General features: G+C 44.6%; 1 protein-coding gene across 1 annotated transcript; it reads right to left on the reverse strand.

The window, feature by feature from the left end:
* Nucleotides 1-14454: 14454 nt before the first annotated feature.
* On the reverse strand, nucleotides 14455-89595 carry LOC138648857 (prostaglandin E2 receptor EP2 subtype-like). The gene is made up of 2 exons (XM_069738814.1): nucleotides 88270-89595; nucleotides 14455-16841 (listed from the first exon to the last, which is right to left on the reverse strand). Exons 1-2 carry the CDS (start codon nucleotides 89065-89067, stop codon nucleotides 16518-16520), a joined length of 1122 nt encoding a protein of 373 aa, XP_069594915.1. The 5' UTR covers nucleotides 89068-89595; the 3' UTR covers nucleotides 14455-16517.
* Nucleotides 89596-144179: the final 54584 nt, after the last annotated feature.

Here is a 144179-nt window from a genome sequence, read left to right on the forward strand (position 1 = left end):
GGTTAGGGCTAGGGTTAGGGCTAGGGTTAGGGCTACAGTTAGGGTTGGGGCTAAAGTTACAGTTAGGGTTTAGATTACATCTACAGTTGGGAATAGGGTTGGGATTAGGGTTAGGGGTGTGTCAGGGTTAGAGGTGTGGTTAGGGTTACCGTTGGAATTAGGGTTAGGGGAGTGTTTGGATTAGGGTTTCAGTTATAATTGGGGGGTTTCCACTGTTTAGGCACATCAGGGGCTCTCCAAAAGCGACATGGCGTCCGATCTCAATTCCAGCCAATTCTGCGTTGAAAAAGTAAAACAGTGCTTCTTTCCTTCCGAGCTCACCCGTGTGCCCAAACAGGGGTTTAACCCAACATATGGGGTATCAGCGTACTCAGGACAAATAGGACAACAACTGTTGGGGTCCAATTTCTCCTGTTACCCTTGGGAAAATACAAAACTGGGGGCTAAAAAATAATTTTTGTGGGAAAAAAAAGATTTTTTATTTTTACGGCTCTGCGTTATAAACTGTAGTGAAACACTTGGGGTTCAAAGTTCTCACAACACATCTAGATAAGTTCCCGGGGGGGTCTAGTTTCCAATATGGGGTCACTTGTGGGGGGTTTCTACTGTTTAGGTACATTAGGGGCTCTGCAAACGCAATGTGACGCCTGCAGACCATTCCATCTAAGTCTGCATTCAAATGGCACTCCTTCCCTTCCGAGCCCTCCCATGCGCCCAAACAGTGGTTTCCCCCCACATATGGGGTATCAGCGCACTCAGGACAAATTGGACAACACATTTTTGGGTCCAATTTCTCCTGTTACCCTCGGGAAAATACAAAACTGGGGGCTAAAAAATAATTTTTGTGGGAAAAAATTTTTGTTTTATTTTTACGGCTCTCCATTATAAACCTCTGTGAAGCCCTTGGTGGGTCAAAGCGCTCACCACACATCTAGATAAGTTCCTTAGGGGGTCTACTTTCCAAAATGGTGTCACTTGTGGGGGGTTTCTACTGTTTAGGTACATTAGGGGCTCTGCAAACGCAATGTGACGCCTGCAGACCATTCCATCTAAGTCTGCATTCAAATAGCACTCCTTCCCTTCCGAGCCCTCCAATGCGCCCAAACAGTGGTTTCCCCCCACATATGGGGTATCAGCGCACTCAGGACAAATTGGACAACACATTTTTGGGTCCAATTTCTCCTGTTACCCTCGGGAAAATACAAAACTGGGGGCTAAAAAATAATTTTTGTGGGAAAAAATTTTTGTTTTATTTTTACGGCTCTCCATTATAAACCTCTGTGAAGCCCTTGGTGGGTCAAAGCGCTCACCACACATCTAGATAAGTTCCTTAGGGGGTCTACTTTCCAAAATGGTGTCACTTGTGAGTGGTTTCTACTATTTAGGTACATTAGGGGCTCTGCAAACGCAACATGGCGTCTCATCTCAATTCCTGTCAATTTTGCATTGAAAAGTCAAACGGCGCTCCTTCCTTTCCGAGCTCTCCCATCCGCCCAAACAGTGGTTTACCCCCACATATGGGGTATCAGCGCACTCAGGACAAATTGTACAACAACTTTTGGGGTCCAATTTCTTCTCTTACCCTTGGAAAAATAAAAAATTGGGGGCGAAAAGATAATTTTTGTGAAAAAATATGATTTTTTTATTTTTACGGTTCTGCATTATAAACTTCTGTGAAGCACTGGGTGGGTCAAAGTGCTCACCACACCTCTAGATAAGTTCCTTTGGGGGGTCTACTTTCCAAAATGGTGTCACTTGTGGGGGGTTTCAATGTTTAGGCACATCAGTGGCTTTCCAAACGCAACATGGCATCCCATCTCAATTCCTGTCAATTTTGCATTGAAAAGTCAAACGGCGCTCCTTCCCTTCCGAGCTCTCCCATCCGCCCAAACAGTGGTTTACCCCCACATATGGGATATCAGCTTACTCAGGACAAATTGTACAACAACTATTGGGGTCCAATTTCTTCTCTTACCCTTGGAAAAATAAAAAATTGGGGGCGAAAAGATAATTTTTGTGAAAAAATATGATTTTTTATTTTTACGGTTCTACATTATAAACTTCTGTGAAGCACTTGGTGGGTGAAAGAGCTCACCACACCTCTAGATAAGTTCCTTAGGGGGTCTACTTTCCAAAATGGTGTCACTTGTGGGGGGTTTCAATGTTTAGGCACATCAGGGGCTCTCCAAACGAAACATGGCGTCCCATCTCAATTCCAGTCAATTTTGCATTGAAAAGTCAAATGGCGCTCCTTCGCTTCCGAGCTGTGCCATGCGCCCAAACAGTGGTTTACCCCCACATGTGGGGTATTGGCGTACTCAGGACAAATTGTACAACAATGATTGCGGTCCATTTTCTCCTGTTACCCTTGGTAAAATAAAACAAATTGGAGCTGAATTAAATTTTTTGTGAAAAAAAGTTAAATGTTCATTTTTATTTAAACATTCAAAAAATTCCTGTGAAGCACCAGAAGGGTTAATAAACTTCTTGAATGTGGTTTTAAGCACCTTGAGGGGTGTAGTTTTTAGAATGGTGTCACACTTGGGTATTTTCTATCATATAGACCCCTCAAAATGACTTCAAATGAGATGTGGTCCCTAAAAAAAAATGGTGTTGTAGAAATGAGAAATTGCTGGTCAACTTTTCACCCTTATAACTCCCTAACAAAAAAAAATTTTGGTTCCAAAATTGTGCTGATGTAAAGTAGACATGTGGGAAATGTTACTTATTAAGTATTTTGTGTGACATATCTCTGTGATTTAATTGCATAAAAATTCAAAGTTGGAAAATTGCGAAATTTTCATAATTTTCGCCAAATTTCCGTTTTTTTCACAAATAAACGCAGGTACTATCAAAGAATTTTTACCATTGTCATGAAGTACAATATGTCACGAGAAAACAATGTCAGATTCACTGGGATCCGTTGAAGCGTTCCAGAGTTATAACCTCATAAAGGGACAGTGGTCAGAATTGTAAAAATTGGCCCGGTCATTAACGTGCAAACCACCCTTGGGGGTAAAGGGGTTAAATAAAATGTTCATTTCTAGTACTTGGTTGAAAACCCTTTGTTGGCAATGACTGCCTGAAGTCTTGAACTCATGGACATCACCAGACGCCGTGTTTCCTCCTTTTTGATGCTCTGCCAGGCCTTCACTGCGGTGGTTTTCAGTTGCTGCTTGTTTGTGGGCCTTTCTGTCTGACGTTTAGTCTTTAACAAGTGAAATGCATGCTCAAATGGGTTGAGATCAGGTGACTGACTTGGCCATTGAAGAATATTCCACTTCTTTGCTTTAATAAACTCCTAGGTTGCTCTGGCTTTATGTTTTGGGTCATTGTCCATCTGTAGTATGAAACGATGACCGTTTGGCTGCATTTGGCTGGATCTGAGCACACAGGATGGCTCTGAATACCTCAGAATTCATTCGGCTGCTTCTGTCCTGTGTCAGATCATCAATAAACACTAGTGACCCAGTGCCACTGGCAGCCATGCATGCCCAAGCCATCACACTGCCTCCGCCGTGTTTTACAGATGATGTGGTATGCTTTGGATCATGAGCTGTACCACGCCTTCGCCATACTTTTCTCTTTCCATCATTCTGGTAGAGGTTGATCTTGGTTTCATCTGTCCAAAGAATGTTCTTCCAGAACTGTGTAGGCTTTTTTAGATTTTTTTTTAGTAAAGTCCAGTCTAGCCTTTTTATTCTTGATGCTTATGAGTGGCTTGCACCGTGCAGTGAACCCTCTGTATTTACTTTCATGCAGTCTTCTCTTTATGGTAGATTTGGTTATTCATACGCCTACCTCCTAGAGAGTGTTGTTCACTTGGTTGGCTGTTGTGAAGGGGTTTCTCTTCATCATGGAGATTATTCTGCTATCATCCACCACTGTTGTCTTCCGGGGGCGCCCAGGTCTTTTTGCATTGATGAGTTCACCAGTGCTTTCTTTCTTTCTTTCTCAGGATGCACCAAACTGTAGATTTTGCCACTCCTAATATTGTAGCAAACTTCTCAGATGGGTTTTTTCTGTTTTCGCAGCTGAAGGATGGCTTGTTTCACCTGCATGGAGAGCTCCTTTGACCGCATGTTTACTTCACAGCAAAACCTTCCAAATGCAAGCACCACACCTCAAATCAACTCCAGGCCTTTTATCTGCTTAATTGAGAATTACATAACGAAGGGATTGCCCACACCTGTCCATGAAATAGCCTTGGAGTCAATTGTCCAATTACTTTTGGTCCCTTTAAAAACAGGGTGGCACATGTTAAGGAGCTAAAACTTCTAAACCCTTCATCCAATTTTAATGTGGATACCCTCAAATGAAAGCTGAAAGTCTGAACTTCTACTGCATCTGAATTGTTTTGTTTAAAATTCATTGTGGTAATGTCTATAACCAAAATTAGAAAAATGTTGTCTCTGTCCAAATACACACATCCCATCATTGTCCTCTCTCCCACCTCCATAATTGCTTTCTCCGCCACTCCATCAATGCCCTCTCCACCAACCCCATCATTGCCCTCTTCACCACCACCTCAATTATTGCCCTCTTCACCACCCCAGTCATTGCCCTCCCCATCACCTTCATCATTGCCCTTTCCACCACCTCCATGATTTCCCTCTCCAGCACCATCATTGTCCTCTCCACCACCTCTCATCATTGCTTTCTCTCCCACCACCCCATCATTGCCCTCCCCATTACCTTCATTATTGCCCTCTCCACCACCTCCATTATTGCCCTCTCCAACACCTCCATCATTGCCCTCTCCACCACCCCATCATTGCCTTTTCCACCCACATCATTGCCCTCTCCACCACCCCTATCATTGCCCTCTCCACCACCTCCATGATTGCCCTCTCCACCACCACAATCATTGCCCTCTCCACCACCCCAATCATTGCCCTCCCCATCACCTTCATCACTGCCCTGTCCACCACTTTCATCATTACCCTCTACACCACCTCCATCATTGTTCTCCCCCCTCCAACCCCATCATTGCCCTTTCCACCACCTCCATCATTGCCTTCTCCCCATCACCCTCATAATTGCCCTCTCCACCACACACACACAAACACACACACAGCACCAGTCCCCTCTTCGCACGTTCACCGCAGCCGCAGCAAGTCCCTGCAGCATCTTCGTCGCCCACAGCTTTCCATCTGACACATAAGAATGCTGAATGATGATGTCATCCAATCGTGCTGCTGTGTGAGATAGGAAGCATGGGCAGGAAGCAGAATGGATCCCTGCAGCTCCACTCTACTGTAATTTTCTCCTGTAGGCAGCGGAGCTGCAGGGATCACTCCCTGCTTGCTGCACATATGGGCAATCTGGTCAGGGGCCTGCCAAAGCCTTGGAACGGGATAAACAGGCCAGATTGCCCTCATTATTAGCTGGCCTGCATGGGCCCCCCTCCAGCTCGGGGCCCCGATGGAGCCGCACCAGCTGCATATGCAGTATGTCTGCCCCTGGGTGCAGCGTCAAACTTGCAGTGTCCAGATGTTACAGCATAGTGGATGGGATTTCAAGAAATTCCATGCCCACTATGGTCCACAGATAACGGCAGAGATGGACATGTGGCACGTCTTTCCAAACCGCAACATATCTATTCATTTTGCTGAGATACAAGCCTCCGCAAGATAAATGTCACCCGTACAATGTATTGGGCACGGTGATTCAGCACAGTTCGGTGATCACAGAGGAGTCACCTGCGTTCAATAGCCAGCAGCGGACATGTGCTGCGTCGAACGCGATGCCAATTCCTGTATGTGCACATACTTTTTAAAGCATCCCAAAAGTCAACAATTACATTTTTTTTGTTTTTTATATATGAAAAAATTGAGGTAATTTTTCACATTCTCCATGCAAAAGGAGACACAATGATATCCCTTTAAGCCTTGTTTAGCTCATCCAGGATGATACTAATTGGTGCAAGATCCTTCTTGTCCATCTTATCTCCTCCACAGTTGTCTTCTTTACACATTGTAAAATGCACTTCTGTTTGCTGACTGATCCCCTGTAGGAGATTATACTTTATAACTGCAAATGTACTAGAAATTATTAATTAGTTTTATATATTTGTTTGTGACCTCACTGTCGTAAAGTTCATCAGCAATAAACCTCAACTGATTGTCAACCTGATCAGAAACTTCTTTTGTGCAGAAATAATTGAACTCCATTTTTTGATTGATTTCACATATTACAGTCACATGGATCTGACAAGACTCTGTGCCATGACTATAATATGGCCATAGAAAGGAACCAAAGCTGAGAAGTAAGACAAATTTACCCTCAAGAGGATCAGTAACCTCTGCTGTGTATTTTATAGGATTTGCTAACTCTCCTGATGTCTGTCGTAGTAAATACTTGTTATCCCATCAAATAACAATTCTGAGTGACATCCTGTATTCAGGGCTGGCGTTAGCGGCAGACAGACCAGGCAGCTGCCTAGGGCCCCCGCTCCCCCAGGGGTCCCCAGCCAGTAATGTGCCTCTATGGTGCCCGTGGGTCAGGGGGGCCCGCCTTCCGCCAGCGCCAACTACCCCACTGCTGCCAGCGCCGACTTGCCCCACTGCCGCATTGAACTATACTGCCATCTAGGACGCCAGTACAGTTCAAAGCAATGATGGAAAAGAGAATGTCATTCCCCTCAGCCTCTGACACAGCAGACAATGATGTCACTTCATCCTGCACCCGCTGTGTGCCGGGCCCGGGCAGTATATATATATCAGTGAGTACTGGACTGTGGGGCCATTCTCCGGGGGGTACATTATATGCTATGGCTGTATATATTCTATGGGCAGGTACATTATATTCTATGGGGAGGTGGGCTGTATTATATTCTATGAGGAGTACATTATATTCTATAGGGAGGTGGGCTGTATTATATTCTAGGGGGATACATTATATTCTATGGGGAAGTGGGCTGTATTATATTCTATGGGGAGTACATTATATTTTTTGGGGAGGTGGGCTGTATTATATTCTATGGAGGGCTACATTATATTCTATGGAGATGTGGGCTGTATAATATTCTATGGGTGGATACATTATATTTTATGGGGAGGTGGGCTGTATTATATTCTATGGGGGTACATTATATTCTATGAGGGGCGGGCTGTTTTATATTTTATGGGGGCTGCATTATATTCCATGGGGGCTAGATTATATTGTATGGGGGGGGGGCTTCAATATACTATATGAGGAGGGCTACATTGTATTCTATGGAGGGACTGCATTATACTATGAGGGGGCTGCATTATATTCTATGGAGGGGCTGCATTGTATTCTGTTGGGGGGTGCCATGTATTCTATGGAGGGGCTGCATTATACTATGAGGGGGCTGCATTATATTCTATGGGGTTACATTTTATTGCATGGTGAGGCTGCATTATTCTCTGAGGGGGCTACATTATATTCTGTGGAGTGGCTGCATTATACTCTGTGGGGGTGGCTGCATTATACTATTTGTGGGCTGCATTATACTGTATTGAAGACTATGGGGAATACATTATACTCTATGAAGAACTATGGGGTGCATTATACTATGGGAAGTGAATTGTACTACATGAATGACTATGGTGGTGCATTATACTATATGAAGCACTATGAGAGGTGTATAATACTATATGGAGGACTGAGGAGTGTTTTATACTATATGGAGAACTATGGGAAGTGTATAATACTATATGGAGGACTGAGGAGTGTATTATACTATATGGAGGACTATGGGGCACATTACAGGTCCTTCTCAAAAAATTAGCATATAGTGTTAAATTTCATTATTTACCATAATGTAATGATTACAATTAAACTTTCATATATTATAGATTCATTATCCACCAACTGAAATTTGTCAGGTCTTTTATTGTTTTAATACTGATGATTTTGGCATACAACTCCTGATAACCCAAAAAACCTGTCTCAATAGATTAGCATATTTCACCCATCCAATCAAATAAAAGTGTTTTTTAATAACAAACAAAAAAACCAACAAATAATAATGTTCAGTTATGCACTCAATACTTGGTCGGGAATCCTTTGGCAGAAATGACTGCTTCAATGCGGCGTGGCATGGAGGCAATCAGCCTGTGACACTGCTGAGATGTTATGGAGGCCCAGGATGCTTCAATAGCGGCCTTAAGCTCATCCAGAGTGTTGGGTCTTGCGTCTCTCAACTTTCTCTTCACAATATCCCACAGATTCTCTATGGGGTTCAGGTCAGGAGAGTTGGCAGGCCAATTGAGCACAGTAATACCATGGTCAGTAAACCATTTACCAGTGGTTTTGGCACTGTGAGCAGGTGCCAGGTCGTGCTGAAAAATGAAATCTTCATCTCCATAAAGCATTTCAGCCGATGGAAGCATGAAGTGCTCCAAAATCTCCTGATAGCTAGCTGCATTGACCCTGCCCTTGATGAAACACAGTGGACCAACACCAGCAGCTGACATGGCACCCCACACCATCACTGACTGTGGGTACTTGACACTGGACTTCAGGCATTTTGGCATTTCCTTCTCCCCAGTCTTCCTCCAGACTCTGGCACCTTGATTTCCGAATGACATGCAAAATTTGCTTTCATCAGAAAAAAGTACTTGGGACCACTTAGCAACAGTCCAGTGCTGCTTCTCTGTAGCCAAGGTCAGGCACCTCTGCCGCTGTTTATGGTTCAAAAGTGGCTTTACCTGGGGAATGCGGCACCTGTAGCCCATTTCCTGCACACGCCTGTGCACGGTGGCTCTGGATGTTTCCACACCAGACTCAATCCACTGCTTCCTCAGGTTCCCCAAGGTCTGGAATCGGTCCTTCTCCACAATCTTCCTCAGGGTCCGGTCTCCTCTTCTCGTTGTACAGCGTTTTCTGCCACATTGTTTCCTTCCAACAGACTTACCATTGAGGTGCCTTGATACAGCACTCTGGGAACAGCCTATTTGTTGAGAAATTTCTTTCTGGGTCTTACCCTCTTGCTTGAGGGTGTCAATGATGGCCTTCTTGACATCTGTCAGGTCGCTAGTCTTACCCATGATGGGGGTTTTGAGTAATGAACCAGGCAGGGAGTTTATAAAAGCCTCAGGTATCTTTTGCATGTGTTTAGAGTTAATTAGTTGATTCAGAAGATTAGGGTAATAGGTCGTTTAGAGAACCTTTTCTTGATATGCTAATTTATTGAGACAGGTTTTTTGGGTTATCAGGAGTTGTATGCCAAAATCATCAGTATTAAAACAATAAAAGACCTGACAAATTTCAGTTGGTGGATAATGAATCTATAATATATGAAAGTTTAATTGTAATCATTACATTATGGTAAATAATGAAATTTAACACTATATGCTAATTTTTTGAGAAGGACCTGTATATTATATGGAGGACTATAGGGAGTGTATTAAACTAAATGGAGGACTGTGGTGCACATTATAATATATGGAGGACTATAAATACGCAAAATGCTGCCTATTCATCCATTGATTGGATTGTTTATGCCGGAACAGAAATCATTGTTCTCAGCAGCACATCGCCAGTGTAAATTGTAGATGTGCTGCTGATAACATGATACTGTATGGGGACAGATTGATTTATTAGTGATTGTTCTGTTCCCATCATTCTTTCTCAGTTGGTGTAAAGAGGCCTGGAAACAAGCGTCAAACGACTTCAGTATTGTCTATCACACTTGTTTAGCAACCTGAACACAGCGCAAATAAATACAACAGAAATGCTTCTGTTTGATGTACAATATGTTAGCATTTGGGGCCCCATTTTAAACTTTTGCCTAGGGCCCCACTTTGCCTAAAATCGGCCCTGCCTGTATTATACTCCAGAGCTGCACTCACTATTCTGCTGGTGCAGTCATTAGTACATTACTAAGGCCGGGGTCACACACAGAGAGATACGGCCGAGTCTCGCAGGTTAAAACCAAGCTCTGGCATCGGCACTCCGGAGCGGAGCATGCAGCCGCATAGCAATACATGGAGCTGCACGCTCCGTTCCGGAGTGCCGGTGCCAGAGCTTGTTTTTAACCTGCGAGACTCGGACGAGTCTCGCTGCAGTGTAACTCCGGCCTAATCCTGAGCTACCTCCTGTATTATAACCCAGAGCTGCACTCACTATTCTGCTGGTGCAGTCACTGAGTACATACATTACATTACTGATCCTGAGTTACCACCTATATTATACTCCAGAGCTGCACTCACTATTCTGCTGGTGCAATCACTGTCTACATACATTACTGATCCTGAGTTACATCCTGTATTATACTCCAGAGCTGCACTCACTATTCTGCTGGTACAGTCACTGTGTACATACATTACATTACTGATCTATACTGATCCTGAGTTTCATCCTGTATTATACCCTGAGCTGTACTCACTATTCTGCTGGTGCAGTCACTGTGTACATACCTTACATTAGTGATCCTGCACTGATCCTGAGTTACACCCTGTATTATACTCCAGAGCTGCACTCACTATTCTGCTGGTGCAGTCACTGTGTACATACATTACATTAGTGATCCTGCAGTGATCCTGAGTTACACTCTGTATTATTCTCCAGAGCTGCACTCACTATTCTGCTAGTGCAGTCACTGTGCACATACATTACCTTACACATTCTGAGTTACCTCCTGTATTATACTCCAGAGCTGCACTCACTATTCTGATGGAGCTGCCACTGTGTACATACATTACATTGCTGATCCTGAGTTACATCCTGTATTATAACACAGAGCTGCATTCAATATTCTGCTGGTCCAGTCACTGTGTACATACATTACATTACTGACCCTGTACTGATCCTGAGTTACCTCCTGTATTATACTCCAGAGCGGCACCCACCAGGGCTGCCACTAGGAATTTCGAGGCCCCATGCTGGCAATATTTTCGGGCCCCCTTGAGACTCCGCCCATGCTCCACCCCAGCTCCGCCTCCACTGTCCCAACGCCTGCTCTTGGAAAAACTCAACTTCTCCACCATGTTCTCACCAATCAGATATTAACAGTTCCCATCAAATACCAGATCACACTCATAACCAGCAGCTTTTGTCGTGGCCAATAGAATTTTTAAGCTGCCACCGTGACATGGTAGACTCTTTTGGCTTGGCCCTACTCTACTCAAAACTATTAAAATTAAATATATTTTTATGTATTTTTCTTTAAGGGAATGAGTCACATAATTTTTTTAAAATGACCATTAATACCATATACAAGTGACAAATATCGTCACACCATGATCAGACCACATATTGCTACTACATAGTGACTGAATAATTCCACATAAAAGAAACAAATACCACCACACCATGGACAAACCACATATTACCACCACATAGTGACTGAATAATACCACATGCAAGGAACAAATACCGCCACACCATGGCCAGTCCAAATATTACCACCACATAGTGACCTATAATACCAAATACAAGGAACAAATACCGCCACACCATAGCCAGAAGAAATATTACCACCACATAGTGACCTATAATACCACATACAAGGAACAAACACCACCGCACCATGGCCAGACCACATATTGCCACCACATAGTGACTGAATAATACCACATACAGGGAACAAATACCGCCACACCATGACTAGATCACATATTACCACCACATAGTGACTGAATACTACAATACTGATCATTAATAAAACAAAAAAACAACACAATACTAAGTGCCTTTGTACACAGGAACTGTAGTGTACAGGTAAAACAGTGATCACTGGTGACATTATACACAGGAGCGCAGTATATACAGTAGCGTCAGTGTACAGGTAATACAGTGATCACTGATGATATTGTACGCAAGAGCTCTGTATATAGTATACAGATATCTAGAATATCGTGGATATCATAGGACTTCACGTTAGACTTCACCACTGGGATATAATATTATGTGGCACATTGCCGATAATTATGTATATATACCATAGTTATCTACTGTCTGGGGTGTATGGAAGAGTCTTTTGGGCCCCAGGTCAACTTTTGGACCTGTGTCCCCCCAAAACCAGCAGATTGTGGTTTGGAAATGTGGGCCCTTGTGGCTCTGCTAAGGTCTATAAAGATATATGTTCCCTCTCCATAAATATATATAACTATATATAAATATACATGACACTCAGATCTCCTGTAGACCATATATGTTTACTGCGTACAGATAAATCCAGTGACTCACCGGTGACGTTCTCTCTGATTTTAGTTCATTGCCCATATTCTACTCCATCCGGCCCAGACCATCATTACAACTTCGTCCATCAACATCTTGTTTCTGCAGAATGTAACCCACGGACATTCTTCACATGGAGGAAAAATAGTTGGTAAAAACTGCACTGCTGGTTCTGTATTCACAATAAAGATTCCATATGCTGCTGCTGATCATCCATGCGGTTTTAATCTCAGCGCGTTTCGAAGTTAACACTGTTCTTCATTAGAAGAACACAATAATGCGAACAATTGGAATTCTCCTGAGAAACCCGTTAACGTCAAAACGTGTTGTTCTTTATTGTGGATACAGAAACAGCAATGCAGTTTTGACAACTGTTTATCCTCCATTTGATCACTACATTGGATTCTTCAGCCTGTTGGTCTTACAGCAGCCGGCTCTACTAACTTCCAAAGTGCAAACCTTTGTTGTGATGTACAGAACCTCACCAAGTGGGCATCGCTGCGTACAGAACCTCACCAGGTGGGCATCGCTGCATCCCCCAATACCTCACTGCTTTATCCGCTAAGACCCTATTGCGCTTGTTTTGTCCCATTGTCTTGCTAACATGGAAATTCTTGGCTCATCACTTTTTCCAATAAACATCCCCCATACTGCACTGCACAGTAATAATTCCCCTCCGCCTAACCGCACACCCTTCTACCTTCACACGGTTATAGTGCCCCTTTCTGCTCCCATGTAGTAGTCATCCCTTTGCAATGTCCTTCTTTGCCTATACAATAATTATTTGCCATTTGTGCTCCCGAATAATAATAATGCCCCTTTGTGGCCCTCGCAAAGGCAATGTCTTCTTTCTGCCTCCATACATTAATGATGAATCCCATGCTCCAATCTTGGTGATTATGGTGGTCCTATAACGAGCGACCAGATTGCCCTCTTATTCCACTCATCATGTGATATTGTTGTGCCACCTGACATCACCCGTACATCACCAGCCTCTGTAGGGCACAGATCTTAAGCAACCTGTGATTACCAGAGTAAGTGGTGGAGCAGGGAGCCAAGGGATCTTTGTTCCACCACAGTTTTTTACATACAGAGTTAAAAGCAGTGACTGCTCGGGAATATGGGCTGAACTCCTTACCCTCCAGGTCCGGTAGAGATTACAGTAAATGGGTGTAATTATTAAAGTTGCCAAAGGTGTAGAGGTCAACAGTGATTAGGAATTCATATATCCTTGATCACTATAGCTCTACGGACTGCCTTGCTCACTTTGGCGGCTGCCTTGTTCGCTCTGTCGGCTGTGTTGCTCGCTCTTGCGGCTGCATTGCTTCGCTCTGGCGGCTGCATTGCTCGCTCTGGCGGCTGCGTTGCTCGCTCTGGCGGCTGCCTTGCTCGCTCTGGCGGCTGCCTTGCTTTCTCTGGCGACTGTCTTGCTCGCTCTGGCAGCTATCTTGCTCGCTCTGGTGGTTGCCTTGCGTGCTCTGATGGTTGCCTTGCTCGCACTGTTGGCTGTCTTGCTTGCTTTGTCGGCTGTCTTGCTTGCTCTGGCACATTCTACCTTTCTCTTAGTCAAGAAATGAAGTGCTCCTTGAAGACTACAGGGACATTCGAAAGACCTGTTTTTTTTGTAAATCTGACTTCAGCATTTAAAGGAGATCGTTCCTATCATTTATGCTGCTCGTATCACCGGAACCATGAATTAGAGACCGGCTCCTGCATTACTCTGCAGTGTTTTACTTTGAAACACTGCCGCATTCTAGAGAATAAATGTTGAAAGTACAGTTGGAGTTGAAGTGACTAGTCCAAGCAGTATGTCCCCGCTAGTTGCTCCTGGGTCGCTCTACACAATATGATAGACCTGTCAGTCTAGCTTAATAGTGTGGATTCAGTGGGAACAAACCCTTCCAAAGCTCGTTCAAAACTCCTCCAAAACTCCTCAAAAACCCTTCCAAACTCTTCCAAAACTCATCCAAACCTCGTTCTAAACTCCTCCTGAAACTCTTCATGAACCCCCCCAAAAAAACATTTCCTGGAGCGCTTTCCACTTAAAAAAATTCATCAATTTTGAACTCTTCAAAAAACATCTTGTATTCATACCATAAAAAGATGGATCTTAAGTCTAACTGTGTGATGAAACATAAAATGGATTTCAGACCACCGCAGACTCCATTGGACAATGCAGCTAAGCTGGAGTCTCCGACCATGTGTGTCCTGTTAGAACATGGCAAAACACAGCAGAAAAGCATCTTTCATAGTCTCAGGCCACAGCTGACATCTGCCTATGATGTCTGTAAGCAAACGTTCACATTGTTTTATTTGAATCAGTTTTATTATAAAAGGGACAATTGACACGTAGACGCATTAAATTAAATAACGGCTTTGTATACATATATAGTCACAAACAAAACATTTGCTGCCTGTGGAAAAATACAAAATAAGTGCTTTCTGAAAAGTGTCTTTCTAATATAAGTCCAATTGTTATTTCTTTTTCCTTATTTTTCATAAACTCACAAATTTTAATTCCTATTTTTTTTTCACAAAAGGGTCTTCACATATACCAAGCAAACTTCTTATCGCAGTGACTTTCCATTAGAAATTAGTTCCACATTGAGTCCGAGTTATTAACAATAAGGCCATTTGTAATTAATTTCTAATTTTAAAGTGGAAAGCTACCACGAAATAAATGTGCAAAAAAAAAAGAAAATTGCAGTGCTTTAAAAACAACCATAAATCTGGTATCGCCTTTTAAAGGGGATCAGTCGATGGTTTAAAAGTGGTAAGTTTTTACTCTTATTTTTATTCCCACTGATCCCTTTAGTATTCCGTTTTTTGTTTTTTTTTAAATCCACCAGACCGTATCAGAGATATGGGCTTTTATATTTCATGCTACATTTTATGTTTTTTATAAAGGGGGTGTGGCATACAGGATTCTTTGGGGGTGTGACTAGGCTGCACCGCATAATTACTCAGTAAGCCACACCCCCTTAGAGAGATCATAAAATAGTAGCACTAAATAAAAAGGCCCATTTCTCTGGAACCGTAAGGCGGATTTAAAAAAAAAAACAACAACTAAAAAACAAGATAGTGAGAGGAACAGCGGGAATAAAATGAGAGTAAAACTGGCCACTTTTAGACTAAAATTTAACATTTATTTTTCCACTTGAAAATCTGGAATTCTAGTAGAATCATTGGCACAATACTAGATCACGCTCTATAAATCTATAATATAAGTGCTTCCTGGACACCATAATCCGTCCTTAGCATTAGAAAGTGCAAAACATAAGGACATTATGGGAATATGGGATACTTTTTATAAGTGCTTAAGTTCTAAAAAAAAAAAAAAATGACATAAGGGAGGATCGTTTGGTAGAAGAATACATCATGGCGGTGGCACCACACCAAACCGAAATCTGATGACAATGCCCTGTGGTTCCTTAGGAGAGATAAGAGATTAAGAAGTTATTGTATGTACAGCAGATCTATCAAATGTCACAGTACAAGCTTAGACCAGATGGGACTGGTGTACTTACTCTTAAAAAGTACCATGCCAGGATGGCTGTCTATCTAGAACTGGGCTCATTAAAATGTCAGGTGTGAATGTTCCAGTAAGGATTATACAGTCATGGTCACATATTTTCAAAGTAAGTCCATCAGCCTCATCCGGTCTAAAAGCTTGATTTAAAGGGAACCTGTCACCCCCCCAGGCATTTGTAACTAAAAGAGCCACTTGGCAGAACTAATGCTGCCTTCTGTCAAGGTGGCTCTTTTATTTGGGGTCCCTTCCACCTCTGAAAGAATTGTTTTTATAATTTGCCCTCCATACCTGTAGTTTGTCAGGGGGGCATGTCTGACAGACCCAATTTTGTAAAGTGGTTGTCCCATCAAAACGACCTCATGTACCATTGGGACATGTGGACACTATAGGAGGGGACCCAGGATGGGCATATATGGGGCAGTCCGGAGTCCTGACTGTAGGGCTGTGTATTGTGATGCCAGCCTTGGCTAATAATGGGTCTTTTCTGCAAATTGGTAGAGTTGCCCGAGCACAAACGGTTTGCAGGTCCCAGGTCCAGCGGCCACAATGGTACTACACGCAGGACGATGAAGGCACTACGGTTCTCCTGTCTGACTACAATGAGGAGCACAGGTAGATTTTTACATGCGGACACTCCATATCTGTGGTCATATCAGTGACTCCTTCCTCAGAGCAGAAGTCCCTCCCCAATGTGTGCCTCCATGATGTGGTCGCTGACAGCGTGCACTGTTTTATTATATGATCTCAATCAGACGTTACTTGGCGCTCCTCCGACACTGCCCGTCATGTACGAAGCATTGAACAGCCAAGGCAGTTTATTACGCTGTCACAATCCCTAGGTGTCAGTTTTTTCTCCCCATGCAATTTTGTTACCATCAGATAAATTCTTCTTCTGGGAAATCCCATACGAGGTGTCGGCAAAGTTTAGCTTAGTGTTGATGGACAGCCGGGTGCTGAGGGACGGGGAGCCTCGGATGCTCCCTGTGCCAAAAGAGGTCCGACAACATAGCACCGAGCGCATCAGCCGGAGCACGGAGGGGCGCAGGATGGTAAAAATCCATTGGTCAATTATTGAATTCACCGACAAAAATCTCAAGGCCAAAAAGTCCATTTTGTCGTCTCCTTTATCACCGTCCACTCTGTTCATATAAGCTCGTACCTGAAAAACACAAAGTCAAAAGATGTGTGAAAGACGTCCGGGGGTGTTATTGTACCACGGAATGCGTCAATAATAATCTTTATACATTATCAGAAGCACTTTCCAATATGTAATAGTGACCTACTGTTCCTAAATATTACCGCTATATAGTGTCTAAATAATATGGCATGCAATGTCTACATAGTAGAGCCTTTATGTACACATAAAATGTGCACTATGATGCCCATATCATAGTACCTAAAAAGTGCATAATATACATTACCATACAGAAAAAGATGCGAGGGCGGAGGAGATCTTATCAATATATCTTATTATAATTTATCCCAAATTAATCATGACCTATTGTGCATAAATAATACCACCCTATAGAGTTCATAAGATATACTTTGTAGCGCCATACTGTGCATATAAAAAAAAGTGCTGTATGGTGCCCACATCATAGTACTGCCTGGCACCTAAGTAATTGTCTTATGCAACTCTTTATTATTAGCACCATACAAATTGCTACCTAATAGTGCCATGCAGTGCTTACACAATAGTGTCATATAGTGCCACACAGTGAATGGGGAGGAAGATAGTTTTTCAATACATAGTGCTATTTTTTAGTGACTGACCTGCTATACTGAAATAATACGACCACGTGCTCAATGGTGCCCATACCATAGTGTGGTAAAATACCTACATAATTTGCTTGTTTGATTCCACAGTACAGTATCAAACAGTGCCCAGGTAATAGTGTGCCAATCAGTGCCCAGGTAAGTGTGCCAAACAGTGCTCAGGTAATAGTGCCAAACAGTGCCCAGGTAAGTGTGCCAAACAGTGCTCAGGTAATAGTGCCAAACAGTGCCCAGGTAATAGTGTGGCAAAAAAGTGCCAAGGTAACAGTGTGGCAAATAGTGCCCACGTAATAGTGCCAAACAGTGTCGAGGTAACAGTGCGACATCAGTGCTGAGGTAACAGTGTGGCAAACAGTGCCCAGGTAACAGTGTGGTAAACAGGGCCCATGTAACAGTGTGGCAAACAGGGCCCAGGTAACAGTGTGGCAAACAGGGCCCAGGTAACAGTGTGGCAAATAGTCCCCAGGTAACAGTGTGGCAAATAGTCCCCAGGTAACAGTGTGGCAAACAGTGCCCATGTAATAGTGCCAAACAGTGCCTAGGTAACAGAGTGGCAATCAGTGCCCAGGTAATAGTGTGGCAAATAGTCCCCAGGTAACAGTGTGGCAAACAGTGCCCAGGTAATAGTGCCAAACAGTGCCTAGGTAACAGAGTGGCAATCAGTGCCCAGGTAATAGTGTGGCAAATAGTCCCCAGGTAACAGTGTGGCAAACATTGCCCAGGTAACAGTGTGGTAAACAGGGCCCATGTAACAGTGTGGCAAACAGGGCCCAGGTAACAGTGTGGCAAATAGTCCCCAGGTAACAGTGTGGCAAACAGTGCCCAGGTAATAGTGCCAAACAGTGCCTAGGTAACAGAGTGGCAAACAGTGCCCAGGTACCAGTGTGGCAAACAGGGCCCAGGTAACAGTGTGGCAATCAGTGCCCAGGTAATAGTGTGGCAAATAGTATCCACATAATAGTGCCAAACAGTGCCCAGGTAGCAGTGTGGCAAACAGTTCCCAGGTAATAGTGCCAAACAGGGCCCAGGTAATAGTGCCAAACAGTGCCTAGGAAATAGTGTCAAACAGTGCCCAGGTCAGTGCCCAGGTAACAGTGTGCCAAACAGTGCCCAGGTAACAGTGTGCCAAACAGTGCCTAGGTAACTGTGCCAAACAGGGCCCAGGTAATAGTGCCAAACAGTGCCTAGGAAATAGTGTCAAACAGTGCCCAGGTCAGTGCCCAGGTAACAGTGTGCCGAACAGTGCCCAGGTAACAGTGTGGCAAGCAGGGCCCAGGTAAGAGTGTGCCAAACAGGGCCAGGTATTAGTGTCAAAAAGTGCCTAGGTAATAGTGTGGCAAATAGTACCCAGGTAACAGTGCCAAACAGTGCCCAGGTAGTAGTGCCAAACAGTGCCCAGGTAACAGTGTGCCAAACAGTGCCAAGTTAACAGTGTGGCAAACAGTGCCCAGGTAACAGTGTGCCAAACAGGGCCGAGGTAACAGTGTGCCAAACAGGGCCCAGGTAACAGTGTGCCAAACAGTGCCCAAATAACAGTGTGCCAAACAGTGCCCAAATAACAGTGTGTCAAACAGTACCCAGGTAATAGTGCCAAACAGTGCCCAGGTAACAGTGTGGCAAACAGTGCCCAGGTAATAGTGTGCCGAACAGGGTCCAGGTAACAGTGTGCCAAACAGGGCCCAGGTAACAGTGTGGCAAACAGGGCCCAGGTAACAGTGTGACAAACAGTGCCTAGGTAACAGTGTGGCAAACAGTGCCCAGGTAACAGTGTGCCAAACAGGGTCCAGGTAACAGTGTGCCAAACAGTGCCCAGGTAACAAAAGGGCCAAGGTAACAGTGTAGCAAACAGTGCCCAGGTAATAGTGCCAAACAGTGCCCAGGTAACAGTTTGCCAAACGGGGCCCAGGTAAGTGTGGCAAACAGTGCCCAGGTAACTGTAAGGGATGTACTGGGACCGTGTAATACTCCACTCCCTTCTCTTGTGTTGATATGGTTGTAATTAATGTAAAGTATATGTATGTTTTTGCCTACTATGAACATTTAATAATGCTGCTAAATGTATAATGTAATGTATATATTTGCTATACAGTGTACTCACCAATAGGGAAAGTGTAGTAGTGGTTTCTGGCCACTAGATGGGGGCATTTTAGTAAAAGTAATAGAATACAATTAAACATAGGAGGGGTCAGCTGCAGCTAAGGCTATGTTCACATTTGCGTTGTGCGCCGCTGCGTCGGCGACGCAACTCACAACGCAAATAAAAACGCACCAAAACGCACGCAAAAACGCTGCGTTTTGCGACATGCGTCGTTTTTTGCCGAAATTTGTACGCAAGAAAAATGCAACTAGTTGCGTTTTCTTGGCCCGACGCTTGCGGCAAAAAAACCGCATGCGTCGCACAACGCAGCCCACAAAAACGCATGCGTCCCCCATGTTAAATATAGGGGCGCATGATGCATGCGTCGCCCGACGCAAACCCGACGCAAACACGCAAAACGCTAATGTGAACGTAGCCTAAGACAGGGAGGATTTCCTGATTTGAGTCAGAAGAGCCAGGGTGCCCAGACAGTCCACACAGGCTTAAGTGCCCAGGGCAATAGCAGCGACTGCACAACGTTCGCTAAGAGAGAAGCCCAGCCATCTGCAGCATCAGACCTGATCGGTAACAGGCCAGTAGAGCAGCAAGCAAGGAGACTAAAGACAGAAACAGTGACAGGACGAGGACACAGGTAGCTCCAGTATGTGGCAGCTTATAGCATGGGCAGATGCCCTCAGAACCGGGTCGAAACATCTGAGGGAATGCTCAGATGCAGTGAGCTTGGACCAGGAGTGCGCTATGTCGTCACAAAGTACAGGACAAATGGACAGATCGCTCGCCAAGTGGCCACTGACTTCGAAGGCTGATAGTCTCTTGTCTGGGGCGAAACAGACAAAGGTAGGTCTATCTGTACGTAACCCCTTTCTCATGTACAGCACCATGGAATTAATGGTGCTATATAAATAAATAATAATAATAAATAATCTGTAGCAGAGCCGAATTGGGAGAACCCTGAGGAACCATTCAGTACGGTTCGACCCGGGTATGTGCTGTGTGACAGAAAGGAAAGTGCAGGGAAAGAGGAAGAAATGTACAATGTGAAGCCTGTTGTAAATGCTGTGAAGAATATGGATGTGCTGTGTAAAGAAAATAGTAAAGTTGTTTATATGAAAGTTGAAAAGGACTGTGTATTAATCTGTGCAACTTTGTCTAAAGGGAGCCTACAGCAGAGCAAAGGAGACCCTGACGGGGCAGAAAGTGGAGCCACAGGTATGCAAAGTAATGGACATTATTTTCATGTTGTTAAGTCCTTCTCAGTCCCTGGCTTACTAGAGGTAGGGATCCTGAGTAAATGACACGCAAACAAGGTATTGTGTGATCATATACAAGGGAAGCCCAGGAGCACATCTCTCTCTCTGGGCTTTGCCCTCCCTTTATATAGAAAAGAATTATTCTTTTACAGACATGCGCACAAGCGCTCATATTTCACTATCTCTTACATAAACAATCTATACCAGTCTTTATCAGTAGAAAGTTACATCATCTGGAAGGTGAATGAAAGGCTGCTATTGAAAGAAGGAATGCACACATGATTACTTCCATAAAAGGAAATGTCAAGTCAGCAGAAATGTATCTTGTTGTAAGCGAGATTTCTCAGGAAGAAGACAAGACGAATTCCTTTAGTTCAGTCTGATCTCCACAATTCCCCCCTTTGACATTTTCTTTTATTTATTTTATTACCACAGGGCCAAAGACAAAGCCTTTATTTGGTATTACACATGTACATGCTTGTATTCAATAAGAGAATCAAATCTAGTATTAATTCTTCCGTTTAACTCTCGCAACCTTTTCTTTGTTTTGCAATAAGTACAGATATTACAAAGGGATAGCAAAATAAGCGCAATAATCAGTATTAGCAAAGGATAACATAAGAGAAGAAGGAAAAAAAACTTTATACTCTTGCATCTATTACACAAAGTTTATCTGTGCATACTGAGATACTCTTGAGCACAATCTGGAATAGTACGTATATGACTTCAATAATCATAACTATATGTATTATGCTCTGCATAATCCCAGCAACCCACCCACCGATTCCTCTGAACCAGTTGGCTGGGTTAAGAAAAGAAAAGGTATCTGACCACCAGCTATCCTTATTCTGGTCATTGTCTTTGTCATACTGATCTCTGAGTCGTTGTACGTCCTTTAATTTAAATGTCATACTCATAGTACTATTCGGGTCTATATAATGACAGCAGGTGGGTCCGATGATTTGACACATACCCCCTTGTGAGGCAGTTAGGTAATCCAATACCAGGGTATGTTGGTTAGTGACTATTATAAGCTGATTCTGTACAGCTATACTAGTGTTTAGTATATCCAATATATCCCAGATCTGATCATCTAGATAATCCGTGGCTCTAACTAATTTATCCCACATCTGTGTTAACATAGGATAAATAAAAATGGTACTAGCAATTTTGTTAGGAATTCCCATTTGTACTATATGTGGCCTCCCCGAGGGACGTGGTGAGTTATCTGCAGCTCTTTTATACAGTGTGTGCTTGAGCACGGCTTGCATATTCACTTGTTTATTTGAAATTATGAATGTAGCCAGGGTTAGGCGTCCTAATGTACAAGTACCCTTTATACCTACGGGAAGCCATTTATATGCTCCTTCTCCGCATATCCAAAATGTACCTTCAGGCAGATCCCATAGAGCTGAGTGCTGCAATACCAATCTGTGAGCCAAGTCCACAAATCTAGATACATTCTGAAGCATACACCAAGAGGGTTTTTGTCCCAAGGGGCTACAGTACCCGGCTGCGGGATTCCCACATACAGGCATTCCTTTGATATACTCATCGGATTTATTACAAACCAGGTTCCCCAGCTTACTTGTACAACTGTTTGCATCACCTTGGGGGAACAATTTAGAATGTTTCCATTTTCTATTATGTATGTATCTTTCCAATACTACAGGTTTGAAAGCATCAGAGGGGGGGACGGTTGTACTGAAACTAAGCTGTAGATTTTCTGTGGGGACCTGTCCTAAATTAGTTAATCCAGTCTTATTTCTAGGTACCCATTTTCCTCCCCTAAATGCTAAATATTGTAGATGTGTGTTACTCCCTGAGAGATTACCCTGCCACCAAGGAAATTCTACCCATCCCACAATTGGTATGGCGATTGTAGTATTCCACAGCCTAGCATTACCAATTTGGTTGTTGGCCAGGTTGTCTGAACAATTAGGCCAAGCGAATATTTCTTCTGCTAATACGGGAACTGCTAGAAAAGGTATACTTGTGGCTGATACCGTCGAATGGGTACAGATCCAACAATCTGTCAGGGTTTGTGTATTGTTTAACAAGTCATGCACTAATTTTCTATGATGTTGTACGAATCTATTGTTCAAAGGGGCTAGAGAATTCAGTCTATCCCACGCCTCCGTTGAGGTTATCATTATTAACATCAATATCATGAGTTTATACTGCTTTTCTTGCAATGGCTTGCATGTATCCATGATGCCTTTCCTTCAAGCTTGACTGATGTAGGTGTTGTCAACAGGACTTGGAAGGGTCCGTCAAACCTTGGTTCTAGAGCCTTTCTGGTGTGTCTTTTTACATAGACTTGATCACCTGGTTCCAACTTGTGACTTCCTTCTGTGTTGTCAGGATCTGGAAGGGAAGCAAAAACTTGTGCATGCACCTTAGTTAATTGTTTCTGAAGATTTTGCACATAAGAAGTCAATGACTCAATATTTAACACAAGTTGCTGTGGAAAATAACATCCTAAATTGGCAGTCCTGCCAAACAAAATTTCATATGGAGACAGTTTAGTCTTACCCCTTGGGGTATTGCGTATTGAGTAAAGGGCCAGTGGAAGGCATTCTGTCCAAGGCTTTCCTGTTTCAGCCATGGCTTTCTGTATTTTTAATTTTAAAGTTCCATTCATGCGTTCCACCTTACCAGAACTTTGAGGATGGTACGGAGTGTGTAACTGACTTTCAACACCCAACATTTTCAGTACATTTTGAAATATTTCTCCAGTGAAATGAGTACCCCTATCTGACTCGATCACTTCAGGGAGACCGTAACGGGGTATCAGTTCGGCAACTAGCTTTACAGCAGTGTTTTTAGCTGAAGCCTTCCGAACTGGATAGGCCTCTGGCCACCCCGAGAACATGTCCACACATACCAACACATACTCATACCCATTACTTTTTGGCAGCTGGATAAAGTCTATTTGTAATCGCTGAAACGGGTAGAGAGGTCGGACGTGGTGCTTCATAGGGGTCTTTGTTGTCTGTCCGGGATTATGTGCCAGGCATATAACGCATGCAGCACAATAGTCTCTTGCATAGTTGCCAAAACCTGGAGCCAACCAGACTTGCTTTGCCAGTAGTGTCATTGCATTTGCAGACACATGAGTAGGGTGGTGCAGTCCACCAACTACAATCGGATACCAGGCTCTAGGTAGACATATTAGTCCATCTTTCTTCCAAATTCCCGCTTGTTCTTCTGCCCCTTCCTTTTTCCACCTGTCCCTCTCCTCTTCTCCTGCATCTTCCTGTGCTTGTCTCAGTCTATCTTCAGTATTTTCTGTGGGGTTTACAGTATGAACCTGTTGTAAGGGTTTGACAGCTGCTGCTTTGGCTGCTTTATCAGCCCTATCATTTCCCCTAGATTCCCTAGTGTCGAGTCTCACATGTGCAGCTACCTTGATTACTGCTACTTCTTTTGTTTCTTGTGCAGCCTCTAAGATCTGTTTGATCAGAGAAGCATGTTTTACAGGTTGTCCTGACGCTGTCATGTAACCTCTAGCTCTCCAGATTACTCCAAAATCAAACACAATACCATGTGCATACCTAGAATCAGTGTATATATTAGCTGTCTGGTTCTCAGCTATTTTAAGAGCTTCAATCAATGCTGTTAGTTCTGCTTCTTGTGCAGACTGTTTCGGTGGAAGTGGTTCTGCTTTGAGAGTTTCAGATTCTGACACAACTGCATACCCTGTATGGAAGTTACCTGTGTCATCTGCAAACCTACTACCATCTATAAACAGCTCTAAATCTGGATTTTGAAGTGGTGTTTCGGATACATTGGGTAAGCCTACCGTTTCTTGTAAAATGAGCTCTGTACAATCATGTGTGTCTGTAGGGAAAAAATTTGCGTGTGGATCAGTGTCCTTATTCCCCCCTTCAGACTCGAGAGGTAGCAGTGTAGCTATATTGAGAGTCTGAAGCCTAGCAAATGTGATAGTAGAGGGGAGCAACAAAGAACACTGTAGCCGCAAATGTCTGGCCATGGAAATGTGTTTTGGTTGGACCTGGTTTAATATCCCATAAACATCATGTGTAGTTTGAACTGTGAGTGGATACTCTAGAACAATTTCTGATGCTTTGTCCAACAATAGTGAGACAGCAACAACTACACGTACACAGGTTGGCGCTGCTCTAGCTACGGGATCTAACCTTGCTGAAAGATATGCAATTGGTCTTTGTTTCCCTGCATGCTTCTGGGTAAGAACTCCTGTAGCATGGGAATCAACTTCTGCAGCCATAAGCTGAAACGGTTTGGTGTAGTCTGGTAGCCCTAACGCTGGAGCTGAAACAAGGGCATCTTTTAATTGTTGGAACGAAATCTGACCTTCTTTTGTCAACAAATAAGGTTCACTTTTTACACAGTCATACAGTGGTTGCATTAGTTGACTGGCATGTATAATCCATTGTCTACAATGAGACACTATTCCTAAAAATGCTCGTAGCTGTTTATGATTTCTAGGCTCATTCATCTGTCTTATTGCTTCAGTTCTTTGTGGTGTAAGATGCTTTTTACCTTGAGAAATGCAATGACCTAGAAAGACCACTTTGGTCTGACAAACTTGTAGCTTTTGTCTATTCACTTTACACCCTTCTTTTTCTAAAAAACATAGTAAACTCACAGTGGACCTTTCTGCAGTTTCTAGATCTGGGCAGCAAAGTAGTAGGTCATCCACATACTGCAAAATTACTACCTGTGGTTCGGGTTCAAACCTCTGAAGGACTGTTTGTAGGGCATTTGAATAAAGAGTAGGGGAGTGTATCATTCCCTGTGGAAGGCGTGTCCACGCCAACTGTTTGCCCTTAAATGTAAATGCAAACAAATGCCAACTATCTTGGTGTAAAGGAACCGAGAAAAATGCATTTGAAAGATCTATTACAGTAAATACTTGAGAACTGGCTGGTATCTGTGATAGTAACGTATGAGGATTGGGTACAACTGGGGTGATTGGATCTAGAACTTTGTTTATTTCTCTTAAATCATGTACCATACGATATTTGGGCATAGAACTCTTATCAAGAGTTCTCTTTTTGACTGGATACAGAGGAGTGTTAGCAGGTGATTGTATCTCTACCAAAACTCCTTTCTCTTTATATCCCTCTATCTGTTTTGTAATCGCTAGTTCCTGCTGGGCACTCACAGGGTATTGTCTGAGCTGTGGGAGAACAGTTCCTGGTTGCACAGATAGTTTTACAGGAGAGATATGCAATAATCCCACATCAGTGTCACCCTGTGCCCACAGTGTTTCTGGGACCGTTGAGAGATCTAGATCTGTGGTGTACTCTTTTTCTTCAGCATAATCCTCAAAAGCCTGAATTCTAACATATTGTTCTAATGTTTCTGCATCATCAGGGATAGTCAGTATAACTGTGCCATCTTCCCTAAAATTGATGTTAGCTTCTAATTTCTTTAGGACATCAGTTCCTAACAAACATGTTGGGGCACCTCTGGCATACAAAAATCTGGATGCAAAACATTTAGGTCCTAATGAGACCTCTAGGGGCACAGTATATGGCAGTGTTCGAATTACCCCATCATAACCCTCAGCAAAAGTTGTTTGTTCTGAAATATCTTCCGGATTCGGAAGAAAATCTTGATTCAAAATTGAGGAAGTTGCACCTGTATCTATCAAAAATGGAATCTCTCTCCCCCCCACATTCACCTGTATCATAGGTCTTCTAGCTGGTTGTCCGTTTGGGGAGGGTTATTTCTGGGAACAAATTTGCCTGACTTTATATCTGCCAACTTCTTCCTGCACTCTCTTTGGAAATGACCTGGCTTTTTACAGTAGTGGCAAGGAAAGTTGTGTCTCACTCTTCCTCCTGTATTAGCTTGTGCTATTCTAACAGGCTTACGATTCTCTCTCATATCCATGACTATTCCTAAACATCGTTGTTTCACAATATTTGGTTGTTCAATTGTTCTCCAATCTGGAGTAGAGGATTTAAATTTTTCTCTGATTTTCGGATCTAGCCCCTCTATTAATTGTTTTGTAAAAAGTCTCCTTACTGAAGCATCAGTCAAATCCAATCCTTCATCCCTAAAGCTATTTTCTAATTCTTGACTATATTCTTCAATACTTTGCCCAAATTTCTGCATAATCACACCCGTAGATCCCCTTTCCCTCTGTTTTTCTCTCATGAAAATTATTAATGCCTCTGTGAACTGGGTACCTGATGCTTCTGTCTGTAAGGCACCCCCTTCTGCCACTGGTCTATTGGGCTGTAGGTGTGTCAATAATTCCTGAAAAAGTCCGGGGGACATTTTCATTCTACATAATTCTTCCCCGTCCGCCCAGACCCCAGCATGAGTCTGCATGATTTGTTGTATGTATTGTGCAAATCGGATGGGATATTGAGTGGGATCAGGCGCATTATGCAAGAGGGACATACCTTCAGCAGGGGACCAAGGAAAATACTGTCGGGTCTGGTGATATCTAGTTCCCATTACCCCGTCAGCACCAGGTTCCCTAAAGGGTCTTGGTACTACCCTAACAGGGGCAAGTACAGCGCCATGTCTAGGTGTACCACAGACTAGGCAATCATTTCTCCAATCTGGATTTTGTTGTCCACAGTGTGAACATACCCATCCTCCTACCCCACCAAGATTGGGATACAAGGCTGGAAATTGTTTTCCTCCTTCTGCTCCTCCAGATGGTACAAATGATTGGGCTTTTGGATCTAGGTAAGGTGGTGGGATTATGTCACAACTTTTTCCCTTCCCCATAATCCATTTGGAAGTGTCTGGATCATACTTCCAATTCTCCTCTTTAGCTGTTTTTGAGACCTCTATCATACAGTGTATGATTTCTTCCCACCCATTGTCTTTGATAATTCCACCTCGTTCTTTACTCAGTTTTTCCCATTCTGTACTGAACATAAGTGCTTCTGAAATTCCCAATTTTTCTCTTACCCTTCTAATCTGACTTCTGACTGTCTTCCCACATCTTTCCTGTATGATATCTGCTGCTTCCACTTGTCCTAAGACGGTTTTTGTCTGTTTATTTCCCATTTTTCTTTTTTTTTTTTTTTTTCAATATTAGCTATTTCTACCCCAGGTGACGTTTGGACAATCACTTATCCTAGGTGATGTCTCGTTGCCTTCTCTCCTAGGGAGCTAAAATATTGAAGGGCTGATCTGCTCCATTCTTTCTAATGTGCAGAATGTACTTAAGTGCTATTATGCACGCAAACAGACCCAGCAACACCATACAGATCACAAAACTTTCTGTGTCAGTTAGCATACTTGTCCCAGGCTCATGGACCCGCGTCCTGGGCTCATTCTATCAAACCTTATCCAGAAATGAAGGAGGTTAAGCACTTAAATGAGAGTCAAGCATGGGCGGAGGTCTCCCCGAAAGGACGCAACCACATGACCCAGTTAGGCTGACTTCCGTGTATAAGGCTTATACCCCAACTATTTCGGCTTATTTTTCTACGCACTTTTGCTCTTCTTTCACAACATACCACAACCTTCAAACTGTTCACACACTGCCAGGGACAGGACTCATAAATCTATACAATATAGTAACCCGAGTTTTATAGGTATCTACTCACTACTAGACTAACCCAGCGTGACACGGCTCATAGAGATCTTTCGGATAATACAAGGCAGATAAAAGAGAACTAATAATGTCTCTTACCTGGCCAGGTTTTTCAGTTCATTTGCCGTCCATTATCCCAGATCTCCATTGTCCGTATCCGCAGGTGAATCTCGAGCAAATACTCTCGTCTCGGGTCCCTGTTCGGTGCGCCAAAGAAATGTTAAGTCCTTCTCAGTCCCTGGCTTACTAGAGGTAGGGATCCTGAGTAAATGACACGCAAACAAGGTATTGTGTGATCATATACAAGGGAAGCCCAGGAGCACATCTCTCTCTCTGGGCTTTGCCCTCCCTTTATATAGAAAAGAATTATTCTTTTACAGACATGCGCACAAGCGCTCATATTTCACTATCTCTTACATAAACAATCTATACCAGTCTTTATCAGTAGAAAGTTACATCATCTGGAAGGTGAATGAAAGGCTGCTATTGAAAGAAGGAATGCACACATGATTACTTCCATAAAAGGAAATGTCAAGTCAGCAGAAATGTATCTTGTTGTAAGCGAGATTTCTCAGGAAGAAGACAAGATGGATTCCTTTAGTTCAGTCTGATCTCCACAATGTGAAGGGAGGCCAGAGCACAGACGCCCCAGTATCCTCGGCCATGACTACGGCTCTGGCCCCCTCTCACATAACAGTGTGGCAAACAGTGCCTATGTAATAGTGTGCCAAACGGGGCCCAGGTAACAGTGTGCCAAACAGGGCCCAGGTAACAGTGTGCCAAACAGGGTCCAGGTAACAGTGTGCCAAACAGGGTCCAGGTAACAGTGTGCCAAACAGGGCCCAGGTAACAGTGTGCCAACAGGGCCCAGGTAACAGTGCGCCAAACAGGGCCCAGGTAACAGTGCGCCAAACAGGGGCCAGGTAACAGTGCGCCAAACAGGGTCCAGGTAACTTTGTGCCAAACAGGGCCCAGGTAACAGTGCGCCAAACTGGGCCCAGGTAACGGTGTTCCAAACAGGGCCCAGGTAACGGTGTGCCAAACAGGGCCCAGGAAACAGTGTGCCACACAGGAGGGAGACAATATATTGCCATAATTAAGCCAAAATAATAGTGACCTGTTATATCTAAATAATAGCACCACGTAGTGTTCACATAATATTATATTCACTGCCTGCATTATAACGCCATACTGTGCCAACAAAAAAAGTCCTCACACCACAGTGCTGCATAGTGCCGAAATAATAATGTAATGATGGCGCCAGTTGATGCAAAGGTAATTGTGTCCTATACCGATGCCTCCTATATACGCCCTCACAATGCCACACTATGGCGTATTTTCCAGTAACACTGATATATTGGGAGGATCGCGTCAGGTTTCATGAATAAATAATGGAGAGAAATCATTTTTGTCGCGTATTGATTCGTAGATGGCGCTGAGACTCATTAACAGGCAGGAAAGTGACCACAAAACTCCTCCAGCCCCGGCACGTCTGTCCACAGGATGGAGTTATTTCTCCCCATTACACCATGTAACGCTCAGGTGACGCATTAATGACTGACAAATACAGGAGCAATGTTTCTGTCCCAGAAATGTCACAAAGTCAGTTACAAGAAGGGCGAAAAATGAATTTTTGTAGAAGTTGTACCATATCTCGCCAGAAAGTTGGGGCTACACGGTGACATTGGTCGTGAAAAGTGAAGGTCAACATAATGGCTGGTTGTGTCGCCGCTTGCAATGTGACCAACGCATCGGTCACTAGTTGCAAAAGTTTTGCTCTTATAGACTTCAATGCAAGTCTGTGATTTTCATAAAATGCTAAAATTGTAGAGTAACGGGGTCTACCAAGCTGGGGTACCTCTTTCAGTACCACCCCGTGTTTCAGAAGGTTCACTCTGCTTTGGCTGGAGTCTGACTGAAGGACGCTGGCTGGAATTGCTTGGTTACATGGGCGCATATGAAAGATCACTGCTTCTCCACGTATTTCCAGTCTGACAACACTTTACTCACAGGACACAGAATATATCACACAGATACAGAGGGCAGGCCAATAGAAAAGCGGCAGGCCAGACATACATTACAATAGCCGCAGGTGGCCGGAGCCTGCCGATATTTACTGTGGGAATTAAAAAGGTGGGGGGCGGACAAAAAGGGAATATCATGTCCCCTCTGCCCAGGGGCGCAGCCTGTGGGCTGATGCATTAGGGACATGCATCTCACATGGAACCTATTATACATACATATAATTGCACAACATATTCTGGGTGCTGAGTGGTTCCATAACACGTGACACGGCTCCCCTTTTCAGTGACGCGATCGGCATATACAGTCTGATCCTTAACGGATCGGTTTGGGGATGACCGAAGTTTATGGAGTTGGTACAAGTTCCGTTTGTCAACTTAGTCCATCGGCGTTACCGTTTTGTTTGCCGGGTCTGTAGTGGATGGTGAAGTCCAGAGGTTGTAGGGCTAAACTCCACCACAGCAATCTGGCGTTGTCTCCGGAGACCCGATTAAGCCAGACTAGGGGATTATGGTCCGTTAGGAGGGAAATGTTGTGAATTCCGTTCTTGGGCTCCCTCCGGTGGTTGTAAGTGGCACTTTTGTGAGTTCTGCTCTTGGGCTCCCTCTTGTGGTTTCTAGTGGTATGGCTGCTCCTTGGATTTAGCTTTCTGCAGCTGCTTCCACTGATTGTCTTTTCTGCTCAGCTATTTATGCCTGGCTCTTTCCTTCAGCCAGTGCCACTTGTCAATGGTTCCTGGTTGGATTCACATCTCTTTGGATTTCCCTGTTATCCTGACCAGTTCAGCAAAGCTAAGTTCTTGCTTGCTCTTTTCTGTCCACAGATTGTGGACTTATCCGTTCTGTGCTTACTATGTTTGTCCAGCTTATCAGTATGAATTAATTCTGTGTTGCTGGAAACTCTGGGAAGCAGATTTACCCTCCACACCTTTAGTCAGGTGTGGAGATTTTTTGTAAACTCTGTGTGGACCTTTTGTAGTGTTTTATACTGACCGCACAGTATTCCATCCTGTCCTTTCTATCTAGCTAGACTGGCCTCCTGTGCTCATCCTGGTTTCATTCTGTGTATGTTTTTTCCCTCTCCACTCACAGTCATTACATGTGGGGGGCTAATCTATCCTTTGGGGATTTTCTCTGAGGCAAGATAGCTTTCCTGTTTCTTTAGGGGTAGTTAGTTCTTAGGCTGTGACGAGGTGCCTAGGGAGAGTTAGGAGCATCCCACGGCTACTTCTAGTGTTGTGTTGAGCTTAGGGACTGCGGTCAGTACAGATACCACTTCCTTCTGAGCTCGTTCCATGTTGCTCCTAAACCACCAGATCATAACAGGGAAAACTGTCGTCCATACAAATATGGTTGCAACTTTTTGAGTGCCCATACTACCGCCAGGCACTCCTTCTCGATGGCTGCATAGCTTACTTCACGGGGCAGTAGTTTCCGACTCAGGTAAGCTACCGGGTGTTCTTGGCCGTCCGGCCCGACTTGGCTCAGTACTGCCCCCAATCCAAACATAGAAGCGTATGTGTGAACAAGGAAACGTTTAGTTGGATCGGGTGCGGCCAATACAGGGGTATTGGTGAGGGCGTCCTTCAGTTGGCGGAAGGCTTCCTCACACTCTGGGGTCCAGGTTACCTGGCGGGGTTGGTTCTTACGGATCAGATCAGTGAGGGGCTTGGCCACGCTGCTGTAATTGGGAACGAATTTCCTGTAATACCCCGCTGTCCCTAGAAACGCCATGACCTGGGTTTTAGTGCGTGGGGTGGGCCATTTGGCTATGGCCTCAATCTTGGCTGGTTCTGGTCTCTGTTTCCCACTTCCCACCCAATGCCCTAAATACTGAACCTCTGCTTTGCCCACGTGACACTTGTTTGGGTTCAGGGTGATTCTGGCCTTGTGGATCCTGTCCAATACTGTCTCTAGGTGATTTAGATGCTCTTCCCATGTCGCACTGTAGATGGCGATTGTCGTCCAGGTAGGCACAAGAATAGTCCTGGAGACCATCCAGAAGCCGGTCAGCCAGCCTCTGGAAGGTCGCCGGGGCATTCTTCATCCCGAATGGCATAACTCGAAACTGAAATAAGCCGAACGGGGTGACAAATGCAAACTTGGGAATAGTGTCAGGACTAAGGGGAATCTGCCAGTAGCCTTTGCATAGATCGATGGTGGTCAAATACTTTGCCCCCGCCAGCCGGTCTAACAACTCATCCACATGCGGCATGGGATATGCACCGTCACTGTTTTCTCATTGAGCTTACGATAGTCTAGACAAAACCATGTAGTCCCATCCTTCTTGGGCACTAACACTACGAGAGATGCCCAGGGACTGACTCTTCAATGACCCCTAAACACAACATCTCTTGTATCTCTTGTCACATCCCCTCTCGTACAGACTCAGGGACGCGGAAGGGGTTTTGTCGCAGGGGGGTCTGATCCTGGGTCTCAACATTGTGTTGTGCCAGGCGAGTGTACCCTGGTCTCCCCGAAAACATCCTCTGTCGCTGCCTCAACAACTCCTCCGCCTGCTGTCTCTCCCGGGGGCCTAGGTCTTCACCCAAGTGTACCTGGTCCCATGTTTTAGACTGAGTCCTTTCCCATAAGATATACGGCAAGGGAAGTCCGGCTAAATCCTCTGCTTCGGGTGCACAGATGGCCACTACCTCTTCAGGGCGCTCCCGGTAGGGCTTCAGCATATTCAGGTGGAACATGCGGATAACCCTGGGGTCGTCACAATCGGCGACATTATAGGTTGTGTCGGCTATTTTCCCCATTGCCTGGTAGGGCCCCTGCCATGCAGCTTGGAACTTGTTCAGCCTAGTGGGCTCTAACACCAGGACCTTCTGTCCTATTTCCAAGGTGCGTTCTCTGTTCTCTGGCCCTCCGATCATACCATACGCACTGGCGCCGCTGGGTCACCTGCATGTTCTCACGTACAGCCTGTGTCAGCTCTTGTAGGCGGTCCCAGAATTCCAGCACATAGGGTACAATAGGTACCCCTTCTATGAGGCCCTCCCCTTCCCAGTGTTCTAGCACTAAGGGGTCCCTTTACCCGTCTCCCGTATACCAGCTCGAACGGGGAGAGCCCTGTGGATTCTTGGGGCACCTCCCGATAGGCAAACAGGAGGTGCTGCAAGAATTTCTCCCAGTCCCTGTAGGTCCCGGGAAAAGTCCCAATGAGTTGTTTTAACGTCCCGTTGAAGCGTTCACACAACACATTGTTTTGCGGGTGGTACGGGGCGCTTCTAATGGACTTTACACAGCACAGCTTCCACAGTTGGTTGGTCACCTCTGCTGTAAACTGGGTACCCTGGTCCGAGATAATCTCCTGGAGAAATCCAACACGTGAGAAAACCTGGAGCAGGGTGGCCGCCACCATCTCTGCCAGTATGTTAGGTAACGCAACCGCCTCTGGATACCGTGTGGCATAATCTACCACTGTCAATATATACCTTTTCCCTGACGGACTGGGTTTGGCTAACGGCCCTATCAGATCGACCGCTACTCGGCTAAATGGTTCCTCCACAATGGGGAGGGGACGTAATTTGGCCTTGAATCGATTTCCCCTCTTGCCAATGCGCTGGCAACTGTCACAGGCATATAAAAGATCACTGCTTCTCCACGTATTTCCAGTCTGACAACACTTTACTCACAGGACACAGAATATATCACACAGATACAGAGGGCAGGCCAATAGAAAAGCGGCAGGCCAGACATACATTACAATAGCCGCAGGTGGCCGGAGCCTGCCGATATTTACTGTGGGAATTACAAAGGTGGGGGGTGGACAAAAGTGTGGGAACGTTGCCTAAGAGGAAGAAATCCCCAAGGGTCAGACGGATCTCCTAACTGTTTCTCTGCTCAGTCTCAGACATTTTGGAATATTGAGACTTGATTATCGGATGCTGGATTAGAGAAATGTTACTATATGGGAAAGCGATTCCCCTCCTCCAGTGCTGTTCCTCTGCTCTGACTTGTAGAAGAATGCTGCGTCTTACTCAGACTTGTACTTTGTCCATTGTAAATATTGTCTTTCAGGGCAAGAAAAAAAACAAAACAGTTTTAAGAAGTCTTAGGCTTCTTTCACACTTCTGTCGTTTAGGGGCCGTTGCAATGCGTCGTTCTGTGGAAAAAACGCATCCTGCAAAGTTGCCCGCATGATGCGTTTTTTGCACATAGACTTGTATTACCGACGCATCGCGACGTATGGACTCACGTTCCATACGTCGTGCACTGGATGCGTTGGTATTTGGTGGGCCGTCGTATCGAAAAAATGTTCAAGGGAACGTTTTTTCATACGTTGTGTCCTGCATTTCCTACCGCGCATGCGTGGCTGGAACTCCGCCTCCTCCTCCCTGGGACTTTACAGTGGACAGCGGACACGTTGAAACACTGCGCCCGCTGCCCACGTTGTGCAGAATTTGCACAACGTCCATCGGTACGTTGCGCCGACGGTTAGCGACGGCCCCGTACCAACGGAAGTGTGAAAGAGTACTTATCCGGCATTTATTACCTTTATATCCAGTGCGTTTTCACGGAAAGCTTCAATCTGTGACAGAAGCGCAGGACTGATATCACTTCACCTATCCTATACTGTAGATGGCGGCCGGAGAGTCAGTACAGGCAACCGACGTAACAAAACATGGCTGCACTATTACTCCTCATCTATTACTGTGTGTGATGTCATGTGTGCATTATCCCAGTATTGTGACATCACTGTGTGCATTATCCCTGTACTGTGACATCACTGTGTGCATTATCCCTGTAATGTGACATCACTGTGTGTATTATCCCTGTACTGTGACATCACTGTGCACATTATCCCTGTACCGTGACATCACTGTGTGCATTATCCCTGTACTGTGACATCACTGTGTGCATTATCCCTGTACTGTGACATCACTGTGCGCATTATCTCTGTACTGTGACATCACTGTGTGCATTATCCCTGTACTGTGACATCACTGTGCGCATTATCCCTGTACTGTGACATCACTGTGCACATTATCCCTGTACCGTGACATCACTGTGCGCATTATCTCTGTACTGTGACATCACTGTGTGCATTATCCCTTTACTGTGACATCACTGTGTGCATTATCCCTGTACTGTGACATCACTGTGCACATTATCCCTGTACCGTGACATCACTGTGCGCATTTTCTCTGTACTGTGACATCACTGTGTGCATTATCCCTGTATTGTGATATCACTGTGTGCATTATCCTTGTACTGTGACATCACTGTGTGCATAATCCCTGTATTGTGACATCACTGTGTATTATCCCTGTACTGTGACATCACTGTGTGCATTATCCCTGTACTGTGACATCACTGTATTATCCCTGTATTGTGACATCAGTGTGTGTATTATCCCTGTACTGTGACATCACTTTGTGCATTATTCCTGTGTTGTCACATCACTGTGTATTATCCCTGTACTGTGACATCACTGTGTGTATTATCCCCATACTGTGACATCACTGTGTGCATTATCCCTATACTGTGTGCACTATCCCTGTACTGTGAGATCACTGTGTGCATTATCCCTGTACTGTGACATCACTGTGTATTATCCCTGTACTGTGACATCACTGTGTGCATTATCCCTATACTGTGTGCACTATCCCTGTACTGTGACATCACTGTGTGCATTATCCCTGTACTGTGTGCATTATCCCTGTACTGTGACATCACGGTGTTCATTATCCCTGTACTGTGACATCACTGTGTGCATTATTCCTGTGCTGTGACATCACTGTGTGTATTATCCCTGTACTGTGACATCACTGTGTGCATTATTCCTGTGCTGTGACATCACTGTGTGTATTATTCCTGTACTGTGACATCACTGTGTGTATTATCCCTGTACTGTTACATCAGTGTGTGCACTATCCCTGTACTGTGACTTCACTGTGTGCATTATCCCTGTACTGTGTGCATTATCCCTGTACTGTGTGCATTATCCCTGTACTGTGACATCATGGTGTTCATTATCCCTGTACTGTGACATCACTGTGTGCATTATCCCTGTACTGTGACATCACTGTGTGTATTATCCCCATACTGTGACATCACTGTGTGCATTATCCCTGTACTGTGTGCACTATCCCTGTACTGTGACATCACTGTGTGTATTATCCCTGTACTGTGACATCACTGTGTGTATTATTCCTGTACTGTGACATCAGTCTGTGCACTATCCCTGTACTGTGACATCACTGTGTGCATTATCCCTGTACTGTGTGCACTATCCCTGTACTGTGACATCACTGTGTGTATTATTCCTGTACTGTGACATCACTGTGTGTATTATTCCTGTACTGTGACATCACTGTGCACTATCCCTGTACTGTGACATCACTGTGCATTATCCCTGTACTGTGGCTTGATGTGCTGTGAGAGCTATCTGTATCAGGATCACTGTCAGTCACTTGCACTGTATTTGTGACTGCTGCCGTCTGTAAGTAATTGCTCGGAGAAGGGGACAATAACTACGGCTGATTATTTTTACTTTGGAAAACAATAGGACTGAAAAACAAATGTATCGGTAATATTGAAAGCCCCTTAAATGTGAAACCCCCAGTCTGTGCGCAGCTCCGAGTGATCGGGGAAATATGTTTGTTCTATGTGTCACATTTCCATCTTTCCAAGCTCTGGAATCATTCACTGAAATATCAGCTTTTCTCAGACAGAACTAGCGACTCTTGTGAATCACCGATGACAAAGCACTGACCTTCCTTGTAGCAATATGTTATATGTTCATGTGGCCTCTAATTTCATTTGATCTGCTAAACAAACAGGTTTCTATTGAGCCAACTGACAAGGTACTGGTGATGTACAACAAAAGTGTTCTGAAACCAATAGGGACATGTAAGCTAAAAATACGAAACCCATGTAACAGAAAGAGTTATAGAGTTGAATTTACCGTGTTACGGGGTGGTAACCATGTACCATTACTGGGAGTAAAAACAGTTCAGGCAATGGACTTAATAAAAGTACAGTCTCAGAACATTATGTCTGTTGAAGTTGCCCAGGATATACAAAATCCAAAACTAAATGCAGAGCACAACTTGGACATGCAGAAAATAAAAGCAGAGTATGCTGATGTATTTGAAGGTGATGGATGCTTTGAAGGTAAATATAGGCTAGAAATTGACAACACAGTGCAGCCCACCAGATTACCTACAAGAAGAGTGCCTGTAGCTTTAATGCAACCGCTGAAAGTAGAACTGCAAGATCTACAGAGAAGAGGCATGATAGCACCAGTCCATAAGAGCACAGATTGGATCAGCAGTTTGGTCATAGTGCAGAAACCATCGGGCAAGTTAAGAATATGTATTGATCCTAAGCCACTCAACAAGGCGCTAAAACAAAATCATTACCCAATGCCAACATTAGATGATGTTCTACCAGATTTATCAAAGGCTAAAATATTTTCTGTATGTGATGTAAAAAATGGATTCTGGCATGTGGCCCTGACTGAAGATTCAAGTTGATTGACAACATTTTCTTCACCATTTGGACGCTTTAAATGGCTGAAAATGGCCATGGGACTAAAACCTGCTCCAGAGATATTCCAGCAGAAATTGATGCAGGCTTTGGAAGGACTTACTGGAGTGAAGACAATAGCAGATGATATCCTAGTAGTGGGAGAAGGTGAAAATATGGAATCTGCAATCAAGGATCACGATCAGAAGATGATACAATTTTTGGACAGATGCAGAGAAAAAAACATAAAGCTGAATTTGGACAAATTCAAATTGAAAATGACAGAAGTGGCCTATATTGGTCATCGACTGACTTCAACTGGGGTCAAAGTGGATCCTGAAAAGGTGAGAGCAATACAAGATTTGCCTATCCCTACTGATGTTTCTGGAGTACAACGATTTTTGGGCATGGTGAATTATCTCTCGAAATTTTGCATACATCTGTCAGACATGTGTGAGCCACTGAGACAGCTAACCCACAAAGATGTGCGCTGGGAATGGACAGAAAGCCAGGAGACGGCTTTCCGAGCAGTAAAGAATGCCATTGCAGATACAGCAACCCTAAAGTATTTCGATCCAGATCGAGAAGTGGTGGTACAATGTGATGCTTCGGAAAAAGGCCTTGGAGCCACATTACATAGTAACATAGTAACATAGTAACATAGTTAGTAAGGCCAAAAAAAGACATTTGTCCATCCAGTTCAGCCTATATTCCATCATAATAAATCCCCAGATCTACGTCCTTTTACAGAACCTAATAATTGTATGATACAATATTGTTCTGCTCCAGGAAGACATCCAGGCCTCTCTTGAACCCCTCGACTGAGTTCGCCATCACCACCTCCTCAGGCAAGCAATTCCAGATTCTCACTGCCCTAACAGTAAAGAATCCTCTTCTATGTTGGTGGAAAAACCTTCTCTCCTCCAGACGCAAAGAATGCCCCCTTGTGCCCGTCACCTTCCTTGGTATAAACAGATCCTCAGCGAGATATTTGTATTGTCCCCTTATATACTTATACATGGTTATTAGATCGCCCCTCAGTCGTCTTTTTTCTAGACTAAATAATCCTAATTTCGCTAATCTATCTGGGTATTGTAGTTCTCCCATCCCCTTTATTAATTTTGTTGCCCTCCTTTGTACTCTCTCTAGTTCCATTATATCCTTCCTGAGCACCGGTGCCCAAAACTGGACACAGTACTCCATGTGCGGTCTAACTAGGGATTTGTACAGAGGCAGTATAATGCTCTCATCATGTGTATCCAGACCTCTTTTAATGCACCCCATGATCCTGTTTGCCTTGGCAGCTGCTGCCTGGCACTGGCTGCTCCAGGTAAGTTTATCATTAACTAGGATCCCCAAGTCCTTCTCCCTGTCAGATTTACCCAGTGGTTTCCCGTTCAGTGTGTAATGGTGATATTGATTCCTTCTTCCCATGTGTATAACCTTACATTTATCATTGTTAATCCTCATCTGCCACCTTTCAGCCCAAGTTTCCAACTTATCCAGATCCATCTGTAGCAGAATACTATCTTCTCTTGTATTAACTGCTTTACATAGTTTTGTATCATCTGCAAATATCGATATTTTACTGTGTAAACCTTCTACCAGATCATTAATGAATATGTTGAAGAGAACAGGTCCCAATACTGACCCCTGCGGTACCCCACTGGTCACAGCGACCCAGTTAGAGACTATACCATTTATAACCACCCTCTGCTTTCTATCACTAAGCCAGTTACTAACCCATTTACACACATTTTCCCCCAGACCAAGCATTCTCATTTTGTGTACCAACCTCTTGTGCGGCACGGTATCAAACGCTTTGGAAAAATCGAGATATACCACGTCCAATGACTCACCGTGGTCCAGCCTATAGCTTACCTCTTCATAAAAATTGATTAGATTGGTTTGACAGGAGCGATTTCTCATAAACCCATGCTGATATGGAGTTAAACAGTTATTCTCATTGAGATAATCCAGAATAACATCCCTCAGAAACCCTTCAAATATTTTACCAACAATAGAGGTTAGACTTACTGGCCTATAATTTCCAGGTTCACTTTTAGAGCCCTTTTTGAATATTGGCACCACATTTGCTATGCGCCAGTCCTGCGGAACAGACCCTGTCGCTATAGAGTCCCTAAAAATAAGAAATAATGGTTTATCTATTACATTACTTAGTTCCCTTAGTACTCGTGGGTGTATGCCATCCGGACCCGGAGATTTATCTATTTTAATCTTATTTAGCCGGTTTCGCACCTCTTCTTGGGTTAGATTGGTGACCCTTAATATAGGGTTTTCATTGTTTCTTGGGATTTCACCTAGCATTTCATTTTCCACCGTGAATACCGTGGAGAAGAAGGTGTTTAATATGTTAGCTTTTTCCTCGTCATCTACAACCATTCTTTCCTCACTATTTTTTAAGGGGCCTACATTTTCAGTTTTTATTCTTTTACTATTGATATAGTTGAAGAACAGTTTGGGATTAGTTTTACTCTCCTTAGCAATGTGCTTCTCTGTTTCCTTTTTGGCAGCTTTAATTAGTTTTTTAGATAAAGTATTTTTCTCCCTATAGTTTTTTAGAGCTTCAATGGTGCCATCCTGCTTTAGTAGTGCAAATGCTTTCTTTTTACTGTTAATTGCCTGTCTTACTTCTTTGTTTAGCCACATTGGGTTTTTCCTATTTCTAGTCCTTTTATTCCCACAAGGTATAAACCGCTTACACTGCCTATTTAGGATGTTCTTAACCCCTTAATCCCATATGACGTACTATCCCGTCCAGGTGACCTGGGACTTAATTCCCATGGACGGGATAGTACGTCATATGCGATCGGCCGCGCTCACGGGGGGAGCGCGGCCGATCGCGGCCGGGTGTCAGCTGCCTATCGCAGCTGACATCCGGCACTATGTGCCAGGAGCGGTCACGGACCGCTCCCGGCACATTAACCCCCGGCACACCGCGATCAAAGATGATCGCGGTGTGCCGGCGGTGCAGGGAAGCATCGCGCAGGGAGGGGGCTCCCTGCGGGCTTCCCTGAGACGATCGGTACACGGTGATGTGCTCACCGTGTACCGAGCGTCTTCTCCCTGCAGTCCCCGGATCCAAAATGGCCGCCGGGCTGCATCCGGGTCCTGCAGGGAGCACTTCCGGGTCAGGATCAGGCTGCAGCTGCAGCTCTAATCCTGCCCGGCTGTATGTCAGATCACCGATCTGATAGAGTGCTGTGCACACTGTCAGATCGGTGATCTGTGATGTCCCCCCCTGGGACAAAGTGAAAAAGTAAAAAAAAAAATTTCCACACTTGTAAAAAAAAAAATAAAAAAAAAATTCCTAAATAAAGCAGAAAAAAAAAATATTATTCCCATAAATACATTTCTTTACATAAAAAAAAAACAAAAAAACAATAAAAGTACACATATTTAGTATCGCCGCGTCCGTAACGACCCGACCTATAAAACTGGCCCACTAGTTAACCCCTTCAGTGAACACCGTAAGAAAAAAAAAAAAAAAACGAGCCAAAAAACAACGCTTTATTATCATAACGCTGAACAAAGAGTGGAATAACACGCGATCAAAAAGACGGATATAAATAACCATGTTACCTCTGAAAACGTCATCTTGTCCCGCAAAAAACGAGCCGCCATATAGCATCATAACCAAAAAAATAAAAAAGTTATAGTCCTCTGAATAAAGCGATGCCAAAATAATTATTTTTTCTATAAAATAGCTTTTATCGTATAAAAGCGCCAAAACATAAAAAAAATGATATAAATGAGGTGTCGCTGTAATCGTACTGACCCGAAGAATAAAACTGCTTCATCAATTTTACCAAACGCGGAACGGTATAAACGCCTCCCCCAAAAGAAATTAATGAATAGCTGGTTTTTGGTCATTCTGCCTCACAAAAAAATCGGAATAAAAAGCGATCAAAAACTGTCACGTGTCCGAAAATGTAACCGATAAAAACGTCAACTCGTCCCGCAAAAAACAAGACCTCACATGACTCTGTGGACCAAAATATGGAAAAATTATAGGTCTCAAAATGTGGAGACGCAAAAACTTTTTTGCTATAAAAAGCGTCTTTTAGTGTGTGACGGCTGCCAATCATAAAAATCCGCTAAAAAACTCGCTATAAAAGTAAATCAAACCCCCCTTCATCACCCCCTTAGTTAGGCTAGGTTCACATTGCGTTAATGGGTTAACGCTAACGGACAGCGTTGCACGGCGAAAATGTCACAATTAACGCCGTGCAACGGGTCCGTTAGCACAACCATTGACAGCAATGTGATTTTCAGGTGTAGCGCATCGCTAGAGCGTGCCATTTTCGGCTCGCGCTAGCAAGGTGCCATTCTTTTGTGGCGCGCCTCAGACGCTGCTTGCAGCGTCCGCGGCGCGCCCGAGGTCCGATCCCCGATCTTCCAGAGCGGGGACGTTAACGCGACCACTAAACACGACACCTAAAAAGACATTGTGTTAGCGCAATCCGCTAGTGCTAAACGGATTTCCCTAACGCAATGTGAACCTAGCCTTAGGGAAAAATAATAAAATTAAAAAAAATGTATTTATTTCCATTTTCCGGTTAGGGTTAGGGTTAGGGTTAGGGCTAGGGTTGGGGCTAGGGTTAGGGTTTGGATTACATTTACGGTTGGGATTAGGGTTGGGATTAGAATTAGGGGTGTGTCTGGGTTAGGTGTGTGGTTAGGGTTACAGTTGGGATTAGGGTTAGTGGTGCGTTTGGATTAGGGTTTCATTTATAATTGGGGGGTTTCCACTGTTTAGACACATCAGGGGCTCTCCAAACGCGACATGGCGTCCGATCTCAATTCCAGCCAATTCTGCATTGAAAAAGTAAAACAGTGCTCCTTCACTTCCGAGCTCTCCCGTGCGCCCCAACAGGGGTTTACCCCAACATATGGGGTATCAGCGTACTCGAGACAAATTGGACAACAACTTTTTGGGTCCAAGTTCTCTTGTTATCCTTGGGAAAATAAAAATTTGGGGGGCTAAAAATCATTTTTGTGGGAAAAAAAAGGATTTTTATTTTCACGGCTCTGCGTTGTAAACTGTAGTGAAACACTTGGGGGTTCAAAGTTTTCACAACACATCTAGATAAGTTCCATGGGAGGTCTAGTTTCCAATATGGGGTCACTTGTGGGTGGTTTCTACTGTTTGGGTACATCAGGGGCTCTGCAAATGCAACGTGACGCCTGCAGACCAATCCATCTAAGTCTGCATTCCAAATGGCGCTCCTTCCCTTCCGAGCTCTGCCATGAGCCCAAACAGTGGTTCCCCCCCACATATGGGGTATCAGCGTACTCAGGACAAATTGAACAACAACTTTTGGGGTCCAATTTATTCTGTTACCCTTGTAAAAATACAAAGCTGGGGGCTAAAAAATCATTTTTGTGAAAAAAAAAAGAATTTTTATTTTCACGGGTCTGCGTTATAAACTGTAGTGAAACACTTAGGGGTTCAAAGTTCTCACAACACATCTAGATAAGTTCCATGGGAGGTCTAGTTTCTAATATGGGGTCACTTGTGGGGGGTTTGTACTGTTTGGGTACATCAGGGGCTCTGCAAATGCAACGTGACTCCTGCAGACCAATCCATCTAAGTCTGCATTCCAAATGGCGCTCCTTCCCTTCCGAGCTCTGCCATGCGCCCAAACAGTGGTTCCCCCCCACATATGGGGTATCAGCGTACTCAGGACAAATTGGACAACAACTTTTGGGGTCCAATTTATTATGTTACCCTTGTGAAAATACAAAACTGGGGGCTAAAAAATTTTTGCGAAAAAAAAATAAATTTATTTTAACGGCTCTGCGTTATAAACTGTAGTGAAACACTTGGGGGTTCAAAGCTCTCAAAACACATCTAGATAAGTTCCTTAGAGGGTCTAGTTTCCAAAATGGTGTCACTTGTGGGGGTTTTTTATGTTTAGGCACATCAGGGGCTCTCCAAACCAACATGGCGTCCCATCTTAATTCCAGTCAATTTTGCATTGAAAAGTCAAATGGCGCTCCTTCCCTTCCGAGCTCTGCTATGCACCCAAAAAGTGGTTTACCCCCACATATGGGGTATCGTCGCACTCAGGACAAATTGCACAACAACTTTTGTGGTCTAATTTCTTCTCTTACCCTTGGGAAAATAAAAAATTGGGGGCGAAAAGATCATTTTTGTGAAAAAATAAGATTTTTTATTTTTACGGCTCTGCATTATAAACTTCTGTGAAGCACTTGTTGGGTCAAAGTGCTCACCACACATCTAGATAAGTTCCTTAAGGGGTCTACTTTTCAAAATGGTGTCACTTGTGAGGGGTTCCAATGTTTAGGCACATCAGGGTCTCTCCAAACGCAACATGGCGTCCCATCTCAATTCCAGTCAATTTTGCATTGAAAAGTCAAATGGCGCTCCTTTCCTTCCGAGCTCTGCCATGCGCCCAAACAGTGGTTTACCCCCACATATGGGGTATCGTCGCACTCAGGACAAATTGCACAACAACTTTTGTGGTCTAATTTCTTCTCTTACCCTTGGGAAAATAAAAAATTGGTGGCGAAAAGATTATTTTTGTGAAAAAATATGATTTTTTATTTTTACGGCTCTGCATTATAAACTTCTGTGAAGCACTTGTTGGGTCAAAGTGCTCACCACACCTCTAGATAAGTTCCTTAAGGGGTCTACTTTCCAAAATGGTGTCACTTGTGGGGATTTCAATGTTTAGGCACATCAGGGGCTCTCCAAACGCAACATGGCATCCCATCTCAATTCCAGTCAATTTTGCATTGAAAAGTAAAATGGCGCTCCTTCCCTTCCGAGCTCTGCCATACGCCCAATGGTTTACACCCATATACGGGGTATCAGCGTACTCAGGACAAATTGGCCAACAATTTTTGAGGTTCAATTTCTTCTCTTACTCTTGGGAAAATAAAAAATTGGGGGCGAAAAGATCATTTTTGTGAAAAAATATGATTTTTTATTTTTACGGCTCTGCATTATAAACTTCTGTGAAGCAATTGGTGGGTCAAAGTGGTCACCACACATCTAGATAAGTTCCTTAGGGTGTCTACTTTCCAAAATGGTGTCACTTGTGGGGGGTTTCAATGTTTAGGCACATCAGTGGCTCTCCAAACGCAACATGGTGTCCCATCTCAATTCCTGTCAATTTTGCATTTAAAAGTCAAATGGCGCTCCTTCCCTTCCGAGCTCTGCCATGCGCCCAAACAGTGGTTTACCCCCACATATGGGGTATCAGCGTACTCAGTACAGATTGTACAACAATGTTTGGCATCCATTTTATCCTGTTACCCTTGGTAAAATAAAACAAATTGGAGCTGAAATAAATTTTGTGTGAAAAAAAGTTAAATATTCATTTTTATTTAAACATTCCAAAAATTCCTGTGAAACCCCTGAAGGGTTAATAAACTTCTTGAATGTGGTTTTGAGCACCTTGAGGGGTGCAGTTTTTAGAATGGTGTCACACTTGGGTATTTTCTATCATATAGACCCCTCAAAATGACATCAAATGAGATGTGGTCCCTAAAAAAAAATGGTGTTGTAAAAATGAGAAATTGCTGGTCAACTTTGAACCCTTATAACTCCCTAACAAAAAAAAATTTTGGTTCCAAAATTGTGCTGATGTAAAGGAGACATGTGGGAAATGTTACTTATTAAGTATTTTGCGTGACATATCTCTGTGATTTAAGGGCATAAAAATTTAAAGTTGGAAAATTGCGAAATTTTCAAAATTTTCGCCAAATTTCCGTTTTTTTCACAAATAAACGCAAGTTATATCGAATAAATGTTACTAGTAAAATGAAGTACAATATGTCACGAGAAAACAATGTCAGAATCGCCAAGATCCGTTGAAGCGTTCCAGAGTTATAACCTCATAAAGGGACAGTGGTCAGAATTGTAAAAATTGGCCCGGTCATTAACGTGCAAACCACCCTCGGGGCTTAAGGGGTTAAACATTTCCCATTTATTATCTGTATTCTCATTTCTGAGGATATTGTCCCAGTCTACCAGATTAAGGGCATCTCTAAGCTGGTCAAACTTTGCCTTCCTAAAGTTCAGTGTTAATGCAGAACAAACAGCCAATTACATTTGCAAGCAGAGCCCTTACAACAACAGAGCAGGGATATGCGCAGATTGAGAAGGAACTACTGGCTGTGGTATTTGGGATGGAGAAGTTTCACCAGTACACCTATGGTCGACGGGTAACAGTGCAGTCGGATCACAAACCATTGGAGAGCATTACAAAGAAACCATTACTAAATGCCCCAAAGAGACTACAGCGCAAGCTGTTGCGACTTCAGAAATATGATTTTGAGTTGACATCTGTTACTGTCCAGGAAGAGACTTACTGATTGCAGATACGCTAAGCAGAGCTTACCTTCCTATCACAAATGATGAGGAGGAAGACACTTAAACCATCAATATGTGTAACTACCTTGCAGTGTCAAAAGAAAAGGCCAAGCAAATCCAGACTTTTACAGAGAAGGATAAAAGTCTCCAGAGTTTAAAGACTGTCATCTTGCAGGGCTGGCCAAAATACAAGCAGCATGCTCCGAGGGAAGTCTCACCATTCTTCCACATAAGAGATGAATTGTCAGTGCAGCAAGGAATCATCTTTAAAGGAGACAGGGCTGTTATACCTGAAGTTCTCAGAAGAGGCATATTGAAGACATTGCACTCTTCTCACTTAGGCATGGAAGGATGCCTACGCCGTGCACGAGAATCAGTTTATTGGCCAGGAATGAATGACCACATAAAAAATTACATAGCACAATGTGAAATATGTGCATCCTGCAATGATAAGCAACCAAAGGAGACATTGCAACCTCATGAAATTCCACATAGGCCTTGGTCAAAAATAGGAACAGACTTGTTCACATGGAATGACAAAGAATACCTGATTACAGTGGACTATTTCTCTAACTTCTGGGAGGTTGATTTGGTGCAGGACACAAGGGCGAGAACAGTGATTAAAAAACTTAAGGCCCATTTTGCCAGGTATGGCATTCCAGATACCGTTTTCTCTGACAATGCGGCACAGTTTACGTCGGAAGAATTCAAAACTTTCAGTAAGAAATGGGAATTTGAACACCAGACCTCTTCTCCAAGATATCCTCAGAGTAATGGGAAAGCAGAGTCAGCAGTAAAAACGGCCAAAAGACTCATGCAGAAAGCAAACCAGGCGGGTGCTGATGTATATCTGTCTATACTGGATCATAGAAACACACCCACCCAAGGCCTAGACAGCAGTCCGGCACAGAGGCTCATGAGTAGGCGTACAAAGACACTAGTACCAACTGCATGTCATCTGTTAGAGCCAAAGCTGCTGGGAAACATCGAAGATAAATTACAGAAGAATCAAGCTAGGCAAGCTTTCTATTACAATAAATCTGCAAAGGATCTGCCTGAGCTCCAGAGAAATGACAACATTCGGCTGCAGCCAAGCACCACATTTGACAAACACTGGCAAAAGGCAAAGGTTGTCCAGAAACTGGGACCTCGGTCTTACGAAATTCTAACAGACGACGGAAGAAGACTAAGGAGGAATCGAAGATATTTGAGGAAAACGCAAGAAAGAGATGATTCATGGCCTTTTGAACAGTATCCAGACACCCAAGACAACGAGGCAGCAAGTACAAGTCAGGCACCAACAGTGACAGCTGACCATCAGGGTGAGGACTCTGGCCAGAGACAGACAATATCAGAAGAACTACCAGATGTACCAGATGTAGAAAGTGACACATCTTATATTACCAGAGCTGGCAGAATTAGCAAAAAGCCGGCGCACCTCAAAGATTATATCTAACTGGACGTACTAGGTTCATTTCTAACTTTGTCATAGTATACATTAGTTTAGTATCTTTTATTGTTCCTCTAGTTAAAAGAGAAAGGATGTAGCAATATGTTATATGTTCATGTGGCCTCTAGGGGTCTCACTACTTTTATGTGTGTTCTATATTCTTTGTTTGGAACTTGTTGGATGTTGTTGTACTCGGAATTCATGTAATGGAGGTTGAGACATGATGTGAATAAAGAGCCTGGAGATACTCACAGAGTGTGATTTATGACAGGTTTCATCAAACAGAACATTCCTCTCCACCCCGACACCTCCTGCACTGACTCACAGCACCTTTATGTAATGTAAGGGTCTGCCAGCTACAGGCAGTAATTACCCCGCAGCCCCTCATTACTGACCTCCTTAATGGTAAATCATGTTAGTTTCTTTATGAAAATGCAATGTCTGACGGGAATTCTCATCTCTCTTCTATGTTTGATGGATCAGTACTGAAGACATAGAAAGTGTAATTCGCATTTGAACACCAGTCTATATATAGACTAGAAATAGGCCCGATGCTTTGGCATCGGGAGTGCGGTGAAATTGACATCTGTGTATGTGCGCAGTTGTAGCTGTTACTGCGCATGTGCGGGAATAGTGGTGACGTGAATGTCACTTGCGCAGGCGCAGTTCGTGGCCTTGCAGTCATGAACTGCGCCTGTGCAAGTGACACTGCCGCGGTGCCTTATGGGATTTGGGGACCGCGGCCAGAAGTCCCAACTGGCGATTATACATGTAGATGTAACCAACTGTAAAATTTGAGTCACTGTGTACATACACTACACTACTGATCCTGCACAGATCCTGAGTTACATCCGCTATAATACTCCAGAGCTGCACTCACTATTCTGCTGGTGCAGTCACTGTGTATATATATTACATTACTGATCCTGAGTTACATCCTGTATTATACCCCAGAGCTGCACTCACTATTCTGCTGGTGCAGTCACTGTGTACATACATTACATTACTGATCCTGAGTTACATCCTGTATTATACTCCAGAGCTGCACTCACTATTCACACAGAGCCCATGAACCCTGCAGCCACTCATTAAGTTTAATGGCATTGGCTCCTGACTTCTCCATCTGCAGAGCTGCTGAGCTCAGTGAATGGCTGCAGCGGTAACAGGTGCTGTAATCATGATGTCACTGTGGCAGCCTGTAATCAATCACTGGGAGCAGTGACAGGCAGCGCTGGAGCTGGGGAAGGTCAGTAATTTTTAACATGTGGTAGCCTGTGGGCTGAAGAAAGTTGTAAGTGGAGACCCCCTTTAAACTATTGCTTTTAGAAAGATACATTTTGCAATAATCAAGTAAATGTTACATTTTGCTTTTATGTGTTTATTTTTCATTCTGGAATTTGGACCTGGCATAAAACCACATGATGCTTTGTAAGTGTGTGTGTGACTCCTGGGAGCTGCGGAGATGAATGAACCCTGCAAAATAACTCTATTGAATCGGAGGCCCCGTGGACATCACTGTGATATGATCTGAGCGTTGTATGGCGGTGATATGATCTGAGCGCTGTATGGCGGTGATATGTTCTGAGCGCTGTATGGAGGTGATATGATCTGAGCGCTGTATGGCGGTGATATGATCTGAGCGCTGTATGGCGGTGATATGATCTGAGCGCTGTATGGTGGTGATATGATCTGAGCGCTGTATGGCGGTGATATCTGAGCGCTGTATGGCGGTGATATGATCTGAGCGCTGTATGGCGGTGATATGATCTGAGCATTGTATGGCGGTGATACGATCTGAGCGCTGTATGGCGGTGATATGATCTGAGCGCTGTATGGCGGTGATATGATCTGAGCGCTGTATGGCGGTGATATGATCTGAGCGCTGTATGGCGGTGATGTGATCTGAGCGCTGCAAGGCGGTGATGTGATCTGAGTGCTGTATGGCATCTATACCATTGTATTTCGGAATCTGGATGGCAGTGTTATTTGGATAGCTTCCTTTAGGCACTATATGCTGATTTTTACACATAGGGAGAGGCACTATAAGACCATCACAGGCTTTTGGCAGCATACATCTCCTAGTGCGGTACTATTAGTGTTTACTCCGTAGCCATGTTACTTGTTATGACCTGATGTTCTAGTACTGAGAAATTGAACTTTGAAGCCACATGCAAAAGATTTGGGAAGTGCCTTGGAGGGGTGTCGGAGCACGAGAAAAGCATGAACACCCTCCCCCTATGCCCTTCCAGGCTAATTTGCATATGACATATCGGACTATTACAAGACAGTATCATTTTTATTGCTGGACTGGGACCCATAAAGCCATTACACATAGTTTCAGTAGTAAGTTATCCTGGCAAGTTTCTTTTAAAGACTAATATGTCTGTAAGAATATGAGGGAATGATGCATGCAGTGGAGACAGGAATACAAGGACGGGCAGCACGAGTTGGTTCGTGGCCAGAATCTGCAGCTTCAAAAGGCGGCTGCTATTTCACAACTGAAATAAAATTGCCTGCGTGGTGGATGGCGCAGCGGTGACACGTGGCCTTTATTACTGTACCGAGGTTGGGCGACTTTTGGAAAGTTTTTAGCTGGCTGTGGGTTATGGCTCTGAATGACTGTTGGTGGGGGGTGTATGCGGAAATCCGTAATCAGGGCTATACTCTGTTTCTTTCTAGGGACGGTTGTGGTGGAGCACAATAGCCCCCCTGCTGTGGCTGGGCACCACAATTTGGGTCCTGAGGCCTAGGACTACCACAAATCCAAATATCATTAGTCTCTAGTGTTTGTAACATATTAGTAGCACTATTAGTAGATTACTTTAATTATGAAACTGATGAATGCTTTCATTGTTGCACTGTATGGCGGTGTTGACTGTGGCGCTTCTCTTTAGCTATATTGGTAACCACATGTTGGCAGACACTATAACAGCTTTTAAAAAAAGAGGCTGGATGATTTCCTTGATACACATAACATTGCAGGTTATAGCTAGATTAGGCTACGTTCACATTTGCGTTGTGCGCCGCTGCGTCGGCGACGCAATGCACAACGCAAATAAAAACACACCAAAACGCATGCAAAAACGCTGCGTTTTGCGACGCATGCGTCGTTTTTTGCCGAAATTTGGACGCAAGAAAAATGCAACTTGTTGCGTTTTCTTGGCCCAACGCTTGCGGCAAAAAAAACGCATGCGTCGCACAATGCAGCACACAAAAACGCATGCGTCCCCAATGTTAAATATAGGGGCGTATGACGCATGCGTCGCCGCTGCGTCGCCCGACGCAAACCCGACACAAACACGCATAACGCTAATGTGAACGTAGCCTTAGTGACGAAATGTACAGTAGGTGGAGAAAGGTTGAACTTTGACGGACCTAGGTCTTTATTCAACCTATGTAACTATGTAAACATGTTGTTGGTAACATTGGATAACATTAGCCTTTAAGGAACTGTATGGAAGCATTATTGGTCACCATGTGGCACCATGTAGGTAATATACAGCACACGCCGTCTCCTGGTAAGAGCTGTGCTATATAGTATACGGCATATACTGTCAGTATACGGGATGCCTCTTAGATTTAGGCACTGTATTGTTATTTGTACACTGTATGATACAATATCATCAGGAAGAGTGACTCCAACAGAGCGCACTGCATAAAGGACCGCCATAGGAATTGGTTCTATGCAGATTTATGTGTCTCCACGGTTACAGACTACAAAGCCTCTTTGTAGTCAGAGTCCACAGTCATTGGTGGATCTGTCAATGTAGAAGCTACGATGGAGCCCGGAGTTTGATGGGGCCAGTGTGGCGTAAGAACACCATGTATTTCTGTAGAGGATGCACATTGGTGACTTTCTGCTCTCTAGCACTATGTGCTGTTCTCTGATATATGGCGGTATTATACATATCTGTAATTGTTGCTACATATGACGCTGTTGCAAGGACCCTGTGTGATTTTCCTGAGGGGCCCTATGACTTCTAGCTACACCTGCATTACTCTTTCTATCACTGCCTGTGGGACCTATGGAGTGAAGTATCCTCAGATCAAACCGAAAAGACGCATAAATCTGCACAGGAGCTGCATGATCCAGCTTCCAAGCTTGCAAAAAAAGTATTGGATTAAAAAATATTAATAGATTCCATCCAGAGTGTAGACACAGCAATGCGTTTCGAACATCAATTGCGTTCTTTAACAAAGCTTTGAAGAGGGATCATCTTCTTTTTTCATTTCCACAAGTGGTTCCTTGCAGATCCGTGCGTCCTGGGAAGCCTAGCTGGGGTGAGCTGGTTAGTCTATTTCCATATGAGCTGTATGCGCAAAACGGTAAGAGGCGTCTAGATACATCTTCTTTCTTTTTATAATTAGCATAGGATTCCATGACGTGGATTTGTTAGCGCTGATATCTGGCACGCAATGTGGCAGCTCAGATGCTTCTGCACCGGCTCCGGACGACTTCCAGCATTTTTTGATTTGATCTGACTTTTGTTTTTTAGTTCCTTCTGGAGCCTGAATTGTTCCTTTGTGAGATTCTCAATGTTACATAAGACTGATCCCAGGAAGCTCCCGAACATCAGGCTGCTGGCCTTCATATATAGCTTCATGGTTATATAAACTCACAGGCCAACGCCCTTCTGCACCGCAGAGGGATTTACGGAATTAGTAATGTCTGTGAAAAGGTTTTTCAGTTGATGATATTTGGTTTAGAAGGTTCTCAGATATAGAAATAGAAAAGGTTCATGAGATGTTGTGACCGGCTGGAGCTCTGGAGCAGGTTACATTTTAGTTTCCATCTATTTGTAGAACTAAAATCCTGACCTGACTCTGCTACATCATCTCTAGTGATGGGCGACTGTGTGTGAATAATGAATTGTCACAGTGGGATAAGGCAATATCACGCTGAGATAAGGTGATATCACGCTGGGATAAGGCGATATTACTCTTGGAAACCGTGTTATCATGCTGAGATAAGGTGTCATCACTCTGAGATAAGGTGTCATCACCTGGGATAAGGTATTATCACTCTTGGAAACGGTGTTATCACGCTGGGATAAGGCGTCATCACTCTGAGATAAGGTGTCATCACCTGGGATAAGGTATTATCACTCTTGGAAACGGTGTTATCACGCTGAGATAAGGCATCATCACTCTGAGATAAGGTGTCATTACGCTGGGATAAGGCATTATCACTCTTGGAAACGGTGTCATCACGCTGGGATAAAGGTACTGTCACACTAGACGATATCGCTAGCGATCCGTGACGTTGCAGCGTCCTCGCTAGCGATATCGTCCAGTGTGACAGGCAGCAGCGATCAGGCCCCTGCTGGGAGATCGCTGGTCGGGGAAGAAAGTCCAGAACTTTATTTCGTCGCTGGACTCCCCGCAGACATCGCTGAATCGGCGTGTGTGACACCGATTCAGCGATGTCTTTGCTGGTAACCAGGGTAAACATCGGGTAACTAAGCGTAGGGTAGCGCTTAGTAACCCGATGTTTACCCTGGTTACCATCCTAAAAGTAAAAAAACAAACACTACATACTTACCTACAGCCGTCTGTCCTCCAGCGCTGTGCTCTGCTCTCCTCCTGCTCTGGCTGTGAGCGTCGGTCAGCCGGAAAGCAGAGCGGTGACGTCACCGCTCTGCTTTCTGGCTGCCCGGCGCTCACAGCCAGACCAGAGAAGCAGAGCGCCGAGGACAGACAGCGGTAGGTAAGTATGTAGCGTTTGTTTTTTTACTTTTTAGGATGGTAACCAGGGTAAACATCGGGTTACTAAGCGCGGCCCTGCGCTTAGTTACCCGATGTTTACCCTGGTTACCGGGGACCTCGGGATCGTTGGTCGTTGGAGAGCTGTCTGTGTGACAGCTCTCCAGCGACCAAACAGCGACGCTGCAGCGATCCGGATCGTTGTCGGTATCGCTGCAGCGTCGCTTAGTGTGACGGTACCTTAAGGCGTCATCACGCTGGAATAAGGCGTCATCACTGAGATAAGGCGATATTACTCTGGGATAAGGTGTCATCACGCTGGGATAAGGCGTTATCACTCTTGGAAACGGTCTTATAACTTTGGGATAAGGAGTTATTACTCTTGGAAACGGTGTTATCACGCTGGGATAAGGCGTCATCACGCTGGAGTAAGGCGTCATCACTCTGAGATAAGGCGATATTACTCTGGGATAATGTCATCACGCTGGGATAAGGTGTCATCACGCCGGCATAAGGCGTTATCACTCTTGGAAACAGTGTTATAACGCTGGGATAAGGTGTTATCACGCTGGGATAAGGCGATGTCACGCTGGGATAAGGTGTCATCACGCTGGGATAAGGCGTTATCACTCTTGGAAACGATGTTACGGTGTTATCACGCTGGGATAAGGCGATGTCATGCTAGGATAAGGCGATATTACGCTGGGAAAGGCGATGTCACACTTGGATAAGGGGTCGTCACGCTTGGATAAGGTGTTATCACTCTTGGAAACGGTTTTCTCACGCTGGGAAAAGGCGTCATCACACTGGGAAAAGGCATTATCACGCTGGGATGAGGAGTTATCATGCTCCAGTGTTATCTGAGTGACTTCAGTGTCCTTGAATACTGTGTTCCAGTCCCCGTGGCTGCATGTCTCACACTGTTCGACAGACACAAACACTGGCAGGGATGTCTGTTAGGTAATCCCCGCATGTGTTGCGACTGTCAAGCAACTGTGGGGACTTGAACATGTTTTTCGAGCACGCCGAAGTCACTAGGTTTGCACACAAGCATGGCGGATAACACCACATATCTGAGCCCGTTCACTCATCAATAGCCATCTCCTCTAAAACATAACATTTTGTAAATACCAAAAATGTACCCGTCCTGTATCCGGGGGCGAAACTCTTGATGAAATTTTAAATAAAGGATACAGCCGTGTTGCAAGGAGAGGTAAATCCGCAGGTAACATTCCCCCCCCCCCCCCGAGTCTGTGTAAAAAAAATGTACTAACAACTCATCGTGGCAATCCATAAAGATTCTGGTAATAATGCAATATTTGTCATTTTGCTAAAAAAAACAAACATAATATAGACGACCATCATATTATTTTATTAATTGCGACACCTGCCATGTGATTTATTGTATTGATATCTGTGATAAAAAGATATGTCTGCTGTACTACTCGCTAGCTGAACATAAATATACAGACATGGCTGAAATTGTTGGCACCCTTGAAACTGTTCCAGAAAATGAAGTATTTCTCCCAGAAAATTCTTTCAATTCCACATGTTTATTTCCTTTCTATGTAAAGGAACAACAAAAAAAAAAAAGGAAATTGGACCTAATTTCACACACAAACACAGAAATGGGCTGGACAAAATTGTGGGTAAACAACTTTGGTTTCAAGCATGTGATGCTTGTTCACACTCACCTGCGGCAAGTAACAGGTGTGGGCAAAATGAAAATCACACCTGAAAGCAGATTAAAAGGGGAGACGTTGACTCAATCTTTTCATTGTATGTCTGTGTGTGCCACACTAAGCATGGAGAACATAAAGAGAAGAGAACTGTCTGAGGACTTCAGACCCAAAATTGTTGAAAAAAATCAACAGTCTCAAGGTTACAAGTCCATCTCAAGAAATCTTGAGGTTCCTTTGTCCACAGTGTGAAACATAATCAAGAAGTTTACAACCCATGGCACTGTAACTAATCTCCCTGGACGTTGATGGCAGGGAAAAATTGATGAAAGGTTGCAACGTAGGATAGTCCGGATGGTGGATACAGTGCCTTGCGAAAGTATTTGGCCCCCAGGAACTTTTCAACCTTTTCTCATATATCAAACATAAAGATAACAAATGTAAATTTTCGGTGAAGAATCAACAAGTGGAACACAATTGTGAATTTGAATGAAATTTATTGATTATTTTAAATTTTTGTGGAAAATCAAAAACTGAAAAGTGGGGCGTGCAATATTATTCGGCCCCGTTACTTTCAGTGCAGCAAACTCACTCCAGAAGTGCATTGTGGATCTCTGAATGATCCAATGTTGTCCTAAATGCCTAATGATGATAAATATAATCCACCTGTGTGTAATCAAGTCTCCGTATAATTGCATCTGCTCTGTGATAGTCTCAGGGTTCTGTTTGAAGCACAGAGATCATCATGAAGACCAAGGAACACAATAGGCAGCTCCGTGATACTGTTGTGGAGAAGTTTAAAGCCGGATTTGGATACAAATTGATTTCCAAAACTTTAATCATCCCAAGGAGCACTGTGCAAGTGATCATATTGAAATGGAAGGAGTATCATACCACTGCAAATCTACTAAGACCCGGCCGTCCCTCTAAACTTTCACCTCAAACAAGGAGAAGACTGATCAGAGATGCAGCCAAGAGGCCCATGATCACTCTGGATGAACTGCGGAGATCTGCACCTGAGGTGGGACAGTCTGTCCATAGGACAACAATCGGTCGTACACTGCACAAATCTGGCCTTTATGGAAGAGTGGCAAGAAGAAAGCCATTTCTCAAAGATATCCATTATTATTATTATTATTATTATTTATATAGCACCATTAATTCCATGGTGCTGTACATGAAAAGGGGGTTACAGCAAAATACAAATATCACTTACAGTAAACAAAACTAACAATAACAGACTGGTACAGAGGGAAGAGGACCCTGCCCTTGCGGGCTTACATTCTACAGGATTATGGGTAAGGAGACAGTAGGTCGGGGGTTGCAGTCGCTCCGATGGTGTTGAGGTGGCCGTGTGCTCATTACAGGTTGTAAGCTTCTTTGAAGAGGTGGGTTTTCGGGTTGCTTTTGAAGGATCCAAATGTGGTGGATAACAGAACGTGTTGGGGCACAGAATTCCAGAGGATGGGGATATTCGGGAGAAGTCTTGGAGGCGATTGAGTGAGGAGCGAATAAGCGTGAAGGAGAGAAGGAGGTATTGGGAGGACCAGAGATTACGTGAGGGAAGATATTGAGAGATTAGTTTGGAAATATACGGAGGAGAAAGGTTTGGATGGCTTTGTAGGTCAGTGTTAGTAGTTTAAACTGGATACGCTGGGAAATTGGGAGCCAGTGAAGGGATTTGCAAAGAGGTGAAGCAGGAGTGTAGCGAGGAGAGAGATTAATTAGTCGGGCAGTAGAGTTAAGGACGGACTGGAGGGGTGTGAGAATGTTAGAAGGTAGGCCACAGAGGAGGATGTTGCAGTAGTCGAGGCGGGAGATGATTAGGGCATGCACAAGCATTTTGGTAGCGTGAGGGTTGAGGAAAGGACGGATTGTGGAAATATTTTTGAGCTGGAGGCGACAGGAGGTGGCGAGAGCTTGGACGTGCGTTTTGAAGGACAGGGCAGAATCCAGGGTTACTCCGAGGCAGCGGACTTTGGGGACAGGAGAACGTGTGATTTCATATATTTTGATACATAGATCAGGTAGGGAAGATATGCGAGATGGAGGAAAGATAATTAGTTCAGATTTGTCCACATTGAGCTTGAGGAAGCGAGAGGAGAAGGAGGATATGGCTGATAGACACTCTGGGATTCTGGAGAGCAGAGAGGTGACATCTGGGCCAGAGAGGTAGATCTGAGTGTCATCAGCATATAGATGGTACTGGAAGCCATAGGACCTTATGAGTTGTCCCAGGCCACATAAAAAGTGTCATTTAAAAGTTGCAACAAGCCACCTGGGAGACACACCAAACATGTGGAAGAAGGTGCTCTGGTCAGATGAAACCAAAATCGAACTTTTTGGCAACAATGCCAAATGATATGTTTGGCGTAAAGGCAACACAGCTCATCACCCTGAACACACCATCCCCACTGTCAAACATGGTGGCAGCATCATGGTTTGGGCCTGCTTTTCTTCAGCAGGGACAGAGAAGATGGTTAAAATTGATGGGAAGATGGATGGAGCAAAATACAGGACCATTCTTGAAGAAAACCTGTTGGAGTCTGCAAAAGACCTGAGACTGGGACGGAGATTTGTCTTCCAACAAGACAATGATCCCAAACATAAAGCAAAATCTACAATGGAATGGTTCACAAATAAACGTATCCTGGTGTTAGAATGGCCAAGTCAAAGTACAGACCTCAATCAAATTGAGAATCTGCGAAAAGAGCTGAAAACTGCTGTTCACAAACAATCTCCATAAACCCTGTTGTGAATTCTGTTTTGGAGCTCCCTCCTGTGGTCATGAATGGTACTTCGGCGAGTTCTGTCCATGGACTCCCTCTGGTGGCTGTGAGTGGAGCTGCTGGTTCTGAGATTCCTTCCACAGGTGACCTGGTTTGTTCTTAGGCTGCTGCCCTATTTAACTCCACCCTGATCGTTACTCCTGGCCACCTGTCAATGTTCCAGCACTGGTTCAGTTCGCGTTTGGATCTTTCTGGTGACCTGTCTATGCCAGCAGAAGCTAAGTCACTGCTTGTTAATTTTTGTTGTTCTTGCGTTTTAGTCCAGCTTGCTAATATGATTTTGTCTGGCTAGCTGGAAGCTCTGGGATGCTGAGTGGCACCTCCGCATCGTGAGTCGGTGCGGGGGTCTTTTTGCACACTCTGCGTGGTCTTTTGTAGGTTTTTGTGCTGACCGCAAAGTGACCTTTTCTATCCTCTGTCTGTTTAATTAGTCGGGCCTCCCTTTGCTGAAATCTCTTTTCATTCCTATGTTTGTGTATTTCATCTTACTCACAGTCAATATTTGTGGGGGGCTACCTTTTCCTTTGGGGAATTTCTCTGAGGCAAGGTAGGCTTTACTTTCTCCTCTAGGGGTAGCTAGCTCTTAGGCTGTGTCGAGGCGACTAGGCCTGTTAGGTTCGCCCCACGGCTATTTCTAGTGTGTGTGATAGGATTAGGGATTGCGGTCAGCAGAGTTCCCACTTCCCAGAGCTTGTCCTATGTGTTTAACCATCAGGTCATTCCTGGTGCTCCTAACCACCAGGTCATAAAAAAACCCTCACTGAGCTCGAGCTGTTTGCCAAGGAAGAATGGGCAAGAATTTCAGTCTCTCGATGTACAAAACTGATAGAGACATACCCCAAGCGACTTGAAACTGTAATCGCAGCAAAAGGTGGCGCAACAAAGTATTAAGTTAAAAGGGACGAATAATATTGCATGCCCCACTTTTCAGTTTTTTAATTTCCACAAAAATTTTAAATAACCAATAAATTTTGTTCAACTTCACAATTGTGTTGTTGATTCTTCACCAAAAAATTTACATTTGGTATCTTTATGTTTGAAGCATGATATGTGGGAAAAGGTTGAAAAGTTCCAGGGGCCGAATACTTTTGCAAGGCACTCTAAGCCGCCCCAATCAAGTTCCAAAGAAATTCCAGCTGTCCTACAGGGGTTTTGTGTGAATTATGTCCAATTTGCCTTTTTTTTTTTTTGTTTGTTTTGTTTTTTGTGTTCCAATAAACAGAAAGGAAATATAGATGTATAAGAAAATATGTGAAATTTAAATAATTTTCTGTGACCATTTCAAGGGTGCCAACACTTTCAGTATGTAACATCAGTATTAATAACATAACCTATTTGGAAGCCTTTTTTTTTTTTTTGGGGGGTGGGGGGTGGGGGGGGGGAGGGGTAAACACATAACAGCTTCAGTTTCTTTGGATTAGAAAGAGTTGAATCTTCAGATCGAGGAGCAAGCCGGGAACAGAAACTCTTGGATATAAATCATCCCAGGAATGATAGAAGTGACACTATGGTTATTCGCTGTCACTCCACACTTGCTATTTTCCCATTTCTTTTTACTGTGCCATTTTTTTTCTGGCTGTTCAGTTAGTCGTCGATGTTCCTATCTAATATTTGCATAATTTCACCTCCTCATTGCATTTGCATGATTGTAAATCTGTTACAGATGATTGATAATGGTTTCCTTCAAAGGTTTGTTCTTTCACAATGACGGCTATGACTCTGTCAGTGCCAGAAACGCGTCAGTGTTTCTTCTAGCACTCTAACACTACCATGTGTGATTTTTAATCTGATGGACCTGAAATAAAGCTTGAAGATTTTTTTTTTTTGGATGTGCCTACCCAGTCTTCCTTTTCTGACGTTTTCCTTCCCATCAGCAGTAATTGAATGGAAAGCACAACGATAAAGACAGGTGTTCATCAAATGAGCACCTTTTTTATGTTATTCCCTTCAAAAGGCCAAATGCACACACTCAGTATTTGGTCAGTATTTTACATCAGTATTTGTAAGCCAAAACCAGGAGTGGGTGATCAATGCAAAAGGGGTGCATATGTTTCTATTATGGTTTTCCTCTGAACTTTCCACTCTTGGTCTTGGCTTACAAATACTGGGGTAAAAAAAAAATCACCAAATACTCAATGTGTGCACATGACCAAAACGTAACGATCAGCTGATTGACTTAGGATCTACTGTATCTCCAGCCAGGCATTTTCCCTGCAGTGACCACTACAGGCAAAATGTAGTATTACATGTTAGCAACTCAGATCATGAACGACCGTCAATATTCTGGCACACTTGAGATGTCCTTGAATTACAATAACCTCCTGTATAAAGCGGATTTCTCTTCTGGCCCAAGCTAGAATCCCCCCCGTGTGATATTTAGGTGCCTTTATAAAGCATATAAACAGAAGTCGAGACCATTTTAAGGCCCAGTGTATGTAATATAGCAGTCATTTCCCGTGCCCTCCTCTCCTCGAATCCTGGGCCTGATGTTATAACAGATATAGAAGGCTGGAAGTAGTTTATGTTGGCGCGGAGAAGTAAATCTATTTTTAAAATAAATCTACCGTAAATCCAAAAAAGTAAAACAATGAGAAATTCCATCTCTGACACAGAATTGCCATTTAAAACTGCTGGTTTCTAGAGCAACAAGATATTTTACTAGTTTTATATATGGTTATATGTTGAAAGGCCCTCAGTAATGTAACAACAACATGCAAATATCTTTTCAAATAGAATAATCCTATATTAACTGTATAGTGAATCTAGAAATGCATTACATTTGTATCCTCCACGGATGCTGAGCTATATTCTGAATTAGGCTATGTGCACACGTTGCAGATTTTGATGCGGATCCGCAGCGCTTTTGGATGCGCGGAATTGCATCAAATCCGCAGTGTAGTGCACAAGCAATGTTAGTCTACAGTACAGACCAAGAGTTTGGACCCACTTTCTCATTTAAAGATTTTTCTGTATTTTCAAGACTATGAAAATTGTACATTCACACTGAAGGCATCAAAACTATGAATTAACACATGTGGAATTATATACTTAACAAAAAAGTGTGAAACAACTGAAAATATGGCTTATATTCTAGGTTCTTCAAAGTAGCCACCTTTTGCTTTGATGACTGCTTTTCACACTCTTGGCATTCTCTTGATGCCTTCAGTGTGAATATACAATTTTCATAGTCATGAAAATACAGAAAAATCTTTAAAATGAGAAGGTGTGTCCAAACTTTTGGCCTGTATTGTATGTGAAATTGACATTTGGTGTGCACATGTGTTATGATCTGGTGGTTTAGGAGCAACATGGAACAAGCTCAGTAGGAAGTGGTATCTGTACTGACCGCAGTCCCTAAACTCAACACCACACTAGAAGTAGCCGTGGGATGCTCCTGACGCTCCCTATGCACCTCGTCACAGCCTCAGACTTAACTACCCCTAAAGATAGAAATGGGAAAGCTATCTTGCCTCAGAGAAAATCCCCAAAGGATAGATTAGCCCCCCACATGTAATGACTGTGAGTGGAGAGGTAAAAGACATACACAGAATGAAACCAGGTTGAGCACAGGAGGCCAGTCTAGCTAGATAGAAAAGACAGGATGGAATACTGTGCGGTCAGTATAAAACACTACAAAAAGTCCACACAGAATTTACAAAAATCTCCACACCTGACTACAGGTGTGGAGCGTAAATCTGCTTCCCAGAGCTTCCAGCAACACAGAAATACTGCAAACTGAAAAGCTGGACAAAAATAGTAAACACCGAACGGATAAGTCCACAATCTGTGGACAGAAAAAAGCAAGCAAGAACTTAGCTTTGATGAACTGGTCAGGATAACAGGGAACTCAAAAGAGATGTGAATCCAACCAGGAACCATTGACAAGTGGCACTGGCTGAAGGAAAGAGCCAGGCATAAATAGCCGAGCAGAAAGACAATCAGTGGAAGCAGCTGAAGAAAGCTAAATCCAAGGAGCAGCCATACCACTAGAAACCACAAGAGGGAGCCCAAGAGCAGAACTCACAACAGTACCCCCCCCCTTGAGGAGGGGTCACCGAACCTTCACCAGAGCCCCCTTAATCTGAGCAAACAAATCAGAAAGCAAAGGTAAGGGGTATCGGAATTTGACCGTGATCTTATTAAGAAGACGATAATCTATACAGGGTCTCAAGGAGCCATCCTTCTTAGCAACAAAAAAGAAACCCGCTCCCAATGTTGACGAAGACGGCCGAATATGCCCCTTCTCCAAAGATTCCTTAACATAACTCCGCATGGCGGCATGCTCTGGCACAGACAGATTGAAAAGTCGGCCCTTAGGGAACTTGCAGCCAGGAATCAAGTTAATAGCACAATCACAGTCCCTATGTGGAGGAAGGGAACTGGACTTGGGCTCATCAAATACATCCGAAAAATCCGACAAAAACTCAGGGACCTCAGAAGAGGGGGAAGAGGAAATTGACATTAAAGGAACGTCACTATGTACCGCTTGACAACCCCAACTAGTCACAGACATAGTTTTCCAATCCAGCACTGGATTATGTTCCTGTAACCATGGAAAACCCAGTACAACAACATCATGCAGGTTATGCAACACCAGAAAACGGCAATTTTCCTGATCTGCAGGAGCCATGTACATGGTTATCTGCGTCCAGTACTGAGGTTTATCTTTGGCCAACGGAGTAGCATCAATGCCCCTCAAAGGAATAGGGCTCTGTAAAGGCTGCAAGGAAAAACCACAGCGCCTGGCGAATTCTAAGTCCATTAAGTTCAGGGCAGCGCCTGAATCCACAAATGCCATGACAGAAAAGGACGACAATGAGCAAATCAGGGTCACAGATAAAAGAAATTTAGTCTGTACAGTACTAATGGTAACAGACCTAGCGACCCTCCTAGTACGTTTAGGGCAATCAGAAATAACATGAGCAGAATCACCACAGTAAAAACACAGCCTATTCTGACGTCTGAATTCCTGCCGTCCTGTTTTAGTCAAAATACTATCACATTGCATAGGTTCAGGATTCTGCTCAGAGGACACTGCCATATGGTGCACAGCTTTGCGCTCGTGCAAACGCCGATCAATCTGAATGGCTAGAGACATAGATTCATTCAAACCAGTAGGCGTAGGGAAGCCCACCAAAACATCTTTAAGGGCTTCAGAAAGACCTTTTCTGAAAATAGCAGCCAGAGCATCCTCATTCCATTTAGTGAGCACAGACCATTTCCTAAATTTCTGGCAGTATAATTCTGCCGCTTCCTGACCTTGACACAAGGCCAACAGGGTTTTTTCTGCATGATCCACAGAATTAGGTTAATCGTACAATAATCCGAGTGCTTGAAAAAATGCGTCTACATTCAGCAATGCTAAATCCCCTGATTCAAGTGAGAATGCCCAGTCCTGAGGGTCACCACGCAGCAAGGATATGATGATTTTTACTTGCTGAATGGGATCACCAGAAGAACGGGGTTTCAAAGCAAAAAACAATTTGCAGTTATTTTTAAAGTTCAAAAACTTGGATCTGTCTCCAAAAAACAAATCAGGGGTAGGAATTTTAGGCTCCAAAGCCGGAGTCTGGACAACATAATCTTGGATTCTCTGTACTCTTGCAGCAAGTTGATCCACACGAGAAAACAAACCCTGAACATCCATGCCAGAGCACAAATCCTGCACCACCCAAAGGTCAAGAGGAAAAAAAAAAAGACAAAAGAGAGCACATGAAAAAAAATTACTCAGAATTTTTTCCTTCTTTTGAGATACATTTAAATCATTTTTGGCCACTTGCACTGTTATGATCTGGTGGTTTAGGAGCAACATGGAACAAGCTCAGTAGGAAGTGGTATCTGCACTGACCGCAGTCCCTAAGCTCAACACAACACTAGAAGTAGCCGTGGGATGCTCCTGACGCTCCCTATGCACCTCGTCACAGCCTCAGACTTAACTACCCCTAAAGATAGAAATGGGAAAGCTATCTTGCCTCAGAGAAAATCCCCAAAGGATAGACTAGCCCCCCACATGTAATGACTGAGTGGAGAGGTAAAAGACATACACAGAATGAAACCAGGATGAGCACAGGAGGCCAGTCTAGCTAGATAGAAAAGACAGGATGGAATACTGTGCGGTCAGTATAAAACACTACAAAAAGTCCACACAGAATTTACAAAAATCTCCACACCTGACTACAGGTGTGGAGGGTAAATCTGCTTCCCAGAGCTTCCAGCAACACAGAAATACTGCAAACTGAAAAGCTGGACAAAAATAGTAAACACCGAACGGATAAGTCCACAATCTGTGGACAGAAAAAAGCAAGCAAGAACTTAGCTTTGATGAACTGGTCAGGATAACAGGGAAATCCAAATAGATGTGAATCCAACCAGGAACCATTGACAAGTGGCACTGGCTGAAGGAAAGAGCCAGGCATAAATAGCCGAGCAGAAAGACAATCAGTGGAAGCAGCTGAAGAAAGCTAAATCCAAGGAGCAGCCATACCACTAGAAACCACATGAGGGAGCCCAAGAGCAGAACTCACAAAAGTGCCACTTACAACCACCGGAGGGAGCCCAAGAACGGAATTCACAACACACATGCTGTGGAAAAAAATGCGCTGATTTGCAGCGTTTTTTTTTTCCCGGAGCATGTCAATTCTTTTTGTGGATCTACAGCGTTTCTGCACCCATTGACTTCCATTGTGTCAGGCAAATCCACAGGTTTAAAAAAGATCTGCAGATTTCCTGCGGATGTGCCTGCGAGAAACGCTGCAGATTGGGAGAGGGAAGAGAGTGTAGGCGGACACTATGTGTGTGCGGAGAAGATGTGCAGGGCTGTGTGCGGGTGTTTGTGCGCATCTGTGTGTGTCTGTGTGTGTGTGTGCGTGCGGGTCTGTGTGTAGGCAGGCATCATCCGATGGGACTACTAGTCCCATCCGGGTATGCCTGCTACAGTGACAGGTAGCCAGTTGATGGGACAGTAGTAGTCCCATCATCCAGCTACTGTGATCAAGTGTAAAAAAAAAAAAACCCACCTACACACATACAGTACATACAACATACAGTATATTCTCACCATACACCTAACCCCGAAGCCCTCGATCACCTGGAAAAAAATAAAAATAATAAACCAACAGCATACTCCCTGATCCAATGTAATCCATTTATTAACGAGTGTCCTACGACGATCTCCCGTTGAGAGCTGTCACATTGGCAGATGCGACTGCTCTCAGGGGCTCCAGGATACATTGATGGAAGGTAACCTTCCGCATTGTTTTCCTCTGCCACTGTGAGTACAGTATAGTTCATACTGTCACTTGCGGCACCGCTGCATGGGAAAATTCTCACGCAGCAGTGCCGTAAGGTGAGAGGCCATTAATCTCTCAGTGATAACACTGCAGGAGCCATTGTCTCCTGTCAGTGTGTCACTGAAGGCCTATAGAGCTGTCACATCTCCTGATGTGACCGCTCTGTAGGGGAGATTGTCGTGGGACACACGTTATTAAATGGACTGCGTTGGACCAGGGAGTATTTGTGTTGGTTTATTATTTTTAATTTTTTTCCAGGAGATAGAGGGAGTTGCATGGATTGGCAGAAAAATAGATGGCAAAACTGTGTAGTGTTATTTCATTAAAATTCTTTTTTCTGGCTGTCTTTTTTTAACCCTTTAAAAACTATAGGATTAGTAATGGATAGGTATCTTATGGACACCTCTCCATTACTAAGTCGGCTTGATGTCACCTTACAATACAAAGTTGACATTAACCTCCTATTACCCCATATGCCTCCGCTACAGGGCAGTGGGAAGAAAGAGGCTAATTACCGGAATTGGCGCATCTTACAGATGTGCCATTTCTGGGGCGGTTGAGTGCTGCTGTTTGTAGCCGGGGGGGGGGTGGGGAGGGCAATATCTATGGTCTCTTCCTAGGCTATGAATATCAGCCTTCAGCTGTCTGCATAGCCTTTACTGGCTATTAATTATAGGGGGACCCCACATCTTTTTTTTTGGGGGGGGTCCCCCTATTTTTAAAAGCCAGTAAAGGCTAAATATGCAGCTGCGGGCTGATATTCACAGCCTGGGAAGATCCATGGGTATTAGCCCCTTCCCAGGCCATAAACATCGGCCCCTAGTCGCTGGCTTTCATTCTCTGGTGCCATTTTTATTTAATTAAACAAATATTGTGTTTAAGGCCGGGGTCATACTTGTGAGAAACTCGCACGAGTCTCTCGCATCAATACCTGGGACTGCTGCCAGCACTCGGGATCGGAGTGTATTTCTATGCAGCTGAACGCTCCGGTCCTGAGTGCCGGCGGCAGTGCTGGGTATTGATGCGAGAGACTCGTGCGAGTTTCCCACAAGTGTGACCCCGGCCTAACGTAGATTTTTTTGTGTGTGTGTGTGTGTGTGTGTATGTGTGTGTGTCTTTAACTCTTTATGTACCATTTTATTGTGTTTATTACTAAATATCGGGCTTGGTATTATCTATCTATAGATCTATCTATCTTTCTGTGTGTGTAAACATTATTCTTCAATGAAGTATGTAAATGTAGAGGATGGACAAGAAATTACATCACAATTCTTTTTTTTTTTTTTTCAATGATAGATCTTTATCTAGCTTTCAAAAAACACATACAAACTGTATAAAACAGGAAAGGGATACAAAAAGATATCCAAGGAATTGATAATGCCAGTTTTCATGAAATATTACGTAAGCCTCATTGTGCCACGACTCATACAGAGCTCTGCTACATCTTTTAGGTTTGCTGGTCAAAACGCACAGCTGCATAGCCCCCTCAGTCTGCCTCTTTAATTCTAAATCACTCATTCCCCCTACCTCCTGTGCAGCTGTGAAACTGGCTAAAAGCAATTCTACTAGCCATGTGCTTTTTTGTTGTAGGATATAGTTATTCAAGATGAAATAACCTGACCCCAAGTAGTGACATAGGTGTGAAAGTTACATATTTGGAATGTGCATTAATAGTGCCATCACACAGTGGCTTTTCTACGCTCAGCGCCTGGCAGGATCTGAGAAATGCGTTACTGCTTACTCGAGTCACATAGCCAAGCCATGTTTAGACTTATATGTAAGCTAATTTTGTGAGAAGTCATATAATACGTTCGTCGTCCTTCTACGAGGTTCATACACCGAGATATGTTTAATAGATGGTTTTCCATATCTTTCCAAAGGGGGTGTATCCAGCCCCTCAGTGATGTCACTAGCAGAGGTTATAAGACGTTCAACCTCATTTTAGGAATTGTCTTTTGCTGGGGGATTCAGCTACAACCGGCTGTGCAATCTGACCAGATAATTTGGGAAGGTCCCCTCTCTCACACAACCACATGGCGTATCACCATCTGAGATGACTGTAAGTGTTTTTCACCTTTAATCCTGTGTACTTTGTAATTGTCTGTACATACTAGATTGTCTTATTTTGGTAATGTCTTTTTATATACTTTTGTAAACACTGCCTAATCTTTTTGGAGTAAAAGTTATAATATTTACTAGTTTCATCCTCCTTGCACTAAAACGTACCTCCAGCGTCCTCTGAAGTATTATACTCCAGAGCTGCACTCACTATTCTGCTGGTGCAGTCACTGTGTACGTACATTACATTACTGATCCTGAGTTACATCCAGTATTATACTCCAGAGCTGCACTCAGTCTGCTGGTTTCAGATATGCAATCTCTGAGCATTTCCTGGTTGTACATTTCTTACACAGAACTTGCTATGGAAATTCACATGACGCAATTTTAGGAACTTCACTAATTTTAAGGGGTGTGTCTGATAATAAGCTTTTTGACATTGTACATAATCAGCTAGCAGAACAGTGAGTGCAGCTCTAAAGTATAACGTATGATGTAAGTCAGGATCACTAAAAGATAAATGTACATAGAACGTCCACATGACATACACTATTTGTATATAAACAATGTTCCTTTTACAATTTCTTTTCTCTGGGTTAATAGAGTTCTGACAATCACATAAAATGCAGGAATTCGCCCCCATGTGATACAAATGAACAGGTTCTGCCACATTTTAGTTTTGTACATTTTTGAGGATTATTCTTCCATGGTTGTGTCTGATAAAATATAACAACTTCTGCAGCAGAGAACATGATACAACTGCATGTGAAAGTGATACGAGCCTGTGAGAGTGTGGATATGTACGGCACATGGAAGAGCGGGACAGGGTATCGAGCTACTAGTGCTCTGCACCATAACAGTGAGATAGGACGCTTGATAGACATAATGAGAATGAGTCAGTACTCGTCTCTTGATGCCTCAGGGAAATCTGAACCGGAAATTGGTGATAGAAATTTTCAGCATAGATTGAAATGGCGCATGGGCGAGAGATTCCTGCCCGAGGCCGGCCTCACACTAGCGAGTTTTACGGACGTATGAGAGGTGCAGAAAATACGGATTGCATACGGTACAATGTGATAGGGAAATCAGGGACCGCCCTAACATTTTTGGCGTCCCTTGGGTGGGCGGCCAAACGGAAGACCACCAATATCTGGAAGTCCGGCAGCTGCAGACCTGAGACCAGGACACACAGACAACATCACCGGTGAAGGTAAGAACCTTAGTTTTCTTACAATCTCTCTCTGTGTCTCCACCTGTCTCACAAATCTGCAGCCGGATTTCAAGGTATGATATAGTCGGATCTTCCTACAAGGCCATCCATATTATTTGGCAAAGAACCATAGAATATCCTACGTGATACTTTAAAGGCATATTGGATTGGTTGATTTTATGTGCTGCTATCCCTGTTAAATGTCTTGTTATATGTCTAGCACATGACTGAAGAGTGAATGAGTGTGTGAATTCACCCTTGAGGAGACGTCCTCTTGGAGAGTGATAGAGATACGGTCTGAAAAACCGGTTGAATCGGGTTAGGGTCTCTGCAGTTCCCTACGGTGACTCCTTGGGGCATCCTGGGTCAGAGATCAAGTCTGTCTGTGTCTATCTGTCCTTGCACGCACAAGCTGCCCCTCCCTAGATGGTGTTGGTAGGTCATGAGAAAATTTTGGTCACATTAATCTGCCTGCTGTTAGCTAGTTTTGTTCTCTGGTTAGTATACAGGGTTTCTGTGTATGCCATACTAAGTCTGAAGGAAGTGCCCTTAGATACACCAGAAGGCCTAAGTGGGATTAGTGAGTGACGCTGCGGCGGTCACAAGGGCCAAATCACTAATCATTATCCCCGCAGTCCGCACGCCTATTGGCTGAGTTCTTTAGCGTAGGTTGCAAAATGAGTGGAGAAGGGGAATTGCGCTTCTGCACACCTGAACTGTGAAAACGGTGGAGGTTAGAAAGTGTAGATATTTAGGGTATTAGTACCATAGGAACAGGAAATAGAGGCCGTGAAAAACTGGGCACGATAAGGGGCTACACATTAAAGCAGTGAAATATCAGAATCAGTCAGGAAGACCAGAGAACGCAGACAGAGAGAAAAAAGAGCAGGCAGAAATGGGGAACATAGATAGTAAAGAGCACAGGGAGGGGTGCAGCGCCCATGAGATAGTGAAGAAAAGGAAAGGCAAAGTTGCGGTGAAGGACTCTAGTAAGTTGCTAAAAGGATTAGGAATGAAGAATGACCCGCTGGATTCTTTTCTTTGGGACTCAGCTCTAGCAGGGAGTATGGGATGGATTACGGATAATAAGTTATTGGCACAGGCAAGGGCTTGGGCAGATGTAGCAAAAGAGTTAAAAAGAGAAGGAGGATGGGTTAAGGTAGAAACACCGCAAGGAATGAGGTTTAGACAGAAAGCAAAAATGCCTCCGCCATATCAACCTCATCTCACGGCTCCTGCTCTGCCAGGTCCGGAAGGGTGTGTGTGTGTGTGTGTGTGTGTGGACAGCAGAACCCCGACTGGCGTGAACAATGTTCTGCCTGCGGGAGACCAAGACCCTACGGGGTACCAACGACAGGACTTTATCCTGTCATTCACACCCAGACTAGAACCCACGACCCTGGACACAACGTGACAGTCAAATCAGAAGGAAACATGGGCACACCAGTAGATGACGGAGACTATCAACCCTCAAACACAAATCTCCACACTATGGATGCAACTGGCGCTGCGGCATCAACATCCACCCCCATACGCACAACTACACCCATGACGACAACTGCCTCCCATTACAAACCATGGGGCCCAAAAGACCACATGACACTGGTCAAGGACGCACCAGACCCATATGACTTACCCATGGCCTTCTACAGGTGGATGGTAGGACTGAATAATACCTATACATGTACTTGGATAGATTTAGAATCCATCTTAAGAGGGAAAATTGGGGACGCACGAATGGAGTCAGTTCTGGATGCAATAAACAGGGCAGGGAGAGGATTTCGTTTAGAACGAGAGTTGGGAGCACAGTATGTCAGAACTGTGGAGTCAGGAATAGACTTCCTACGGGATCTACATGCATGGTGCCGGAAAAAGGTGGGGGAATCCACAATCAGGGCCGCCATCAGGGCATTACAGCTGTGACTGGCGTATGGGGCCCGGTGAGCAGGTAAGAGGGGGCCCGATGCGGGCCCCCTCTGCTCACCGGGCCTGCTACCGGCAGCCGCAGGCTGAACCGGGCCCTTAGCGGCGGCCGGCGCTGCAGCTGTTTAACGCTATTGACGTGCGGGCCCGCGCCCGCACGTCAATAGTTAACAGCCGCCAGCCGCAGCGTGCAGGTCGCCGGCGTCTGACGTCATTGTCAGTCGCCGGCGAGTGCAAGCTGCAGCTGCGTGGAGAGAGCAGGAGCGCGCCGGCAGGTAAGCAGAACTTTTTTTTTTTTTTTTATTGAGAGCGGCGATCCGGGGGGGGGAAGGCCAGGGACACGGGGGGGGGGGGGGGGGGGGGGGGGCAGAAAGCTGGACACAGGGGGGGCAGAAAGCTGGACACAGAGGGGGCAGTAAAGCTGGACACAGGGGGGGGGCAGTAAAGCTGGACACGGGGGGGCAGACAGCTGGACACGGGGGGGCAGAAAGCTGGACACAGGGGGGGCAGAGTGCTGGACACAGGGGGGGCAGAGTGCTGGACACAGATGGGGCAGAGTGCTGGACACAGATGGGGCAGAGTGCTGGACACAGATGGGGCAGAGTGCTGGACACAGATGGGGCAGAGTGCTGGACACAGATGGGGCAGAGTGCTGGACACAGATGGGGCAGAGTGCTGGACACAGATGGGGCAGAGTGCTGGACACAGATGGGGCAGAGTGCTGGACACAGATGGGGCAGAGTGCTGGACACAGATGGGGCAGAGTGCTGGACACAGATGGGGCAGAGTGCTGGACACAGATGGGGCAGAGTGCTGGACACAGATGGGGCAGAGTGCTGGACACAGATGGGGCAGAGTGCTGGACACAGATGGGGCAGAGTGCTGGACACAGATGGGGCAGAGTGCTGGACACAGATGGGGCAGAGTGCTGGACACAGATGGGGCAGAGTGCTGGACACAGATGGGGCAGAGTGCTGGACACAGATGGGGCAGAGTGCTGGACACAGATGGGGCAGAGTGCTGGACACAGATGGGGCAGAGTGCTGGACACTGATGGGGCAGAGTGCTGGACACAGATGGGGCAGAGTGCTGGACACAGATGGGGCAGAGTGCTGGACACAGATGGGGCAGAGTGCTGGACACAGATGGGGCAGAGTGCTGGACACAGATGGGGCAGAGTGCTGGACACTGATGGGGCAGAGTGCTGGACACTGATGGGGCAGAGTGCTGGACACTGATGGGGCAGAGTGCTGGACACTGATGGGGCAGAGTGCTGGACACTGATGGGGCAGAGTGCTGGACACTGATGGGGCAGAGTGCTGGACACTGATGGGGCAGAGTGCTGGACACTGATGGGGCAGAGTGCTGGACACTGATGGGGCAGAGTGCTGGACATTGATGGGGCAGGATTGGAAACAGATGGGGCAGAATGGATACTCATGAGGGCAGGATGGGAGAACATATGGCTGGAGCCTGGAATGAGACACACGGGGGCTAGGATGGCGAATATTACCATAGGGGCTAATTAAGGGATATTATTATTGCAGTGATGTATTTATTTTATTTTTTGAGTATACTGTTTTAAATGGGGGGGCGGTCCTGTTACTGTGTAGAGTGATACTATGTTGCCTTCTTCATGTGGTGAAATGTAGAAGTTGGGAAAATTAAGTAATGTGTTCTACAAGCGGAACTCGAGATAACTGTTATTTCCTGCAGAGATGAGTCCTGGCTGGATGAAGTGATGGCGGTCTGTGCTGGATGAAAGATGAAGGACTTCACCTAGAGACGTCACTGGTGAGTCAGTGTTAAATATACACTGACACTATGCACTGTATACTATATACAGGGGTCCTGTGTACAATGTCACCAGTGATCACTGTATTACCTATACATTATATACAGAGCTCCTGTGTGTAATGTCAACGGTGATCACTGTATTACCTGTACACAGACACTGCTTACTAATTACAGATCTCCTGTGCATAATGGCACTGATGGTGATAGTATTGTGGTTTTTTTTATTATTACTGATCAGTATTGTAGTATTCAGTCATTTGTGGTAATATGCGGTCTGGTCATGGTGTAGCGGTATTTGTTCCTTGTATTTTATATTATTCGATCACTGTGGTGGTAATATGTCATCTGGTCATAGTGCTGTGGTATTTGTTCCTTGTATGTAGTATTATAGGTCATTTTAAAAATTGAAAAATAAATAAAAATATACCTAAATTGTATTGCATATTTTAACAAATATTTAGTAGGTTACAGTAGAGTAGGGCCCGGCCAAAAGTGTCTACCGTGTTATCGTGGCAGCTTAAAAAATCTTTTGGCCAAAACAAAAGCTGCCGGCTATATGTGTGATCTGGTGATGGGAACTGTCAATGTGTGATAGGTGAGAAGTGGAGATTTTCCAAGAGAGAGCGATGGGACTGTGGACAGTTCGTGGGGTGGAGCCTGGAGGCGGGGCTGGGGTGGAGCCTGGGCGGAGTTTCAAGGGGGCCCCGAAAATTTTGCCAGTATGGGGCCCCAAAATTTCTAGTGGCAGCCCTGTCCACAATTTCCCTACTGGATGTAGTACAAGGTCCAAATGACACAGTAGAACACTTCTGGGGGAACTTAAAACTGATACATGCAGATTTGGGGTATGACGATATGGGGGAAGCAGGTAGAAGACTTTTCCATGGGGCATTCATAGCAGGGCTTAAACCACAGCTCAGGCAGAAGGTCCAGGCAGCCAAGCCCGACTGGAGAATATGCCAGATAGAGGAATTGGTGCGGGTGGCAAAAGGGGTGGAATTAGATCAGAAGGCAAAGCCAGTACAGATACATTATGCTTCCAATGACGTTCAGGGGCATAGGACAAATTCTGCCAGAAGGGACCGGCAACAGACTGAGTGTTATAACTGTGGGAAGAAGGGGCACATCAGCCGTCAGTGCAGGGCACCCAGGAAGGAGACTCAGCCCAAGACGGATGCCCCAACCCAAAACCCACAATAGGAAACAGGCAACCCCGTAGCCATCTACCGCCTTAGGGCACGCACACATCCAAGCCCACAAGGGGTAATCCCAGTACATCTCCCAGATGGTAGAAAAATCCCATTCCTGGTGGATACGGGGGCAGCCAAAACAGTAATCTGCCAGGAACATGTCAAACCATCAGATGACACCCTCTACACTCAAGGTTTTGAGGGACTGATCCAAGAATGTAAATTGACTAAACCACTGCCCCTCCGCTTAGTTGACCACACCTGTCTTGCAAGGCTGCTGGTCAGTGACAAGTCACCTGTTAATTTGCTAGGTTCTGACGTACTACAGGGAATACAAGCACACATTATGTACGAACCTGACGGTACTGTGAAGTTGACAGCTGGTGTCCCAGAAGCTGCACTGTGCAAAGTGCTGGCGTGCCTGCATGTGTCTGACTCCCCCTCCCCTCCTGAAGCAGATGAATCACTAGCACAAGTCCCAGACTCGCTGTGGGCAAAGTCCAAAACTGATATCGGACATATGCCTGTTCCTCCGGTAATGATTAACTTGAAGCCAGGAGCAAAGCCACCTCAAGTTAGACAGTACCCTTTGAGTGCTGCTCAGGAAGAAGCAATAGGGAAGAATATCACAGATCTAATTGCTTCTGGGGCCATAAAACCTATAAAGTCTGTAGGAAAAACACTCCCTTATTTCCAGTGAAGAAAAAGGGTAGGAAAGGGGAGCCGGTCACCTACAGAATGGTCCATGATCTCAGGGCCATAAATGCAGTCACTGAATTACTCACCCCGGTGGTACCAAATCCGCATACCATCATGTCACAGATTCCAATAACTGCAGCTTGCTTCACCTGCATTGACCTTGCAAATGCCTACTTCTCTGTGCCGTTACACCAGGACTGTCAATATCTTTTTGCTTTCACTTTCAGGGGCCAGCAATATACTTAGATGGTGCTACCGCAGGGGGCTCACAACTCTCCAACCTTGTATACGGCTGCGTTGCAACTTGTTTTGCAGGACTGGATCATTCCACATGCTGAGGTAGTCCTACTCCAGTATGTGGATGACCTGCTCCTTTGTGCCCCAAATAGAGATGTATGCTGTGAAGCTACAATCTCACTGCTCCTACATCTTGCTTCAAAAGGGTGTAAAGCTTCAAAGGAAAAGTTACAGTTTTGTCAACTAAAGGTTGTATTTCTGGGACATTGCATATCACAGGGAGCACGCCACCTCACTGAGGACAGGAAAAAGGCAATCCAGCTGCTTAAACCCCCCACAGGGGTTCAACACCTACGCACCTTTTTGGGGTTAGCATCATATTGTAGGCCTTGGATTCGCTCAGCATCCATTCTCATGCAGCCACTCTATGATTGCTTACCCACACAGCCTTTTTACCTCAGTCAGGAGGAATTAGACAGTTTCTACTCACTCAAACTAACAATTGTCTCTGCTCCAGCCCTAGGTACCCCAGACTATGCTAAACTTTTCCTTCTGTACTGCACAGAAATGCAGGGACATGCTACAGGGGTCCTAGCCCAGAAACATGGTCAGCAAAACAGGCATGTTGCATACTACTCTGCCCGCTTGGATCCTGTTGCCAGAGGAGCCCCATCATGTGTTCGAGCAGTAGCAGCCGTTTCACTTCTGCTCGACAAGGCATCAGAGATTGTACTTGACTATCAAGTAACTGTTTACACTCCACATGATCTGCACAGCATACTCAGCCAGGTCCAACCTAAGCACATTGCTGTAGCTAGACACCTCAGACTTCAATGTGCACTCTTAATGCCTCCCAATGTCACCCTAAAAAGATGCATGACTTTGAACCCAGCTACTCTCATTCCAATTGATGTAGTTGATTCAAAAGGGGGGGGGGAAAGGAGGCAGGCCAAGGAAAACCACTGTTTTTGCAAAATTTGACAGGAGGAAGAGCTATTTGATGCATACCATGAACATGACTGTATAGCCCTTATGGCTCAAGAAACTGCAGGGTTTTCACATGTTTCTGATGTACCTCTCACTAATCCAGATATTGAGCTTTTTGTAGATGGTTCAAGGAGCATCGGTGAAGATGGCCGGTTCTACACTGGGTATGCAGTGGTCACACAGCATGAGGTAGTAAAAGCAGAACCACTCCCTCCTCATATGTCTGCACAGGAGGCGGAGCTGACGGCACTCATTGAAGCGCTTAAAGGGGCTGAAGGTAAACGGTACACCATTTACACAGACTCCAGGTATGGTTTTGGAGTCGCACATGATTACGGCCCCATATGGAGGGCAAGAGACTTTCTTACATCAACAGGTACTCCTATTAAGCATGGGCACCTTATCAAGCAGCTAATGGACGCACTACTACTTCCAAAAGAGATTGCCATAGTTAAGGTAAAAGCACACACCAGGCTTGCGACTAGCGAAGCATGAGGCAATGACAAAGCTGAAAGAGCAGCCAAGGAAGCTGCAAGGAAGCCACGGCAGCACGAGACCCCTGCGGCCACCCCACTGATCATGGTAAGCACTGAGTATAACCAGTTGGACTTAAGTATCTTACAGGCTCTGACTCGGCAAGCCACCGGGGAAGAGACAAAGGTCTGTGTTGTGAATTCTGTTGTCGGGCTCCCTCCTGTGGTCATGAATGGTACTTCGGCTGGTTCTGTCCATGGACTTCCTCTGGTGGGTGTTTCTGAGTTTCCTTCCACAGGTGACGAGGTTAATTCGTTAGCTGGCTGCTCTATTTAACTCCACTTAGATCTTTGCTCCATGCCACCTGTCAATGTTCTAGTATTGGTCTAGTTCACTCCTGGATCGTTCTTGTGACCTGTCTTCCCAGAAGAAGCTAAGTTCCAGCTTGTATTTCTTTGGTTTGCTATTTTTCTGTCCAGCTTGCTATTTTTATTGTTGTCTTGCTTGCTGGAAGTTCTGGGACGCAGAGGGAGCGCCTCCGCACCGTGAGTCGGTGCGGAGGGTTTTTTTGCGCCCTCTGCATGGTCTTTTGTTAGGTTTTTGTGCTGACCGCAAAGTAACCTTTCCTATCCTCGGTCTGCTCAGTAAGTCGGGCCTCACTTTGCTAAATCTATTTCATCTCTGTGTTTGTATTTTCATCTTTACTCACAGTCATTATATGTGGGAGGCTGCCTTTTCCTTTGGGGAATTTCTCTGAGGCAAAGTAGGCTTTATTTTTCTATCTTCAGGGCTAGCTAGTTCCTTAGGCTGTGCCGAGTTGCATAGGGAGCGTTAGGCGCAATCCACGGCTATTTCTAGTGTGTTTGATAGGATTAGGGATTGCGGTCAGCAGAGTTCCCACGTCCCAGAGCTCGTCCTTATTATCAGTAACTATCAGGTCATTCCGTGTGCTCTTAACCACCAGGTCCATTATTGTCCTGACCACCAGGTCATAACAGGTCTGGTCGAAAGCTGGAGCTTGGGAGCATGACGGTTTGTGGAAGGTGGGACAGCGGGTGTGTCTGCCAAGATCGCTGTATCCTGCAATGGCCCAAGCGGCCCATGGTCCAACGCATTTATCCAAAAATGCCATGTGTGCTCTGGTGGAGAAGCAATGGGTCACACCTAATTTCACAATGGTTGCTACTAGGTTTACACAGGCATGTCTCACATGTGCACAACACAATCTAGGCAGTGTAGTGAAGGTACCACAAAAACACACACCTAAGCCCCTCTACCCATTTCAACGACTGCAGATTGACTTCATACAGCTTCCCAAGGTAGGAACGTATGAATATTGTTTTGTGTGTGTTGACCTCTTCTCAGGGTGGCCAGAAGCTTTCCCGATGCCAAAAGCTACTGCACGAGCCACTGCAAAGAAATTGATGTCAGAAGTCTTCTGTAGATTCGGACTGCCTGAAAACATAGAATCTGACAGAGGTACCCACTTCACTGGAGAGGTAATGCAAAATGTCATGCAAATGCTAGGGGCCACACAGGCGTTTCATACCCCCTACAGACCACAAGCTAGCGGCAAGGTAGAACGGCTGAATGGTACACTTAAGTTAAAGATCCAGAAAGCAAGTGAGGAATTGGGGAATGCCATGGACAGAGTGTTTGCCTTTAGCTCTGTTCTCCATCAGGTACACGCCTAACAGAAAGACGAAGGTGTCCCCCTTTGAGGTTTTGTTTGGGTCAGCACCGAGACTAGGCCTGTACTTCCCACAGACACTGCAGCTTCAGTGTGACAGCCTCACCAGCTACGTCCAGGGCCTGCAAAAGAGGCTCTCATTTGTGCATAAACAAGTGTTTGATTCTATTCCAGACCCAGAGAGCCGAGAGGGAACCCACTCTCTTCAGCCTGGAGGTTGGGTGGTGGTCAAGAGACACACGAGGAAGCCTCTGGAGCCGAGGTTTGACGGACCCTTCCAAGTCCTCCTCACCACAGCCACATCAGTGAAGCTAGAGGGAAAGCCCACCTGGATCCATGCAAGCCACTGCAAGATCCTGGAACAGAAGAGCAATCGTCCTGCTCCTGATGATGCTGACGACCCTTCCCCGAAGAAGACAGACGGCTCAGACAAGCCAGCGGGACACTTATCATAAAGTAGCCCCGCTTAGACCTGATGTTGTGAAAAATGTGGACTGGATACATTATATTTACTATAATCAACAAAGATTTATAAAGTATACTAGGGAAGCACTGACAAACATAGTAGATCACTCCACAGACAAAGATGCCATAAGTAAAATTACACGCATAAAGATCAACACTCATAATAATGAATGTATGAAATGCTATGATTGAGAATAGGGTATGATCTCCCCATCCTGTGGGGGATTCGGCAGAAGAAGTGACAAGAAAGTCCGACATTGGCATTAGGCCAGTGACAGCACCTAAGGGTTAGGGGTAGAATCATATCTAATCTCAAAAGGGGGGACTGATAGGGAAATCAGGGACCGCCCTAACAAATGCTTCTCTATGCCCCAGCTCCTATCAGCCGTATTTTACTGATCCGTATTATACGTATGTCAGCGTATTGTGCAAAAAATACGCCAACGAAAGTCTACGGGGGCGAGAAAAATACGGATTACACACGGACCAACAGTGTGACTTGCGAGAAATACGCAGCAGTGTTCTATAGAAAAGCTGGCAATTCAGCGCAGTGTACAGTAAAATCACACTGACAGGTTAGAATAGAATAGCTAAAATAAATGTCTACACATAGTATAGGTATATATGTGTATATATATACATATATATATATATATATATATATATATATTATATCAGTGAGACACATATATGTATATATACAGTGCCTACAAGTAGTATTCAACCCCCTGCAGATTTAGCAGGTTTACACATTTGGAATTAACTTGGCATTGTGACATTTGGACTGTAGATCAGCCTGGAAGTGTGAAATGCACTGCAGCAAAAAAGAATGTTATTTCTTGGTTTATTTTTTTTAAAATTGGGAAAAGTTTTTTCAGAGGGTCATTTATTATTCAACCCCTCAACCCACCAGAATTCTGTTTGGTTCCCCTAAAGTATTAAGAAGTAGTTCAGGCACAAAGAACAATGAGCTTCACATGTTTGGATTAATTATCTCTTTTTTCCAGCCTTTTCTGACTATTTAAGACCCTCCCCAAACTTGTGAACAGCACTCAAACATGGTCAACATGGGAAAGACAAAGGAGCATTCCAAGGCCATCAGAGACAAGATCGTGGAGGGTCACAAGGCTGGCAAGGGGTACAAAACCCTTTCCAAGGAGTTGGGCCTACCTGTCTCCACTGTTGGGAGCATCATCCGGAAGTGGAAGGCTTATGGAACTACTGTTAGCCTTCCACGGCCTGGACAGCCTTTGAAAGTTTCCTCCTGTGCCGAGGCCAGGCTTGTCCGAAGAGTCAAGGCTAACCCAAGGACAACAAGGAAGGAGCTCCGGGAAGATCTCATGGCAGTGGGGACATTGGTTTCAGTCAATACCATAAGTAACGTACTCCACCGCAATGGTCTCCGTTCCAGACGAGCCCGTAAGGTACCTTTACTTTCAAAGCGTCATGTCAAGGCTCGTCTACAGTTTGCTCATGATCACTTGGAGGACTCTGAGACTGACTGGTTCAAGGTTCTCTGGTCTGATGAGACCAAGATCGAGATCTTTGGTGCCAACCACACACGTGACGTTTGGAGACTGGATGGCACTGCATACGACCCCAAGAATACCATCCCTACAGTCAAGCATGGTGGTGGCAGCATCATGCTGTGGGGCTGTTTCTCAGCCAAGGGGCCTGGCCATCTGGTCCGCATCCATGGGAAGATGGATAGCACGGCCTACCTGGAGATTTTGGCCAAGAACCTCCGCTCCTCCATCAAGGATCTTAAGATGGGTCGTCATTTCATCTTCCAACAAGACAACGACCCAAAGCACACAGCCAAGAAAACCAAGGCCTGGTTCAAGAGGCAAAAAATCAAGGTGTTGCAGTGGCCTAGTCAGTCTCCTGACCTTAACCCAATTGAAAACTTGTGGAAGGAGCTCAAGATTAAAGTCCACATGAGACACCCAAAGAACCTAGATAACTTGGAGAAGATCTGCATGGAGGAGTGGGCCAAGATAACTCCAGAGACCTGTGCCGGCCTGATCAGGTCTTATAAAAGACGATTATTAGCTGTAATTGCAAACAAAGGTTATTCCACAAAATATTAAACCTAGGGGTTGAATAATAATTGACCCACACTTTTATGTTTAAAATTTATAAATATTTAACTGAGCAACAAAACTTTTTGGTTTGTAAGATTTATGCATCTGTTAATAAATCCTGCTCTTGTTTGAAGTCTCTAACTTATTTGCATCTTATTAAACCTGCTAAATCTGCAGGGGGTTGAATACTACTTGTAGGCACTGTATATTAATATATTATACAGCGCTAGATAGCAGAAAAGCCAGTAATTCAATTGCCGGCTTTTCCTATCTCCTTCACAAACCCGACATGATATGAGACATGGTTTACATACAGTAAACCATCTCATACAGCATCTCTTTTTTTTGGCATATTCCACACTACTAATGTTAGTAGTGTGTATGTGCAAAATTTGGGCGTTCTAGCTATTAAAGGGTTAAATCGCGGAAAAAATTGGCGTGTGCTCCCGCGCAATTTTCGCCGCCAGAATGGTAAAGCCAGTGACTGAGGGCAGATATTAATAGCCTGGAGAGGGTCCATGGTTATTGGCCCCTCCCCTGGCTAAAAACATCTGCCCCCAGCCACCCCAGAAAAGGCACATCTGGAAGATGGGCCTATTCTGGCACTTGGCCACTCTCTTCCCATTCCCATGTAGCGGTGGGATATGGGGTAATGAAGGGTTAATGTCACCTTGCTATTGTAAGGTGACATTAAGCCAAATTAATAATGGAGAGACGTCAATTATGACACCTTATTACAAAGTATTTTAATGAAATAAATACACGCTGTAAATCCATCTGAAAGGGTTAACTAATTTTACACCCAGGAGCTCTGCTAATGCAGCTGTGCTTGTGGCTGTAAAAACCCAGGGAATGAATGGAATGCAGGGGAATGACCTGTAGTTACCTCGAGTCGAGGTGATGCGCCCTCTGCTGGATGTCCTCATATGAACTCGAGCCTGGGAACTTTTCAGAATATTTTCCCAAGCTCGAGTTCATATGAGGACATCCAGCAGAGGGCGCATCACCGCGAATGAAGGTAACTACAGGTCATTCACCTACATTCCAGTCATTCGCTGGGTTTTTACATACAGGGGCGGCTGCATTAGCAGGCTTCTGCTTGTAAAATTAGTTAACCCTTTCAGATGGATTTACAGCGTGGGACGTGACTGATCATCGGAAGGTATGGAATATTGTTGTTTGTTTTTTTTTACATTTGTTCTAGGTGACAGGGGTCTTCAGGTGGATTACCAGTATAATAAAAAATTACAACAACCTGTGTATTTATTTCATTAAAATACTTTGTAATAATGTGTGTGTGTGTGTGTGTGTGTGTGTGTGTGTGTGTGTGTGTGTGTGTGTGTGTTTTTTTTTAACCATTTCATACTATTGGATTAATAAAGGATAGGTGTCATAATTGACGCCTCTGCCAGAAGGGCCGATGGCAGTAGTGGGCCTCTCGAGTGTGCCGCTGTCGGCACACTCCCCCCGCTGTCGGCACACTCCCGGGCTGGCCCCGCATTCAATTATACCGGCGTCATAGACGCCGCTACAGTTGAATGCAATGATGGGAAGAGAGCGTCTGCTGTTGCTCCCTCTCCCATCATTCCCCGCTCTGTCTGCCGCTTACACTGCGGGTGCACGATGACGTCATATCATCGCGCACCTGCTGTGTGACCGGGCGGGCAGACTGCAGCTGCTGAGACTGGAGGCTGGAGCAGCGCAGGGCAAGAGGAAAGGTGAGTAGAGTCAGTGTTTTTTTTTTTTTTTTTTTTTATTATTATTATTATTACATGGCATGGCTGCATTACATTCTATGGGGACTCGCTGCATTACATTCTATGGAGCTGTGCTGCATTACTTTCTATGGGGGCTGGCTGCATTACATTCTATCGGGCTGTGCTGCATTACATTCTATGGGGACTGGCTGCATTACATTCTATGGGGGCTGGCTGCAATACATTCTATGTGGCTGTGCCTCATTACATTCTATGGGAGCTGGCTGCATTACATTCTATGGGGCTGTGATGCATTACATTCTATGGTGGCTGGCTGCATTACATTCTAAGGGAGCTGTGCTGTATTACATTGTATGGGGGCTGTGCTGTATTACATTGTATGGTGTCTGTGCTGTATTACATTCTATGGGGAAGTGCTGTATTACATTCTATGGGGGCTATGCTGTATTACATTCTATGGGGCCTGTGCTGTATTACATTCTATGGGGCCTGTGCTGTATTACATTCTATGGGGCCTGTGCTGTATTACATTCTATGGGGGCTGTGCTGTATTACATTCTATGGGGGCTGTGCTGTATTACATTCTATGGGGGCTGTGCTATATTACATTCTATGGGGACTGAGCTGTATTACATTCTATGGGGACTGAGCTGTATTACATTCTATGGGGACTGAGCTGTAATGCTGGATACAGCTGTAATTATGTTCTATAGTCGTGTTACACTCCCCTCACTTTTTGTAACCTACAAGTGTACAAAGATATTATACAGTCACCATGCGACAAGTGGGCCTGTGTGACTTCAAATGCCAGGGCTGAATTTTAGTCCCAGTCCGGCCCTGCGCCTCTCCATTATTAATCTGGCTTAATGGCACCTTACAATAGCAAGGTGACATTAACCCTTCATTACCCCATATCCCACCGCTACACGGGAATGGGAAGAGAGTGGCTGAGTGCCAGAATAGGCGCATCTTCCAGATGTGCCGTTTCTGGGGTGGCAGGGGGCAGATGTTTTTAGCCAGGGGGCGGGCAATAACCATGGACCCTCTCCAGGCTATTAATGTCTGCCATCAGTCACTGGCTTTACTACTCTGGCGGAGAAAATTGCGCTGGAGCCCAAGCCAATTTTTTTCCGCGATTTAACCCTTTAAGTTAATAGCTAGAGTGCCCAAATTTTGCACATACACACTACTAACATTAGTAGTGTGGAATATGCAAAAAAAAGGGGATATGAGATGGTTTACTGTATGTAACCAGGTCTCATATCATGTCGGGTTTGTGAAGGAGATAGGAAAAGCTGGCAATTGAATTACCGGCTTTCAAGCTATCTCGCGCTGGATGAAATATTAATAAAATATATTATATATAGATATACACACACACAGTACAGACCAAAAGTTTGGACACGCCTTCTCATTTAGAGACTTTTCTTTATTTTCATGACTATGAAAATTGTACATTCACACTGAAGGCATCAAAACTATGAATTAACACATGTGGAATTATATACTTAACAAAAAAGTGTGAAACAACTGAAATTATGTCTTATATACTAGGCTCTTCAAAGTAGCCACCTTTTGCTTTGATGACTACTTTGCAAACTCTTGGCATTCTCTTGATGAGCTTCAAGAGGTAGTCACCGGGAATGGTCTTCCAACAATCCTGAAGGCATTCCCAGAGATGTTAAGCACTTGTTGGCCCTTTTGCCTTCACTCTGCGGTCCAGCTCACCCCAAACCATCTCGATTGGGTTCAGATCTGGTGACTGGAGGCCAGGTCATCTGGCGTAGCACCCCATCACTCTCCTTCTTGGTCATATAGCCCTTACACAGCCTGGAGGTGTGTTTGGGGTCATTGTCCTGTTGAAAAATAAATGATGGTCCAACTAAACGCAAACCGGATGGAATAGCATGCCGCTGCAAGATGCCGTGGTAGCCATGCTGGTTCGGTATGCCTTCAGTTTTGAATAAATCCCCAACAGTGTCACCAGCAAAGCACCCCCACACCATCACACCTCCTCCTCCATGCTTCACGGTGGGAACCAGGCATGTAGAGTCCTTGTGTTCTTTAGCCCAAAAAAAGTCTCTTCTACTTGTTGCCTGACCTTAGCAGTGGTTTCCTAGCAGCTATTTTACCATGAAGGCCTGCTGCACAAAGTCACCTCTTAACAGTTGTTGTAGAGATGTGTCTGCTGCTAGAACTCTGTGTGGCATTGACCTGGTCTCTAATTTGAGCTGCTGTTAACCTGCGATTTCTGAGGCTGGTGACTCGGATAAACATATCATCAGAAGCAGAGGTGACTCTTGGTCTTCCTTTCCTGGGGCAGTCCTCATGTGAGCCAGCTCCTTTGTAGCGCTTGATGGTTTGTGCAACTGCAAAGTTTTCCCAATTTTTCAGACTGACTGACCTTCATTTCTTAAAGTAATGAGGGCCACTTGTTTTTCTTTACTTAGCTGCTTTTTTCTTGCCATAATACAAATTCTAACAGTCTATTCAGTAGGACTATCAGATGTGTATCCACCAGACTTCTGCTCAACACAACTGATGGTCCCAACCCCATTTATAAGGCAATAAATCCCACAAAATCCCACTTATTAAACCTGACAGGGCCCACCTGTGAAGTGCATACCATTCCCGGTGACTACCTCTTGGAGCTCATCAAGAGAATTCCAATAGTGTGCAAAGCAGTCACCAAAGCAAAAGGTGGTTACTTTGAAGAACCTAGAATATAAGACATAATTTCAGTTGTTTCACACTTTAAGTATATATTTCCACATGTGTTAATTCATAGTTTTAATGCCTTCAGTGTGAATTTACAATTTTCATAGTCACGAAAATATAGAAAAGTCTTTAAATGAGAAGGTGTGTCCAAACTTTTGGTCTGTACTGTGTATGTATATGTATATGTATATATATATATATATATATATATATATATATATATATATATATATATATATATATATATATATATATATATATATATATATATATATAATGTTTTTACGATTATTTGAGCCCATGGATCCATTGTATGTCGGTTTTGCAAGCCGGCGAGAAAATCTCGCAGTACGGATGCCATACGGATTACATACGGAGGATGCCATGCGCAAAATACGCTGACACACCCTGCCTACGGATGACATACGGATAACTATTTTGGGGACTTTTCTGCGTATTACGGCCGCAAAAAATCTGACCATATTTTTATACGCTGAGTGTGAGGCCGGCCTAATGGATCCGGTCATAAAATGTACTGGTGTTTAGGAAAACACAATTACAAGTTTGTAAATATCTTATTTCCTGTTTATGGGTATGTTCACACGTTCCTGATTTCCATCCTTTTTTTTTCAGGACTGTTTTTTAAAAAACTGCAGCTCTTGGCAGAAAACTCAGGTCCTTTTTTTGGTCCTTTTTTGGTCCTTTTTTGATGCAGTTTTCTAGGAATTTTTTTAGGGTTAAAATGGCTGAAAATACCCTACCCCTAACCCTAACCCTAACCCTACCCCTAACCCTAACCCTACCCCTATTCTAACCTTAGTGAAAAAAAAAAAAAAATTCTTTATTTTTTTTATTGTCCCTACCTATGGGGGTGACAAAGGGGGGGGGGGGGGGTCATTTACTATTTTTTTTTATTTTGATCACTCAGTGATCAAAATGCACTTTGTAACGAATCTGCCGGCCGGCAGATTCGGCGGGCGCACTGCGCATGCGCCCGCCATTTTGCAAGATGGCGGCGCCCAGGGAGAAGACGGCCGGACGGACACCGGGAGGCCGGTAAGTATAAGGGGGGGAGATTAGGGCACGGAGGGGGGCATCGGAGTACGGGGGGGTGACATCGGAGCACGGGGGAGGGGCATCGGAGCATGGGGGGGTGGGATCGGGGCAGCCACACTCCACCCACGCACTTCCGCCCGCTTCCCCGCACTTCCTGCTGCAGCGGTTCTGCACCACGAACCGCAATAAAACCCGCAGATCTATTTTTGATCTGCGGGTTTTACTGCGGGTTTGACCTCACAATGGAGGTCTATGGGTGCAGAACCGCTGCTGTTTTACAAAAAGAAGTGACATGGTACTTCTTTTTTACCGCAGCTAATCAGTGCGGTTTTTTTTTTTCAATTCAGGACCATGTGCACAGTGGGTCCTGTTTTCCATAGGGTACAGTGTACTGTACCCTGCATGGAAAACAGCCGCGGAACCGCAGCGGCAAAACCGCTGCGTTTCTGCGGTAAAAAACGCACTGTGTGAACATGGCCTATATGTAGTAAAACCTCTGTGCTCACTGCCTCTCATGGCCATGGCTGCTGACCGTCACTCTGGAGAGAAAGCCAGACTAAGTCACATATGGTGGGACTCCAGTAGCAGAATAGTGAGTGCAGCTCTGGAGGATAATACAGGATGTAACTCAGGAACAGTAATGTAATGTATGTACACAGTGACTGCACCACCAGAATAGTGAGTGCAGCTCTGGGGTATAATACAGGATGTAACTCAGGATCAGTGATGTAATGTATGTATACAGTGACTGCACCAGCAGAATAGTGAGTGCAGCTCTGGAGGATAATACAGGATGCATGTACATAGTGACTCAACTTTTTATGTAGATCACATCTGTATGCAGGCAATAAAGTTGTGTCTGTGGGTCGCCATTGGCTGTTAGGTGTATACAGTCATGGCCAAAAGTTTTGAGAATGAGACAAATATTAATTTTTCCAAAGTCTACTGTTTCATTTTTTCTAATGGCAATTTGCATATACTCCTGAATGTCAGAGTGATCAGCTTAACAGCAATTACTGTACTTGCAAAGTCAATATTTGCCCAGAAAATGAACTTTAACCCCCAAAACACATTTCAACATCATTGCAGTCCTGCCTTAAAAGGAGCAGCTAACATCGTTTTAGTGATTGATCCATTAACACAGGTGTGGGTGTTGATGAGGACAGGGCTGGCGATCAGTCATGATTAAGTAAGAATGACATCACTGGACACTTTAAAAGGAGGCTGGTGCTTGGTATCATTGTTTCTCTTCAGTTAACCATGGTTATCTCTAAAGAAACACGTGCAGCCATCATTGCACTGCACAAAAATGGCCTAACAGGGAAGAGTATCGCAGCTACAAAGATTGCACCTCAGTCAACAATCTATCGCATCATCAAGAACTTCAAGGAGAGAGCTTCCATTGTTGTCAAAAAGGCTCCAGGGCGCCCAAGAAACACCAGCAAGCGCCAGGACCGTATCTTAAAACTGTTTCAGCTGCGGGATCGGACTACCAGCAGTGCCGAGCTTGCTCAGGAATGGCAGCAGGCTGGTGTGAGTGCTTCTGCACGCACTGTGAGGCGGAGACTCTTTGAGCAAGGCCTGGTTTCAAGGAGGGCAGCAAAGAAGCCACTTCTATCCAGAAAAAACATCAGGGACCGACTGATATTCTGCAAAAGGTACAGGGAGTGGACTGCTGAGGACTGGGGCAAAGTCATTTTCTCTGATGAATCCCTTTTTCGATTGTTTGGGACATCTGGAAAACAGCTTATTTGGAAAAGAAGAGGTGAGCGCTCCCATCAGTCTTGTCTCATGCCAACTGTAAAGCATCCTGAAACCATTCATGTGTGGGGTTGCTTCTCAGCCAAGGGAATCGGCTCACTCACAGTCTTGCCTAAAAACACAGCCATGAATAAAGAATGGTACCAGAATGTCCTCCAAGAGCAACTTCTCCCAACCGTCCAAGAGCAGTTTGGCGCCCAACAATGCCTTTTCCAGCATGATGGAGCACCTTGCCATAAAGCAAAGGTGATAACTAAATGGCTCATGGAACAAAACAGAGATTTTGGGTCCATGGTCTGGAAACTCCCCAGATCTTAATCCCATTGAGAACTTGTGGTCAATCATCAAGAGACGGGTGGACAAACAAAAACCAACAAATTCTGGCAAAATGCAAGCATTGATTATGCAAGAATGGATTGCTATCAGTCAGGATTTGGTCCAGAAGTTGATTGAGAGCATGCCAGGGAGAATTGCAGAGGTCTTGAAGAAGAAGGGTCAACACTGCAAATATTGACTTGCTGCATTAACTCATTCTAACTGTCAATATAACCTATTGGTACTCATAATATGATTGCAATTATATTTCTGTATGTGATATAAACATCAGACAAACACTAATAAAAACCAGAGGGCAGCAGATCATGTGAAAATATAATTTTGGTGTCATTCTCAAAACTTCTGGCCATGACTGTACATTGATAGGAGGACATGCTAACGGCTGATTATGACAAAGTTGAATACAAAAGTTGAGGTGTTGCAGGAGCAGCTTTGATGAGAAGCCGGAGTGGCAGTAGTTGTGCAGTCGGTGCTGGGAGAATAGACTCTTTTGGGGTAGCTCAGATTCAATTGATAGATGAACATATTTGGTTTATGACACAATGTGACGTGAGTTTATAAATTTTTCTTTAGTGTTAGTAATTAATAATTAATACGCCCTTTTTTCAGGCAATGACCGATTCGGCACAATTCCTTTCTGGTAGGGTGCAAACCTTGTGTTAAGGCTTTATAGACTTCATGTCTGTTCCTATATAACAACAATTAGAAGCGATTCTGAGTATCTTACCGTGAACGGCACTGAACAGATAATGAAGGCAATGGTCATGATGGACAATAGTATGAGATGGTTGATTTCTTCGGACATGGAAATCTTCTCCCGCTTGCTGGTCTTCAGAGATCCCAGTCTCTGGGTTTTTTGTCTCTTGTGCATCCTGACCAGACTGACGATGACTATGAGGTTGCAGGTCAGCCCAGCTAAGATGAGAAAGAGCAGCAGGGCGGCATAGAGCATGGAGTACACGTTGCTAATGTAGCCATCCCTTTTTTGACCCCTCATGTTGATAAAGCACCAAGTTCCCGGGCAGTATTGAATGAATTCTCCAAATCCCATAACTGGGAAGAGGCAAAACACGATGCAAAAAGAGTAGATGACTGGAAAGGCGATGATCCCACAACGCTTCTTGATGAACTTCTCGTAGAAGTAAGGATGTCCTATGGCTAATGCACGCTCCAAAGCCATGGCAAAGAGGACCATCATGGTGGCCAGGCTGAAAAAAGTCATGGCAAAAGCAAAATAATTGCAAAGATTCAAAGCGGAGAGAGTCATTCTCCTGGCATAAGATACCAACACCACCGGACTGATCATACAAGTGCCCAACAGGTCAGTGATGACCAGACCCGTGACCAGGATGAAGAACAGAGAGATTTTGCCCCTGTTCCCTCTTCTCCTTCGCTCCAGCAAAACCAGCGCTGTTAAGTTCCCCAAGACCCCTGCGGAGAACATGATGGCGCTGATAGCCGGGCTCTCGTGGGGTCCTAAATGTGTGGTGGATAAGCATTTGTTGGTGAAGTTATACTCGTCCATCGTGATCCTGAAAGAATTTGGGCTAAAAAGTCAACCACTTCTGGTCCAGTTCTTCAGGCACATGGCTGGAGAGTCCTCAGCACTAGGAGGAATGAGACTTGGGCAAGAAGAAGCACAATGTGGGAAGCCTCTGACATCACACAGAACTTTCACTCCTCCCAGAAGCATAAACGAGGAAGAAAGAAGCGAAAGAGAAGACTATTTAATGTAAAAGCCATGCCAAGGTCCATCCACTTACTCTAAGGATGGTCACGTCTCCAGGACTCGAGAGAAGATCCCATGGCATCTCTACAGAAGGAGGAGAACCTGGTGAGATCGCTTCAGTGAAGGAGAAGAACCTGGTGAGATCGCTTCAGTGAAGAAGAACCTGGAGTGATCACTTCAGTGGAGGAGAAGAACCTGGTGAGATCGCTCCAGTGAAGGAGAAGAACCTGGTGAGATCGCTTCAGTGAAGAAGAACCTGGAGTGATCGCTTCAGTGGAGGAGAAGAACCTGGTGAGATCGCTTCAGTGAAGGAGAAGAACCTGGAGTGATCACTTCAGTGGAGGACAATTCCACGCGACTTGTGTCCCCTCCCACATCCTCTCCCCACAGCACGTTGTGTAGAGGGCGAGCCCCGGAGAAGAGCTGCCCGTCAGCAGGGAAAGCTGAGAGCTGCGGCTAGTAAAAAGGCTTCATAATCCTAGAGCTACAATCTGTGGCTGCGGGCGTCACACGCGGAGCTAGAAAGTGGCCACAATCCGACCTGTCCCCATGCAGTGGTCTCCGGCCGGCTCGCCCGTGTTGGGTGCTCGCCCGTGTTGGGTGCTCGCCCGTGTTGGGTGCTCGCCCGTGTTGGGTGCTCGCCCGTGTTGGGTGCTCGCCCGTGTTGGGTGCTCGCCCTGTGCGCACTTTACTTCGGATTTTTGTTTCTTGCATTTTTCTTGTGTTTATTTTTTTTATTAACACTTTTATCACCTTATCTGCAGCGCGTTCCCGAGGGATTGATGGAAACTTTTAATGGATACTACAAAGAAATAATAAAAAATAAATTCTGATCACCTTCTCCCAGAAAGAAGAGTGAATGGGCGGGAGGTGCTGAGACTGCAATATATAAAAAGAACAAGGTGCAGCAGCATGCACTGTATATAAAATCGCCACAGCATGCGCTGTATATAAAACCACCACAGCATGCACTGTATATAAAACCGCCACAGCATGCCCTGTAATACCGCCACAGAATGCCACAGCATGCACTGTATATAATACCGCCACAGCATGCACTGTATATAAAACCGCCACAGCATGCACTGTATATAATACCGCCACAGCATGCACTGTATATAATACCGCCACAGCATGCCCTGTATATAAAACCACCACAGCATGCACTGTATATAATACCGCCACAGCATTCACTGTATATAATACCGCCACAGCATGCACTGTATATAAAACCACCACAGCATGCACTGTATCTAAAACCGCCAGAGCATGCACTGTATCTAAAACCGCCACAGCATTCACTGTATATAATACCGCCACAGCATGCACTGTATATAATACCGCCACAGCATGCACTGTGCACTGTATATAAAACCACCACAGCATGCACTGTATATAAAACCGCCACAGCATGCACTGTATATAATACCGCCACAGCATGCACTGTATATAATACCGCCACAGCATGCACTGTGCACTGTATATAAAACCACCACAGCATGCGCTGTATATAATACTGCCACAGCATGCACTGTATATAATACCGCCACAGCATGCACTGTATATAATACCGCCACAGCATGCACTGTATATAATACCGCCACAGCATGCACTGTATATAATACCGCCACAGCATGCACTGTATATAAAACCGCCACAGCATGCACTGTATATAATACCGCCACAGCATGCACTGTATATAATACCACCACAGCATGCACTGTATATAAAACCGCCACAGCATGCACTGTATATAATACCGCCACAGCATGCACTGTATATAATACCGCCACAGCATGCACTGTATATAATACCGCCACAGCATGCACTGTATATAATACCGCCACAGCATGCGCTGTATATAAAACCGCCACAGCATGCCCTGTAATACCGCCACAGCATGCACTGTATCTAAAACCGCCACAGCATTCACTGTATATAATACCGCCACAGCATGCACTGTATCTGAAACCGCCACAGCATGCACTGTATCTGAAACCGCCACAGCATGCACTGTATCTGAAACCGCCACAGCATGCACTGTATCTAAAACCGCCAGAGCATGCACTGTATATAAAACCGCCACAGCATGCACTGTATATAATACCACCACAGCATGCACTGTATATAATACCGCCACAGCATGCACTGTATATAATACCGCCACAGCATGCACTGTATATAATACCGCCACAGCATGCACTGTATATAATACCGCCACAGCATGCACTGTATATAATACCGCCACAGCATGCACTGCATATAATACCGCCACAGCATGCACTGCATATAATACCGCCACAGCATGCCCTGTATATAAAACCGCGACAGCATGCACTGTATATAATACAGCCACAGCATGCACTGTATATAAAACCGCCACAGCATGCACTGTATATAATACTGCCACAGCATGCACTGTATATAATACCGCCACAGCATGCACTGTATATAATACCGCCACAGCATGCACTGTATGTAATACCGCCACAGCATGCGCTGTATATAAAACCGCCACAGCATGCACTGTATATAAAACCGCCACAGCTGTATATAATACCGCCACAGCATGCACTGTATATAATACCGCCACAGCATGCACTGTATATAATACAGCCACAGCATGCACTGTATATAATACCGCCACAGCATGCACTGTATATAAAACCGCCACAGCATGCACTGTATATAAAACCGCTACAGCATGCACTGTATATAATACCGCCACAGCATGCACTGTATATAATACCGCCACAGCACGCACTGTATATAAAACCGCTACAGCATGCACTGTATATAATACCGCTACAGCATGCACTGTATATAATACCGCCACAGCATGCACTGTATATAAAACCGCCACAGCATGCACTGTAATACCGGCACAGCATGCACTGTATATAAAACCGCCACAGCATGCACTGTATATAATACCGGCACAGCATGCACTGTATATAATACCGGCACAGCATGCACTGTATATAAAACCGCCACAGCATGCACTGTATATAATGCCACCACAGCATGCCCTGTATATAAAACCGCGACAGCATGCACTGTATATAATACCGCCACGGCATGCGCTGTATATAATACCGCCACGGCATGCGATGTATATAATACCGCTACAACATGCACTGCATATAATAACGCCACGGCATGCGCTGCATATAATACCGCCACGGCATGCGCTGCATATAATACCGCCACAACATCCTCTGTGTATATAATACTGCCTCGGCATGCGCTTTATATAATACTGCCATGGCATGCGCTGTATATAATGCCGCCAGGCCATGCGCTGTATATAATACTGACACGGCATGCGCTATATATAATACTGCCACATCATGCGCAGTATATAATACTGCCACGACATGTGCTGTATTTAATACCATCACGACATGCGCTGTATATAATGCCGCCACATATAATGTGCTGTATATAATACTGCCACGATATGCGCCTTATATAATACCGACATGGCATGCACTGTATATAATACCGCCACATAATTCACTGTATATAATACCTCCACGGCATGAGCTGTATATAATACCGTCACATCATGTGCTGTATATAATATCGCCACAGCATGCTGCAGCCGATCACACTTGTTTCATTCTCCGAGCAGGTGCTGTGAATTCATTGTTTCTTTGTAATATACAGTACAGACCAAAAGTTTGGACACACCTTCTCATTTAAAGATTTCTCTGTATTTTCATGACTATGAAAATTGTACATTCACACTAAAGGCATCAAAACTATGAATTAACACATGTGGAATTATATACTAAACAAAAAAGTGTGAAACAACTGAAATTATGTCTTATATTCTGGGTTCTTCAAAGTAGCCACCTTTTGCTTTGATGACTGCTTTGCACACTCTTGGCATTCTCTTGATGAGCTTCAAGAGGTAGTCACCGGGAATAGTTTTCACTTTACAGGTGGGCCCTGTCAGGTTTAATAAGTGGGATTTCTTGCCTTATAAATGGGGTTGGGACCATCAGTTGTGTTGTGAAGAATTCTGGTGGATACACAGCTGATAGTCCTACTGAATAGACTGTTAGAATTTGTATTATGGCAAGAAAAAAGCAGCTAAGTAAAGAAAAACGGGTGGCCATCATTACTTTAAGAAATGAAGGTCAGTCAGCCCGAAAAATTGGGAAGACTTTGAAAGTGTCCCCAAGTGCAGTGGCAAAAACCATCAAGCGCTACAAAGAAACTGTCTCACATGAGGACCGCCCCAGGAAAGGAAGACCAAGAGTCACCTCTGCTTCTGAGGATGTTTATTCGAGTCTCCAGCCTCAGAAATCGCAGGTTAACAGCAGCGCAGATTAGAGACCAGGTCAATGCCACACAGAGTTCTAGCAGCAGACACATCTCTACAACAACTGTTAAGAGGTGACTTTGTGCACCAGGCCTTCTTGGTAAAATAGCTGCTAGGAAACCACTGCTAAGGACAGGCAACAAGCAGAAGAGACTTGTTTGGGCTAAAGAACACAAGGAATGGACATTAGACCAGTGGAAATCTGTGCTTTGGTCTGATGAGTCCAAATTTCAGATCTTTGGTTCCAACCACCGTGTCTTTGTATGACGCAGAAAAGGTGAATGGATGGACTCTACATGCCTGGTTCCCACCGTGAAGCATGGAGGAGGAGGTGTGATGGTGTGGGGGTGCTTTGCTGGTGACACTGTTGGGGATTTTGTTCAAAATTGAAGGCATACTGAACCAGCATTGCTACCACAGCATCTTGCAGCGGCATGCTATTCCATCCGGTTTGCGTTTCGTTGGACCATCATTTATTTTTCAACAGGACAATGACCCCAAACACACCTCCAGGCTGTATAAGGGCTATTTGACCAAGAAGGAGAGTGATGGGGTGCTACGCAAGATGACCTGGCCTCCGTAGTCACCAGACCTGAACCCAATCGAGATGGTTTGGGGTGAGCTGGACCGCAGAGTGAAGGCAAAAGGGCCAACAAGTGCTTAACATCTCTGGGAACTCCTTCAAGATTGTTGGAAGACCATTCCCAGTGACTACCTCATGAAGTTAATCAATAGAATGCCAAGAGTGTGAAAAGCAGTCATCAAAGCAAAAGGTGGCTACTTTGAAGAACCTAGGCGGTATTATATGCAGCGCATGTTGTGGCGGTGTTATATACATCGCATGCCGTGGCGGTATTATATACAGCACATGCCGTGGCGGTATTATATACAGCGCATGCCGTGGCGGTATTGTATACAGCGCATGCCGTGGCGGTATTGTATACAGCGCATGCTGTGACGGTATTATATACAGTGCATGCTGTCACGGTTTTATATACAGTGCATGCTGTGGCGGTTTTATATACAGTGCATGCTGTGGCGGTATTACAGTGCATGCTGTAGCGAACAGATTTTCAGCTGTTTCACACTTTTTTGTTAAGTATATATTTCCACATGTGGTAATTCATAGTTTTGATGTTTTCAGTGCGAATGTACAATTTTCATAGTCATGAAAATACGGAAAAATCTTTAAACGAGGTGTGTCCAAACTTTTGGTCTGTACTGTACATTTGATGGAAGTGATATTTCTCATTCGTTGGCCGAGTTCCTCCCATCAGTCTAAGGGCTCGTTCAGATGTCTGTTTTTTGCATATCATTGTCTATGGGGCTGTTCACATGTCTGATTTTTTTTTTTCTGCCAACTTAGCGATCTGTGTAAAATTGTGGAAACAAGTCGGATATTGATCTGAGTGTCGGATCAAAATTGGCAATGGAAGTCTGTAAGTCCCTGAAAAAAAAAAAATTCGGACAGCACTCAGATGCTATTAAAGTGCTGCTCATTTTTCACGGACGAATAGTATGTGGAGAAACATTTTTCTGTTTTTTCTCATCCAAGCCCAACAGTGAATCTATGGGTCCAGCCCATAAAGTGTATTATATGGGACCACACAAGAACTATATGCCGTGTCGGCATATCACTTCTGTAACAGACGTGTAGAAGATAATGACAGGTGTTGACAATCTGTGGCACCTCAGGGTCCTGGTCGCCACAGTAGCATTGCTTTCCTCACGGGGAGAGTGATGTTACGTTTGGAGGCAAGAAGGGATAACTGTCGCCAGGTAAACACAAGCATACAACACATTCACACTCCAGGCCACCAGGGGGAGCTTTTGATCCTATTTACTAGTTGACTCCCCATATATATGGTAGTTTTGGAGGGAAAGGTCAGAACAGTTCTTGCCAGGAAACAGACTGGATCAGTCTGAGGCAGAAGAGGTTTACGGAGCTATGTAGCCACAGTGCTGCAGCTCCTGGAAAGAGACATATAGAAAGCCGAATACATTGCAGTGAGCATGTAGGAGAGCGAAGCACAGGAGAGGATACCAGGGGGAGACCAGCCCTGAGCAGGCTGCCTCCTTCTGAGGCGCAGAGACCGGTAGCCGGAACACCGAGGGTGTAAGGCCCTCTACGACTTACATCAGAGACCGGCAGGACAGCTGAACTTCACGTTACCTGTCCGCCTTAATACCCAGGAGGCACGGTGACACCTTTAGAGCCAGAAGCGTGCTAGAGTCCCTATAAACAGACTCAAGTCACCAGTCATACAGCTTATGTCCTATCCTATACGGGGGACAGAGAGAGAGAACATCTGTGAGGACCTTATCTGAAGCCATAGGCAGTAAGGGACTACAACACCACCACGCTAGAGGAAGGCTTTGATCTCCACCTGGATAAGGGGACTCCAACTTGCCTCCAAGCCGGCTGGACCCTGCCTGCCCTGTGATCTGGTGCCCTGGACTGTGGCTGCCTGAAGTCTTCAAGGTAAACAAGGTAAAGAGACTGCAAACCTGTGTCCTCGTTCTTTACTGCACCATTCACCATCTTCCATCTACACACCGGGAGCCCTGGGGATGCACTTCACCTGTGGGAAGGTATACCATCTAGCTGCCATAACATCACCCCAGAGGACCCCTAAAGCAACGTTGATCCCCACTGACCGAATACCTCAGGTGGCGTCATGAACATAAACTTTATTCCCTTTAAAGACCTTTCCCTTTTAACGTTGATGCCCAGGGCCACGGACCGGGTCGCAGCCACCGAGACATCCCCCTCTGCGACCGGACCCGGTACCGAGTACCCCACTGCCCTGTGGGAGCGTCAGATCCTCCGTCTATGGCTCCTGCAAGTGTAGTCTCTGCAGATGGTCACTTTCCCAAGTTAGAAGACTATTGTGAGGTTATTTCTGATGACTCGTTACAGCCGCCCCCTCTATGGGGACAATGACAGCACGGAAGTCTCATTGTGCGCTTCTAGTGAGCCATAGCCAAACCCTTTCAGCAAACCGCCCCTTTAAGACACCTCTGATGGCATCCTGGACCCTCCGAGAACTTTCATCTCCAGAGTGATTAAATGGATTAATATGCAGCAAAACTGCATTAAGGTTCATCACTAGTGATGAGCGAATATACTCGTTACTCGAGATTTCCTGAGCACACTTGGGTGTCCTCCAGGTACTTTAGTGCTCGGAGATTTATTTTTTTTTCGCTGCAGCTGGATGATTTACAGCTACTAGCCAGCTTGATTACATGTGGGGATTCCCTAGCAACCAGGTAACCCCCACATATACTGATGCTGGGTAGTAGCTGTAAATCATCCAGTTGCGGTGAAAAAAAAAACGAAATCTCAAGTAACGAGTATATTCGCTCATCACTATTCATCACCGAGGTTTCCATCCTGTGTGCGACTCACATCTACAGCCTTCGATAAGAAACTGTCAATTATCACCACATCTCAGGCACGTCACATGTATTTCATGACGCATTCTGCCTTCCCATCAGTTTTTTCTACTAGTCCAGATATGACTTATCTAGAACTGATGGAAATAGCTTGTGTGATGGTACGTGAAGATTAACAAATGGTTTACTGCATATGTGCAAATCTAGCAGAGCTGAATGCGCACTGTAATGTATGAACTGGTAGTATTCTTGTAACAAGCAGCACCATGAAAGCCACAGCTCACTACCCATAATAATTCCTCAAAACCCCTTTAAAAAATATTGATGCGTTGCTGGAAAGAAGTGTCTTTATGCAATATATATATACATTTATTTATTAAGAATTCAGCCCTAGGGTACCTCAGAGTGTTACAGACGTTTTCTCACATGGCAATTAGAGGATTTGTTAAATTTTTTTGGAACAATTAGTGGTAGTTGAATTTCAATACATTTGCTCATTTTGTGTGATTCTTATATATACAGTAACCTAAAAAGTACAAACTACACTATAATAGCTGTTAGAAAAAAATGTACACAAGAACCAAAGATATAAAAAATACATATTTTATTGAAAAAGACAAAGGCAGAAAATATAAAAAAAAAATACAAAAAATACCAACATGTAGGCATTAAAAAGTGGGAAACCAAAGTTTGGCATAGGGACCCACCATGTTATCAACAAGAGGTACTATACAAGGACCAAACAAACCAATGTATTGCACATGATTACTCTCTTAAGTCTAATGAGGACGTCGCTAAACATGAAACACTCATAGGAAGGGTTCCAATATAATGTGCAAATAATTACCTCTGGTGGGTGCCAACGCCTGCCCCTACGCACGTTTCGGCAAACAGACCCCCAGAAGACGAATTCTGGAATCATCATTGTCCATATACTACGGGGACATGCATATTCTAGAATACCCGATGCGTTAGAATCGGGACACAATCTAGTATATATATAAGAGGCATCGTGATTACTCGCTAATCCCGCCCCCTGCACAGTAGCTCCGCCTCCCACCACACACGATCCCACCCCCCACCTCATTACCACACACAATCCCGCCCCCAACCCATCACCACACAATCTTTTCCCCAAGCCATCACCACACACAATCCCGCCCCCAACCCCATCACCACACACAATCACGCCCCCCACCCCATCACCACCCATAATCCCGCCCCCCACCACCCATAAAATCACCCCCCCACCTAATCACCACCCATAAAACATCACCACCCATAATCCTGCCCCCCACCCCATCACCACCCATAATCATGCCCCCCCACCCCATCACCACCCATAATCCCGCGCTCCCACCCCATCACCACCCATAATCCCGCCCCCCCACCCCATCACCAAACCACCACCCATAATCTCGCCCCCCCACCACATTACCACACATAATCCCACCCTTCACATAATCCCGCCCCCCACATTACCACACGAGGCTCCGTCCCCACACATTACCACATGAGGCTCCATCCCCCACATTACCACACGAGGCTGCATCCCCATACATTACCATACGAGGCTCCGCCCCCACACATTACCACACGAGGCTTCATCCTCACACATTACCACACGAGGCTCCGTCCCACACACATTACCACATGAGGCTCCGCCCCCCACATTACCATAAGCAGCACTTCCTTTCTATGTAGTTCAACCACTTCAGCCAAGGTAAACGTACATTTAATTGCATCCGCATTCTCCCAAACAAAATGAGCCAAGATAAGTCGCCAGGTCCATCTCACTTGGCCACAGGAAAATCCGGACAACGATGCAGTAGCTGATCGACAACAACATCATCGACAAAATCGTTGGATTGGTTATCAACAACGAACACCTGAGCAGATTGATAAGGACAGAGAGAGATATCACAAGGTTTATATTAGATAGCAATGAGCGTGCCGAGCGTTAGCTGGCTGGAAACAGCTAGTATATTATATTTGAGGTCCCCTTCTGTGTTCAGATTTACGTTGGTAGTGATAGTGTGGCTTGTTGCAGGCTTTATAGTGGTCTTTGATTTCTTAATGACGTTGCTGTAATCACTTTGTGATTAATTTATTCTACGTCCACTCATCTGATTTTATACATTGACTTTAATGAACTAGGTATTGCATTTCTTGATGGCCCTCATAGCGTGACCCTTCTGCCTTACATGGGTTTTTATTGGGGTGTATTTTTATTTTTTTTGACAATTGTTTCTAGATTTTTTGTGCTAGTAAAGTGTGAGATGTTCAAGTACTTAGTTATAGTTGTCAATAATAAATTGTAATGTAGTTTGAGTTCTAGGGTCATTTTATAAGTTATTGTGCATTTATTAATGGTACCCTGCACTAGACATAGATATGTGTGACAGGGCTTATTGGCCGGTGCTGGGGAAAAATACATATATACATGGGATACTATGTGGAAACACATAATGTGTGTCTAAAGAGAGTCTTTTCTATATGAGGATCCACTAGTCACCACCTGGTATTTCTATAGGAAGCTGCGGGTAGCCGGTGCCAAGTGGCAATAGTCGCTCCATGGACACTTTGGCATCCAAATAAAACCTCTTTAAAGGGAATCTGTCACTCTGGAAAATGTTATTAGCCTACATATATGGTGTAAACCTGCGTTACTATACTGCCCGTTCGTCTTACTAAAAGCGCATCTACTGGGAGAATAAGAACCTATTTCCTCCGGGGAGCGGATGGCTGTCAGTCATGGGGCATACCCGGAACTGCTCTGGTTACCTCTCACTATTTTGATATTTGTTTGACAGCTGGCCCTTCACTGCATCTGTACAGAGTGAACTGTTGATCAAAATGCCAGGGCGTGCTCACAGTATAGTGAAGGATAACTGTAGCTGCTCCGACTGCACATCCTTGACTGACAGCCGGCAGCTCATGGGAGGAATGCAGTTCATTTTCTCCCAGCAGCCACACTGTTATTAAGGCGCCCGGGCAGCATTTTAACACTGTTAATCTGCAGAATTACCCTATAACTGCAGGTAAATAGCTTTTTTCCCAGGTGACTGGTTCCCTTTAATCAAAATATAGTGTCCAGTTCTGCATCTTTCTAATATACTTTGTGTTTTAATTCCTAACTTTTTGGACAATTCCTATGGCTATTTATTGACTCCATAGAGAATAATAAAGTCCATCAAATTCTCAGAGCTGAGATTTTGTAACAATGTGTCAGTAGCAGTAGCGTAGCTCCCGGGGGTGGGGGGGCAGAGGGGGCCATTGCCCCGGGCCCGATGCTCAGAGAGTGCCCACCCGGAGCTACGCTACTGTAACTGTAGCGGCGCGTGCAGCGCGCTGATAGTTACTTTCTGCGGCAGAGCAGGGAGAATTGATCTCCCTGCTCTGCCGCCCGCTATGGGGCCCCTGAGTAGTGGGCCCCCTGCCCGTCACCGCACTGAGGGAAGGAGCGCTGCGCTCCTCCCATCATCCCCCTGTCGGCGTCTGGCATCACCGACACTGACAGTGTGCGTGATGACGTCACCACCAGGCGCCAGCTGTCAGAAGATGAGCGGGAGGTCGGAGCACCGCTGGAGCAAGGAGGAAGAGAGGTGAGTATTTACTGTTTTGTTTTTTTTATGGGGGCTGCCTTATACTTCAGGATCTGCCTATGGGGGGCTGCCTTATACTTCAGGATCTGCCTATACGGGTGCTGCCTTATACTTCAGGATCTGCCTATAGGGGGGCTGCCTTATACTTCAGGATCTGCCTATATGGGTGCTGCCTTATACTTCAGAATCTGCCTATGGGGTACTGCCTTTTACTACAGGGTCTGCCTATGGGGTGCTGCCCTATACTACAGGGTCTGCCTATTGGGTGCTGCCTTTTACTAGAATCTGCCTGTGGGGGGCTGCCTTATACTACTGGGTCTGCCTATATGGGTGCTGCCTTATACTTCAGAATCTGCATATGGAGTGCTGCCTTATACTACATTATCTGCCTATGGGGTGTTGTCTTATACTAAAGGGTCTGCCTATGGGGGTGCTGTCTTGTGCTATAGAGTCTACCTATGGGTGATGCCTTATGCTATAGAGTAGACCTATGGGGAGTGCATTATGCTACATGGAGTCCTATGGGCAGTGCATTATACTATAGGATAATCTGGTGCATTATACTATATGGAGGCCATCTAGTGGGCCGTCATACAGTGTGCAGATTACAGTGAAGGGGCCATCATGCAGTGTTGGAGCCATCAAACCGTTTGGGGGCGACTAAGGAGTCAGTATACTGTGTGGATGGTAATATACAGTGAGGGGCATTATACTGTATAGAGGAACTGTACAGGGGGGCACTCTTACATTTTATTAAATGTAAAGTGGGCACTTCTTGTTATAGGGGATCTCAGGTTACTGTGACTATAAATGGGGTACACATGGCAATATTACTTGATAGGGAGCAAAATGTGGGCTCTGTTTTCTAGGGCACTTGCACTCAGCATTACTATATTATAGAGAGTTGCTTTAGCATTTAGAAGGCACAGAGAACCGCACAGCAGGTGCAGTAATAGGGACACATACGGCAGCAGTGGCTCAGTATTGAGGTATCAGAGGCAGTAATAGGGACACATACGGCAGCAGCGGCTCAGTATTGGGGTATCAGGTGCAGTAATAGGGACACATACGGCAGCAGCGGCTCAGTATTGGGATATCAGGGGCAGTAATAGGGACACATACAGCAGCAGCGGCTCAGTATTGGGGTATCAGGTGCAGTAATAGGGACACATACGGCAGCAGCGGCTCAGTATTGGGATATCAGGTGCAGTAATAGGGTCACATGCGGCAGCAGCTGCTCAGTATTGGGGTATCAGGGGCAGTAATAGGGACACATACGGCAGCAGAGGCTCAGTATTGGGATATCAGGTGCAGTAATAGGGACACATACGGCAGCAGTGGCTTAGTATTGGGATATCAGGTGCAGTAATAGGGACACATACGGCAGCAGCAGCTCAGTATTGGGGTATCAGGTGCAGTAATAGGGACACATACGGCAGCAGAGGCTCAGTATTGGGGTATCAGGTGCAATAATAGGGACACATACGGCAGCAGTGGCTTAGTATTGGGGTATCAGGTGCAGTAATAGGGGCACATACGGCAGCAGCGGCTCAGTACTGGCGTATCAGCACTGGCTAACACGGTACCAAGATATATTTATTTCCTGTATCAGCAGGATGAGGAGTTTTTGCAGGTTAGGAATAGATGGTAAACACCAAAAAAGGACACATTCAAGAAAAACACACCAAAAACAGGCAAAGATGCTTACCTGTCTAAATAGGCCTCAATACAAATGCACAAGCAGGGTGCAGCGGACCCAAACAAAATAGCAAATGCACAGGTGCAATACCTAATGAAACAGCCAGCCTTCAATAAGGGTTTGGCCGTGTGGTACACCAATGCACTAAGATAAAATACTCTGTATGTGGCGTGTTCACACAAGGAATACAAAGCATCTGGCTACAGCCTATTAATGACGCCCTATGGCGGGATGCCCAGTGCTAAAATGCATCCTGTGTGAACAGAGGCCACAGTGTACAGAACAATTTGGGCCCAGCTGCACCCTGAAAAAAATATACGTGCAAAAAACATATAAATATATGTAAGGTATTAGTTGATATTAGGGCCATAATATGGAAGCTGGCAACCCACGCCAAGGGTCCTTACGTATTGCCAGTCCTATTCTAACATGAAAAACACCAAAAAAGGACACATTCAAGAAAAAACACACCAAAAACAGGCAAAGATGCTTACCTGTCTAAATAGGCCTCAATACAAATGCACAAGCAGGGTGCAGCGGACCCAAACAAAATAGCAAATGCACAGGTGCAATACCTAATAAAACAGCCAGCCTTCAATAAGGGTTTGGCCGTGTGGTACACCAATGCACTAAGATAAAATACTCTGTATGTGGCGTGTTCACACAAGGAATACAAAGCATCTGGCTACAGCCTATTAATAACAGGTAAGCATCTTTGCCTGTTTTTGGTGTGTTTTTTCTAGGAATAGATGGTGATTGGGCTGGAATATGAGAAGTGAAATGTGTCTTTGTTGTATTCTCTGCAGAAGAGTCCTGGCTGGAAGAAATTGTCGTGTCGGTCTGGGCCAGATGGAAAAGACGGGAAATGTGAACGATTCCATCAGATGACATCAACGGTAAGGCTAAGTGCACACGTTGCGGAATTGCCGCGGAAATTTCCACGCCAGTTCCGCAACTCCTACCGCGGGTATATCGCATGCGGAATTGGCATTCTTATTCCCGCTAAACACTAGCGTTTGGCAAGCGTAATTAGGCCTCATTCACACTTCCGTCATTTAGGGGCCGTTGCAATGCGTCGTTCTGTGCAAAAATGCATCCTGCAAAGTTGCCCGCAGGATGCGTTTTTTGCACATAGACTTGTATTACCGACGCTTCGCGACGTATAGACACACGTTCCATGCGTCGTGCACTGGATGCGTTTGTATTTGATGGACCGTCATAGCGAAAAAATGTTCAAGGGAATGTTTTTTTGTACGTCGGGTCCTGCAATTCCTATCGCACATGCGCTGCCGGAACTCCGCCTCCTCCTCCCTGGGACTATACAGTGGGCAGCGGACGCGTTGAAAACTGTGTCCGCTGCCCACGTTGCACAGACTTTTCACAATGTCCGTCGGTACGTCGCGCCGACGCTTTGTGACAGCCCCATACCAACGGAAGTGTGAAAGAGGCCTTAGCTTGCAGAATGCTAGCGTTTTCCATGCGATCTGTAGCATCGCTTGGAAAACTGATTGACAGGTTGGTCATGCTTGTCAAACATAGTGTTTGACAAGTGTGACTAACTTTTTACTATTGATGCTGCCTATGCAGCATCAATAGTAAAAAGATCTAATGTTAAAAATAATTTAAAAAATTAGTTATTCTCACCTTCCGATGTCACCTGATCTCCTCAGCGGTGCATGTGGCGGCTGGGATGCTGTGTGTGAAGGACCTGGGATGACATCACGGTCACATGACCGCGGCGTCATCGCAGGTCTTTCGCACACAGCATCCCAGCCGTCGCGTGCACCGCTGAGAGGCGGAAGGACTCCAGGGGCCATCGGAAGGTGAGAATATCACGATTTTTTATTTTAATTCTTTTTTTTTTTTAACAATTATATGGTGCCCAGTCCGTGGAGGAGAGTCTCCTCTCCTCCACCCTGGGTACCATACGCAGATGATCCGCTTACTTCCCACATGGTGGGCATAGCCCCATGCGGGAAGTAAGCGGATCAATGCACTCCTATGTGTGCGGAATCCCCGCAAATTCTGCAAATTAATGAACATGCTGCGTTTTTTTCCGGAATGCGTTTCCGCTCAGCAAAAAATTGCAGCATGTGCATACAAAATGTGGATTGCATTCTTTTTAAAGAGGATGCTTAATGTGAGCATTTTTTTCGCAGTTTTATCGCGTTTTTATAGCGGAAAAAAACGCAAAAAATCTGGAACGTGTGCACACAGCCTTAGTCATTATCTGTAACTGTGCTGTGATCTCTTGTATGTTCTGTAGGACTGGTATCTACCACTGACCATATGGCGGTAATATCCATGTTGGTCGTTATATAGAGATTATCTTCAGTAACAGCGCGGTCATCTGCTGAGGTTCTCCACTATTAGGGTGCGTCACCGAATTGTAATGAAGGTTACCTGGTTAGGGGCCCACTCAGAAGCTTCGCCCCCTGAACCAAAACCCTAGCTAGCCTCTGGTCAGTAGTCAGAGCTACACTGTTTATAGATGATTGTCACCGTCATCACTCAGCTCTGTAAGCAGGACAATGTCACCGCCACTTTCCAGCCTCTGAATGTAAGCAGCTCCTTACTGACAGAAAGCAGAAGTCCAAGAGAAGTGAAGACTGGAGGTCAGGCAGGAAAGGAGCAGTCACTGATGGGTCGGAGTTGTACATGGAGATTATCTCCAGGACCAGGGGTCTGTTTGACGCAAATCTATACATGCTACTTTCCCTCTCTCTGATGCGCCCCCTGAGCAGTCTCTAAGTTCCTAGCAGTCTCTTTCCAGAAGCCTCTTCCCAGCAGTCTCTTCCATCAGTCTCTTCCCATCAGTCTCTTTCCAGAAGCCTCTTCCCAGCCTTCTGCAGTTTGTCACTGACATGGTGACGCTAAATATGTTTTTTATTATAATTTTTGTTTGTTTTTTTTCCCCCAATCACTTTGAGAGTTTTACTAATAGAATTTTGGATCGCCCCCAGACACAGGGCCACGAGTTCTCGGTACCGGGCCTCTCTGATTCGGTTCTGAGGCTGCCACGGTGGCTAGACCCGGTCCGCGACCCTGCTAAGGGGCGTCCAATAAAGGTGGTACAGTTTGTCAGGGATTTGTGACGCCACCTGTGGTGTTCGGTCAGGGTGACCGACGCTGCTTGGGGTCCGCTGGGGTGATGGAATGGCAACTAGATGGTATACCTTCCCACAGGTGAAGTATGTCCCCAGGGCTTCCCAGTAAGGTGGATGGTGTGAGGTGCAGGCAATAACGAGGACACAAGGTTGCAGTCTCTTTACCTCTTTACTGAAGACTTCAGGATCCTCAATCCAGAGCACGATTAACAGGGCTTTCTGAGACCGGCCGGTCCGATGGGCACATCCAGAGTTCCCTTTGCAGGTGGAAATCAGTGCCTACCACTAGCGCCTGTGTGTTGTAGTGCTACCCTGCTGAGAATTCGGAATAGTCCTCACAACTTCTGTTCTCGTTCGTTCTTTCTAGTTCTTTCTAGTTCTTTCTCTCTCTCTTTTGTTCCAGATGTTACCAGTTTCTCGTCCCCCAGGTATGTTATGGCTAGGACGCACCCGTATGACGGGAAGGCTTGGAGCTCTTCCGGGACCCTAGAGACGCCCCTCTCCACGCGTTGCCCCCTATGTCTTCGAAGGAAATTTAAGGTAGACAGCCAACCTATATAATTAACTGTCCTGCGGAGTTCGAAGTAAGGCATAGAGTCAGTTACTTCTGCGGTGTTCCGGCCACCGGCTACACGCCTCAGTAGGATGTTGCCTCGGTCTCACGGCACAACTCCTACTGGCTCTCCTTTGTGCTTGATCTCGTTTCTCACTGTTCCACAATATCCTTCGCTTCGTGTCTCTCTCTTAGGATACCGCCGCAAGGTAGTGCAGGCACGGTTCCGTAACGTTCTGCTCTGTTCGCTAGGTACCTGCCAGGTTCCCACGCCCGACAGGGACCCCCCGTGTCTTCTCCCTGCAACACCCCCTGCCACGGGATGTTGCCTGAATCCAACCCAGTCAGCTTCTGACTAACTTCCTATCCAACCCCTAGTTTTACCAGTGTGAGGAGTGGCTCAAAAATTAAAGCCTTTTTCTCCCCCTAGTGGCCGGAGTGTGAAGTGTAATGTGTGCTGGTGATACCTGGTCAGTAGAACTCCTTTAGTGCCATCAGACGTACCATCACTCCCCTTAGCGGCAGAGTGTCATACTGCAACGACCAGATCTCTGGGGCGCTGCAATTTCGTCTCATGTTACTCCCCACGTTTCGTTTCACTTCTCGTCCCACTTTTCGTCGCATTTCCTATGAATTCTGACTGTCAGCTTAAACTATTGATCTGGGTCTGACAGGGTTTAATGAACGACCTCCACTTAGCAATGAGCGTCTCAGTGTTCTGCACCAACTCTTATCACTGATGCAATGCAGGTTCCTGATAAAGTTCGTGTTTTTTTCAGACCCAAAACTTCATGGTAAATGTTTTTGGATAATCAGCAAAATGCTGCATTAGCGTTTGGCCCAATGGGTGGCCAGATCTCTTAGTTACTGGTCTGGGGCTGAAGCTTTACTTCGCACCAACTGCAGAGCAGGAATAATATAGTAGCTGGTTCCTGTTGGGAAACGTTCCAGTCTCTGACACACGATGCAGACACCGCATGCATCGGCTCAGCCGAGGCTACCTCTGTATATGCCACCTGTGTTGTATGGCACCCCAACCAGGATTGGCCAAGGAAGAGTGCCATGTTAGTGGAGCGCCCCCAGACGCAGGGCCGTGGGGTACTCGGTATTGGTCCTCTCTGTCTCGGTGCTGGGGTTGCCACGGTGGCTGGACCCGGTCCGTGACCCTGCTAAGGAGCGTCCAATGAAATGGTGATGAAAGTTTGTCAAGGGCTCGTGACGCCACCTGTGGTATTCGGTCAGGATGACCGACGCTGCTTAGGGGTCCGCTGGGGTGATGGAATGGCAGCTAGATGGTATACCTTCCCACAGGTGAAGTGTATCCCCAGGGCTTCCCAGTAGTGTAGGTGGCGATGATGTGAGGCACAGTTAATAACGAGGACACAGGGTTGCAGTCTCTTTACCTTTTTACTGAAGACTTCGGGGTCCGCAATCCAAAGCACTGCTAACAGGGCTGGCTGAGTCCGGCCGGTCCAAAGGCACATCCATAGTTCCCTTTGCAGGTGGAAATCAGTGCCTACCAACTAGCGCCTGTGTGTTGTAGTCCTTCCCTGCTGAGCATTCGGGATAGTCCTCACAACTTTTGTATTCGTTCGTTCTCTCTCTCTCCGTCCCCCAAGTTTATCTGGATAGGACGCACCCGTTTGACGGGAAGGCCTGGAGTTATTTTGGGACCCTAAAGATGTCCCTCTCCCATAATTGCCCCCTATGTCTGCTTAGGTGATTTAAGGTAGACAGCCAACCTATAATCAACTGTCCTGCCGCTGTTTGAAGTAATGCTTGAAGTCTGTTACTTCCTCGGTGTTCCGGCCACCGGCTACGCGCCTCAGTAGGATGTTGCCGATCTCGGGGCACGACTCCTACTGGTTTTATCTCCTTGAGCTGTGATCTCGTTTCTCACTTCTCCACAATATCCTTCACTTTGTGTCCTTCCTTAGGATGCCGCCGCAAGGTAGTGCAGGCACGGCTCCGTAACGTTCTGTCCTTTCTGCTAGGTACCTGCCAGGAACCCACCCCTGACAGGTCCTCCTTGGAGCTCTCCCAGGCTGCGTTCTCTCTAACTTCCTGTCCAACCCCCAGTTTTACCAGAGTGTGAGGAGTGGCCTAATACATAGTGCCTTTTGCTCCCCCTGGTGGCCGGAGTGTGAAGTGTAATGTGTGACTGTGATACCTGATCAGGTGAACTCCTTTAGTGCAATCAGACATAACATCACTCCCCTTAGTGGCAGAGCGACATTACTGCAACGACCAGGACTCTGGGGCACTGCATTAGCACTCATTCTGACTTCGAGCACACAGGGCACGTGCCACACTGGGATCACTGGTAAAGAATAGGACCTTGTATCACTGTATTACATTATCTTATAAAAAGTCTGTTGGAGAAGGATGAGTGCTGTACTCCGCTAATGGAGAATGAGTTATGACAATGTGCATCATATACCGATGGAGCATTTCAGAGTGCTCTTATGGGGTCCGACCTTTGGAACCCCCACGATCTGCAAATTATCCATCCTGTGGATGAGTGATGTAACTTTTAATTATGTTAAAACCATTTAAAGGGATTTGGCGACCTAATCTGAGGACAGCTTAACGTAGAGGCAGAGACTCTGATTCCAGCGATGTGTCACTTACTGAGCTGCTTGATGTAGCTATGATAAAATCACTGGTTTATCAGCAGGAGATTATCACTAGAGGAATAGTAAACCTGCTGCCATGTAGTCCAACCCTGCCCCCACCACTGATTGGTAGCTTTCTGTCTACGCACAAGGGGCAAAGAAAGCTGCCAATCAGTGATGTGGTGTAGACCAGGGGTGTCAAACTGCATTCCTCGAGGGCTGCAAACAGGTCATGTTTTCAGGATTTCCTTGCATTGCACAGGTGATAATTTAATCACCTGCAGAGAATGATTCCAGCACCTTGTGCAATGCTAAGGAAATCTTGAAAACACGCATGGTTTGAGGCCCTCGAGGAATGCAGTTTGACACCCCTGGTGTAGACCAGATCCTATTGTGACAAACCAACAGCTATAAATTTGATATTATTAACATCAAGCTCAGATCTTAAAATTGTCAGAAGTTGAAAAATAAAGTTTATTGCAAACTTGCAGAAGTTTTTCTTATGCAACACAGTTTCATGTGCAGAGACCTTTACTCCAGCGCTGTCCATCTGCAACCCCCTAACTATCCTACACGGTGTCAGGCTGTGGTGGGTGAAAGTAATCATGAGATGATATGTGACTTCTGCGGTGTGCCACCTGTTGTCTGGAGATTATACGCTGGATCACAATACACACCAATGCAAACAAAGCCGAATGTCACAAGTCCTATCTGTCACATACTTCCCGCATGGCTTATTCTTTACTGTAAATACCATATGCTGTTAACAGATCTCATCCAACTTGGCTTCAGCATTGAATGTATAGAATGTATAGAATTTTTCCCACAGGTATTAGCCAGCTGGACAGTACAATATTGCGTGTGATCTCATCTCCTCCCAAATTACTTAAGTGTCCACTGTCAAAATAATAATAATTCTTAGTGCTTATAAAATAAAACCTGTATTCAAATGTTTCTACAGTGCCTCTGCGGAGTAATGTGTCTCCACAGCAGCAAAAACCACATCCTAAGGCCGGCGTGACACTCAGCGTAAGACAATACGGTCCGTATATTACGGCCGTAATACGCTGAAAAGTCCCCAAAATAGTGGTCCGTAGCTCCTCCGTAGGCAGGGTGTATCAGCGTATTTTGCGCATGGCATCCTCCGTATGGCATCCGTACTGCGTGTTTTTCTCGCAGGCTTGCAATACGGACATACGGCTATACAAGGGATCCATGTGTTAAAAAAAAAAACAAACAAACATATATACTGTCAATATATATATATACAGTGCCAACAAGTAATATTCAACCCCCTGCAGATTTAGCAGGTTTAATAAGATGCAAATAAGTTAGTCTTCAAACTTCAAACAAGAGCAGGATTTAGTAACAGATGCATAAATCTTACAAACCAAAAAGTTTTGTTGCTCAGTTAAATTTTTATAAATTTTAAACATATAAGTGTGGGTCAATTATTATTCAACCCCTAGGTTTAATATTTTGTGGAATAACCTTTGTTTGCAATTACAGCTAATAATCGTCTTTTATAAGACCTGATCAGGCCGGCACAGGTCTCTGGAGTTATCTTGGCCCACTCCTCCATGCAGATCTTCTCCAAGTTATCTAGGTTCTTTGGGTGTCTCATGTGGACTTTAATCTTGAGCTCCTTCCACAAGTTTTCAATTGGGTTAAGGTCAGGAGACTGACTAGGCCACTGCAACACCTTGATTTTTTGCCTCTTGAACCAGGACTTGGTTTTCTTGGCTGTGTGCTTTGGGTCGTTGTCTTGTTGGAAGATGAAATGATGACCCATCTTAAGATCCTTGATGGAGGAGCGGAGGTTCTTGGCCAAAATCTCCAGGTAGGCCGTGCTATCCATCTTCCCATGGATGCGGACCAGATGGCCAGGCCCCTTGGCTGAGAAACAGCCCCACAGCATGATGCTGCCACCACCATGCTTGACTGTAGGGATGGTATTCTTGGGGTCGTATGCAGTGCCATCCAGTCTCCAAACGTCACGTGTGTGGTTGGCACCAAAGATCTCGATCTTGGTCTCATCAGACCAGAGAACCTTGAACCAGCCAGTCTCAGAGTCCTCCAAGTGATCATGAGCAAACTGTAGACGAGCCTTGACATGACGCTTTGAAAGTAAAGGTACCTTACGGGCTCATCTGGAACGGAGACCATTGCGGTGGAGTACGTTACTTATGGTATTGACTGAAACCAATGTCCCCACTGCCATGAGATCTTCCCGGAGCTCCTTCCTTGTTGTCCTTGGGTTAGCCTTGACTCTTCGGACAAGCCTGGCCTCGGCACGGGAGGAAACTTTCAAAGGCTGTCCAGGCCGTGGAAGGCTAACAGTAGTTCCATAAGCCTTCCACTTCCGGATGATGCTCCCAACAGTGGAGACAGGTAGGCCCAGCTCCTTGGAAAGGGTTTTGTACCCCTTGCCAGCCTTGTGACCCTCCACGATCTTGTCTCTGATGGCCTTGAAATGCTCCTTTGTCTTTCCCATGTTGACCATGTATGAGTGCTGTTCACAAGTTTGGGGAGGGTCTTAAATAGTCAGAAAAGGCTGGAAAAAGAGATAATTAATCCAAACATGTGAAGCTCATTGTTCTTTGTGCCTGAACTACTTCTTAATACTTTAGGGGAACCAAACAGAATTCTGGTGGGTTGAGGGGTTGAATAATAAATGACCCTCTGAAAAGACTTTTCACAATTTAAAAAAATAAATAAACAAAGAAATAACATTCTTTTTTGCTGCAGTGCATTTCATACTTCCAGGCTGATCTACAGTCCAAATGTCACAATGCCAAGTTAATTCCAAATGTGTAAACCTGCAAAATCTGCAGGGGGTTGAATACTACTTGTAGGCACTGTATATATATATATATATATATATATATATATATATATATATATATATATATATATATATATATATGTCAGTAGACACATATATATATATATGTGTGTCAGTAGACACATATATGTATATATATTATTACTTCATACAGCGCTAGATAGCTTTAAAGCCGGTAATTCAATTACCGGCTTTTGCTATCTCCTTCCTAAACCCGACATGATATGACCTGGTTTACATACAGTAAACCATCTCATATCTCCATTTTTTTTGCATATTCCACACTACTAATGTTAGTAGTGTGTATATGCAAAATTTGGCCGTTCTAGCTATTAAATTAAAGGGTTAAATGGCGGAAAAAATTGGTGTGGGCTCCCGCGCAATTTTCTCCGCCAGAGTAGTAAAGCCAGTGACTGAGGGCAGATATTAATAGCCTGGAGAGGGTCCATGATTATTGCCCCCCCCCCCCTGGCTAAAAACATCTGCCCCCAGCCACCCCAGAAGAGGCACATCTGGAAGATGCGCCCATTCTGGCACTTGGCCACTCTCTTCCCATTCCCGTGTAGCGGTGGGATATGGGGTAATGAAGGGTTAATGCCACCTTGCTATTGTAAGGTGACATTAACCCCTTCATGACCCAGCCTATTTTGACCTTAAAGACCTTGCCGTTTTTGCAATTCTGACCAGTGTCCCTTTATGAGGTAATAACTCAGGAACGCTTCAATGGATCCTAGCGGTTCTGAGATTGTTTTTTCGTGACATATTGGGCTTCATGTTAGTGGTAAATTTAGGTCAATAAATTCTGTGTTTATTTGTGATAAAAACGGAAATTTGGCGAAAATTTCGAAAATTTCGCAATTTTCACATTTTGAATTTTTATTCTGTTAAACCAGAGAGTTATGTGACACAAAATAGTTAATAAATAACATTTCCCACATGTATACTTTACATCAGCACAATTTTGGAAACAAAATTTTTTTTTGCTAGGAAGTTATAAGGGTTAAAATTTGACCAGCGATTTCTCATTTTTACAACGAAATTTACAAAACCATTTTTTTTAGGGACCACCTCACATTTGAAGTCAGATTGAGGGGTCTATATGGCTGAAAATACCCAAAAGTGACACCTTTCTAAAAACTGCACCCCTCAAGGTGCACAAAACCACATTCAAGAAGTTTATTAACCCTTCAGGTGCTTCACAGCAGCAGAAGCAACATGGAAGGAAAAAATGAACATTTAACTTTTTAGTCACAAAAATGATCTTTCAGCAACAATTTTTTTATTTTCCCAATGGTAAAAGGAGAAACTGAACCACGAAAGTTGTTGTCCAATTTGTCCTGAGTACGCTGATACTTCATATGTGGGGGTAAACCACTGTTTGGGCACACGGCAGGGCTTGGAAGGGAAGGAGCGCCATTTGACTTTTTGAATGAAAAATTGGCTGCACTCTTTAGCGGACACCATGTCACATTTGGAGAGCCCCCGTGTGCCTAAACATTGGAGATCCCCCACAAATGACCCCATTTTGGAAACTAGACCCCCAAAGTAACTAATCTAGATGTGTGGTGAGCACTTTGAACCCTCAAGTGCTTCACAGAAGTTTATAACGCAGAGCCATGAAAATAAAAAAAAAAAATTCTTTTCTCAAAAATAGCCCGCAATTTTTTATTTTCCCAAGGGTAACAGGAGAAATTTGACCCCAATATTTGTTGTCCAGTTTCTTCTGAGTACGGTGATACCCCATATGTGGGGGTAAACTACTGTTTGGGCACATGCCGGGGTTTGGAATGAAGTAGTGAAGTTTTGAAATGCAGACTTTGATGGAATGCTCTACGGGCGTCACGGTGCGTTTGCAGAGCCCCTGATGTGGCTAAACAGTAGAAACCCCCACAAGTGACCCCATTTTGGAAACTAGACCCCGAAAGGAACTTATCTAGATGTGAGGTGAGCACTTTGAACCCCCAAGTGCTTCACAGAAGTTTATAACACAGAGCAGTGAAAATAATAAATACGTTTTCTTTCCTCAAAAATAAATTTTAGCCCTGAATTTTTTATTTTCCCAAGGGTTACAGGAGAAATTGGACCCCAAAAGTTGTTGTCCAGTTTCTCCTGAGTACGCTGATACCCCTTGTGTGGGGGTAAACCACTGTTTGGGCACACGTCGGGGCTCAGAAGGGAAGTAGTGACTTTTGAAATGCAAACTTTGATGGAATGGTCTGCGGGCGTCACGTTGCGTTTGCAGAGCCCCTGGTGTGCCTAAACAGTAGAAACCCCCCACAAGTGACCCCATTTTGGAAACTAGACCCCCCAAGGAACTTATCTAGATATGTGGTGAGCACTTTGAACCCCCAAGTGCTTCACAGACGTTTACGACGCAGAGCCGTGAAAATAAAAAATCATTTTTCTTTCCTCAAAAATGATGTTTTAGCAAGCAATTTTTTATTTTCTCAAGGGTAACAGGAGAAATTGGACCCCAGTAATTGTTGCGCAGTTTGTCCTGAGTATGCTGGTCCCCCATATGTGGGTGTAAACCACTGTTTGGGCACATGTCGGGGCTCGGAAGGGAGGGAGCACCATTTGACTTTTTGAATAAAAGATTGGCTGGAATCAATGGTGGCGCCATGTTGCGTTTGGAGACCCCCTGATGTGCCTAAACAGTGGAAACCCCTCAATTCTAACGCCAACACACCCCTAACCCTTATCCCAACTGTAGCCATAACCCTAACCACAACCCTAACCCCAACACACCCCTAACCCTAACCACAACCCTAATTCCAACCCTAACCCTAAGGCTATGTGCCCACGTTGCGGATTCGTGTGAGATTTTTCTGCACTATTTTTGAAAAATTCGCGGGTAAAAGGCACTACGTTTTACCTGCGGATTTACCGCGGATTTCCATTGTTTTTTGTGCGGATTTCACCTGCGGATTCCTATTGAGGATCAGGTGTAAAACGCTGTGGAATCCGCACAAAGAATTGACATGCTGCGGAAAATACAACGGTATTTTCCGCACCATGGGCACAGCGGATTTGGTTTTCCATATGTTTACATAGTACTGTAAACCTGATGGAACACTGCTGCGGATCCGCAGCGGCCAATCCGCTGCGGATCCGCAGCCAAATCCGCACCGTGTGCACATAGCCTAATTCTAAAGGTATGTGCACACGCTGCGGAAAACGCTGCGGATCCGCAGCAGTTTCCCATGAGTTTACAGTTCAATGTAAACCTATGGGAAACAAAAATCGCTGTACACATGCTGCAGAAAAACTGCACGGAAACGCAGGGGTTTACATTCCGCAGCATGTCACTTCTTTCTGCGGATTCCACAGCGGTTTTACAACTGCTCCAATAGAAAATCGCAATTGTAAAACCGCAGTGAAATGCGCAGAAAAACCGCGGTAAATCCGCCATAAATCCGCAGCGGTTTAGCACTGTGGATTTATCAAATCCGCTGTGGAAAAATCCGCAGAGGACCAGAATACGTGTGCACATACCCTACCCCTACCCCAACCCCTATACCTGCCCCTAACCCTACCCCTAACCCTAACCCTAACCCTACCCCTAACCCTACCCCTAACCCTAACCCTACCCCTAACCCTAGTTCTAACTCCAACCTTAGTGGGAAAAAAAAAAATATTTATTTTATTATTGTCCCTACCTATGGGGGACAAAGGGGGAAGGAGGGGTCATTTACTGTTTCTTTTATTTTGATCACTGCGATAGGTTTTATCACAGTGATCAAAATTCACATTGGAACGAATCTGCCGGCCGGCAGATTCGGCGGGCGCACTGCGCATGCGCCCGCCATTTTGGAACATGGCGGCGCCCAGGAAAGAAGACAGACGGACCCCGGGAGGCTCGGTAAGTATAAGGGGGGGAGATCAGGGCACGGGGGGGCGTCGGAGCACGGGGGGGTGGATTGGAGCATGGGGGGTGGATCGGTGTGTGGGGGGGGTGGATCGGTGTGCGGGGGGGGTGGATCGGTGTGCGGGGGGGTGGATTGGAGCACGGGGGTGGGATTGGAGCACGGGGAAGCGGACAGGAGGACGGGGGAGCGGAGCACAGGACGGAGGGGAGCGGACCACAGATCGGAGGGCTGGGGGGGAGATCGGTGGAGTGGGGGCACAAAAGTGTTTCCAGCCATGGCCGATGATATTGCAGCATCGGCCATGGCTGGATTGTAATATTTCACCAGTTTTTTAGATGAAATGTTACAAATCGCTCTGATTGGCAGTTTCACTTTCAACAGCCAATCAGAGCGATGGTAGCCACGGGGGGTTGAAGCCACCCCCCTGGGCTAAACTACCACTCCCCCTGTCCCTGAAGGCTGGGTGAAATTGGAGTTAACCCTTTCACCCGGCCTGCAGGAGCCCAATCCGGCCATGACGCATATGCTGCGTCACAGGTCAGATTGGCATGGGTTTTCATGACGCATACGCTGCGTCAAAGGTCGGGAAGGGGTTAAGCCAAATTAATAATGGAGAGGCGTCAATTATGACACCTATCCATTATTAATCCAATACTAGTAAAGGGTTAAAAAAAACACAAACACATTATTAAAAATTATTTTAATGAAATAAAAACAAAGGTTGTTGTAATAATTTATTCTACGCTCAATCCATCTGAAGACCCTCGCTCTGTGACAAAGAAAACATAATAAACCAACAATATCCATACCTTCCGAAGATCTGTAACGCCCCACGATGTAAATCCATCTGAAGGGGTTAAAATATTTTGCAGCCAGGAGCTCTGTTAATGCAGCGGTGCTCGTGGCTGCAAAACCCCGGGGAATGAAGGTAAAGTAGGTCAATGACCTATATTTACCTTCATTTGCGGTGAGGCGCCCTCTGCTGGTTGTTCCTCGAGCGTGGGAACTTTCCTAGAAAGCTCCCAGGCTCGAGTTCATATGAGGACAACCAGCAGAGGGCGCCTCACCCCGAATGAAGGTAAATATAGGTCATTGACCTACTTTACCTTCATTCCCCGGGGTTTTGCAGCCACGAGCACCGCTGCATTAACAATAGCAAGGTGGCATTAACCCTTCATTACCCCATATCCCACCGCTACACGGGAATGGGAAGAGAGTGGCCAAGTGCCAGAATAGGCGCATCTTCCAGATGTGCCTTTTCTGGGGTGGCTGGGGGCAGATGTTTTTAGCCGGGGGGGGGGCCAATAATCATGGACCCTCTCCAGGCTATTAATATCTGCCCTCAGTCACTGGCTTTACTACTCTGGCGGAGAAAATTGCGCGGGAGCCCACACCAATTTTTTCCGCCATTTAACCCTTTAATTTAATAGCTAGAACGGCCAAATTTTGCATATACACACTACTAACATTATTAGTGTGGAATATGCAAAAAAATGGAGATATGAGATGGTTTACTGTATGTAAACCATGTCTCAAATCATGTCGGGTTTAGGAAGGAGATAGCAAAAGCCGGTAATTGAATTACCGGCTTTAAAGCTATCTAGCGCTGTATGAAGTAATAATATTTATACATATATGTGTCTCACTGACATATATATATATATATATATATATATATATATATATACCTATTCTATGTGTACACATTTATTCTACCTATTCTACTGGAAGCTGTCAGTGTGATTTTACTGTACACCGCACTGAATTGCCGGCTTTTCTCTCTAACACCGCTGCGTATTTCTCGCAAGTCCCACTGCTGGTCCGTGTGTAATCCGTATTTTTCTGGCTTCCATAGACTTTCATTGGCGTTTTTTTTGCGCAATACGGTGACAAACGCAGCATGCTGCGATTTTCTAAGGCCGTAGAAAGCCGTATAATACTGATCAGTAAAATACGGCAGATAGGAGCAGGGACATAGAGAATAATTGGGACGTTTGTTAGGCGTGTTTTACGGACGTATTTTATGCGCTCATACGTCCGTAAAACTCGCTAGTGTGACGCCGGCCTTAGGGTATGTGTCCACGTTCAGGATTGCATCAGGATTTGGTCAGGATTTTTCATCAGTATTTGTAAGCCAAAACCATGAGTGGAACAATTAGCGGAAAAGTATAATAGAAACATATGCACAACTTCTGTATTTATCATCCACTCCTGGTTTTGGCTTACAAAAACTGATGGAAAATCCTGACCAAATCCTGATGCAATCCTGAACGTGGACACATACCCTTAAGCCCCCGTCACACATAGCGAGATCGCTTGCGAGATCGCTGCTGAGTCACAAGTTTTGTGACGCAACAGCGACCTCCGTAGCGATCTCGCTATGTGTGACACGTAGCAGCGACCAGGCCCCTGCTGTGAGATCGCTGGTCGTGTCGGAATGGCCTGGACCGTTTTTTGATCGTTGAGGTCCCGCTGGGTAGCACACATCGCTGTTTGACACCTTACCAATGACCTCGTTGACAGGACGTCCCATTGAATCGTCATGAAATAGCATCGTTGTACAGGTCGCTACAGGTCGCCGCATCGCTGCAGCGTCGTTGGGGAGATCTCACTGTTTGACATCTCACCAGCGACCACATAGCGACGCAGCAACGATCCCTGACAGGTCGTATCGTTGTCGGGATCGCTTAAGCGTCGCTATGTGTGACGGGGCCTTTAGAGTAGTCGGCTTCTACTTTTCCTTCCAAATGCGTGTGAGCACAAAATGAGACTAATGTAAGAACTTATGAGACCACAGGATTACACTATACTGAATATATTAGCTGTCTGTTACTGTGTCGGCACATAGGTCTGCAGACTGGCTGTGTACACTAAACAGTAGGTTTTTCTTTGAAGATCTATTGCTAAAATGTATAATAAAGACAGGAATCCAGCAGTAATAACTCCAGGCATTCACACTGTATTCCAAGGTCGGTATGGCTAGACTTCAAATGTGGTCCTCAGCGGCATGAAAGCAGCAGAACAATCGCGTATATAGAGAAAATTTTCTGCAGCACTCACCACTCACCAGTTCTTTTTTCTTTTTTTTTTACGTAACATCGGGTCCCCAGGAGGAGTAGTATTTAAATTATGGACATCTCAAGGGCACCCACGCCTCTTCAAGGTCTACAGCCGTTTCGCTTTCATGCTTCCTCAGGAGCAGCAGTTTCATTTAGACTTAGGACATGGCAAGGGCTGTGTTCTATTTCTTCTTCGCATTCTATTGCCAAGTTGCTTCATTATTTATCTTATCTGGGCTATAAAATTAATTTTGGTTGTGAATTCCTAAGTAGGTTTTAAGCTATTTTGGAAGATGATAGTTTGATAGTTTAGCCATTTTGGAAAATGTGGGCATTCATTTACTTCCAGTCTAATTAGCATTTTGGCTTGGATTTCTCATGATTGGCACATCAGATTTCCACGCAAGAGGTCTCAAATTTACTGGGGAGCAATCATCTATACAGCCGTGCCATTAATTCCATACTGAACAGTTTTAAAAAAAGGTGGTGACCTATGAACAACATTTATCTCCTATCCAAGAGGTAAGAAATGTAAGGTCAGGGGTGGTCCAGCCACTCTGTCTCCATAACTTATAGAGATGAGAATACATGGAGAAGACCCTCCTACATGGTACGGTACAATCACATGACAGCCCACATTTCTCAGGAGGAAACGCAATGTGTTATAAAATTGTCCCAAAAGGACATCAAAGGTAGTAGACCAATATTCAGAATGGTTTTAGGTTATGTAGGTCCTAGAATCTAATTGCCAACTTTATTTAGTTACCATCCAGGGAAAGTAAAGTGGAGCCAAAAATGTTTGAGCACAGTTGTACCTTTATTAAAGCCAACACAATTTAGGTTCATTTTTCATCGAATTTTCTGCCCCAGCTACACCCAGATTCCCTGTATCTGAAATGTATCTGAGATGCCAGGGGGGGCAAGAAGTTTTCAGAAGTCCCTGAATTTCTGCAGATTTCAGCAGATTCTTCCTGGAGTCAGGGAAATTTCTCCTTTTTTTTTTTCTAGAAACCTGGACGATCCAGGAAAGTTGTCACGACCAGAGGAATGGTTATTCAGACGACCGTAGGGCATGATTCTGCTGCCGCTGATACCACGACTGTCAATATCACGGCATGTTCATATAGAGACAATGGAGTAGGATATTAGGGGATTGAGTTGGATATCACCGTCAGCACATTACTGATAGGCGCCACTGATAAATTCTGCTGCATAGACACATGCCTCCACATACAGGAAAGTGGGAGAAGAATACAAATCTGCGACCCGGCCGTAGGTCGTGCACAATCTTGTAATGTGGTTCATATGCAGTTGTTAAAGCTTTGCAGTGATGCATGGGTCTAAAGGTACAGATATTCACCGGAGAGTAATGGGGCCACAGATATCTTCATGTTTGCGTGTCAAGAAATCTCTGCAATCAATATTTGCCAATGAGCTCATTCTAATGAGGTAGTTTTGGAGGCAATGTCCCTACAGATAAATGGGACAGTCGCAGAAATTTTTGCAAAGCTCAGTTTGCTCCAAGGCCGAGATGATAACTGTCATGGGTTTACCACGACAGAGAGGAGCCAGAAGACCGCAGTGTCAGATTTCTCCTACTCCTGCACTGATTAGAAGCACTTCACCTTCATATTAAACAGTGCAAGTTTCTGCTAGCAGTGCAGGGGTTAATCTGTTCAGCTTATAGTCTCTGAAGCCTTCCTGCTTGGATGATCTCCACTGTTCAGTGCTGGCCACTTCCCTTTCCTATAAATACTTGCCTCTGACAATTTGGATTGCCAGTGTTAGTCTTGTACTGCCTGGTGTGGAGTGCGAGAGTTGGTTGTTGGTAGAGGCATTTAAAGTGTTGATCCAAGACTGTTGTTTTGTGTTTAGGCTGTGTGTAAATCTTCTTCCTCGTCTATTTGGTTTTCCATCCTTTTCTCCCCGGTGTACTTCTCTGTTGTATGTGCATATTTGCATGATTGGTATTTTCATTTATCCCTGAACGTCCCCCCTTGTTAGTCTTGTTTATATACAGGGTGGGCCATTTATATGGATACACCTAAATAAAATGGGAATGGTTGTGATATCAACTTTCTGTTTGTGGCACATTAGTATATGGGAGGGGGAAAACTTTTCAAGATGGGTGGTGACCATAGCGGCCAATTTGAAGTTATAATAATAATCATTTTTATTTATATAGCGCCAACATATTCCGCAGCACTTTACAATTAAGCTGGGACATGTACAAACAATAACTTCGGTATGAGTTAAGACAATTTAAACAGTGACATTAGGAGTGAGGTCCCTGCTCGCAAGCTTACAAACTACAAGGAAATGGGGGGACACAATAGGTGAAAAATGATTGTCATTTCAGGTCTGGCAATTATAATAAATAGGGATTTTCATACAATTCTGCATGATCCGGTCGTCCGCCTGTGTGTTTAAGTGCAATAGTCAAGTATCAAGTGCAGTTATCATGTGCATGGAGGGTGTGGAGCAGAAAAATAGTAGGGTGCAGATTCGGAATAATATTTGGAAGGAGGGAACAGGGCAAAGTTAGTTTACTGAGTAGTTGATGTGGTAGGCTTGTTTGAAGAGATGGGTTTTCAAAGCGCGCTTGAATAGGTCGGGGCTAGGTATCAGTCTGATCGTCTGGGGAAGTGCATTCCAGAGAGCTGGCGCAGCACGAGAGAAGTCTTGGAGACAGAGGTGTGAGGTTCAGATTACAGGGGATGTTAGTCTTAGGTCATTTGTAGAACGGAGGGCACGTGTAGGGCGATAGACAGAGATGAGAGAGGAGATATAAGGTGGTGCAGAACTGTGGAGAGCTTTGTGGGTGAGAGAGATGAGTTTATACTGGACCCTGTAGCGAATGGGTAGCCAGTGTAATGACTGGCACAACATGGAGGCATCAGTGAAGCGGCTGGACAGAAATATGACTCTGGCTGCAGCATTGAAGATGGATTGGAGAGGAGAAAGTTTGGTAAGAGGGAGACCGATCAGAAGAGAGTTGCAGTAGTCCAGACGGGAATGAATAAGAGCGACAGTAAGAGTCTTAGCGGTTTCAAAGGTGAGAAAAGGTCAGATTCTGGAGATGTTTTTAAGATGCAGGTCACAAGAGCGAGTGAGTGATCGGATATAGGGAGTAAAGGAAAGTTCAGTGTCGAATATGACCCCAAGATAGCGGGCATGCTGCTTGGGAGTTATGGTTGAACCCTCCAGGGTAATTTCAATGTTGGGTAGAGTGAGGTTAGTAGAAGGGAGAATCGGGTGCAGTTATAGGGTCACATATGGCAGCAGCGGCTCAGTATTTGGGGTATTAGCAGGATAAGGAGTTTGTGCAGGTTGAGAATAGATGGTGATGGGGCTGGAATATGAGATGTGAAATGTGTCTTTGTTGTATTCTCTGCAGCCGAGTCATTGCTGGAAGAAGTTGTCATGTTGGTCTGGGCCAGATGGAAAAGACGGGAAAAGTGACGACTACATCATAAAGTACATCGGCGGTAAGACATTATCTGTAACTGTGCTGTGATCTATGTTCTGTAGGGCTGGTATCTACCACTGACCATATGGCGGTAATATCCATGTTGGTCGTTATATAGAGATTATCTTCAGTAACAGCGCGGTCATCTGCTGAGCTTCTCCTCCACTGTTAGGGCGCATCACCGAGTTGTAATTGTTGCAGAGTGCGTCTTCTTGCAGTCACCGCTGTACTTAGGAGAGCTTCAATCAGCAAGATATCTTGAGTAAACAGTATTTACTTCATACTGGATAAACATGAGATACAATTCAGTGTCACACAGTCCATGCACTGAAGACAACACATTCATGAAGAAAAGCAAAACAGGAAGTAAGAAAACAACCAACAACTGAGAGCTTCCCTCCCCACATTACAGCAAGTATATAACTTTACATACTATCGCCATCTGCGGTCTGGTTAGTATAAAGTCCTCCTTTCACTTATAATAAGTCCTAATCTGTTGCATATGCCAACACCCTTTCTCAACAGTAAGGACTTATTCAATCAAACCCAACTTTCTTATTAGACTCTGATGTTTATCAGCATTCAACACCTTCGTGAAAATGTCTGCTGTCATTTCTTCAGTAGGACAGTATTCTAACTTCAAGACTCCTTGTTCCTGATGATCTCTCAAGAAATGATATTTCACATCAATATGTTTGGTTCTTGGATTGACTCTTTCCATCTGAGCAAGAACAAGACATCCTTGATTGTCCTCTTTCAGTTTTGTTGGTGCCAACTGTGGTTGTCCTAATTCTGTCAACAATTGTCTTAACCACAGTACTTCTTGACTCGCATGTGCTGCGGCAACATATTCTGCTTCTGTTGAAGATAGTGTCACAATTGACTGTTTCTTACTTGTCCAACTTATTGGTCCACCTGAGAGGAAAAAAATATGTCCACTGGTAGATCTTCTGTCAGTTGGATCTCCAGCCCAATCTGCATCAACATATCCTGTTAAAATGCAATCATCGCTTGTGGGTAATTTCAGCTTAACATTGCTAGTTCCTTTCAAATAACACATTACTCTCTTCATGGCATTCAAATCAGCTTTATTTGGTTTTGATACCTTTCTACTCAGGATTCCTACTGCTGCTGCGATGTCTGGTCTTGTAACGGTCGCTAGATACAGTAGTTTTCCTATTGCTGTTCTGTATTCTTCATTATTTGGTAGCATATTTTGTTCACTGTTCATCTCTTTGAGATAATTAGTTTCCATTGGAGACTTTACTGTTTTTGCATCCTTTAATCCAAATTTTTCTGTTATGTCTTGAATCATGTGATTTTGATTCAGTAGGAAACTTCCGCCTTCTTCTCTTTCTACTTGTATTCCTAGATATTGTTTTACATTTCCCAAGTCTTTGATTTTGAAATGTCGCTTCAGGATTTTTAGAATGTTTTCGTTATCCCTTTCTTGTTCAAAACAAATCAAAATGTCATCTACATATATGAGTATGTAAATCCATCTATTAATCAGCCTTTTTGTGTATAAGCATGGATCAGCTTTGCTTCTTTGAAATTTTTCATTTGTAAGTACTTCCGTGATTTTGTCATTCCACGCTTTAGCTGCTTGCTTTAAACCATATATGCTTTTCTGTAGTTTACAAACTTTGTTTGGATTTCTTTCATCTTTGAATCCTGGAGGTTGTTCCATATAAATGTCTTCTGTTAAATCTCCATTCAGAAAAGCTGTCTTTACATCCAGATGTCTCAGTTGCATCTGTTTCATTGCTGCAACTGTAAGTAAAGTTCTTATTGTAGTGTGTTTGACAACTGGAGCAAATGTCTCATCATAGTCTTCTCCATATTTTTGAGAATACCCTTTAGCTACGAGTCTTGCTCGGTATCTTTCAGCTGTGCCATCTGTTTGGTATTTAACTTTAAAAATCCATTTACATCCTATGGTTTTTCTTCCTTCTGGTAAATCTGTCAGTGTCCATGTATTTGAATCTTGCATGGATTTAGTTTCTGTTTCTGTTGCTTCTATCCATTTATTAGCTGCTTCTACAGGCAGTTTAGATATTTCTTCCCAAGAGGTAGGCTCATATATTTTTCTTGTGCTTGTCTTGTATGAGAGACGTTTCGGTTTTCCTTTGTTCTCTCTCATTGAACGTCTTGGTTCTGTGTCTGTTTGTAGTTGTGATTCTTCACTTTCAGTATTTTGTTCTTCATTAATTTCTGCTTCTTTCTCAGCAGATATTTCTTCAGTTGTGTCATTATTGGTTTTCTCATTTTTTGTTTCAACTGAAATCATAATGTCTTCATTGAAATCTTCAATGAATGTCACACTGTTACTCACCGTAACTCTGTCTGTTTTGGGATCTAGGATTCTGTATCCTTTGCAATTTTCACTATATCCAACAAATATTCCTTCCATGGATCTGTTTTGAAGTTTGGAACGTTTTTCTGTTGGAATGAACATAAAAACTTTACATCCAAAAACTTTTAAATGATTGACACTTGGTTTCATACCTTGCCACAGTTCATATGGAGTTTTCGTCAGTTTTCTGGAAAAAAGTCTGTTCTGTAGATATGTAGCTGTCATTGCTTCCTCACCCCAATATTTCTCTGGTAGTTTGGAATCTGTCAGCATACATCTTATCATCTCTGTTAGAGTTCTGTTTTTTCTTTCTGCTACTCCATTTTGTTCAGGTGTGTATGGAACCGTTTTCTGGTGTTCTATTCCATTTTGTCTTAAGTAGTCTTCTATTCTGTGACCTGTAAATTCACCTCCATTATCACTTCTGATGACAATTGGCTTCCTTTGAAATTTGTTACTTGATCTTGTTACATAGTCCACAAGTTTATCAAAAACTTCACTTTTGTTTTTAATTAAATATGTGACTGTGTATCTTGAGTAATCGTCTATAAAAGTCAACATGTATCTATTGCCTCCTGATGTAGTCACTTTCATGGGTCCACATACGTCAGTATGCACCAAATCAAGTCAAGTCAAGTGGTCTTTCGCTTTTCATCTCACTTTCTTTTGGAATAGATATCCTTGTGGCTTTGGATTTTATACAACAATCACATCTTATGGTAATTGAGCAATCTGATATCTTTAAATCTTTTGTCAATTCTTTTCTCTGTAGCTCCCTTATACTGTCAGGGTGTCTATGTCCTAGACGTCTATGCCACATGTGAATACAGTTTTTGTGATCATGTGTACATACCTTCATCTGTTCCTTTGGTGTGTCAAAATGATATAATTGTTCATCTGCCTTGACTTTGGTTATCACCTTGTTTCCTGCAATAATTGCACACTCATTGTCTTTGAATTTCACTGTAAGTCCTTTTGCTGTTAAACGTTTCACAGATAATAATCCGCCTTCCAATTTTGGAACATACAACACATCTTGTACAAGTATCTTTGAATCTTGCCCGAACTTGTTTGAACAATTTAGCATACCTTGTCCGATACCTTCTGCGGTTATTTTGCTTCCATCTGCGAGATAAATGGCTTCTTTCTTATCTAAATCAAGATCAGTAAAGAAATTCTTGTCACTTGTCATATGACTTGTTGCTCCTGAATCAATAAACCAACCAAGTGATGATTTCTTGTCTGTTACTTTAAATGTGCCATTCCAATTATTCTCACATGAATCGGAAATTGTGTTTTTTACTTTCTGTGTATGCTTTTTATGTTGTAATTTTTGTTGTTCTGCTTTCCATATGGTACAGTCTTTCTTTAAATGACCTTTTTTCTTACATCTGAAGCATTCTCTTGTCTCTTTATTATAGGGTTTTTCGAATTCTGTAGCTTTAAGAGCGTTTTCACTGTCCTTTTCAGTAGAAGAATCATTTCTTTGTTCTTTTCTTCTCTGATATTCATCTATTAGTCTTGTTTTCACAAAATCTAATGTAATGTCAGTTTCTGGTCTCGTCTCAAGGGCATTTATCAAGGCTGTATACGAATCTGGTAAACTGCACAACAATATAGCTGCTACATGACTTTCTTTAACCTCTTCACTAATAGATCTTAGCTGTGATATCACTTCCATCATTGAGAATATGTGCTTCTGCATATCGTCATTTGCACTCAATGTCATACTGTACAGCTTTCTTAATAAAAATAACTTGTGATTCAAGCTAGGTCTTTCATACAGTTTTCTTAATGCTTCCCACATTCCCTTAGCTGTTTCTTCATTTCTTATATGTATTAATTGAGCATCATCCACTAATAAGCTAATGGTGGTTTTAGCTTTTCTATTCTTGTTATCCCATGTCTGGTTATCTTGATCTGGTCTTGCTGTAACAATTACTTCCCATAGATCATCCTTAGATAACAACATCTCTACTTTGAATTTCCATAACTGATAATTTTCACTATTCAGTTTAGCTACTGTAAATTTCAGTTCTGTGTTACTCATCATCTTTATATAGTCTTTCTTGTTTAGAGAGTTGTACTGAAGATATTCTCCTGTATGTCCTGTGAATTCTCTGCAATTATATCCAGCTCCTGGGATGGTGAATTCCTCTGTCACTCTGTATCTGGATTTAGTTCCTTCTGTTTACAGAGCTTATCTGTGTGCTCCGTTATCTGGGGTTAAAAACCAGGATCCTGCTGCCTGGGCTTGTAGTGCAGACCTGTAGTGTCTGGGGTGCCTGGGCCCATAACCTGTTGCAGAGTGCGTCTTCTTGCAGTCAGCGCTGTACTTAGGAGAGCTTCAATCAGCAAGATATCTTGAGTAAACAGTATTTACTTCATACTGGATAAACATGAGATACAATTCAGTGTCACACAGTCCCTGCACTGAAGACAACACATTCATGAAGAAAAGCAAAACAGGAAGTAAGAAAACCAACAACTGAGAGCTTCCCTCCCCACATTACAGCAAGTATATAACTTTACACACTATCGCCATCTGCTGTCTGGTTAGTATAAAGTCCTCCTTTCACTTATAATAAGTCCTAATCTGTTGCATATGCCAACAGTAATCAAGGTTACCTGGTTAGGGGCCCACTCAGAAGCTTGGCCCCCCCCTGAGCCAAAACCCTAGCTACCAGAGTTGAGCGACTTTTACTTTTTTCGGATCGAGTCGGGTTTCGTGAAACCCAACTTTGTCAAAAGTCGGGTCGGGTGAAATCGGCCGATTATTTCGAAAAGTCGGGGGCTGACCGAAACACGAAACCCAATGCAAGTCAATGGGGAATCAAAGTCGGCAGTTAGTGGAGGACAGGAAAACACCTACAGTGCCCATTTTAATGCCAAAAACATCAATTCTTATTACTTAAGCTTGTCAATCTTAATTTACTTTATAATAATAGTTAGGCATTGAAAACTGGGGGTCATTTGGCTAAAGTTGTGGGGGGGTGTAGGGCTGGCTCAAGATTTTCGTGGGCCCAGGAAACGTGGAGCAGGGAGAGGTAAGTATTTCAACTTTGCAAGTGCTGTGATCCTGAGCAAGCAGGGGGGGCCCACTCGTTGGCACTGGCACAGGGCCCCTCATAGTACGGCGGTGTGTTTGACGGCGGGTGGCGCCTCCCACTTCCAGAGACACTTTTGCGTACTATGAAGGGCCCTGTGCCAGTGACGTCGCCAACGAGTATGCCCCCCCACCTGATGAAGGAACCTGCACTTTCATCTGCACCTTCCTCTTTGTCCCTGTGTAAGGTGGTATAGTAGTATGCGGGAAGGGGAACCTGACTTTCAGCAGGGTCAGATTCTGGCTGTGTAGAGTGCAAGGGGAATGTAGTGGTCTGGGTCAATTTACCAGCAGACTCATCTAGCAGTGGCTGGGCAATGGGCAGGATGAGGAGGAAACACAGATATAGGCCCAAATAATAAAGTAGGCAAAATGCAGTTCAAAATTGGTAGCAGGACTAAACAGGCGGCATTGCTTTGTTCAGTGGAGGACAACTGTAATGAGTGGCAGACACAGTTAATAGGCCCAAATAATAAAGTAGGCTAAATGCAGTTCAAAATTGGTAACAGGACTAAACAGGCGGCACTGCTTTGTTCAGTGGAGGACAACTGTAATGAGTGGCAGACACAGTTAATAGGCCCAAATAATAAAGTAGGCTAAATGCATTTCAAAATTGGTAACAGGACTAAACAGGCGGCATTGCTTTGTTCAGTGGAGGACAACTGTAATGAGTGGCTGACACAGTTAGTAGGCCCAAATAGTAAAGTAGGCTAAATGCAGTTCAAAATTTGTAACAGGACTAAACAGGCGGCATTGCTTTGTTCACTCGAGGACAACTGTAATGAGTGGCAGACACAGTTAGTAGGCCCAAATAATAAAGTGGGCTAAATGTCTGCCAAAAAATAGTTAATAAATAAACAGGTCAAAGCACAAAGAGAGAAAGACACGACCAAAAAGTGGTATGCACACCCAAAAAGTATAAGAATAAATATATAGACTTTAATAGCACCTCAAAAAACAACAAACACAAAATAAAACCATTAAAAATGGCCTAAATGTAGGACCAATGGGCCCCACCCCTCAACAATGGTACAAAATATAACAAAATGCAACAATATATCAAAAACACTGGCATAAATGGCTAAATATAGCAACATATAGCGTCCTTAACACATGGTATATAGTATAACACAAGGCTGACAAGACATGTGACACATAGATCTAATAAACCCGATCACAAAGCTAAAAGGGGTAATAGTATGCAGTAAACTTCAAATAAAGTGAAATCCAAAGGATTATTTACAAAAATCTGCACCTATAAATAATAGCATAACTGATATCGGGCATGTGCACATATTGTTAGTATCATACCAAGATGTAAGTCTTAGTCATGGGGTACCCATAATAATAACCAACTAGCAATGAGTGTACCCCTGTAAAGTCAGTCAGAGAGACAGCTAATACTACCGGAAAGATAAGAGAGGTAGCGTAAATGCTGGCAGCTCAAGTCCGTAACCCATAGTCAATAGGACGCAAGACCAAGTAAGGGGTGAGGCGGGAGCCCCACGCGTATCGCTGCTAAGCGCAGCTTCGTCAGGGGAAGTGGGTAGTCAGTCATTTTAAGAGGTATATATACAGATAGATAATTATAGAATGGATACACACCGGTGTGCAGAACCGGGAAGAGACGCCAGGCGCGGCCGCCGCATGGAGCAAAACAGGAAGTGGCTATAGCCGGAAGTGTATATCGTTGTCATGGTGCCATTGCCCATGCGCAACGAATACACAGAGGGGAGTGTACCACACACGCGTCGCTGAGAGCACCGTGGTCAGGCATAGAGACAGACACAACACCCGCTGCGTACAGAGGGAGGCAAAGACAGTCAAGTATAACAAACGTAAAAGTGAAGGCAAAATATATGAACAAATACATGGCTAACTCTAGATGACAATAATATTATATTCGGGCAGGGAACACCAACAGGAGTAATGACGGGCTAGTATTCAAACCCAAAGTGCAGATGGAAATACCATGCCATAAACCTCCTGAAAAATCGCATGAACAGGGGAATGGCAATAAATGGCATGGTGTTGCAAGTAAAGCAATACTGGCACCAGTTAGAAAAAATAATAAAACTATAAGTAATCGAAAAATAATGATCAGAAAGCAAAATACATGTACTGAAAAACTATTGGTGTAATAATATTGTGATGCATTCACGATGTATAGAATTGGACGGTGACAAAGATATTTGCACCAAGGCATAAGGTACCAAACTGTAACCAAGGGCCTGATAATAAGGCACCGGACAATGTGATAGAAAAAAGCCCGGTATAGGTGAGTAATGAACCAACTAATACCCATATCACAGAGCAAATAGATAGTAAGCTGCTAAGTACAAATATAATAATCTTTATTATTAAATAGAAAATATATGAATAACAACCAATAAATTAAAATCGTATACAGTTCAGCAAGCAGTTATATATACTGGAAAAATTATTAAATAAAGAATATATGAATGATAACTATAAACCAATGCATTAAGACCATGTGCAGTTCAGCAGACAGTTATGTATATTAGAAATATGGACTAGCAAATGTGGACCCCAATATGCCAGTACTGAGAGATGTGAGCAGTTCATCCTTGAAAAAGTACATATTGCATGAAGGACCAGGGAAGGGATAGTTGAATAGTGACGGTCCAAATGTAGACGTCCCGTAAGTCGATGTAAGCAATGAGGAAGCCAAGAGATCCATCCAGAGTCACAATCCAAATGTAGACATACTGTAAGCCCGTGTAAATATTGAGGAAATAATGAGATCCATCCAAAGTCAAGAAGGTACCATGATTAGCCAAAGCTAGGAGTCTCCACTTGGAGGAAGGACGACAGAACTGGGCCTGACTGCATGTGGGTGATCAGTCTTATGCAAGGTCCATGTCCCACCAGAATCAAAGAAAGGAGATGATATAATAGAGCTATATAGGCTCAGATGTAGACGACGGTCAATGGAAGCCTCGAGATGATGTGGTCCGATGATCAACAAAATAAAAAGCACCTAGGTGCATAGCATAACAGAAGTTGATCCTGTAAAGATAAATAAATGAGTACCATAGAATGGAAATAGAGTACTCTTATTCGCAAGGATCAGCATAACTGTATAAGTCCGATGATAGCCAGAAAACTGAGCACCCATCTCAACCCAGGAACCCTGTAAATAAGAGCTCTTCATTGAGGCCCTGTGGCGCCATAGACCTGAGGTTGAAAATCCACCTGGATTCAATCCGAAGCAGTAGCTTATGTGGATTCCCACCCCTCCCACCATATAGAACCCTCTGTAGGCCCAAACACTGATATTGGAAGTAGAACACCCATGGACTGCCAAAAAATGTGCAGCTACTGGGGTGAGGGGCTTACCCTTGCGTTGGTCTGTAGCCGCCAAGTGGATGGTAGACATATGTTTCTGTATCCTTTTTCTCAATTCCTGAGAAGTCTGACCCACATAAGGTTTACCACATGGGCAAATTATGAAATAAACAACATCCCTTGTCTTGCAGTTGATGTAGTGCTTGAGGGAGTGGATAGTCGAGTCTACCGGATTAAAAAACTTATTTTTAGTGGGCGTCATAAAGGCACAAACATTGCACCCACCACAAGGAAAGGACCCCTTAAGTACTACCCCCCTATTTAATCTGACTGTGGGCCTAGAGAAGTGGCTGGACGTAAGTAAATCCCGCAAGTTTGGGGCACGTCTTGTCACAAGTAGCGGCCTGTCACTAGTGACCTCTGCAGTCTGGGCATCAGTCCTGAGTATAGACCAATGTCGATTAATGATGTTCTTTACCTGATACCAACTATTATTGTAGTCCGTGATGAATCTGGTGGTATGATCAGGTTTTCGTGGTCTGGGGGTCAGTAGTGATATTTGATCCCCCCGTCGTGCTCTCTGGAAGGCCGATGAGATCACTCGCTTTGGATATCCCCTCTGCTTGAAACGTCTCGTGAGATCGTGAGCCTGTGTTATAAAGTCGGCATCATGGGTGCAATTACGCCTCACCCGCAAAAATTGACTAATAGGTACACCCACCTTCATATGTAGAGGGTGAAAACTATTGAATTCAAGCAGAGAGTTGGTAGCCGTGGCCTTGGGAAAGAGGTCCGTGATCAACCGATGACCCTCAACAGAGATCTTCAAGTCCAGATATGTAGCGGACACTGTAGACATAGAATGTGTAAGTAGAATGTTATAGGTATTCATATTTAGATCCTGCAAAAACTGTACACACTCAGTCTCAGTGCCCAACCACAGAAAAAACACATCATCGATGTATCGATGCCAGTGGCGCACTTTAGCTTGAAACATTGCAGAAGGGTATACCACCGTCTCCTCCCACCAGCCTAAGAAGATGTTCGCATAGGCTGGCGCACATTTAGCCCCCATGGCGACACCAGATACTTGAAGGTAAAAAGTCCGATCAAACAGAAAGAAATTGTGATGTAAGACAAATTTCAAGAGTTCAAGAAGGAACATATGATGTTGGGTGTCTTCCTGTTCCCTTTTAGACAGAAAAAAGGAAAGCGCATTGATGCCATCCGTATGCCTGATGTTAGAATATAAGGATTCCACATCACATGTAACCAAGTGAAAATCGGTGGGTAGTATAATGTCACGAATTACTTCAATGAAGTGAGCGGAATCCCTAACATATGACGGTAGTGATGTTGCAATGGGCTGTAGAAAAAAATCTATGTAATTGCAAGCTTTTTCACTTAAGCTACCAATGCTGGAAACAATGGGGCGCCCGGGGAGCTGTTTGTCATCCTTATGGATTTTTGGAAGCATATAAAATGTTGAGATGATAGGGTCCTCCACCCACATGTACCGTTTTTCATTAGGAGTGATGATATCCAAATGGTTGGCTCTACAAAGTAAATTTTGATATTTAGACAAGAATACCTTTGTAGGGTCTGATGGTAATCTATTGTAAAATTGTCTGTTATTCAGTTGTCTGCTGGCCTCCTCCAGGTACATGTGGGTGGGCCACAGGACGACATTACCCCCCTTGCACCTGGCACCATGACAACGATATACACTTCCGGCTATAGCCACTTCCTGTTTTCCTCCATGCGGCGGCCGCGCCTGGCGTCTCTTCCCGGTTCTGCACACCGGTGTGTATCCATTCTATAATTATCTATCTGTATATATACCTCTTAAAATGACTGACTACCCACTTCCCCTGACGAAGCTGCGCTTAGCAGCGATACGCGTGGGGCTCCCGCCTCACCCCTTACTTGGTCTTGCGTCCTATTGACTATGGGTTACGGACTTGAGCTGCCAGCATTTACGCTACCTCTCTTATCTTTCCGGTAGTATTAGCTGTCTCTCTGACTGACTTTACAGGGGTACACTCATTGCTAGTTGGTTATTATTATGGGTACCCCATGACTAAGACTTACATCTTGGTATGATACTAACAATATGTGCACATGCCCGATATCAGTTATGCTATTATTTATAGGTGCAGATTTTTGTAAATAATCCTTTGGATTTCACTTTATTTGAAGTTTACTGCATACTATTACCCCTTTTAGCTTTGTGATCGGGTTTATTAGATCTATGTGTCACATGTCTTGTCAGCCTTGTGTTATACTATATACCATGTGTTAAGGACGCTATATGTTGCTATATTTAGCCATTTATGCCAGTGTTTTTGATATATTGTTGCATTTTGTTATATTTTGTACCATTGTTGAGGGGTGGGGCCCATTGGTCCTACATTTAGGCCATTTTTAATGGTTTTATTTTGTGTTTGTTGTTTTTTGAGGTGCTATTAAAGTCTATATATTTATTCTTATACTTTTTGGGTGTGCATACCACTTTTTGGTCGTGTCTTTCTCTCTTTGTGCTTTGTCCAGATTAGTTTACAGACCAGGTTTTTGCACCCTATCTTGATATGTGCAGGAGTGCACCCCTTACATATATATTTGCATAAATAAACAGGTGGCATAGCTAGGTACAGGGGTGGGCTCCTTTGCTGAGTAGCAGACAGTGGTAGTAGGCGCAAAGTATTAAATGAACCAGAAACACATGGGCTACTTGTACATTGAACAAGTCTGTAGGAACATGTTCACACCATCAAGAAACTTGAAGACACAAAAGAGCACAGTGAGGTCAAAAATACTGTGTTGTAAAAAAAAATCACAGTAATAAGTAAGTGCTAGTCAAAAGATGGAAAAAAACAGGGTATTTAGTTGATACTTTGTTTTCCATCTTTTGACTAGCACTTGCTTATTACTGTGATTATTTTTACAACAGAGTATTTTTGACCGCAAAGTATTAACTGGTCTAAATGGAGGCCAGGGCCCCTGTATATTTTAACTATCATCTATCATTTCACCAAATTTGTATTGGCAGTGCCATTGAAGGATTTAACAGCACAGACTACACAGTGGTGGAGCAGGGAGAGGTAAGTATTGCAAGTGGTAAAGCACTGCTCGAGCTGGGGGTGAACACTCTCTCATGGGCGGCGGTACTGGCATAGGGCCCCCCATATTACGACGGTGTGTCTGACATGGTTGTGCACCACCACCGTCAGAGACACTTCATTGTACTATGAGGGACCCTGTGCCAGTGCCGTCGCCCAAGAGTGGGCCCACCCACCTGTCCAGGCAAACGGCACTCACACGGTTGCTTGTGCCAGGTGGTGACCACGGCCCTGTGGGGGGAGTCAGCCCATTTAGGGAGGTATAAAAATGGCCTATGGTGGACAATCAGCAGCTGCAAATGGAGGAATTGGAGAAGTCAGTAAGAGGAGGCCAAAAGCAAGACATTTTTCAGGCAAGCTAGGTGTCAGCAGGGGAAGGTGGGGCAAAATAAATCGAAATCCATGATTGGTTCATATTAATGAAGGTTAGATCATCAACATTCTGGGTAGCCAGACGTGTCCTTTTTTCAGTCAGTATTGAACCAGCAGCACTGAAGACTCTTTCTGATAGTACACTTGCAGCAGGGCAAGCGAGCTCCTGTAATGCATATTCTGCCAATTCAGGCCAGGTGTCTATTTTAGATGCGCAGTAATCAAAGGGGAATGATCTGTCAGGGAGAACATCGATAAGGGAGGAAAAGTAGTTCGTAACCATACTGGACAAATGCTGTCTCCTGTCACTTTGAATTGATGCAGCAGTACCTTTCGTGTCAGCGGTCATTGCGAAATCACTCCACAACCTGGTCATAAAACCCCTCTGTCCAACGCCACTTCGGATTTGTGCACCTCTAACACCTCTGCCATGTTGCCCCCTACGGCTCGTGTGAGAACCATCACCGCCGTTGTGTGCTGGGAATGCCTGAACCAAACGGTCTACAAGAGCTGCTTGTTTGGTAGCCAATATTTGCTTAAGGTTCTCATGTGGCATGATATTTTGTAATTTTCCTTTATATCGTGGATCCAGGAGGCAGGCCAACCAGTAATCGCCATCGGTCATCATTTTGATAATGCGGGGGTCCCTTTTTAGTATACGCAAGGCATACTCAGCCATGTGGGCCAATGTTCCAGGTGTCAATTCACTGCTTGTGCTGGGTTGAGGAGCACTTTCTTGCAAATCAACATCACTTGTGTCCCGCAAAATCCCTGTACCTGACCTTGCAACGCCACCAGTTTCTATTGCCCCCTGAGAAGCATCCTCCTCCCATAAATATTCATCTCCATCATCCTCCTCCTCCTCGTCCAGGAGAGTTCCCTGAGCAGACAATGGCTGACTTTCATAAAGGCTTCCCTCCTCCTCGGCTGCAGACGCCAGCTCCTTAATGTGCGTCAAACTTTGCATCAGCAGACGCATTAGTGGGATGCTCATGCTTATGATGGCGTCATCTGCACTTACCAGCCGTGTGCATTCCTCAAAACAGTGAAGGACTTGACAGAGGTCTTGTAGCTTCGACCACTGCACACTAGGGTTGAGCGAAACGGGTCGGCCACTTTCAGAAGTCGCCGACTTCTGGCAAAGTCGGGTTTCATGAAACCCGACCCGACCCCTGTGTGGGGTCGGCCATGAAGTCGGCGATCTTCTGAATCTGTAATCAGAATTCCGATACCGATTCCCGATATGTTTAAGATATCGGGAATTGGTATCGGAATTCAGATTTAAGTGTAAAATAAAGAATCAAAATAAAAAATATCGCTATACTCACCCTCGGACGCGCCCTGGTACTAACCGGGAACCTTCCTTCCTTCGAATCAGCGCTTCCAGGATCTTGCGGTGACGTCGCGGTGACGTCGCGGCTTGTGATTGGTTGCGCGGCCGCCCATGTGACCTCTCACGTGACCAATCACAAGCCGCGACGTCACCGCGACGTCATGCAAGGTCCTGCAAGCGCTGATTCTTAGGAAGGAAGGCTGCCGGAAAGAAGCAAGGCGCGTCCGAGGGTGAGTATATACCTAATAGGAATATACTCACCTTCGGACGCGCCCTGCTTCTTTCTGGCAGCCTTCCTTCCTAAGAATCAGCGCTTGCAGGACCTTGCGTGACGTCGCGGCTTGTGATTGGTCGCGCGAGCGGTCACATGGGCGGCCGCGCGACCAATCACAAGCCGCGACGTCACCGCGACGTCACCGCAAGGTCCTGGAAGCGCTGATTCGAAGGAAGGAAGGTTCCCGGTTAGTACCAGGGCGCGTCCGAGGGTGAGTATAGCGATATTTTTTATTTTGATTCTTTATTTTACACTTAAATATGGATCGCAGGGCCTGAAGGAGAGTTTCCTCTCCTTCAGACCCTGGGAACCATTGGAAACCCAATGCACTGCATTGGGTTTCGAGTTTCGGCCGACCCCGACTTTTTTATAGGATCGGCCGATTTCACTCGACCCGACTTTTGAAAAAGTCGGGTTTCGTGAAACCCGACCCGATCCTATAAAAGTAAAAGTCGCTCAACCCTACTGCACACCAGACAACTCCATGTCTACCATTCAAGTGCCTGCCCGTGTATGTGTATCCTCCCACAAATTAATTACAGCACGCCTCTGTTCGCACAGCCTCTGAACCATGTGCAGTGTGGAATTCCACCTTGTTGCAACGTCAATTAATAGGCGGTGCTGGGGAAGATTCAGCGATCGCTTATGGTTCAGCATACGGCTGGAGTGTACGGGCGACCGGCAGATGTGCGAGCAAAGTCTTCGCACCTTCAGGAGCAGGGCTGGTAACTCCGGATAATTTTTGAGGAAGCACTGCACCACCAGGTTCAAGGTGTGAGCCAGGCAAGGTATGTGTTTAAGTTGTGAAAGGGCTATGGCAGCCATAAAATTCCTTCCGTTATCACTGACTACATTGCCTGCCTCAAGATGTACACTGCCCAGCCATGACTGAGTTTGTTGCTGCAAGTACTTGGCCAGTACTTCCGCTGTGTGTCTGTTGTCGCCCAAACACTTCATTTGTAACACAGCCTGCTGACGCTTACCACTAGCTGATCGATAATGGGACACCTCGTGTGCAACACTGGCAGCTGCGGATGGAGTGGTCATGCAACTGCGCTCTGTGGACGACTTTCGCTTCTGGAGGAGGAGGAGGGGTGGCTATCGCCTACAGCCAACTGTTTCCTAGACCATGGGCTAAGCAGAACTGTCCCACTATGGCTGTCCCCTGTGGACCCTGCATCCACCACATTAACCCAGTGTGCCGTGATGGACACGTAACGTCCCTGGCCATGCCTACTGGTCCATGCATCTGTTGTGAGGTGCACCTTTCCACTGACTGATTGCCTCAGTGCATGGACAATGCAGTCTTTAACATGCTGGTGGAGGGCTGGGATGGCTTTTCTCGCAAAGAAGTACCGACTGGGTAGGTCATAGCGTGGTACTGCGCAGGCCATCAGGTCTTTGAAAGCTTCGCTTTCAACCAACCGGTAGTGCATCATCTCTAACGAGATTAGTCTAGCAATGTGGGCGTTCAACTCCTGTGTACGCGGATGAGAGGATGAGTACTTTCTTTTACTAATGAAAGTCTCTTGTAGGGTGAGCTGGACTGGAGAGCTGCATATGGTGGAACTAGCGGTGTTGGTGGTGGACATGGCGGATTGAGAGAGGGTTGGTGATGGTATTCTTGATGTTGGCCTACATACAGTGTTTCCTACCAATAACCTTGTGTTTCCCTGACTGCTTTGGCCTTGCGATGATACCTCCACATTTGCTGCTGGTGGTGTCCTAACCGGTGGGCTTACAGTGAGGGAAGCAATGTAGCGTTGCTGACTACCTTCATTCTGGGCAGGTGCACCAACGGTACGGGACATTTGGTAGTTTGTCCAGGCTTGCAAGTGCATGGTGGTTAAATGTCTAAGCATGCACATTGTATTTAAATTTTGAAGATTCTTCCCTCTGCTAAAGGTCTTTGAGAATTTTTTACAGATAACTTTTGACTGATCATTCGGATCTTGGTTAAAAAATTGCCACACTACACTCTTCCTACTATGTGATACCTTTTCAGGCATTGCACGCTGTGCTACTTTCACCGGATGGCCACTCTGTCCTAAAACTGTTTTTGTTTTTGACAAACGTTTTTGGCCTGATATGAACCTGCCAGATGACAGCTGTTGCGATGTAGATGGCTGCTGCGGATCATCCTCCTCCGCTTCTGAGCTACTGGCAGCAGCACCCTCATCTCCCAATGGCTGCCAATCTGGGTCAACAACTGGGTCATCTATCACCTCCTCTTCAATGTCATGTGCACCTTCCTCTGTGTCACCGTGTAAGGTGCTATAGCATTCGGGACGTGCCACCATAGTCTCATCAGGGTCAGATTCTGGCTCAGTACACTGTGAGGGCAATGTAGTGATCTGAGTCAATGGAACAGCCTTATAATCTAGCTGTGGCTGTGCATCAGTGCACTCCATGTCCGATTCATCTTGTAATGGGCAGTTAACAAATTCCCTTTCTAACCCAGGCACGGTATGTGTAAAGAGCTCCATGGAGTGAACTGTAGTGTCGCCTGACACATCCTTCACTTTTGGTTTTGGTGAAGGACACAAGGAAAAGTCTTGTTCCTGACTGGGAGCGTCCACTGACGACTCGCTGCTTTTATATTTGGAACTTTCTGAAGAGGAGGTGAAAGAGCTAGAGGCTGAGTCAGCAAGGAAAGCCAAAATTTTTTCCTGCTGCTTTGACTTTAAAAGCTGTTTTCCTACTCCCAGATAAGGGAGCCTTCGAGGCCTTGTGTAGCCAGACGATGACACTGGCTCAACACCTCCAGCCTTAGGTGCTATTGTGCTTTTGCCACCACCACCAATACCATCAGTACCAGCTTGCAACCACCGCCCACGGCCACGGGTTCTTCCACCAGACTTCCTCATTTTTTGGGAAAATCTAACCAAAATAATAACCGTTATATGGTACTGTAAAACAAGGTAGAAGGTGTATATAAACTTGTTGAGAATTTAAATCTCCCTTTTTTTTGGGGAGACTGAACCAAAACTCAGGCCCTGTGCATATAATAACGCAATGTAAGTGGCAGAAAGTGGCTGGCTGATATACGACAAACTAACAGGACTGAAGTATATCCACTTTGTAAGAATTTGAATCTCACTTTTTTGAGGGGAGACTGAACCAAAACTCAGGCCCTGTGTATAAAACAACACAATGTAAGTGGCAGAAAGTGGCTGGAAGATATATGAAAAAATACAAGGACTGTAGTACAATTTCATTCTCCCTACAATGATCTCAGGAAAAGTATGGCAGCAATAAAAAGGACTGCTGCACACAAAAGTGTGGACAAATAAACAAGATAACTGTGCAGAAAGGAGCAACAGGATTTTTGCTTTTAAAAAAGCAGTTGGTTTGCACAGCGGCGTGCAAACAGCAATGCAGCTATCAGGGAGCCTTATAAGGCAGCCTAATAAGCTATAGAGCTGATGCACAAAAATATAGGCTCCATTGTCCCTGCAAAAAAAAGGTGGTGTTGGACAGTGGAAATCGCTGCAGCACAAGCAGTTTCGGGGTTAATCTTCCCTCCCTAACTATATCCCTTCTTCTGATGAAGCTGCAGCAACCTCTCTCTATGCTAAGTTCGGCAGAAGTAAGACGGCGGTCGGCGTGCACGCCCCTGTGACGCCGCAGAAAGCAAGCCAATCACTGTCATGCCCTTCTCTAAGATGGTGGGGACCGAGACCTATGTCATCACGCTGCCCACACTCTGCGTCCTCCTTCATTGGCTGAAAAATTCCATAGTCAAATCCGCAACATGTGCACATAGCCTTAAGGTGGTCTGAATACTTTCCGTACCTACTGTAATAGACTGTTATGTGATAGAGGTTCTACTCTCTCCTGCCGTTCTTGGACTACCTTGGCTCACACTACACAACCCTGTGGTGGACTAGCAGACTTGGGAGGTGGTAAAATGGAGCGAGTATTGCCATGGACCCTGCTTCGGCACCCGGCTAGCCAGGGTGGGTAGCCAATCTCTGCCTGTCTGATTTTGGAAATGTGTTTTTGGAACAGGGGTTCCAAGAACGTCCTCCACATCGTCCTTATGATTGTGCCGTTAATTTTATACCTGGGCCAAGCTGCCAAAGAGCAGGTTATACAATAACGTTGGTACAGAGAGGCAGGCCATGAAGGACTATAACGCTGAAAGTCTGGCAAAGGGTTATTTCAGACCTTCTTTATCTCCCCTTGCTACAGGGTTTTTCTTTGTCATAAAAAAGACAGGGGAGTTAAACCCACTGCCTAGACTTTCTCGAACTCAATCGGATCACGGTCTGGTTCCATACCCTCTCCCCCATACCCCGCTGTGCTGCTCGGTTTATTCTGATAGACTTTCAGCCATACATGGACATTTATGTAAATGTAATATACTTAGTTATATCATCTATTGTATTTGTTATACTTTGCTGCCATCTACTGGCCATTGCTGTATTACACTGTAATATTTTGTTATTGTACTTTCCCATAATACCTCTCTAGCTCCTCCTTTTTCCTTCTCTTCCTGTTTGTACTCCGTGCCATCTTAGAACACACATGTGCTGCAGAGCTGGAGAAAGGATTCTGTTGTTACCTCTAACCTGGAGCTTCTAGTATCTTTAATCTGGTGCTTCTATAACAGCTCTAACCTACAGTCTTCACTCCTACCTCATCTTCATTCCTTCATCTTCCCTGACGTCTCATCTCATCAAGGTACTGTAAATAAAGTCTGTTGAATTTATCACTGCATCATCCTTCCAGACCACCACGCGCAGCTAATAGGGACTAGGAGCACAGGTTGGCAAGTAACGCTATCCACCATTGTTTATACAGAGATTCGTGATCACATCCCTCAGACATATCTCATCCACGTATATCGGTGGCAGAATAGTAACAAGACACCTAACTCTACAGTGTCTGTGTGCATATGCATTGTCTGCTAGCAAGTCTTAACCATCCACCATCTTAGCTAAAACATGTCCACAAAGGGCACCGTGGACCCATCTGCAAGTGAAGCACATCAGGCTCCTGACACCATAGATGCTGCAGGAGCAGAGTCCACACTTACTGCAGAACAAGACGTACGACCCAGACGTGTAACCAAGCCGACACAAAAGGCCAGAGAGAACTTTGAGACTACTAGAAACAAGTTCCATGATAACCTAGAACATTTATGGGGCAGAGTTGATCACTATTTAGCAGCTCTTCCACGCTCTCACAGTAACGCAGCAGATTTAACTGCCACATTGAAGAGGTTATCTGCCGCCTATCGCTACCAGAGACTGTCTGCAAAGTACATCACCTTCCTGAGTAACTGTGACTTGACTAATGTCCTCGCAGAACTAGCTGAAAGGAAAACTCTTCTCTAAGAAAAGACCTCATTAGTATGAGATGCCTATGATAAAGCAGAACTCCGCATAGCTCACCTCCAAGAGGTTAGGTCACATCGCACAACATCGACCAAAATCACATCTCCGTCTTCCAGATCATCTCACTTCAGGAAGTCAACATAGTCCGACAAGCTACTGGAGATAGCTTGTTAGATGAAAGCTATGACTGGGCAGTTAACTTACAGGGTTACAGTCTGTTTAGAAAGGATCGTAAAAATCGGAGAGGAGGAGGGGTTTGTCTCTATGTAAAGTCTTGTCTAAAGTCCACTTTAAGGGAGGATATTAGCGAAGGAAATGAGGATGTCGAGTCCATATGGGTCGAAATTCATGGAGGGAAAAATGGTAACAAAATTCTCATTGGGGTCTGTTACAAACCCCCAAATATAACAGAAACCATGGAAAGTCTACTTCTAAAGCAGATAGATGAAGCTGCAACCCATAATGAGGTCCTGGTTATGGGGGACTTTAACTACCCGGATATTAACTGGGAAACAGAAACCTGTGAAACCCATAAAGGCAACAGGTTTCTGCTAATAACCAAGAAAAATTATCTTTCACAATTGGTGCAGAATCCAACCAGAGGAGCAGCACTTTTAGACCTAATACTATCTAATAGACCTGACAGAATAACAAATCTGCAGGTGGTCGGGCATCTAGGAAATAGCTACCACAATATTGTACAGTTTCACCTGTCTTTCACTAGGGGGACTTGTCAGGGAGTCACAAAAACACTGAACTTTAGGAAGGCAAAGTTTGACCAGCTTAGAGATGCCCTTAATCTGGTAGACTGGGACAATATCCTCAGAAATAAGAATACAGATAATAAATGGGAAATGTTTAAGAACATCCTAAATAGGCAGTGTAAGCGGTTCATACCTTGTGGGAATAAAAGGACTAGAAATAGGAAAAACCCAATGTGGCTAAACAAAGAAGTAAGACAGGCAATTAACAGTAAAAAGAAAGCATTTGCACTACTAAAGCAGGATGGCACCATTGAAGCTCTAAAAAACTATAGGGAGAAAAATACTTTATCTAAAAAACTAATTAAAGCTGCCAAAAAGGAAACAGAGAAGCACATTGCTAAGGAGAGTAAAACTAATCCCAAACTGTTCTTCAACTATATCAATAGTAAAAGAATAAAAACTGAAAATGTAGTCCCCTTAAAAAATAGTGAGGAAAGAATGGTTGTGGATGACGAGGAAAAAGCTAACATATTAAACACCTTCTTCTCCACGGTATTCACAGTGGAAAATGAAATGCTAGGTGAAATCCCAAGAAACAATGAAAACCCTATATTAAGGGTCACCAATCTAACCCAAGAAGAGGTGCGAAACCGGCTAAATAAGATTAAAATAGATAAATCTCCGGGTCCGGATGGCATACACCCACGAGTACTAAGAGAACTAAGTAATGTAATAGATAAACCATTATTTCTTATTTTTAGGGACTCTATAGTGACAGGGTCTGTTCCGCAGGATTGGCGCATAGCAAATGTGGTGCCAATATTCAAAAAGGGCTCTAAAAGTGAACCTGGAAATTATAGGCCAGTAAGTCTAACCTCTATTGTTGGTAAAATATTTGAAGGGTTTCTGAGGGATGTTATTCTGGATTATCTCAATGAGAATAACTGTTTAACTCCATATCAGCATGGGTTTATGAGAAATCGCTCCTGTCAAACCAATCTAATCAGTTTTTATGAAGAGGTAAGCTATAGGCTGGACCACGGTGAGTCATTGGACGTGGTATATCTCGATTTTTCCAAAGCGTTTGATACCGTGCCGCACAAGAGGTTGGTACACAAAATGAGAATGCTTGGTCTGGGGGAAATTGTGTGTAAATGGGTTAGTAACTGGCTTAGTGATAGAAAGCAGAGGGTGGTTATAAATGGTATAGTCTCTAACTGGGTCGCTGTGACCAGTGGGGTACCGCAGGGGTCAGTATTGGGACCTGTTCTCTTCAACATATTCATTAATGATCTGGTAGAAGGTTTACACAGTAAAATATCGATATTTGCAGATGATACAAAACTATGTAAAGCAGTTAATACAAGTGAAGATAGTATTCTGCTACAGATGGATCTGGATAAGTTGGAAACTTGGGCTGAAAGGTGGCAGATGAGGTTTAACAATGATAAATGTAAGGTTATACACATGGGAAGAAGGAATCAATGTCACCATTACACACTGAATGGGAAACCACTGGGTAAATCTGACAGGGAGAAGGACTTGGGGATCCTAGTTAATGATAAACTTACCTGGAGCAGCCAGTGCCAGGCAGCAGCTGCCAAGGCAAACAGGATCATGGGGTGCATTAAAAGAGGTCTGGATACACATGATGACAGCATTATACTGCCTCTGTACAAATCCCTAGTTAGACCGCACATGGAGTACTGTGTCCAGTTTTGGGCACCGGTGCTCAGGAAGGATATAATGGAACTAGAGAGAGTACAAAGGAGGGCAACAAAATTAATAAAGGGGATGGGAGAACTACAATACCCAGATAGATTAGCGAAATTAGGATTATTTAGTCTAGAAAAAAGACGACTGAGGGGCGATCTAATAACCATGTATAAGTATATAAGGGGACAATACAAATATCTCGCTGAGGATCTGTTTATACCAAGGAAGGTGACGGGCACAAGGGGGCATTCTTTGCGTCTGGAGGAGAGAAGGTTTTTCCACCAACATAGAAGAGGATTCTTTACTGTTAGGGCAGTGAGAATCTGGAATTGCTTGCCTGAGGAGGTGGTGATGGCGAACTCAGTCGAGGGGTTCAAGAGAGGCCTGGATGTCTTCCTGGAGCAGAACAATATTGTATCATACAATTAGGTTCTGTAGAAGGACGTAGATCTGGGGATTTATTATGATGGAATATAGGCTGAACTGGATGGACAAATGTCTTTTTTCGGCCTTACTAACTATGTTACTATGTTACTAGATCTGTGCAGCTGCAGAGGAAGCTAGAGTAAAAAGCTCCTTTGCTAAAAGGGAGGCTGAAGTCGAAGTAGAAGCCCAAATGGAAGCTCAAAGAAATGAGAAGGAGGCTCAAAGAAACAAAATGGAAGCTCAAAGGAAATTAAAAATAATCCAAGCAGAAAGGAAAGAAGCAACAGCGCTTGCTAAACTGAAG

This window comes from Ranitomeya imitator, chromosome 1 (assembly GCF_032444005.1).
Source record: "Ranitomeya imitator isolate aRanImi1 chromosome 1, aRanImi1.pri, whole genome shotgun sequence".
NCBI lineage: Eukaryota > Metazoa > Chordata > Amphibia > Anura > Dendrobatidae > Ranitomeya > Ranitomeya imitator.

Excerpts from the sequence above, each read along its gene's own strand:
- LOC138648857 (XM_069738814.1), bottom strand. The coding sequence starts at position 89,067 with ATGGACGAGTATAACTTCACCAACAAATGCTTATCCACCACACATTTA. Across the intron at positions 16,842-88,269 it reads TCTGTTCAGTGCCGTTCACG|GTACGAGCTTATATGAACAG; the intron begins GTAAGATACTCA and ends TGTGTTTTTCAG.